The 121896-nt window shown below is 38.5% G+C and overlaps 1 protein-coding gene across 6 annotated transcripts; it reads left to right on the plus strand.

Moving 5' to 3' along the window:
- Positions 1-46776: 46776 nt before the first annotated feature.
- Positions 46777-120403, plus strand: TRPC3 (transient receptor potential cation channel subfamily C member 3). 6 transcript variants are annotated; one of them, XM_053901278.1, is made up of 13 exons: positions 46777-47401; positions 65379-66150; positions 72868-73056; positions 82003-82167; positions 84892-85108; positions 86554-86787; positions 89082-89346; positions 92075-92270; positions 93582-93791; positions 95112-95159; positions 96976-97059; positions 116809-116881; positions 119547-120403. In XM_053901278.1, the coding sequence occupies exons 1-13, from the start codon at positions 47175-47177 to the stop codon at positions 119687-119689; spliced, it is 2823 nt and encodes a 940-aa protein (XP_053757253.1). In that variant the 5' UTR covers positions 46777-47174; the 3' UTR covers positions 119690-120403. The 6 variants fall into 6 exon arrangements, with proteins under 6 accessions (XP_053757253.1, XP_019274491.2, XP_053757255.1 ...); XM_019418928.2 differs by having other exon boundaries at positions 46778-47401; positions 116806-116881; XM_053901279.1 differs by lacking the exon at positions 95112-95159 and having other exon boundaries at positions 46778-47401.
- Positions 120404-121896: the final 1493 nt, after the last annotated feature.

Here is a 121896-nt window from a genome sequence, read left to right on the forward strand (position 1 = left end):
TAAGACCCTTAGCTGAGTTTTTACACATTGGTGGGATTTTGATTAGAAAAAAAAGAGGGAAGACAGAATTCATTTTAGGCAGGAGAATTCCCATGCATGATACTGAGGGATACATTAGGGTAAATAACACTAGCTGCTATAGCAAACAACCTCCAAGTGTCAGTGACCTAACACCATAAACCTTAATTATTCACTTGCATCCCAATCTAATGTGGTGGGGCCAAGAGTGGGGAGAGAATAAGGTGTTCACCTGTCCCCAGTCACGCAGAGTCCTAGATTGATTCCATCTCTTGATGTCATCATCTTCCATGTGTGGTTTCCAAGGCTACCACAGAGGAGATAAGTAAATGGAGGACTGTACATGGGATATTTTCATGCGCCAAACCTCGCTGTAGTGTAAATCACTTCTGCTCACATTCCACTGTCCAGAACACAGTCAGATGGTTCCATCCTGACTGCAAGGAAACTGGGAAATGTAGTTTATCTGTGTACTCAAGAGCAAACTTATGTTATTGAACCAGGCATTGTTTTTGCTGCAGGAAGTCACATGAAGGACAGTAGGAAAAGCATATCACAGTGGCAACTTTAATGGCTATTACTGGTCACCTCCCTAATACCCATTTTCTCCTTCCCAATATTACCCCAAGTTTTATACCCTATGTACCTCCTTCACTTCAAGGGATATTGACACTAACTTTAAGCTGGAAGAAGAGAAGACAAGTTCAAATTAGATGTTAGAGGGTATAAATTGGATGCCATTCTTGGTCCCATTGTAGATAACTGACATGGTAAAAATGTATTCAACATTGGTATGAAGTAGACATGAAAAAGAGGGGAAAGGCCCAAAAAGAAATAACATATTTGTAATTTTTTTATTTTTTTTTGAGAGAGAGAGCAGGCACACACATGAGTGGGGCAGGAGCAGAGGGTTTGGGGTGGGGGAGAGAGAGAGAGAGAGAGAGAGAGAGAGAGAGAGAGAGAATTTCAAACAGACTCCACACCTAGTGCAGAGCCTGACTCAGGGCTTCATCTCATGACTATAAGATCATGACCTGCACTAAAATCAAGTTGGATGCTTAACCTACTGAGCCATCCAGGTGCCCCTATTTCTGTAATATTTTTAGAAATATTTTTCTTATTTGTAATTTTTTTCTGTAATCTCTTACTATTACTAGACCATGAGAGTCTGGATTATTGTCTTAGGAAGGAAGAAGGCAAATACCAGAAAAAGCAAAAGATGCCAGGATGATATTTCAGTATCTCAGAATTTAAATGGCATCTGGGAGGAAGTGCAGGAGAAGGGGAGGGAAAGAATCCAGAATTGACCAAAAGCTTAAATGCTAAAGGACAGACACTGCAATAATTTAAAAATACTTTTTTAACCAAAAGATGCTGAGTTACCTTGGACTAAATAAATGTCCCCCCCCCCCATTACAAAGTAGAAGTGGAGACATCATTATTGCAAATACTAAAAAGTATATTTCTACCCATTACAATTACTAATGAAAAAGTCTGTCTGTCACAGACCAGTTAGAAGAGTCTGTGTGTTCCCAGAAAGCAGGGCCCTGAGACAAGGTTTGCACCCAGGTAGTTCACTTTGAGAAGTGATCCCAATGAACAAGGGTGGGGGAACTGGATAGAGTGAAACAGAGAGGGAAGAGAGCCAATACAATGGTGTGTTGTCTGGCCACCACTGTAGGCTATAGGGGCTTGATGCCAATGGCACTTCCTGGGGAACCATGTAGGGTGAGCCTCAGATCTATCCACCCAAGGGATGAAGGAGCAAAGCTCCCATCTATACCCACTGTCAGACTGCAGGTAAGAGGCCCAGCAGGTCCCATGGGCATCACACACTGAGGCATCAGAGAAGGCCCAGAATATGACTCAAGAGATGCTCAGAGCACCTTCTGCAGCCAGGTGCTCCAAGGTGATCCTGTGTGAAGCTGGGTGGCCCAGCAAAGGCCAGAGCAAAAGGTAGACTGGGGTGATGGGAGATGTCTGAGGCAGTTGCCATGTTCCAGGCACAAGATGATGAGGGCACAAGCTAGAGTAGTGACAGAGTGGATGAAAAGGAAGAGATGTCCTGATGCCCTACCCTTTCACCTACAGGTTTCTTCCGTCCTTTCAAAAAGAGCAATAATCCCAGCCTACACATGAAAGCAACATTTACTTATGGACTTTAATGGATATGTGCCACTTAAGGAAGCCTCTTAAAAAATGGAGAAAGGGGAAAAGGCTACCAATTTCCCTTAAAAAATTTCCACCAAGTAAGTCAGACCAATTTGAATGTCATGCCCCCCTCAGTGTTACCACCAAGTCTAGCGTAAATTGTGGCTTTCCAGAGAGCGAGTCATTAATTAATGCATTTTGCTTGCTTTTTCTATAGAATTCTGTGATCGTTGCCATTACACAGAAAAAGCAGCTAAAATACTTCTGTCCCACTTATGTCCAGTACTCTGCCCAGTATAAATGAAATGCTTTTGGCTTATACCCGTGGTCAGACAAATCTTGCTGTTGGTTGTTTTTTGTTTTTTGTTTTTTGTTTTACCAGATAATGGTCTCTGGGCACTGGATTTAGTCCTTTAGAGAGTTTCTCATACCGAAATATTCCCTATTCCATGCTCCTTCGTCCCTGCTGGGTTTTCACAGTTCAGCATTCTTGACATTGTCGTTATGCTGATAGCATAATGATAGCAGTAGCCAGTAATGTCATAATTAATAGAGTCAAAACTTTACTGCAGGTTCCAAAAAAAAGGAGATTTGACATGAAAATGAGGATAAAGAAAAATGTCTTGGAATTTTTCTGTTAATCACTGCACTCATATTTTTCTAAGCACAAGAATCCATTTAGCTAGTGACACCTCTTTTAAATGATTACAACTTCAGTTATTCTGATTGAAAAAATTTCCATGCTGAGTACATAAGACAGAAAATTACAAGCAAGCTGTGATTCTAGAATATATTGCTAATGTAGTCATTTTTTAAAAAACTGAGCTAACATGGAGAATTTTTAAGTCAGTGTTAATACATCTATTTTTTTCCAATGTTTATTGAAAACCGTTTTTTTGAAACCTGTTTATTGAAAGCTGTTATGTGCTAGATGCTAGGAATTCAAATTTGAGGAATTCTCTACCCTCAGGGAGTTCACAGTCTAGTGGAAGAGACAGAAAAATAAATAATGATACTCCCTGTGGAAAATGCCATAAAAGCAGCATGCATAATGTGTTAATGGGTTGGAGAAAACCCCTAACTACTTCTGGGTGTGTGGAGTGCTGTGAAGGGGATGGGGATCGGAGCAGATACGGAAGAAAGCTTCGCGGAGAAGTGGCTCTTCTTGCATCCAGTGAACAAGCATCAGAAAACAAGGAGGGGGAGGGGCAAGTGCAAAGACGTGGCTCTGTGGCTTATTTGAGGCGCTGCAAGGCAAGGGGAGCGCTGACTGTGGGGATTGTGCTGAGCTTGAACTCGACACCTCATCCAGGTATTGGGAAGGCAGTCTGGGGATTTAAGCTGGAGAGCAACATGATCACATTTGCATTTTAGAAAGAAAACTGTGGCGGCGGTGTGGGAAGTGGATTGATGTGCTGGTACAGTGCCCAGTCAAAGGCAACAAGCACCTAAAGGAAGGCAGGTGATGGAGTGAATAAAGAATGTACTTGAGAAATATTCAGGGTACAAAACACACTGTGTCTATAACCAACAGTGTGAGAGCCAGGATAGGGTTTGGGTGGACTGTGTTTGCTCTTTTTCCTTTCCTTGCTGACATCAATACTCCTTGCTGCCACCGCTGCTTGCCTTCCTGCCAATAATTCTCCCCACATGAGTAGATGAGTGACAGGGTAAAAGTGGTGTCTTGTTTGAAGGTACCAGTTATAATCTCACCTTCTGGCATTTGACTTTTGATGTAGAAGATGGGCTGTTTTTAAATATCTGGAGGACAGTCACGTTTGCATTAGAATTCTAGAATAATAACTCGAATAGATGTAAGTCTTTGCAGTTCACAAAGCAATTTCCCATTTGTCCTTTCACTTAAGATGCAGGGCAATGCTCCAGTGGGTAAAGCCAACTCTCACAATTCCCATAGTGCCACGGGCAGTTGTGACTGAGGAAGGGTAAGTGACTCGCCCAAACCCACGCAGCTTCTGAGGAGCTGGCCCAGGGATCCCACATTATCTTTCTCATTCCACAAGTTTACAGTACCCCACATTAGCTGAGCCTTTTCGTTTTAGTTTGGAATGCCATACATTGCTTTTAATTTCTCTTTCAATGCTTACCACGTCTAACAAACTTGCTTATAATTCTCAAAAGGTTAGGAGTTAGGTGCTATACCAGTTTGTGTTACATCACAGATTTCTGGGGCAGACAACTTAAAATGTAATGCTAGACTTGCTTCTTTTGAAGATCCTTGGCTATTTCACCAACTCTAGTTTCCCACTGAATTGCCCAACTCTGGCTCTGCCTCCCTCTTCAGCTGCCATAAACAACGAAAACAATAACAATAACAGTGGTTCTTCCCATTGCTGATGGGCAGGAAGAGCACTTTGCAGCTGGCTAACCTCTATTCCCCAATTCAGTATCAAGCCCTTTTCAAATGGCCGAAGATTCTATGATGGTGGGTCCCTGCTCCAGGTTTTGCAACCCCCCTTGCCTCTTCTCTAGTCTCTGCAATGAGAGAGCAGACAGACAGAGACAGATTTCTCTGCTGAGATGAATTATGCGACCTCTTCCTTATTAGGGAGAAAGCCACAGCCAGTTTTCGTGTCAGATGCATTTTTTTTTTCTCTTAGTAACATATTATTATTGTACATTGTGGTGATGGATGCTGCCTGTTTAATAAGATATAAAAAGATGATATTGAATGAATTGGGCTTTTTTTAGATATCTCTTCGTTCAGTCAAGACCTTCACTGCCATCCTGGGACTTGCCATCTGTACTGACTGTAGCAGTGCACAGCCCCTCAGGTGATAACTTAAAAAGGAGTTGGGCTTGCACGAGATGCAAGAAAACTCCTTGCAAAGCAGTGCTATAATTTTGACTTAGATAAACCACCTCTTAAATAGCTAATTTTTCTCCCACCTTTGGAATAACACAGTGTCTTACAATTGCATGTCTATAAATTACTGCAAAGTTTTCAAGTTACCTCTGTTTGAGATAATGAATGTCTTGTTTTCCTGGAACAAGAAACTAATGTAGTTGTCTTTGTGCCAGTGAAAATGAGGCAGTCTCAAATTCATGCAGATGTGGACATCTGGTTCTTCACAAGGTGAATCCCTGAACTTACAGTAAATAAAAAGTTCTGGGATTAGAAATAGAAATTAGAAGTATGCCTTTTGCTTCATAGGAAGTCCTTCTTGAAATTTTTCCGGTAACAACACATTCAGTATCTTGTGACTAGAAGATTTTAATATAAACTTTTTAAGAAAAAAAAAAGAATAAAACACACTTTTGCTTTCTAATACATGAAGTCAACTTCATAACTAAATTGTCTTTTCTGACAAGCAGTCAGAAATGTTGTATGAGTCCAATTAAGTCATGTACTTTACATCCGGGCTTTTTAATTGCCACTTTGATGGAGCATAATAGATAGCTTCACTCAAGAATTTTGCTTTGTTTTCTTTAACCTGTCATCATTTTGATTTGGCAAAATATATGTCTCTGGTTTCAATTGCATTCCTTTTTCAATTTACATTTGATGATCAGACATATGTGAATTCACAAATCCCCTTCAATTAAGAAATGGAATTAGCTTTCAGAATGATTGAATAGAAGACTAAAATCTTAACCCAATTCTCAAAACTGAACTGGTATATTAAGAAAAAAAATCTTAAATTCAAGATACATTAGTGTTGGATTCAGAATTCTTTATTTTTTTAATATTTTTTTAAATGTTTACTTATTTTTGAGAGAGAGAGACATAGTGCAAGCAGGGGAGGGGCCGAGAGAGAGGGAGACACAGAATTCAAAGCAAGCTCCAGGCTCTGAGCTGTCAGCACAGAGCCCGACACAGGGCTCAAACTCACAAACCGTGAGATCATGACCTGAGCCGAAGTTAGCTGCTTAACCAACTGAGCAACCCAGGCACCCCTAGAATTCTTTATTTTGACTTCTGAATAACATTTGTCTTTCCCTGCAATATTTGCTATTAATAAACTAAAATTCCAACAGTAATTCATTGCAAAACAGTAATAAGAAGCTTGCTTTTGACTTGCCTAGAATCCTTTCCCCATCTTCTTAAACAAAACCTACGTTATCCTTCAGAAATCACCCCTCCTACACTCTCAGTCTGTAAGGCTGGGGTAGGCGAGCTCTGCCTCTCCGAGCCAGGGCAGGGTATGGGAGGAGACCTGCCAATCAGAGCACTGTATCTCTCAAGGATGGGCAGAGCCAAGAGATGGAGAAAGAAAGAGCCTTAATTGTTTGAGCCTGGATCCAGCTGGGCCACAATCCAGTCTGCCTTAGAGGCCCTGATTATGTAATATTAAATCAACTTGAGTTAGATTTCCTATTACTTACTATGGACAGAGTCCTGACTGTAACAAATAGCTTCAGGGCGTATTTACTTGGCAGTGTCTCAAAAAATCTTTCCCTTTAGTTTATCCCTGTTTTGCCAATAAGCAAGTTCTTGAAGCTAGATATAAGTCACTTACGGTGGTAATGTCAAAGGTGGCCTAATGAATGTGCTTACATTCAAGGACTTATTATTTCTGCTTCTGGATTGGTAGCTTTAACTAACATGTTATCCTCAGGAAATCTTATTTGTAAATTCAAAGTTTGTATTGTCAAAACTATTTCTGAAATCCAAGTTTGCATTTCATTTAATAGGTTTTGTTTCTTTGCTTCTTATTTTTAAACTTTCTAAATGTTTTAACATCTCACATGAGAGAGGGAAACTGGACAGTATGAGATGGCCTCTTCAGTGAGGAAAAAATTATCTTCAAGAAGCCTGTCCTCCTATGTTGCACCACAATGAACATTTCCATTTAGTTTTTTTCTGTTATTTTTTTATGTAAGAACTTACTTTTATGTAAGAATTTCTTTGATTACTAAGATATATAAATTGAGCTGCTTTTAGCTATAAGAGGAAAATCCCAACTCAATTGGCTTAATAAAAAAAATTATTATGTCATATACCAAGAAGCCTAAGGAGGAGTAGTTTCATGGCTAGTTAATTCAACAGCTAATTGATGGGTTCCTTCTCTGTTTCCACTTTGCCCTCTTCAAGGAAATTACCCTCAATAGCAAGATGGCTATACCAATGCCAGAAGTTATGCACATATGACAATGTCTAGGAAAGAAGAGCTATGTCTTCTCTGGTGTCTCTTTTCATCAAAGATGAAAACAGATCCCATGGGCCAGCACTGGGTCATGTGTTCATGCGTAAACCAGTAACTGACAAAAGGAATAGGGATATACTCTTGACTTAATCCATCTTCCTGGATTTGAAGATGGGACCAGCCTCCCCTAAAAGGACAGTCGTGTAAAAGAGAAGGGACATCTGAATATAGAAGTTGGGAAGGTAACCAAAGAGTTCTGCACAGGGTCAGCTTCATGAGTGTATATCCTTTATAGTTGCATAGAGCCCAGCTCCAGAAGGGCCCTGTCCTTAGTTTCATATTCTGCTAGCATGGAATTCTTAATTAATTTAGAAAATTATTTAGCCTTAGTTCTGGTATATCAAATAACTGTGCCAGTGGCTTGGTAGAGTGTCTTCTTCACCTTTTTCTTTTCCATCTCTCTTAGAAAGAATGCAAAATAAAATTGGATTCTGCAGAGGTGACACAAAATTTGGTAAAAAAAAAATGTTGAAGACAGTAGCTGCCAATGTAAAGAGGAAGCTGTCAGTACAGATTGAGCAGTCAGAAAGAAAATAGAAAGGATGGAAAGTAGAAAGCAGGAATGGACGAGAAAGAGGTATACCCTGGAGTAAGCCAAAACAGGTCAATGCAACTCATTTTCAGGGAGCTTAGTACTAAAGGAGATTCTATTCTATAGGAATTGGTCAAAGCAAATGTGGTGGTTAACTTTATAGCTGTTTACTTATCCTTATATTTGCTTATAGTTATTTTTATTTGTTTTTTAAATCTTTTAACGACTCTATTTCTCATGCTATTTTTTTTTTTTTCTGCTGTTTCTCCAGGTTTTTTGTTTTTGGTTTTGTTTTGTTTTTGTTTTCTGTTAGACAGCTGCTTTCCTCACATGAGTTATTGTCTCTTTCCCCTTTTCAAGAATAGTTTCTACTGTTAGGTAAAAGGGGGTCTGCCTTATCCACATGTGAAAAGGCCTGTTGAGAACATGGGGCATGAGCTGAGCCATAATGAAATCTTCCCACCTAACACAGGTTCGTAGCCCACTTATCGCTTGTTGCTGTTCATGTGGCTGACCCCACACCCAACCCCATCTCCAGGAATGGGCACATGGTGTAAGCCTGGCTTGCCAATAAGGTCCAGACCCCTGGACCCAGTGGTTATTTTACTTAGCCACTCCTTAAATAAAATTTATCTCCAGGACATCTGCCAGAACAGTTGGAAAAGAGGTGCTCATTATTTGCTGGAGCTCATAAACTGATAGGATACAAGCCTGGAGCTGCTGGCTGACACTTTTCTCATGACTTGGTCAGAGGCTGAGAATGAAGCTAGTGCAGGGGCAAGCAGGGCAAGCAGGCAAGGAGAGCGACAGATTTCCAACGACTGCTTTTGAGCACATGGGGTCCAGTGAGCTGGAACTCTAGCCCTGACTTTCAGTTATGAGGAATAACAAATTCTCTTTTTGGTTTAATTCAGTTTAGTTTAATCCAGTTTAATCCAATCACTTTTAATCTGAAGAGATCTGACTAATACATGTCATTATCACCACCAGACAATATAAATGTGTAAGTATTTACAGCCACTTTTTAAAAAGAGATGTGTTTTCAAGGAAATTTCACTTGCTATCTTTCCAATGGTTTAATATAATCTTCGAAAAGTAAGAGACAAAAAGTGCAACCTGCCCTTGTGAACATGCCCTCTGACTGGCCAGGACTAGTCAGACGCAATGGTCTCAGCCAATCAGAACTGAGCAGGACCTGGTCCTCAGCTGCCAGGAGGGAAGGACCATTTGCCTTCACAACTTATGGAGACAGGGCAGCGGAAATTGATGAAGCATTAGGTAAAATGACATAGATCAATCGAAAAGATGACTAAGCCCCAAATCTTTAGCTTATACACATGAAAGAAATGTCTTCAAGCAGTAAAGAAGATGAAAAGAACAGGGATTTTAAATCAGATTACAAAAACATATATGTATACATATCTAGATGAGGTGGTAACTTGAGAAAACTTCAACTTACTCCCTGTAGGACTTTCCACATAGCCCTAGATTTCACCTGCTTTGGAATTCTACTGGCCTTCTTGTTACTCTTATCTTCTTGTTCTTATTAGTAGCAATAAGAATAGACACCAAAAGGTGTTGTGGTTGCTAATCATCACAGACACTAAAGTCTGTTTTCTGGAAATTAGCCCCATTAGCTACAGAGACTATTTGAAGAACAAATATTTTTGTAAATTATACCTATTATGTTAACATTACCAAAACATCAAGATTTCAGTATTTCAAATGTGTAGTAAATCCTAAACTTAAGGAGCAAACCATCTTAGTACATACTTTACTAAAATCCAGTTTAAATCCTTTATTCTTTGGGTTTTTTGTGTTTTTTTTTTTGTTTGTTTGTTTTTTTTTTTGGTAGACAAATTCCTTAAAAGTACTTACTCCACTTAGAGTCACCATTTCTTCACTTTATTGTCCTGCTTCTGGCCAGCCAGATCCACCACCAGACCATGAAGGAGAATTAGGAAAGCCCCATTGAAGCTCTCCACAGTCCCCCAGCTTCTATCCTTGTGTTGTAACATGGTTTTCCTCTAACCCTCTCTTCGCAGCTTCACACCCCAGGTCTGCAAGCCCTTGGAACTCAACTTCTCTAGGGCCTGAAACCTGACTTTACTTAAATGACTATAATCGGATTCCCTTTCCCCTATTACCTTCCCTACACACACACACACACACACACACACACACACACACACACACAGTTCTTTTTGTGCTTTGAGGGGAAAATTCTGCCCCTAAATTTTGGTACTAAAGAACCGAGGGTACTAACGAAAAGTAGTGTGGGATGAATCAGGGAGTGTCTGGAGGCCCTTATATGTTCATATAGAACTTCATCTCTTCTTACTCCTCCCCTGTCCTCTATGCTTTCTAAAATAATTCACCTCAGATTTTTTTTAATACAAAGACCCCTTATTGTATGTGACTACTGTTTAATTTACAAAAATCTGACATGCACATGAATAGAGGGGAGAAATGTTTGTATAAAGCTGAGTATGCTCTACAAATATGTATTAACATCTAGATTTCTCTTTGCAAAGGCCTATATGTTCTGTAAACAGAAAGAATATAAAAGTTTTATGTTAAGTTTAACCCTCTATCTTATCCTAATTGAAAAAAAAATTAAAGGCAATAAAGTGTTTGCCTACTGGAAAGCTGCTAAAGAGAGCTGGAGGAAGATGTCTTTGAGGAAGGGGTTCCTGGTGTCTCTGCAGAAGTCAGTGCCTGTTCTCCCCACAGACAACAAAGCAGAGACAACTGTGACCAAGACAGATGGTGGGGAGCATTTCTTAAGACAAACCCAGTATCATGTCTAAAATGATCCACATCCTTCTGAGACTCTGAATCAAAAGAACACAGAGATGATAGTGAAGTTTTAAGCCATCAGATTATAAACCAAATGGCATTTCCATCCACAGAGAGGCACTCACATAATCAGACATGTTTACAGTTCATTCCTTTCCTTTCATTGGCATGGATTAGAGTGCATACTGCAGTGGTTTTATCAAAAGGTTGTAATGTAAGACATTACAAGCTGAATATCCCTGAACGGCAATAAATGGAGTATGGCTCCATGAAAGAAAAGAGTCCACAGAACTAGAATAAATAGTGAAAGACTGAGATATTCAACAAATTAGTACATATGTAAATTTTAAAGGATACTTGGACTAAGGTATTTTTTTTTTTAATCTGAAGAGAGGTATTGTTTTCCCAGGCAGAAGTAATATGCTCTATATCCAAGTGATTTTGGCAATTAAATTGTAAAATCTGGTCTAATTATTCTTTAATTTTCCTTGTATTAAGATGAGTTTTTAGTGTACTAGTTTAAAAAATGATTGGCTATAAAATAGATTTTGGATTATTTGTTCACAGAAAGTGACCTATGTTTCATTTGGGAGTTACTGGGATTGAGTAAAGGCTAATGTTTATATAGTGAAAAGCTTGAATAAATTCATTAATTCATTTAAAATGGTATTGTTCAATTTATAGTGGTAAACATGAAAATGTGGGGTTTATAGTCTAGTGGAGGAGAAACAACAATAATAAATAGATACGACAACTTTTGAGAATGGTAAGTACCCTAAAGGGAATAAATAAGATGGTATGAAAATAAATACTGTTAATAGTTACCATTTATTGAATACTTACCATACATTACATTCTTTACATGTAATCCTGTAATGTAGGTACTATTATTAACCCCGTTTTACAGATGAGGAAATCGAGGCATGTGGAGGTTAAATAACTTGTCCGAAGTCACATAATCAAAATACTTAAAAGAAATATATTCTTAAAATCATCAAAGAAACAAGACAGTTTTTTAAAAGGCCAAAAGTGAAGAGAAAATGAGAATTCTGGAAGGCAAATTGGCACAGAAGGGAAGTGGGCATAGAAATGCTTTTGCCTTGAAGGAATTTCCCAATCTGGGTAAATCAGAAGCTTTGTTTTAATGGCTTTGTTAGATAAGGGAGAATGACTCAAAGTGGAGAATTCAGTAGAAGACCCTCTTTTCAGTAAACTGGGAGCTCTCCCCCAAGAGGCTGCACATTCAGGATAAGCATGAACCAGTCCAGAAGAAAATGGAAGCCTGTGATTTAATTATTATCTCAAGACATAAACTTAGTTTTAGGTGAAAGTGCTCCAGAAGCTTAGCAGCAGCAAACAAAACTTCTCTCTAGAGGTTAGTACTTTCATTTGTGGACCTCAAATTGTTTCCATAAATGATTTTCACATACAATGTCCAACACACAAAGAAAACCAGAAATATAAGAAAACTAGACGAGTAAGGACCAGTAGAAACCATAAACAGACTCCAAAAGACTTCGGAGGCAACAGAAGAACTATGCTGACTTTGTTGAAATAAATAAATAAATAAATAAAAGATAAACTTGAATTCATCTGCAAAAAATAGAAAGTTATAAAAACTGGCAAAGTAGATTTGAAAAAGAAAAACCCATAGATCTTCTAGAAATAAAAAATATGATAACCAAAATTGAAAAAAATCAATGAAGGGATTTGACCTCAGATTCAGCTGAAAAGGTGAAGAAAGAATTAATGAACTGGGATACAGTTTGGAAGAAATTATCCAGAGTATTGTATGTTATACAGAGAGACAAAGGGAAGGAAAATACAGAGGAAAATGAAGAGAATTAAAGGGTAGAGATTTGTGGGCACCTGATTAAGAAAAGATGATAAGACAGGACACAAAACAGTATCATGTAAGAGATTTTGGAAGAATTGGGAATATTTAACATTTATGATTCCATTTTCTTCCACCAACATTTGTTGAACATATCCTTACAGTCACTGTTACAAAGTATACAGGGATGCTTACAGTCACTGTTACAAAATATAGAGGACTGGTTCCCAGTCTCAGAATGTTCATAGTCTCATTATAGTGTAAATAACAATAGAAGATAGGGATAAAAAGGATAATGGTCTTATTTTTGAGGTTTGTTCTAAGGAAGAAGAAATGGGTATAATATCTAGGTAAGAATCAGGACCTCTGAACAAAATACTTAACTTATTAAAATGAACTATTTCCCCAAGATGGAATGTACGACTTTATATATTAGTGAGTTTTCTGACATCTGAGCCATTTAAACATAAGGTGAATAGCACTTTGAGGAGATTCACAATAGAATGTAAGCTTGAACTGTGTTATTTAAAAAAAAATTTGTTTTATGTTTTTATTTTTAAGAGAGAGGGAGAGAGACAGAGCATGAGCAGGGGAGGGGCAGAGAGAGAGGGAGACACAGAATTTGAAGCAGGCTCCAGGCTCTAAGCTGTCAGCACAGAGCCCAATGCAGGGCTTGAACCCATGAACCATTAGATCATGACCTGAGCCGAAGTTGGACACTTAACCGACTAAGCCACTCAGGCACCCCAAACTGTGTGATTTTTGAAAGATCCTTCTCACCCTGAGAATCTATTACTCAATGTGTATTAGTTATCTCTTACTGGTTAACATATTACCATAAACTTACAGTCTTAAAACAATATACGTTTACTGTCTTACAGCTTCTGTGAGTCAGGGATCCAGGTATGATATAGCAGGGTTCTCTGCTTCTGGGTCTCTCACAAGACTGCTACTAAGATATGGCTAGGACTGAGGTCTTATCTGGAGACTTAACCGGGGAGGAGCTAGCTGTTGGCAGAATTTCAGTTCTTCAAGGGCCATTGGACTGAGGACTGTTGCCCATAGGCCATCCTCATTTCCTTGGTGGGCCTCTCCAGCACAGCAATTTGCTTCATCAAAATATGTAAGGGAGAGAGTCTGTTAACAAGACAGAGGTCATTAACTTAATAATAGATATGATATCCCATCATATTCTACTAGTTGGAAAAAAGCCACAGAAGCTGCTCACATTCAAGGTGAGGGGATTGTTTCCTGTCATGCAATGAAGGTTTAGTATTAGGAAATCAGTTAAGATAATCCACCATATTATCCGAATCCAAGGGAGAAAACCTCCAATCCATGATCATCTCTACACATGCAAAAAAAAAAAAAAAAAAGACATTTGATAAAATTCGACATTCACTCCTAAGTTAAAAGACCTAGTAAAATAGGAATAAAAAGATGTTTCTTTAATAAATAAAGTGCTAGAAGAACAGTAGCTAGTATGGCAGATTGATCACTTGATGCTCCAAATTAATAGCCTCCCTGTATCCATGCCTTTTTAATGTGAATTTGCATCTCCTCCTATCAAGAGGTAGTCTGCTTCTCACATCTTGAATCAAGCTGGCCTTGTGACTTGCTTAGGCTAAACGAATGCCACAGAAGTAAACATGTGCCAGGTTTAAGCCTAGGCCTCTAGAACCCTTGCATGCTTCCACTTTCTATCTTGGACCTTTGCGTCCAACCTGAACACACACTCTGGCTAGCCTGCTAGAGGATGAGAAATCACATGGAGGAGAGCCAAAAGGTGCCAGCCAAGTCCAGGAGGCAGAGCTACCCGTCATCACATAGGTACATGCAGACATGTGGGGGAGCCCAGATGATACCACCCTAAATTGCCTACTTGATGTGCAGTATCATGAACTAAATAAGTGGTTGTTTGAAACCATTTAATTTCAAGGTCATTTCTTATGCAACAATAGCTATTGATACAGTTAGCAAGTCCATAAAAATCCTCAACTAATGTCCTTTGTTTGGGAAATGATAACTTCATCCCTTCCCCTCAAAAGAATGGAAACAGGGGCACCTGGGTGGCTCAGTCAGTTAAGCATCCGACTTTAGCTCAGGTCACGACCTCACAGTTTGTGAGTTCGAGCCACGTGGGGCTCTGTGCTGTCAGTTCAGAGCCTGGAGCCTGCTTCAGATTCTGTCTCCCTCTCTCTCTGCCCCTCCCCCACTCACACTCTGTCTCTCTGTCTCTCAAAAATTGAATCAACGTTAAAAAAATTTTTTTAAAAAGAATGGAAACGAAGAAGGGAAGAAGGGAGAAGAAGGGAGTTCAGGTTATATCCAATTCACTGTAAATTTCTGAATGATGACAAAGGAAACAAGTCATGAAGTGATTATTCTATATAGATAAGAGCTTTAATTATTGATTTTTAGATGCGACTTAGGATGCTGATACTTTGCTACTCTTATCCTAATGAAGTTATTTCTAAGAAAGCCCTGATGCATTTAAAGAATAAGTGGCTTGAAAGAATTTTAGCTAGCATTCACCTTTTTTCCTTACTCATATCTTGAAATTTAGATTCATGATAATTACTCCAGCTTTATATTCATTTTTTGCTTTTGCCAAGATGCTTACTATAAGCTACAACACTTTAAGTCACAGTGGAGACATTGCATTTCCAGAGTCATAATATTACCTTCATCTTTTGTTTCAAAATTCATCTACCTCCCACATGTTCTTATGGCAGTTGAGCATTTTTCTCCCTTTTTTTGTGCAATTAAAATGGAATCCTTACATTTCTGTTTCCCTTTGGAAAATTTCCAGCAAATGATGGCATTGGAAGGATGATTTGGGGCACACTATCTCATTACTTCTTAATTCTTTTCATTTTTATTGCATAATACTAATTGCTCTGCATTAAATCCAACTTTTCCTTTCCTGGTGCTATGCAGAATTTGCTCTAAAGTACAATGTAACTCAGATACTCAAGATTTTCCTTTACAGATTAGCTAGTCATTCTAACTATTAATAAAAATAGGACCTCTAGTTTACATAACACAAACCAATGTAATTCTGGGAGAACAGTCTGTTAAACAACCAGAGTCATGATTAAATACCAATGTCAGCTCTAGTCTCTTCCTGAGGATGAAGTGATGGGCCTTGAGGATCCTTCCATAAGCCCCCATGATGTTCTTGAATCCAACATAACTGAAGGGCATAAGTAATTTCAAATTTGTTTAAAATCTCCAGAATGGAGATTTCCCTTTAAACTTAGTCCAAATTTAAAAAATACAAAATAATAAATGAATAATAAATACAGAAACATAGTCCCAACTCTTGAGTCTAATCTTAAATGAGGGAACCAAATAGTCTTCAAGGGTAAAACTTTTCCCTCTTTATTTTTATCTCTGAGGGTCTATTGATTTTCTAATTACCTGAGTGTAAGACAGCTCCCCTGACACAATAGTTTTAAAATTGTATCACTGCTTAGGATTTCTCCTATCTTAGTTTTTCTCTGTTTGCTACAATCTCTTCTTGATATTTATTTTATAGATACTTATGAAGCAACTAATATGATCATGACAATAGAGAGATAAAAAAGTTCATGGTTTTCCTTCAGGAAGAGAAGATATTGAAGTTGTTCTTTTAAGAACACTCCTTTGAAAGGTATTGTTACCTCTATTATCAAGAAAGCTTTTTGGCACCTGTGCCTTAAGGAGCACATCCACAGTTCCTCCTCTTTAGTAATAAAGAGAATTATGTTTTGTAGTCAATTTCCAAGCTAGGTTTTCCTGCTTAGAAATGAATGCATTCTGGCCAATAAATTAAATTCTGAAAAACTGTAAAAAATACATTTTCAAATGCTTGGCTCTGACTCAGTTCTGGTAGTTTCTGATAGTGAATTGGGAGGACAGAGGAGGTGCAAAGAGCTCCAAACACACTTCTCTTCCCATTACGATCATCAGAACGCACAATTTGGCTTGGTTAAAAGCGGTGCTACTGTTAACCCCATGAGATAAAGGAGTCTGTTTCAGGCAAATCCTTTTCACATGCACCACTTCATCACTTTGGTTTTTGTTTGTTTCATTTTGCTACAAATATACTCCTAAAATAGCCTGCAAATTGGGAATCATTTCACTAGCAAGATGGTTATGCAGAAAATGTAACATGGTGTGAAAAAATTATGAACCCCTGGGACCAGGTTTTGTGACAATGATCCTATTCCTCTTAATCATGCCGTACTCACACCCAATCAGATTCCTGTCAAACTCTCCTTCCTAAGTTCTTTTATTTCTCTACAGTCTGTCACCATGACCCTAATTTACTTCCTTTCCTCTGTTCTATGACTTTGGGTTTTAATTTGATCTTCCTATTTTCTGTCTTTCCTGATTTGAGTCCATTCTAATTTTAATCATCTTGAGGTCAACTTCAGTCTTATCACTGACATGTTTAAAATTCTTTCCTTGTTTTCCATGACCCACAGGATAGGATTCGAAGCTCTGTGGAGGTATTAACAACACTGTCTCACCCCAACTTCTGTCTCCAACTTTATCAGCCTTTTCCTTCTTTACACACCCTATGGCAGAGCCCAACTGATTTACTCACTTGTTCCTATGTCCACTTTTCTCATTACTGCCCTTATGCCTCAGTTCCCTTTAACTGAAATGTCCTCCCTGTCACTTCAAGTATATATATTATCTTTCCTTCACAGATCAAATCAGATGCTGCCTTTTTCACAAAATCTCCCTAATAATCCCCATATAAATGTAGCTGATCTATCCCCCTCCCCCAGCTCTGGGGGAAGAAACATTCATTTTCCCTTTATTTTTGGTTCAAATAGCTCTGAAGTGCTACCTCACAGAATATCCTCTCTGTTGGAGCGTCCTCCTTCCATAGTAACTCTAATATCCCCAGATGTGCTTTCTCAGTCTCAGTGGTCGATATTAATTTTCCTATCTCACAGGGTGGGAAGGGCGGGAACCAGAAAACCTATTCCATCAGCCCAGGGGCCTATCCTTACACCACATTTCATGTCCATTACTTGAGAATCTTTGTCATCTTGGACGGTACTACCACCAATTCTGGCAGCCTGACAGCTGGCACAATCCCTGTCTTCCGAAGAAATTCCTTGGTTCATCTAAGATTACACAACTGTTGTTGCTCTGACCGTCATCTCCACAGCAAGGGGAAAAGGAAAAGTCTCTCTACCTACAGGCACAAGCAGCTGCCTTCATCTCCCACCACTTAACATTACTGTTCTGAGGTTCCATCTTTCCTTAAGTCTACAACAATGGGCAGAATGTGGGTAGTGCCAGAATAGCTCTTTCTTGAGACATTTCTGTCTCATCCCATGCCACTCCATCCCTTGCTGCCTGACTTGCAACTTATTCTGAAGACTGAGGCTTCCCATGGCTGTCCATTCAGTTAAATAAGCCTTCCAGGTAATCATCCAAGTCCTTAGGAGATATGTTAGTTAAATTCCTTAAGTAATAAAACAAACAAACAAACAAATAAAAAACAGACAAACATGAACAGACAGGAAAAATCTCAAACTGGATTAAACAATAATGAGATTTGCTGAGTGACACAACTGGAAACTTAGAAGTAGGATAGGCTCAAAGTTGACTTAATCCAGTAGACAGCCCTTTTTCCTTGTGATTCTTGGCCCGATCTTCCTCCTAGTATTGACTTCATCCTCAAGGCTGGTGATGTGATAGCCTTAGAGGTCTGAGCCTTACATCCGCACATGACAAGATCCAGAAGAAAAGTTAGAGGCTCGCTTCTGCAAGTATTTCTGGAGTAATAGGTAAAAAACTTCCCAGGAGCCCCAGAAAATCTCTCTTCAGGTCTCACTGGTCAAAATAGAGACTCCCATTCCTCAGCCAACCACTGGCAAGGAGGAATAAGATTATCAATCAGGCTCACCCCATCACGAATTACATGGGTTGCATGGGTGGGAGGGGGCATCTAAAAAAAGTGGTTCATTGAGAATGACAGGAAAGAATGCTGAGTAGACATCCACTAGAGGGGAATTTCACCCATGCCTTATAATAGCTGCCTTCTTTCTGACTGGTGATATGGAAAACATCTCATATACATTGATTAAAATCTTAGATACTGCTGTATTACTCAGTATTTTTTTAAAAAAGCTTTTAGAATCTTGAAAATATAATATTGAGTGAAAGAAGACAGACACAAAAGAAAATATGTACTTTATGATTCCATTTATATAAAAGTTCAAACAGAGACAACACTATTGTGTTATAAATAAGAGGGGTAATGACTGGAAAGGGCATGAGGGGGCGTTCTATTTATTGATTTATGCTAGTTACAGCATGCGTTTAATTTGTGAAATTCATCCAACTGTACACATATGATTTATATAGTTTTTGTAATGTATGTTCTACTTTGATTAAGAAGTTAAAAGTAAAAAATAAAATTACAATGTAAAGTGTCATGCAAGGTATTACAGATACCAAGATAAATAAAGTCTATTCAAGATTCAGGGACTTTATAGCAGAGCAGAGGATTCACATAGGTCAGTAATCCATTAGTACATAGTGTTAGGATATTTTCTATAATATGGGGGACCGAACCCAAGGCTGGGGAAGTCTTCCCAAAAAAGTATGACATGTAAGTTGGAGCACACACAATGTATGGGTATGAATTTGCCCGGTAAGGGCTGAAGGGGTTGCTGTAAGTGCACAAAGATAACAGACTGCCTGAGAGTAGGTTCCTATGGTTGGATCTGAGTACTTAAGGAGAAAGCCACACATTGAGGCCAGAGAGGTTAACAGAGGCCTTTTAAGTTATGTGAAAGAGATGGACCTGAGGGCAAAGGAAAGTCACAGAAGACGACCATGATCCATCATCCGCCAAGAACACACCTAGCGTTTGTAGTGAAAGGACTTGTACTCCTATCTAAGAGATTGAAAATAACATCCTTGAAGAGTTGATAGGCATCAGGGCTTGGCTGAAAGGAATTACTGGGAAGCAAACTGGCCTACAAATCAGATAATCTAGATTCTTACTCCCAATTTTCCTACAACCTTGATCTGGTGTATCTTCAGACAAGGTGGAACAGTGTAGGGAAAGTACACTACTGAATAATTCCACTGCATGGGCACTAGGGTAAGCACATCTATTTTATCTTTTTTAATAATATCATTTAATATATCCCCATGCCATTCTGTTCTTAGCCCCATTTTATAGAAGATGAAATTGAGCCTCAGAGGGGCACAAGTGGCCAAGGTGAGATTCAAACCCAGGACTTCTGGGGCCCTGGCACAGCTGTTCTTTCAGTATGCCAAGAGACAGAAGTCCCATCTCTCTGGGGCCTTATTTCACACATCTGTAAGGTGAAGGATTTGCCTTTGTTTATTTCCAAGGTCCTTTCTAGTTCCTTCCAAGATGCTATGCTATAATTAGGATGCAAATCCTTCACCCAGAGATTAAATTGAAAAGCACGTTTTTAAAAATTTTTTAAATCTTTGTTAAAATTTTTTTCAATGTTTATTTATTTTTGAGAGAGACAGTATGAGCAGGGGAAGGGCAGAGACAGAGGGAGACACAGAAACCAAAGCAGGCTCCAGGCTCTGAGCTGTCAGCACAGACCCCGACAAGGGGCTTGAACCCATGAGCCATGAGATCAGCTGAAATCTGAGGCTTAACTGACCAAGCCACCCAGGTGCCCAGAAGTATTTTAATACATTTCATTTGCAAATTCTTGGTCATATTTTTATTATGCTTTTAATAAATAAAAGGAAGATAGGCTTTCAGATATTTCTTTATCTGAAATGCTAAATTTTACAAGAAAAATAAAATATTACTTTAATAGTAATTCGAAACCTGGGGTGCCTCGGTGGCTCAGTTGGTTAAGCCTCTGACTTCGGCTCAGGTCATGATCTCACAGTTTGTGAGTGGGAGGATCAGGCTCTGTGCTATCATATAGGGCTCTGTGCTGACAGCTCAGAGCCTGGAGCCTGCTTTGGATTCTGTGTCTCCTCTCTCTCTCTGCTCTTCTTCCCCTTACACTGTCTGTCTCTCTCTCAAAAGTAAATAAACATTAAAAAAATTAACAAAATAGTTATTAGAAATCTGGAGGTGGGGTGCCTGTGTGGCTCAGTCAGTTAAGTGTGCAACTTCGACTCAGGTCATGCTCTCACAGTTTGTGAGTTCCAGCCCTGCGTCGGGCTCTGTGCTGACAGCTCAGAGCCTGGAGCCTACTTCAGATTCTGTGTCTCCCTCTCTCTCTGCCCCTACCCCACTTGTGCTCTGTCTCTGTCTCTCAAAAATAAATAAATGTAAAAAAAAAAGAAAAAAAAAAGAAATCCGGAGGCTTTTTAAAGCCAGGCCTCCATATGTTAAAAAGTAATATTATAGGGGAGCCCGAGTGGCTCAGTCAGTTGAGCATCTGACTCTTGACTTTGGATCAGATCATGATCTCAGGGTTGTGAAATCAAACCCTATGTTGGGCTCCGCACTTAGCATGGAGCCTGCTTAAGATTCTCTCTCTCCCCACCCCGCCCCGTCTCCTGCTTTCTCTCTAAAAAAAAAAAAAAAAAAAAAAAAAAGAAGAAGAAAAGGAAAAAGCAATAGTATAATTTCTGTAAAATATCAGTAGAAAAAAATCACCTCCACTTGACAGAACAATGACTTTTTCTAAATACTTAAGCATGGTATACCACTAATTTTTTTTGTCATTAAGTCCCTATTAATTACTCATTCTTTTCTAATTCCTGTAAACTTCACAAATTCATTCCATCATGATCTCTCCTAATGCAAAATAAAAATGCCATTGCTAGTATTATCTAATATATTAGCATCCAATGTATTTGGTATCAGGCCACTTAACCCATTGAAATCATTTAGATGTTTTTTTCTTTTGCCATTGCTGACATCGACTGAATACTCTGTAAAGGAGGAACGAAGAGGCTCCACATAATCTGACCTTTTTCTCTTTAGTAAAGGAATTAATATTGTGACCTAATGGCTCTATCTATATCAACACCTATATATATACATTTGATACACAGTTAATTGTTAATAGTGATGCCCATAGGGAGAAAGTCATACTGTGGGAAAGGAGCATGGAAAGGAGGTATCAATTTTCCTCATTATACTTTGATATTGTTAGACTAACTTTTTTACAGTTAAGATCTTTTCATGTATTACATATATACTTTTAATTTTTTAATCTTAATTTATTTTTTATTATTTTATTTTTCATAAATGAAATATTTTAATAAACATATTCTTTATTCCCCTTCACTCATTTCACCAGCAAAAGTGGTTCTAAGAAGGAGGCTTATAGCAATACAGACATACATCAAGAAGAAAGAAAAATCTCAAGTACATGTACAATTTAAAAAAATAACAAATACCACTTACTTACCTTTCAAATTCTTAAGAATTAAGTCATCCTGAACAACTGTGCAACCCACTAATGACCATATCTAATGGAATCTTATAATTAAATAAAAATACACGTTTTACCACCATTCTTACAAATAGTGTTTTATGTTGAGAACCCTATTTTTTAAAAGCGTTTAATACTATTGACAGAAAGGGTGTGACAAAGAAACAATTCTATCAGAATATTCTCTGTAAGTGTGAAGGGTAATGATATTAACAAAGCTTCACGTCTAAAGCCAAGAAAATTTCTGGGTAATAATAGCAATGTTCAAGAGCAGTGAATCCCTAAGAGGGGTGAAATGGGACTTGGGCAACCAAGACTGAAATCCTGACTCCCACAGTTAGGTTTAATTCTCAAAAGATTTCTTGAGTGGCCACATCATTCATTAGAGGCACATAACTGAATAAGATACAGTCTTTTCATACCAAATTGGAAGGCTGTTGTCTGCCTAAGGAACCCCAGAGGTACAACGGCAGTAATGTTATTAGTGTACAAGGGAAGGAATAATTAATTCTACCCTGGGAGAGGAGAGGCCTGGTGATTAGGGAGGTTTTCAGAGCAGGTGACTATACTGGGCTTAAAGGACAGAGAGAATTTCTCCAGGAAGAAAAGATAGTAGGTGAGTTCATTTCTTGGAAATATAGGAGGATGAGCACGATGGCCACGGCACAAACAAAGGCATCTAGACACCTAGACTAGGTGTACTCCTGCAAAGTAACGAGTCTGGGAAGTGGGAGGGTGGTGAGCAAAGGCTGCTGAATGAGTAAGAAGCAGCAGGATAGGAACTGGACAGGTGACTTAGGCTGAGTTCAATCATGGCAGGATGGCAGACTGGCAGCTCCTAATGGCTCTCTATGATCATACTGCCAATTCCATGACAAGTTCTACTTCTTTAATTTTTTAAAATACATTTATTAAAGTTTATTTGTTGAGAGAGAGAGAGAATGTGAGTGAGTGTGGGGAAGGGGCAGAGAGAGAGGGAAAGAGAGAGAGAGAGAGAATCCCAAGCAGGCTCCACAATGTCAGCACGGAGCCCAATGCGAGGCTCAAACTCATGAACTGTGAGATAATGACCTAAGCTAAAGTCAGACACTTAACCAACTGAGCCACCCAGGTGCCCCCCAATTCCTCAACAAATTTTAAATAGCATACCTTTTTAAAGAATTGTTCAGCTCATGAGAAATCGAGAGAAGTAGGCTAAGGGCAACTTTTTTCAAGTGCCTGGGAGGATGATGAAGGAGAAAAAGAAGTGCAGGTGTGTAAGGAAACTGGCCGGCCGAGTAATCTCAGAGAAGCCATTCACATTCTCCTCACGTGTGAAATGAGGGTGTTAGGCAAGGAGATCTCTAAGATCCCAGCGCTATTCTAAACGTCTCACAGCAGAGTGCTTTTCCTCCCAAGCCCCTCAATACGCACTACTGCATTGACTTCTCAAATCTCTGTGAGCAGGCAGGACCCTTGGAAGGGTCATAACTTTCATTTTTCTATTCTTGTTGTCTCTGGAAATTTACAGCCTAAGAAATTATTCAGGACTTTTTAATTTTCAGGTAAAAATATGACATTAAGAATATTCAGATGGGGTGCCTGGGTGACTCAGTCAGTTAGGCATCCAACTCTTGGTTTCCACTCAGGAAACCACTCACGATCTCACCATTTGTGAGTTCCAGCCCCACATCGGGCTCTGTACTGACAAGCTGAAGCCTGTTTAAGACTCTCTGTCTCCCCTCTCTCTTTGCCTCTACTTCACTCATGCACTCTCTCTCTTTCTCCAAGTAAATAAATAAACTTAAAAAAAAAAAACCTTAAAAAAGAAAAAGAATATTCTACTGGCCAAAAGTGGCAAAGAAAAAGCCACTGCGATTTCATTTTTAAAAATCCCCAATTTACCTCACATGAAGTGAATACTGTAAACGGTAACTCCTGGGTGGAAAAAAAAAAAAAAAGTCACTCAGGAGGTTTATCCTTATTTCTTCCATAATTTTATTAGCAGATTTTTTAGCTTCAGGTATAGAAAATACTATTTTATGAAATAAATAGGCATTAATATAATATATTCAATAAATATCATTTTATGAAAATTATGATGTATTTATTCAAATGAGCAATTTATGTGTTTTAATAGGCTTATAATTATGTAAGAGTGAGTGCAATGTTAGGAAGTCATCCTTTAATAAAGACTTCTATTTCAGAGAAACAACTTCCTAGTATTATGGGAAAACACTGACACAAAATACATTACTTGAATAAAGCATTCATTTGGTTATGCATATTTTATTTCAAATAAATTATTTTTAGCTTTTAAAGGAGCAGTTGAAAAGTTCTGTTTCAATAAGGAGGCTACTATTGTTTTTCTTTGGGTTATCATATTTGCTTTGACCCCAGAGAACAGGATTTATAGACTTCCATATCTGTAAAATCAATGAAAAAAAGACATATTCTTTGGCAGTCGCTATAGAAATCTAATTTCAAATGTGTATGTAATTTATTGGAAGCAAATAGGAAGGAAGGGAGGGAAGGAGGAGAAATCAATAAAAAATTAAAATTTTCATTAGATAAATATAAGTCACAAGTGCAATGGGGAAATATTTATTCTCGCATCTTTCTCAGTTAGCAGACATGAAAAAATGTTATTAAAACACTGTTATCACTTTTATTGTACCACTTTTTAAATTTATCCTATGCTTAAGTTTCCTCTGGGGGAAAATAAACATCCTCATACAGGGTTTTGAAAATTATTCTGGAAGGAAATCTGTGAAAATCTATATAGTGTAAGAGAAGAATGTAATTCAATAATTATTTGTCTTAGCTACCCCATAGATAACATTCAGGGAAATCTGAACCATCATTTCCATTATTATAAGTAAGAATACTAATCTTGTTTTGGTGCTAAGTAATATATTTCTTTACAGCGGAATTATCTTCTCTAAATGACAATAATTCATTCCTAGTCTTTCCCATGGGAGGAATTAAACAAACATGGATAAACACTGAGGGAAAAAAACAACCAAGGTTATGGTCCTTATTTGAAATACATTTAGGTACTCAGTTCAACTCTCTTTATTTTGCCACTTCACTGACTGGAATGCAGCTTGTGCCTTGCTACTAGCACACTTCTAAATACCTCTCAAGAAAAAAACCATTGATTAAATGACTGATTATCCTACTGTACTCTCCTTTCTGTAGCTGAGAAAATATGTCAAAAGCTCCAAGAATAAAAATATATGACTGGTTTTTTCTTCCCCATATTTCAAGCCACTTCAAGAAACAGGAAAGAAAGAAAGTTTTACATGGTATATCTAAATTGAAATCTCAGGGGCACCTGGGTGGCTCAGTCGGTTAAGCGTCGACTTCTGCTCAGGTCATGATCTCATGGTTGGTAGGTTCAAGCCCAGCGTCGGGCTCTGTGCTGACAGCTCCGAGCCTGGAGCCTGCTTTGGATTCTGTGTCTCCCTCTTACTCTGACCTTCCCCTGTTCACACTCTGTCTCTCTCTCTCCTTCAAAATAAGTAAACATTAAAATAAATAAATAAATTGAAATCTCAGACAAGGGATAGGGACTGTACTGTTTACTGTAAAGTTCTTATGTGTTTTGTTTTTAATTTTTTTTAACGTTTATTTATTTTTGAGACAGAGAGAGACAGAGCATGAACAGGGGAGGGTCAGAGAGAGAGGGAGACACAGAATCCGAAGCAGGCTCCAGGCTCTGAGCCATCAGCCCAGAGCCCGACGCGGGGCTCGAACTCACAGACTGTGAGATCGTCACCTGAGTTGAAGTTGGTCGCTTAACTGACTGAGCCACCCAGGCGCCCCAAGTTCTTATGTGTTATGAAATGGCTTGCAGTCAAGGAGCTAGAAGGTTTCAGAACTGTGCTTTGCTGAATGCCACTAGAATTGAATGTAGGAATAGATTATACACAAATGATGAGGTCATCAGTGCAAACAGCTAGCTTTATGTACTAGGAAAGAAAAAAGTATACCTTGGTTAGATTCATAGTGTATCAGATTAAACACGGGAATGTTAAGCAGAGAAGTGATTCTCCCACGAACCATTAAATCATGACCTGAGCTGAAATCAAGTCAGACTCTTAACTGACTAAGCCACCCAGACACCCCAAAACCCTATTGAGTTTTTAAAATATTTATTTATTTGAGAGAAAGAGAGAGACACAGAGACAGAGAGAGACACAGAGACAGCGTGCAAGCAGGGGAGGGGCAGAGAGAGAGAGAGAGAGAGAGAGAGAGAGGATCCCAAGCAGGCTCTGCACTGTCAGCGCAGAGCCCAGTGTGGGGCTCCGTCCCACAAACTGGGAGATCATGACCTGAGCCAAAATCAAGAGTCAGACACTCAACCAATGGAGCCACCCAGGCACTCCTGATTTTTAAAACATTTTATACTTTTACATCCAATTCTTCTAAAACATGACTGGAAGCTCCTTGACTGAAGGAAAAATGGTCTTTTTAAAATATCTTCCTACAGTGTCTTGCACTAAGTTGGTATTCAATAAATATTGGTTGATTTGGATAATTAAGCAAAAATCAAATATAATTTTAGCAATTTTGTCTTAAGCTTTTTTTCTACTCACAAAGGTAATACATTGTCAGTGCTGAAAATATAAAAAACACAGAAAAGCTAAAGGAAAATTCAAAAGTCATCACAAATCCTAAACACTTTTCCCCACTTGCCTTTTGCCCCCAGAAATAGGTGAAAGTACTTATGGTCTTTTTGTTAAGTCGGTTTGTAGGGGGAAAAAAACGGTATAAAGCTATACAAAGAGTTCAATTTTTAATTCATATATATCATGAACTTTTTCCCATGTCAATAAATATTCTTCCACCACATGACCTTTGTGCCGGTATAGTATTCTATTGCATGGAAGCACCATAATTACTTTTCCAAAATCCTATTGTTTCTATTTTTTTCATTATAAATTGTGGAATATTGTGAATATTCATGTTCATATTATATCAAATACACATAGCAATTAATAACTAATCAAATAATTGAGCTTTGATAAGGGAGGATATTTGATGAAAAAGAGACAAAGAATGAAATTAAGTGAGTTTACACAATCATATACTGCGTATTTTAATTTTCACATAGAAAAACTAGTAATCTCTTGAGTTCTGAAAAAATAAGATACTAAGATTTTAAAGAAAAAATATGCCTTGATAAAGTGACTAATTTCTTCTTTTAGGGTATAAAATGATTATAGATAATGAAAGTCTTAAATCATTTAACAATGAAGCAAACAAAAGACTTAGCATTTATTTTCTACACCATTTACTTTACCTCAGTGAGTGACCAAAAAGGAATATGGGAAAAAATTCTTGCTAATTCACTAAAGTTCAAAGACAAGTGCATTCCAGATAAATTATATAAATGCTCAATACATTGATACATGATCATTGATCAATACAATCTTGACTTGTGTCACATGAAAAAATCTATATGATTTCTAAAAACCTCTAAACTTCTAGATTCTGAGTAAATACTTAATTGTAAAGTATGAGAATGAGAGCATCTGTCACAGGCCAACAGTTTTTTTTTTTTCCTTCTAAGTTCAAATGTTTTATTTATTTATTTATTTTTTAATATATGAAATTTACTGTCAAATTGGTTTCCATACAACACCCAGTGCTCATCCCAAAAGGTGCCCTCCTCAATACCCATCACCCACCCTACCCTCCCTCCCACCCCCCATCAACCCTCAGTTCTCAGTTTTTAACAGTCTCTTATGCTTTGGCTCTTTCCCACTCTAACCTCTTTTTTTTTTTTTTTTCCTTCCCCTCCCCCATGGGTTTCTGTTACGTTTCTCAGGATCCACATAAGAGTGAAACCATATGGTATCTGTCTTTCTCTGTATGGCTTATTTCACTTAGCATCACACTCTCCAGTTCCATCCACGTTGCTACAAAGGGCCATATTTCATTTTTTCTCATTGCCACGTAGTATTCCATTGTGTATATAAACCACAATTTCTTTATCCATTCATCAGTTGATGGACATTTAGGCTCTTTCCATAATTTGGCTATTGTTGAGAGTGCTGCTATAAACATTGGGGTACAAGTGCCCCTATGCATCAGTACTCCTGTATCCCTTGGATAAATTCCTAGCAGTGCTATTGCTGGGTCATAGGGTAGGTCTATTTTTAATTTTCTGAGGAACCTCCACACTGCTTTCCAGAGCGGCTGCACCAATTTGCGTTCCCACCAACAGTGCAAGAGGGTTCCCGTTTCTCCACATCCTCTCCAGCATCTATAGTCTCCTGATTTCTTCATTTTGGCCACTCTGACTGGCGTGAGGTGATATCTGAGTGTGGTTTTGATTTGTATTTCCCTGATAAGGAGCGACATTGAACATCTTTTCATGTGCCTGTTGGCCATCCGGATGTCTTCTTTAGAGAAGTGTCTATTCATGTTTTCTGCCCATTTCTTCACTGGGTTATTTGTTTTTCGAGTGTGGAGTTTGGTGAGCTCTTTACAGATTTTGGATACTAGCCCTTTGTCCGATATGTCATTTGCAAATATCTTTTCCCATTCCGTTGGTTGCCTTTTAGTTTTGTTGGTTGTTTCCTTTGCTGTGCAGAAGCTTTTTATCTTCATAAGGTCCCAGTAATTCACTTTTGCTTTTAATTCCCTTGCCTTTGGGGATGTGCCGAGTAAGAGATTGCTACGGCTGAGGTCAGAGAGGTCTTTTCCTGCTTTCTCCTCTAAGGTTTTGATGGTTTCCTGTCTCACATTCAGGTCCTTTATCCATTTTGAGTTTATTTTTGTGAATGGTGTGAGAAAGTGGTCTAGTTTCAACCTTCTGCATGTTGCTGTCCAGTTCTCCCAGCACCATTGGTTAAAGAGACTGTCTTTTTTCCATTGGATGTTCTTTCCTGCTTTGTCAAAGATGAGTTGGCCATACGTTTGTGGGTCTAGTTCTGGGGTTTCTATTCTATTCCATTGGTCTATGTGTCTGTTTTTATGCCAATACCATGCTGTCTTGATGATGACAGCTTTGTAGTAGAGGCTAAAGTCTGGGATTGTGATGCCTCCTGCTTTGGTCTTCTTCTTCAAAATTACTTTGGCTATTCGGGGCCTTTTGTGGTTCCATATAAATTTTAGGATTGCTTGTTCTAGTTTCGAGAAGAATGCTGGTGCAATTTTGATTGGGATTGCATTGAATGTGTAGATAGCTTTGGGTAGTATTGACATTTTGACAATATTTATTCTTCCAATCCATGAGCAGGGAATGTCTTTCCATTTCTTTATATCTTCTTCAATTACCTGCATAAGCTTTCTATAGTTTTCAGCATACAGATCTTTTACATCTTTGGTTAGATTTATTCCTAGGTATTTTATGCTTCTTGGTGCAATTGTGAATGGGATCAGTTTCTTTATTTGTCTTTCTGTTGCTTTATTGTTAGTGTATAAGAATGCAACTGATTTCTGTACATTGATTTTGTATCCTGCAACTTTGCTGAATTCATGTATCAGTTCTAGCAGACTTTTGGTGGAGTCTATCGGATTTTCCATGTATAATATCATGTCATCTGCAAAAAGCGAAAGCTTGACTTCATCTTTGCCAATTTTGATGCCTTTGATTTCCTTTTGTTGTCTGATTGCTGATGCTAGAAATTCCAGCACTATGTTAAACAACAGCGGTGAGAGTGGGCATCCCTGTCGTGTTCCTGATCTCAGGGAAAAAGCTCTCAGTTTTTCCCCGTTGAGGATGATGTTAGCTGTGGGCTTTTCATAAATAGCTTTTATGATCTTTAAGTATGTTCCTTCTATCCCGACTTTCTCAAGGGTTTTTATTAAGAAAGGGTGCTGGATTTTGTCACAGGCTTTTTCTGCATCGATTGACAGGATCATATGGTTCTTCTCTTTTTTTTTGTTAATGTGATGTATCACGTTGATTGATTTGCGAATGTTGAACCAGCCCTGCATCCCAGGAATGAATCCCACTTGATCATGGTGAATAATTCTTTTTATATGCTGTTGAATTCGATTTGCTAGTATCTTATTGAGAATTTTTACATCCATATTCATCAGGGATATTGGCCTGTAGTTCTCTTTTTTTACCTGGTCTCTGCCTGGTTTAGGAATCAAAGTAATACTGGCTTCATAGAATGAGTCTGGAAGTTTTCCTTCCCTTTCTATTTCTTGGAATAGCTTGAGAAGGATAGGTATTATCTCTGCTTTAAATGTCTGGTAGAACTCCCCTGGGAAGCCATCTGGTCCTGGACTCTTATTTGTCGGGAGATTTTTGATAACCGATTCAATTTCTTTGCTGGTTATGGGTCTGTTCAAGCTTTCTATTTCCTCCTGATTGAGTTTTGGAAGAGTGTGGGTGTTTAGAAATTTGTCCATTTCTTCCAGGTTGTCCAATTTGTTGGCATATAATTTTTCATAGTATTCCCTGATAATTGTTTGTATCTCTGAGGGATTGGTTGTAATAATTCCATTTTCATTCATGATTTTATCTATTTGGGTCATCTCCCTTTTCTTTTTGAGAAGCCTGGCTAGAGGTTTGTCAATTTTGTTTATTTTTTCAAAAAACCAACTCTTGGTTTCGTTGATCTGCTCTACCGTTTTTTTAGATTCTATATTGTTTATTTCTGCTCTGATCTTTATTATTTCTCTTCTTCTGCTGGGTTTAGGCTGCCTTTACTGTTCTGCTTCTATTTCCTTTAGGTGTGCTGTTAGATTTTGTATTTGGGATTTTTCTTGTTTCTTGAGATAGGCCTGGATTGCAATGTATTTTCCTCTCAGGACTGCCTTCGCTGCGTCCCAAAGCGTTTGGATTGTTGTATTTTCATTTTCGTTTGTTTCCATATATTTTTTAATTTCTTCTCTAATTGCCTGGTTGACCCACTCATTCGTTAGTAGGGTGTTCTTTAACCTCCATGCTTTTGGAGGTTTTCCAGACTTTTTCCTGTGGTTGATTTCAAGCTTCATAGCATTGTGGTCTGAAAGTATGCATGGTATAATTTCAATTCTTGTAAACTTATGAAGGGCTGTTTTGTGACCCAGTATATGGTCTATCTTGGAGAATGTTCCATGTGCACTCGAGAAGAAAGTATATTCTGTTGCTTTGGGATGCAGAGTTCTAAATATATCTGTCAAGTCCATCTGATCCAATGTATCATTCAGGGCCCTTGTTTCTTTACTGACTGTGTGTCTAGATGATCTATCCATTTCTGTAAGTGGGGTGTTAAAGTCCCCTGCAATGACCACATTCTTATCAATAAGGTTGCTTATGTTTGTGAGTAATTGTTTTATATATCTGGGGGCTCCGGTATTCGGTGCATAGACATTTATAATTGTTAGCTCTTCCTGATGGATAGACCCTGTAATTATTATATAATGCCCTTCTTCATCTCTTGTTACAGCCTTTAATTTGAAGTCTAGTTTGTCTGATAGAAGTATGGCTACTCCAGCTTTCTTTTGGCTTCCAGTAGCATTATAAATAGTTCTCCATCCCCTCACTCTCAATCTAAAGGTGTCCTCAGATCTAAAATGAGTCTCTTGTAGACAGCAAATAGATGGGTCTTGTTTTTTTATCCATTCTGATACCCTATGTCTTTTGGTTGGCGCATTTAATCCATTTACATTCACTGTTATTATAGAAAGATACGGGTTTAGAGTCATTGTGATGTCTGTATGTTTTATGCTCGTAGTAATGTCTCTGGTACTTTGTCTCTCAGGATCCCCCTTAGGATCTCTTGTAGGGCTGGTTTAGTGGTGACAAATTCCTTCAGTTTTTGTTTGTTTGGGAAGACCTTTATCTCTCCTTCTATTCTAAATGACAGACTTGCTGGATAAAGGATTCTCGGCTGCATATTTTTTCTGTTTAGCACACTGAAGATATCTTGCCAAGCCTTTCTGGCCTGCCAAGTTTCAAAGGAGAGATCAGTCATGAGTCTTATAGGTCTCCCTTTATATGTGAGGGCACGTTTATCCCTTGCTGCTTTCAGAATTTTCTCTTTATCCTTGTATTTTGCCAGTTTCACTATGATATGTCGTGCAGAAGATCGATTCAAGTTACGTCTGAAGGGAGTTCTCTGTGCCTCTTGGATTTCAATGCCTTTTTCCTTCCCCAGTTCAGGGAAGTTCTCAGCTATAATTTCTTCAAGTACCCCTTCAGCACCTTTCCCTCTCTCTTCCTTCTCTGGGATACCAATTATGCGTATATTATTTCTTTTTAGTGTATCACTTAGTTCTCTAATTTTCCCCTCATACTCCTGGATTTTTTTATCTCTCTTTCTCTCAGCTTCCTCTTTTTCCATAACTTTATCTTCTAGTTCACCTATTCTCTCCTCTGCCTCTTCAATCCGAGCTGTCGTGGTTTCCATTTTGTTTTGCATTTCGTTTAAAGCGCTTTTCAGCTCCTCGTGACTGTTCCTTAGTCCCTTGATCTCTGTGGCAAGAGATTCTCTGCTGTCCTCTATACTGTTTTCAAGCCCAGCGATTAATTTTATGACTATTATTCTAAATTCACTTTCTGTTATATTATTTAAATCCTTTTTGATCAGTTCATTAGCTGTTGTTATTTCCTGGAGATTCTTCTGAGGGGAATTCTTCCGTTTGGTCATTTTGGATGGTCCCTGGAGTGGTGAGGACCTGCAGGGCACTTCCCCTGTGCTGTGGTGTATAACTGGAGTTGGTGGGCGGGGCCGCAGTCCGCCCTGATGTCTGCCCCCAGCCCACCGCTGGGGCCACAGTCAGACTGGTGTGTGCCTTCTCTTCCCCTCTCCTAGGGGTGGGATTCACTGTGGGGTGGCGTGGCCCGTCTGGGCTACTTGCATACTGCCAGGCTTGTGGTGCTGGGGATATGGCGTATTAGCTGGGGTGGGTAGGCAAGGTGCACGGGGGCAGGAGGGGCAGGCTTAGCTTGCTTCTCCTTAGGTGATCCACTTCAAGAGGGGCCCTGTGGCAGCGGGAGGGAGTCAGATCCGCTGCCGGAGGTTTGGATCCGCAGAAGCACAGAGTTGGGTGTTTGCGCGGAGCGAGCAAGTTCCCTGGCAGGAACTGGTTCTCTTTGGGATTTTGGCTGGGGGATGGGTGGGGGAGATGGCGCTGGCGAGCGCCTTTGTTCCCCGCCAAGCTGAGCTCTGCCGTCCGGGGGCTCAGCAGCTCTCCCTCCCTTTGTCCTCCAGCCTTCCCACTTTCTGAGCAGAGCTGTTAACTTATGACCTCCCAGACACTAAGTCGCGCTTGCTGTCGGAACACAGTCCGTCTGGCCCCTCTGCTTTTGCCAGCCAGACTCGGGGGCTCTGCTTGGCCGGCAGGCTGCCCCTCCACCCCAGCTCCCTCCCACCAGTCTGTGGAGCGCGCACCGCCTCGCCGCCCTTCCTACCCTCTTCCGTGGGCCTCTCGTCTGCGCTTGGCTCCGGAGACCAAGACTGGCGGTTTTCTGGGTTATTTAGGCAGGTGTAGGTGGAATCTAAGTGATCAGCAGGACGCACGGTGAGCCCAGCGTCCTCCTACGCCGCCATCTTCCCTCCAACCAACAGTTTTTTTTTAAATAATTCCATCACCAACACAGTTGATGGAAAAAAATCAAGTATCTCAGATGTCATCTAGAGCAATAGTTCATGGACTATTTATTTCTACTTATTTTCTAACCATCCTGGTAGCTGGTGACCTTTATTTTTCCTAATCCAAAAACTTATTTAAGAGGTAAAACATCAGACTGTTAATAAAGAAAGGCTTTGGGGGAAAAGATTATTCCTAAGGTTATCAATCTTTTCTAAAATTTGACCCAAAGTAGCTTTATACCTTAAATATGGGCCGACAAATAAAAGAGTAATAAAATAATTTTTCAGAGAAAAAGAAACAAAATGGATTTAAGGCATGGGAAAGAGAGGTTCACAAAGAAGCCAGAACTTCTGCTCTAAAGAACTCACAGTATTTTCAGAATTTAAAATTTTAATCTATCCCTGTAAATGCATGTAGTTATTGCGTAAAAAGAACATAAAGACTATCAAAGTTTAGGGAGGATGATGTTTAGATACATTTAAGAAGTGCCTAGGTCCACATCATCACCATCACCCCTATCCCCACCATGGTATTCATTGGTTTACATCATGACCTATAACAAAAAATGTTCTGATCAAAATCAAATTCCCCAAGCATTTATTAAACACAAGGCTGCTAGAACTCAAGAATGAATAAACATGGTCCTCATCCTCGAGTAACATCCTGAAGGGAAAACTCTTTGTAAGAATAGTGGTTGCTCAGAAATAACACATTCTTACATGTATATTTTTGTCACTTTATAGAGTTAATCTATAGTGTTATCCTTTCTCTAAATAAAACATGACTCTTCACATATTTCTGCTTGCCTCCATCTCCCACCGCCATCTGTGTTGTGATGGTCAGAGAGTATTAAAAGCTCTCTTGATAGTCTCAGTCTTGATATAATGTGAGGTCAGGCAGGAGGACTGCATGTTTTCCTACGGATGCATCCAGTTGTACCAGCAGAGGCATGACGCAGCAGAGTTAGTTCTGCCAAGTGAACATGGGGAAGGGGGAGAGGGTGAGGGAGTTGAGGGCATTACATCATGGATGGTAATAATGATGGTCCTAAAATCTAAGTTGGGTAAGGGGGTGTGTAGAAGATAGAAAAGGATAGGATTGATGAATTGGAGATTCTGGAAAGATGGAAGCATTGCTGGAATTGTGCTCCTAGGGGAAGCGAACTGCCCCTATAGGGGGTGGTAAGTGCAGAGGGTGAGAGGTTCCGAAGCTGAGATGCCAGAGGGATTTTAGGGACTGGTTATGACAAATTCTAGGCTATGATCATAGAGTCACCACTGAGGTAGAGGCAGGACAAGACAGAGGAAAGGAGCTCAAGAAGCTGAGAGGCCAGGGTGTTGGAAATATCTACATATAATTGAATTTTCAAAAATTAATATGGGATAAGTACTGGAGAGAGTGACAGTGAGTTGGGAGCTAAAATCATAGAAACATTGTAAGTGGCACTGGTATAGGTACATGATCCCAATAATGAGGGTTAGTTGGTAATATCGTATCATTTAATGACATTAGATTCAAGCTGAGGGAAGAGGGAGGAAGTTTCAGGCAAAAAAAAAAAAAAAAAGTAAAGACAGTTACCTTGATTTCATGGATCCAGATCCCAGGTCTAAAATACAAAGAGTGTGGTAGAAGAAACAGCCCCAACTTGAGAAGAGTGCAAGGGAAGAAGCATCCTCAGAGGATAGTCAGGTTCTCTGTAGAGCGAGAAGGTGAAGGAAACATTCACAGAAGAGGTTGAAGATGTGGTAGATTTTAGCTGAGGATGGATCATGAGTTCCAGAAGGCACAGTGGAAGAAATTCAGGAGTTTGGTGAACGATGTGTGAACCATGGGTTAGAATTAGAAATGGGCAGGACTGATGGGAGAGGAGGGTGGCCTGCAGTCTAGAGTTCCTCATGGTGAGTCATGTAAACGTGTAGATAAAAGGCATGGTGGAGACAGTCCTGGCCGACTCAAGGCAGACAGTGTAGCCCTGGGGAGGCTGTAGCTGCTACAGGGCTCCTTCAGGCCCTCAGCAGTTACAGATAAGGAGGCGGAGAAGTGCTATCTCAGAGGTCTTGACACCTGTGAATGAGGGTGTGAACCGGAGAGATGCATCTTATTCAAAGTGTACTGGATTCACTCTTGACCCCTGCTGCTCAGGAGTAACAACGGGAATTTAAGCAACTGCATTCTCCTTACAGGGCAGTTTCTCAGTATTTAAATAAACATAAAATGTGTATATATATACTGACGGAAAAATTTTAGGAATTTTCCTCAAAATACTCTCATGTGGTGACAATTCAGAAGCAAATTAAATGATGAATGGGATGGGACCTGGGTGGCTCAGTCAGTTAAGCATCCAAATGCGGCTCGGGTTATCATCTGGAGGTTGAGTTCAGTCCCCGTGATGGGCTCTCTGCTGACCCCTCAGAGGCAGGAGCCTGCTTGGATTCTGTGTCTCCCTCTTTCTCTGCCCCTCACCCACTCTCACTCTGTTTCTCTCTCTCTCAAAAATAAACATTTAAAAAAATGATGAATGGTTAAACATAGTATATCAATATTGCAAAATAAGGTAGATGGTTAAGCAAAAACTAAAAGTTGCAGAACAGTAGCCATACTATAGTTTCACCTATATATTTTAGAAAACAACAAAAAACCTATGTGTAGCTTATACAGCAACTACTTCAAAAGAATTTACAATGTGCAGGGCACTGTTCTAGGTGCTTTACTCAATCAGTTACATACCATTACTACAATTGCTATTTTATGGATAAGGAAACTGAGACCCAGCAAAAATAAGAAATTTTCCCCAAACCCCTGAAAATAGTATTTTGCCCCAAACACCCTGGCTCCAGGGTCTGTGCTTTTAAATGCATTAAACTGCCTACCAAGGATATAAGTATATAGAAAAAATCCTGCAACAGTATGCCCCCAACTCTTAACTGCAGTTACTTTTGAGCAGAGTAGGTTTGAAGGAGGTAAAAGGTGAAAAGAATTTCAAGTTTTTAAACTTGAAGTTTTTAAAACTTCTAATAATTTTAAAACTTGAAGTTTTTAAAACTTCTAATAATTGGAATATGTTCACTTATATAGTTTGTTGGGTTCTTTCTTTTTTTTTTTTTAACTCACTTAAAAAATATTGCTGTACAGTTCCAGTCTGCACCAGGGTTGTGCACAAGGTACAGTGGTCTCATTATTTAAAAGGGTAAAGGGATAATGATTAACTTGCCTTGAGGAAGGAAACTTCAAAGAGGAGAAGATTTTTTTGAGCCTTAAAGGATGAACAGTTTGCCAAGAGGACAGTTAGGAAAGGGCATATAGTTGGTGCTCGATAACTGTTTTTGAATGAATGTATTCTAGGCAGAGGGGACATATACAAAGTCTCAAAAGAAAGGTAGCAGGAATAAAGATGGAAGGATAGGCAAGGGCCACTTCATCAAAGGTCTTATGTGCTAAGGATATTATCTGGCACAATGAGAAGACTTTGCAGGGTTTTAAGTGGTGGAGATCTCGCTGTTCTATGCATATGGGTTCAATAGGCTTCCAGCACATCATCTTACAGATGCTCACTCCACACTAAACAGAAAGCAATAATAGAAAAAAAAAAAATGCTGCTGCTACTGCTGCTAGTAATTTGAGATCCTGGGACTCTGATCATGACCATCTCTCTCATATGATACACCAGTCTGATATTTCCTGTATTTAAGATCATTTTATTCATGGCCACATTAATATCATGGGATTTTTAATTTCCTTAGGAACTGGTGATTTTTTTTTCCTGCTTTGTACTCAAATTCATATTTTGCATTTATATGAAAGTAGCTTCTGAAACAGATCTAACACATGAGTAAGATCTTCTTCTATGTTTTCACAGAAAGTCATTCTAATTAAACTATCTAGTTTTTCTCCCTTAACAGTTCTGATAGACATAAATCCTTAATGCCCTCTTGTGCTCATTTTATTATTCCTCCTGAAATTAATTCATTTGTGGATGTTGGGCTTTTGCCAAATTATCTATGAAGGTGTCTTTGTTGATGTTTTAATGTATTTGGCTACAGTACACATAATATTTCTGGCCATGGATAAGCTGAATATTTTTAAGTTAAGTATTATTGGTGGCAGAGGCCCCTCAATGCATTTTTGGTAAAAATCCACCTGCGATTCTCTAAGCTGATTTTACATGAAAATTGAAGCCATTTATGGCTTGGGAGTCTGCCATGCCTTTCTGATGTGTGAGAAGCCTCTTTCTCCCTTTGGGATTTCAGCATGTTAAGCTGCTAGCTAAACAGTTGAGTAGGGGAAAAAGATTCTCACAAAATAAAACATTCGAAAGAAATGACTCTTTGGTTGTTCAGTAGAAGACTAATGCAAAACTTTAATGAGAAGTACTTCTGCGTGCAGGAATTGTTTGTTTGATGAGGATGTCAACCTTTCCATTACTGTGCCTGGGTTGTGCAGCAAGTATCACCTCACAGCACGCCAACAATGTCCCTGGGACAAAGCTCCCTTTCTAGCGTAAATCACATTGAAGCCAAGATTTAAAGCTTCTTCCACTTGCAAATTATATTTTAGACGATTCTGTTTTGTAGTTAAGCCTAAATCTATTGTGTGCAAAAATCTATAACTTGTTTTGGTTTTGGTTTACAAGAACGCAAATCCTTATTAAATGCTCTCCATTCCTATGTCCGACTCTCAATTATAACAGAAGTTCTGACTGGGTGATATCCAAGGCTTGAATTTAAAAAGTGCAAACTTTCAATGAGGATTCAATTTTTATTGAATTTGATTTGTACATATACAGTTGGACTTTTCCAGTCCTTGTAAATATACGTGGCATTGGACATCAGTTCCTCCCAGGAACCCTCAGAGATATTACTTAATGTCCCCCTTTGAACACTTATTCCACTGCTAAGAGTTAAAACGATGTCCTTTATAAGGGCAGTTACTCACAGACTCAACTCATTGATTAAGGTGTAAGCCACATCATTATTTTTTTTTCTCCTGCATCTCAAATCTCTTCAAAGAAAGGATTTATTGCACTAAAAAACAAACAAACAAACAAACAAACAAAACCTGTAGAGGGAAGTGAATCACATTAAAAAAAAAACAACAACTAATACATGATAAAGATATCAATGTATGTGAATGATCATTTAGCCAGGACAGTGCAGAGGGATTCAAACATTATAAGGTGATCATACCAAATGTCCTTTAAGATATGTTTCAAATCCACATAGTTTATGATTTTCTAGACAATGTAATCGCCTTCCTTTCCTTTATCCCTAAAATCCTTAAAGACATTATAATTATATAATGTCATATCAAAAGTATTAGTAATGGAGTTTTGTTATTGTGTGAATACCTTATAATTCTAATTTTAAATAAAAACTTGCATTACAATGAGACCATTGAAAATCCGTATATATTTTCAAGATAATTTATTCCAGGGGCACTTGGGTGACTCAATCAGTTGAGCATCCAACTTTGGCTCAGGTTATATCACAGTTCGTGAGTTCGAGCCCCTTGTCAGGCTCTGTGCTAACAGCTCAGAGCCTGGAGCCTGCTTCTGACTCTGTGTCTCCCTCTCTCTCTCTGTCACTCCCCTGCTTGCACGTGCACTCCTCTCTCTCTCTCTCAAAAATAAATAAACATTACACATTTTTAATAAAAAAAAAAAGATAATTTATTCCAGGTGAATATATATGGAGAAGCAGAAAACTTCGTCTTCTCTCCTATTTCTCTTTCCTTTACTTTCTCTTAACACTTTGGCCTAAAGTTAAGAGTTACAGGATAGAGGAATTACGTTTCAAGATTAGGGATAGGAAGTTGGGGGCTGAGGAGGGCATGGCTTAAAGCAATGGGGAAACACTGTCTTTTATATATTCAGAGTGTCTAAGCGGGGCTCACTTCCCCCTCCCTGACTCCATACCTGCTCAGACTTGGAGTGTCAGTAAGTCAAGTCTCCTCTCATCCACTGGTGGTGAGTAGATCTTGTGCCTTTAAACGAAGGACAGTAAACTGGTATGCGGATACTAACAGCTTTACCCTAAGTCTATTACTGAACAATGCAGACTTCAGAATGGGATTGCATTTGCAACCTTTAAGAGATGTGTGTGTATCACAGAACAAATTTGACATAGGAGGGCTATAGGAGTGGCAAACGTAAAGAAAATTATACTTTAGTTTATATGACCATTTTCAATTTGTCCTAAGAATTCACCCTGCATAGGAATAATATAAATAAGAAATGAATTAGCTCACTTCACTGTAGATTGAAAATACTATGACTAGAAAGGTAGAACTTCTCTATTTTTCAAACTCCCTTTCTGACAGGTGACTTACGGGACACACTTCTGCCAGTTTCCCATTTGTAAGTAATCAGTACTTCTTTCCTCCCTCAATGAAGGGCAAATATAACTTTGAGGAACATGTCTTTAAATAGGTTTCGGAAGGAGGTGGGCAGGGATCATAGGGATTAGGATGCAGCAGAGGCGTTCTTATCCTTGCCAAAAATAGAGCCTGCACAGATTTGATTTCTGTATGTACACACAGACAGAGGTCGAGGAAATGAAAGCTAGACATGCACCCTCATTTTCCTCCAGTCTCCAAACACAACAGCACTCAGAGCCTCAAGGGGCAGTGCGGGCATCAAGCCACTCCTCAGATTGTCAATACAAAACTATAAGCACTCATCAACTCTGTGTCTTATTAAGTAGACAGGATTGATTTCCTCTGGTACTCATTTCACATAAACAATATTAGCAAATATGTACAAGAGTGGGCACATAAAAATTAATAATGCATTTGGTCCCATGGGAAAGTTATTACCAATCCCTTTAAGAACCTAATTTATTCTTGAATTGTGGTGAGCATAGCAAAACATGTAGACTTGTTGAATCCTATGTTGTGCACCTGAAACTTATGTAACACTGTGTGTGTCAACTGTATTTTGATAGGAAAAAAAAAAAAAAAAAGGAAGAACAGATTTCTGCCCTGGGGACAGCTGTGAATTTTTTCATCTGTAAATGTAACAATTGTCAAGAACTATAAAGCATCTGAATTTTTACACTGTTTGCAAGCTAACATGCATCATGTTAGTCACAGTTTCATGGATGCTGGCAGAAGGCACAAAACTCCGGGACCAGGGACAAAGGATGGTTTATTACTCACAGTAATAACAGTAGCCAAAGCATCAGCATTTGTGACAGTTCCCTGAGTCCTAGTTCCTACAGAGTGACATGAAGAGGGCTAAATGATACCTGCACATGTAGTGGGTTGCATTACAAAAGAGGAACCTGAGTTTAGGGAAATGAATCTTTTATAATGATCAGTAAGCCCATGTAAACTTTGCCCCAGAGGGAGCATTGTTTACTGCTCTTTGCAGTAAACAAACCTGCTCTTTGCCCCAGAGAGGGACTCTATCTCTGTCTTCCAAGGCTGTTTTCAACACAAACACCCTTGAAAAGATATTCCAGAACAAGAGCAGCCATTGCCTCTGCTTGCAAGATGTATGGAAATGTGAGGCACTCATGGAGAATTGTCTTCCAAAAATAAATAATAAATTTCTGTCCTTATTTTCTGAAGATTGATACTATACATAAAGTCTCTAGCTCTGCCCCTTAGCCCATTTTCAACTCTTTTTTCAAACTGGGAGTCTTTCTTGATAATACTATGAGCAGATGCTGATGGGGAGAGGGCTGGGGGCAAATTTAAATCATTTGGGTGCTGTAACTTTAGTAGTGGCAAGATGAAAGTCAGAAACTCTGTAGGAAAGATACCCCAAAGCAGGCTCGCTACTTGGCAACTCTCTAACCCTCCCCCACCCTCCTCCAAAGCATCTTTCATTTCACTTTAATACACAACTAATAATTCCACTGAATGGATAATCATTGCAGTTTTGAAAATGTAAATCTCTTGAAGTATTAAGGACACATACTAGTGTGAATTTGTGTAAGATACTCGTCCTTTAAAAGCTAGCTGAGATTGGCTGCTCTGAAGGAATAGTAATTTTAACTAGTAGGGGATAAAAAAGGGTAATTGTGGAGTTTGGAGCACTTTGGGGCATAGCAGGCCAGAGAGAGACCATTGCGGGAGAATTAAAACAATATGAAGTCACTGAATCCATAGTGAAGGAAGCTGGGCACTGTAAGGTAGGAAAGGATGTGAGAGAAAGAGTAGAGAGAGAAAGACTAGGGAGATGCCCGAGAGAAATCACACCCATTATGATTTTACTTGAGGTTGGCATTGTGCCCACAGCAGAGGAAGAGCATTCCCTTCCTCCTTCTCCTCACTTCTATGGATCTTCATCCCATAAATACTGAGTATCTGTTATTGCAACTGCCCCTGTACTATTACTGTTACCATTTATTGAACACTTGCTTGGCTTCCAGTTTTATGATTACACGGGTGTGACAAGGTCAGATAAGACATGACAGTCCTATGTGACAGACAGACAAGTAAGTCAACAGTTATACAGTTTAGTAAATGCATCTCAATCAGACAAGATAGGTCCTTTCTTTAGGACCCAGACTTCACACGTCTATAGTTGGTTCCATAGTTCACAACAGTGAACTAATAGTAGCTAATGCTTATACAGTAACCTCTTACATGCCAGGCAAAGTTTTCAGTGCAATTGACAATGAGAATTTTTGTAACGGCCCTATGAAACAGGCACTATGATTATATCTTATAGATTATGTATCTATATACCCCAATGTCATGGAATGGTAAGCAGCCAAGATGGGATTTGATTCCAGGCCTTTAGGGTATACTGACACTGAAACAAGTTTAAACTAACTAGGCATTTGTGAGCTGCCCGGGAAATATAGCCATCACTTACAACTTACTTCTACAATAAAATAAATTCTGACTTCCAAACTTGAGAGTCATGAAAAAATTTTTCAAACAAGTGTTTTAAGTTAGGAAAGTACTTGAGACCTCCTGGGGCTAGAAGAGGCCTGGGAACATTAGTGACCTACGGTTAATAGGACACTATAAATTCTGTGCAAAATACATTAGAATATTAATTGCCACACTTTAAGTTCAGGGATCCTCCTTTTAGGTTCAATTGTTCTCATAGGCAGTGGTTCCCACCTCACTAGCTTATGCTGCTAAGAAAATTAACGCCTTAAGTTTACTTTAAAACGCAAAGAATCAAAAAAATTAAAATAAAATAAAATAAATTTTAAAAAGTAAAGAATCAGAATGAGAAGACAAGCCACAGACTGTGAGAAAACATGTACAAAAGACACAACTAATTAGGAGTATTATTCAAAATGCACAAAATCTTAAAACCCAACAATAAGAAAACAAGCAACCAGATTAAAAATGGGCCAAAGATCTTAATAGACACCTCACCAAAGAAGATAATCCGGATGGCAAATAAGCATATGAAAAGGTGCTCAACACCGTAGTCATTAGGGAAATGCAAATCGAAACAATGAGCTACCACTACCTACCTTTTGGAATGGCCCGAATCCAGCACCCTGACAACACTAAGTGCTGGTGAGCATGTAGAGAAGCAGGAATTCTCATTCATGCTGGTGGGAATGCAAAGTAATACAGCCATTTTGGAAGGCAGTTTGGAGGTTTCTTATAAAACTAAACATACTTTCACCCTATGATCCAGCAACATGCTCCTTGGTATCTACGGAAGGAGTTGAAAATGTATGTCCACACAAAAATGGACATGGATATGGATGTTTTTAACAGCTTTATTCATAATTGCCAAAACTCGGAAGCAACCAAGAGGCCCTTCAGTAGGTATGTAGATAAAGAAACTGTTGCACATCCAGACAGTGGAATATTACTCAGTGCTAAAAGGAAGTGAACTCTCAAGCTATTAAAGGACATGGAGGAAACTGACATGCATGTTGCTAAGTGAAAGAAAGCAATGAAAAGGCTACATGCTCTATGATTCCAACTATATGATACTTTGGAAAAAGCAAAACTATAGAGATAAGAAAAAGATCAGTGGTTGGCAGGGGTTAGGAGGGAGGAGAGATGAATAGGCAGAGCACAGAAGATTTTTAGGGCAGTGAAACTACTCTGTATGATGGATACATGTCATTTTAAATTTGTCCAAACCCACAGAATGTACAACACGAAAAATGAACTGTAATAAAAACTGACTCTGGGTGATAATAATATTTTAATGTACCTTCATCAATTTTAACAAATGTGCCACTTTGGTGAGAAGAGCTGATTGATAATGGGGGAGACTATGCATATATGGAGCAGAGGGTATATGGGAAATCTCTGTACCTTCTAGTCAATTGTTCTGTGAAAGTAAAACTGCTCTAAAAAAATAAAATCTATTTTTTTAAAAAAAGCAAGGCAAAATCCCTTTATAAGAGAACTTCTATTCTTAAGGAGGAAAAATTGTGCACTGTTTGGAACATTATACCTGTTCCCATGCTCTGCTCCCTTGAGAAAATTGCTAACCTTTATCCCGGGGTGCAAGAATTACTGCTCAATAGTGTCTTCTTATTAGATGTGTTACACAAAAAGGGAGAGAGAGGGAGAGGGAAAGAAAGAGGCAGTGAAAGAGAACAGGAGCCTTCCACAGTGTGTGAAACAGATTTTAAAGAAGATACAGCAGTTTCTTAGATATTTAAGAGGAAATTTAGAGACCAACTTCTGCTATAAGGTTAACAGTCACTTTTAATTTATCTGGACTTATCATGAAAATTATGCTTTACTTATGCCTCAGTGGCCACCTCTTCTTGAAAATAATCTGCCTCAACAGTTGGATTTTCTGAACATTGAATAACGATTCCCCCGCCCCCACACCAAAGGAGTAATGGATTCTGAATGTATGTAAGGCAAACACTCATTTCATGAATACACAGATAGCTAATAACATATATGCAGTGATAGACCCTCTTTTACAAAAGAAGGAAATAAGACAGATAAAGCTGGTTTATGCCAGGGAGGTCCATATTTCCTCTCTTCAAGAAACTACTTTCTTCGGATTTCCTCTCCTCTGGGTTTTCATCAATTCCAAGGACATGCTCCTTAGAAATGAAAAGGTTAGCACTCTGGAAAGAGCAGTTTCCTCAGACCAGGAGAGTTAGTTTATGTTATGAGCTGAAATTTGCCGCCCTCCCTCCCCCCACACAAATTCATATGTTGAAGTCCTAGTCCCCAATACCTCTGGATGTCTATTTGAAGACAGAGCCTTTAAAAAGGTAATTAAGTTAAAAATGAGGTCATTAGGGTGGGCCCTAGCTCAAATGACTGGTATCCTCATAAGAGACTAGGACACAGGCACAGGAGGAAGAACACGGGTTAAGATGATCATCTGCGATCTGTCAGAGGAAAACAACCTTGGCGACATCTTGATCTCGGACTTCTGGCCCCCAGAATTGTCAGAAAATAACTTTCATCCAGTCTGTTGATACTTTGTTATGGCGGCCCTAGCAAACTGATATAGTATGTAAGAGTAAACCCTGGTGACTCCAGCATTCCTGAAATGCTTCTCTCCAGAGCCTTAGAAGAGCAGTTCGTGAACTTGTGTACATAATTATAAAGATCCTGTAGACTTCATGAGTTAATTCAACAAACGTTGGTGGAACTTGTCCAGCTAAATGGCAAAGACAAAAAGATAAGCTTCCAAGTGGCTCAAAGTAAATAAAACCCTAAAAATCCTCAAGGAATTCAATCTAAAGAGGAGACAAGCACAGAAAGAGTTAATTTCAATATGAAGTGACTAGTAATAAGATTGTGGTATGCAGAAGGGCTGTGAGAACTTCCCTGGGATGTAGAAAGGGCATCAGATTGGAGGCCACATCTAACTTAAGTCTTTAGGAAAAAGAAGTATGCCAGGTGAACAAGGCAACAGAGACATTTCAGTGACAGGAGTACCACAGACAAAGGCAGGGGAATGAGAAGTGTCTAGAATGTGGATGGTAAGTGAGATGTCCTGGGTAATTGGAGTTAGGATGTGTATGAGGGAGGGTTCCAGGAGAGAGTGAAGAAATAGGGTCAGACCACGGAGGGCTGGGCATGCCAAATTTGGATTTTAACCTGAAAGCAGTGGGAAGCCACCAGAGACTTTTACAGAGACAAGTCACGATCAGACTTGCTGTGAGCATGGTCTGTGTAATAGCTTGGAGAATGAAATGGTACGAAGAAAGGAAGGTTGCATACGGATAGCAGGGAGGTAGATGGGAGCCTGAACTGAGGCAGTGGTACTGGGGTGCAGAGAGCAGTCCTGCTTCTGGGATATTTCAGAGATGGGATTTACATTGTGAAGATTTGCATACTCCCACTTCTACATGTGCTCATGTGGGAAAGGTGCTTCCAATTATAAAGCATTAGACAATACATACTTGTATTTTCTGTCTCAGATGTACAAATAAATATAATTGTTTCCTTAAACATAGATTTATTATCAGCTTAATAAAACATACAATATTATATTTACTTTTAAGAATTAAATTCAAAAGAGCTACACTTCCTTATTTGTGTTTTTAGTTAATTTGGGGGAAGAATTGCTCCTGGAAAAAACACAATATAATTAAATATAGTTAAAAATGAATATCTTATTTTATCTCATCATAGCATGTCTGGTATTTTTGTGATTCTTCCAAGTTGGACCTGATTGAAATCTGCATATTTAAGGCAATAGAGAGCCTTGGAAATACACTCAGTCTAATCTGAGTTTTCTCACTAAACTACCTACCATGACTAGTTTACTCAGTCTTTCTAGGCCTCAGTTTTCTTATTTCTAAAAACAAGGGATAAATTCTTTGATCCTTAAGTCTCCTTTTGACTAAAATTCCATGAGTCTTTTTTCCCAGAGGAAAAAAAAATACCGCTTTTGACTTTTAAAATGAAATTTTTTTTTTGTTTTATTTAGTACTGTTTCTTAACTTTTCAAAAGAAGACTTTAAATTCTGCTGAATATTTCTTGGAAAGTAAATAAATCTTGTCAGATGGTTTTGAGATTCATTAAAAACACACAAACAAACCTGAAGCACCATGCACATTTAAACATTACCGTTCTTGGGGTACAAAGGCACTCAAGGAAATGTACTCAAACCTCTGCAGGTTCAACTAAGGCTTAGAGTAACGCAATGAACAAGGGATGTTTGCTGAAAAATATTTGGAGTTGAACTGGGTAAATACGACTGCAGAAAAATTAACAGCAAGCCAGATGAGTCCCTTTTCTCTCCCTTAGGAAACTTGCTTCTGTAAACGGAATCCCCTGGCAGAGAAATGGGAGAATAGGGAGGGAAGTTTCTCTGATTTCCTCGCTCCCTACCTGCTGATCTGGTTTCCTCTCCAGCTCTCTCTGTCCGATTAGGAACTGATTCTCCTCCTGCTCTCCCTCCCTCTCCCCCTCCCTCCCTCTCTGTCCTTCACCCAGAGTAACGTTAGTGTCCTAGCAAGTGATGCTGTCGGAGACGGGAGCCGGGCTCGGAGGAGGCACCGCCGCCGCGGCCGCCGGGCGGGAGAGCCTTCTCCAGAACCAGCGCCCCACTCGGCCCCGGGCTTCCTCCGCGCAGCCACAGCCGCGGCGGCCGCTCCCACGGTTTCATGGTGGGCGGCAGCGGCGGCGACTGGGTTTCGGCTGCCGCCTCTGACTGCTCGGCGTCCCCCCGCGCCGTTCTCTCCTGCAGACTTCCCGCCCGGGGCTGCCGGGGGCTGCCGGAGGGGCCGGCGGCGGGGAAGGGGTGTCGCGGCCAGACCGCGCGGCGGCGGCGGCGGCGGCGGCGGGCAGCCGGCATCCCCGCGCTCCGACCGCGGCGGGCGCGATGTCCACCAAGGTCAGGAAGTGCAAGGAGCAAGCGAGGGTGACCTTCCCCGCGCCGGAGGAGGAGGAAGAGGAGGAGGAGGAGGAGGGTGAGGAGGAAGGCTCGGAGCCGCAGAGCCGCCGGCGGGGCTGGAGGGGCGTCAACGGGGGGCTGGAGCCGCGCTCGGCGCCCTCACAGCGGGAAGCGCACAGCTACTGCCCGCAGCGCTTCTCCCCCGGGCTGGACATGTGAGTACCCGGCCGGCCCGCGGCCCGCGCCTGGGGAGGGCAGTGCCCGGCGGGGCGGCGGGGGGGGGGGGGGGGCGGGAAGGCGCGCTCGCGGCCAACCCGCGAAGTGCCTGGGACCCCAAAACGCCTCCCGGCGCGGCACGGCACGGCAGTTCTGTTCGGGGCGATGTAGGGGTGCGGACCTCGGTCCGGGGCTCGTCCCCTTGGTTCTGCTTTGTGGAGGGACTTGGGGGCCGCTGAAGGCGTGGCTGGAGCTCTGTCCCGGCTCAAGCGCACGGAACGGCCCCGTGGACGGGCAGCACGGACGCCAGACTCAATTTCCAGCAAACAGACACGTCCTCTCCTACACAAGCACTACTGCCCCATAGGCTACGACCCCTCAGCAGATGCACCCCGAGCTTACCCTATCGAAGTCGGAGAATGGGAAGGTCTGCACAAAGCCAGGCGCGCCCTCGAACTCCGACCCCCTCCCCCCCAGCTTCTCAGCGTGGAACCACCCTGGGAACCAGTGTCCCCCGCGAAGCTCTCCGCCGTCTGAGGCCCGGGCTGGGCAACGGGGAGAAGGGAAGGGAAGGGAAGGAAGGTGTGCTCTACGCAGTGTGAGTGTAGGTTTGCCGGGTCGCCCCGTTTCTCGACGGTCCATTCACAGTTGGGGGCATACTGAAGCCAAATCCCCACGGGAGAGTGGGCGCAGGGCAGCCGCAGGAACTGTTTAATGACAACTTTGGCTGTAGTTCCCAGGCGGCCCGGGGTCAGTAGTTGTTTTCTTTTTAAAGGAAGATAAATGCCGGCACTGTAGTGTGTGAGAAAGAGCAACTTTTCTTAATTTCCAGATCTTGGAGACATCCTTAGCAGCTACGAGACTCAGAGAGGATGCAAAAACAGAGTGCTTAGTTTTATAGGGTCCATGGCATTTCTCGTGTCACATACGTTGGGCGTGCCACAGGGTTTACTGTCTTTTTTAGGAAAAACGCACAGACCTAGGTAGAGAACTTGAGGTCAGACGTGGCGGGCAGCCCTAACCGTCTGGGTGGGGTAAGACGGGTAACTGGCTACGTGAGGGGACCGAGGTTATGCAGTGCCCCCTGCCGCCCTCGAGCTGCCACATCCCTGGTCCCAGGCCTCCGCGGCGACCTCCAGACCGACCTAATCTCGCATTGCTCTGCTCGCTCAGAGCCTGCTCCTGGCCCTGCCGGATTTGCCTATAAAACCCAGAGTCAGTGGCTAGGAGTAGATCGCCTAGGAAAGGGTTCTGATTTAAAATGAGCGACGCATCCTGATGTGGTTCAATTACTGCTGAAGATTAGCCTGGAGAGGAAATGGTCCAGGAAATGGAAGGAAGGTATATCCTGAGGGATTAAAACCCTGCCAGCTCGCTTCCCAGCCTCCCTAAGATTTTAAGACATTGTCTGTTTTTCCTTTTACCAATTTCTTGATTATTTATTTATTTTTCTTTTACCTTAAATCCACACTAAATGGGACACCACAGCACTCTAATCTGAGAAAGTAGGGTGGAACAGAGATTACTCACTTTGCCTTTTGAAATTTGAGGCCAATTACACAAAGCAAGTTCCACTGTAGACTTTTTTTTTCTATTAGAACATTTTCCCCCCATTTTCTGACCTTACATAATTCAACAAGTAAACGTCCTAGTGTATTTACTTTGTAAAACAGTTGAGAAGACCCAATCATTTTAAGGACACAATAAATGTTTCTTTGAGAGGTAGGCCAGCAAGCTCTCCATGTCTGAGTCCTGTCATTTTGTAACATCAGGCACTAGTTTGATATCTGTAGCAGAAATGAGCTCTTTATTCCACCTTCAAGTAGAATATGGCCAGAATGTAACAGCTCAGAAAGCAAACACCGCAACCCTATGTTGGCACTGGAGCAGGACAACCAGTCTCTCAAAGCCCCAGGGTCATTTTCAGTAGGCAGAATAGAACAGCTGAATTTAAAATTCAGCCAGGATGCTCAGGATAGAGTCTCACTTTGACCAAAAAGATTCCTCAGGGTAATCCTGTTGCTCATTTCACTGCTCCATGCTCCAGTGTTCCATCTGGGAGTTTTAAACAGACTAACTTAGGAGAAAGAATGTCATCTGTTACATTACTAACAAGAAATTTTAAAAGTCCTTTGATAGAACTCTTGATTCAACTATTGATTCAAACCAAGACTTTCTTTATCCCAGTTGTTTGCAAACCTAGGAGCAAGTAGTATGTCATTGGCAAGATTACCTCATTTTCAGTCTTAGCTATTAAATATCTGATGAAACTCCAAAAAGGTATATGAAGGTACTTCTCATGAGTTTCGATTCAAAAGCATTTCTTTTTTTTAAAGCTTATTTAAAAATAAATAAGGGAGAGAGAGAGAGAACGCATGAGCAGGGAGGGGCAGAGAGAGAAGGAGAGGGAGAGAATCCCATGTGGTTTGATGCATGAGTTTGATGTGGGGCTCAAACTCACAAACTGTGAGATCAAGATCTGAGCCAAAACCAAGAGTCGGACACTTAGCAGACTGAACCATCCAGGCGCCCCAGATTCAAAAACATTTCTTAAGCATTTGTATGTGCAAACTGCAGGTTAGGTATGGCAAGCCCCAAAGATGAGTATGACAATTTTTCTGCATTCAAAGAGTTTAAAATTTCATGAAGGAGAGATGGAAATGAAACTGGGCATGAGCTATTATGAATTAGAGTAAAATAAGCACCATAAAAACATACACACAAGGGTGGAACTATGAAGGATCAAGTGTAAAGGAGAGACCCACAATGTAAAGTCAGAAATCAAAGAAACCTTTATGGGCCTTAAAAGATAGAATAGGAGGGGCACCTGGGTGGCTCAGTCGATTAAGCATCCGACTTCGGCTCAGGTCATGATCTCGTGTTCCGTGAGTTCGAGCCCCGCGTCAGGCTCTGTGCTGACTGCTCAGAGCCTGGAGCCTGTTTCAGATTCTGTGTCTCCCTCTCTCTCTGACCCTCCCCCATTCATGCTCTGTCTCTCTCTGTCTCAAAAATAAATAAACGTTTAAAAAAAAAAAAAGATAGGATAGGAGACAGAGACAAAATGATAAATTAATTGAAGCTCTCCCCTCAAAATGCTAGGCATGTCTGAGGAATATTAATTGAGTTTGGTTAGAACATAGAATATGTCGGGGCTCCTGGGTGGCTCAGTTGGTTAAGCATCTGACTTTGGCTCAGGTCAGGATCTCATGATTCGTGAGTTCAAGCCCCACGTCTGGCTCTGTGTTGATGGCTCAGAGCCTGGAGTCTGCTTCAGATTCTGTGTCTCCCGCTGCCTTTCTCTGTCCCTCCCCTGCTCACATTCTGTCTTTCAAAAATGAATAAACACTTAAAAAATTTTTTTTTAAAGAACATATAGGATGTGCACATGAGCAGTGAGATTTAGCTGGATGCATTGGTTTGGGCATTAATATAAGGATCTTGCCAGGAGGAGGCAAAAGGGAGCCACTAATGATTACAAAGCAGCAGCAATTTGATTAAAGCCAGTCTGAGAGCAGAATGGATTGTAGTGGCAGTTGACAGAATGTGAATAAGTAAATTAGGGGGCTACCATAACCGCTCAGGCTGAGATTAGGATCTGTAATAGTGTAGTACTGGGGCGATGGAAAGGGGGAGAGGCTGGAAGAGAGAATACACAGATAGAATCCATGGAAATAAGCAACTAACTGCCCACAAGGGTTTAAAGAGAAGGCAGGGTCAGAGATGACTTGGTGATTTTGACCTAGATAACTAAGATCATTGATGTCATTGTTGAAAAGAAAAGAACAAAGAGGAGGGCCTGATTTTTCAGATAATTCTGATAGAGGTGTCCAGAAGGAAGATGGAAATACAAGTTTATTTTTTTTTCAACGTTTTTAATTTATTTTTGGGACAGAGAGAGACAGAGTATGAATGGGGGAGGGGCAGAGAGAGAGGGAGACACAGAATCGGAAACAGGCTCCAGGCTCCGAGCCATCAGCCCAGAGCCCGACGCGGGGCTCGAACCCATGGACCATGAGATCATGACCTGAGCCGAAGTCGGACGCTCAACCGACTGCGCCACCCAGGCGCCCCTGGAAATACAAGTTTAAAGCTTGAGAGAATTTGAGAATCTACTGGCTGATGGGAGTATATATTACCCAAAGAAAGTGTGGAGAGAGAAACAAAGAGAGCACTTGACTCCCTATTCTGAGGGAATTTTTGTTATTTAGAGAGTGGAGAGAAAGAGTAGCAAATAGAGGACACAGAAGAAGATGAAGAATAAGGTGGGGACTAAGGCAAGGCTGCTTAGAAAGAACAGTTTCAAGAAAAGGGAAGAATTGATTCACAGTTGGAAAGTACTTGATAAATCAAGAGAGAAATTTATGAGTCTCCTTTTATTTTTTTTAAGTTTATTTATTTTGAGAGAAAGAGCATGAGCGGGGGAGGGGCAGAGAGCGAGAGAGAGAGAGGGAGAGATTGGGAGAGAGAGACAGAGAATCCCAAGCAGGCTCCTTGCTGTCAGTGCAGTGTCTGATACAGGGCTGGATCCCACAAACCGTAAAATCATGACCTGAGCTGAAATCAACAGACACTTAACCGACTGAGCCACCTAGGCACCTGATGAGTCTACTTTAAGAAAGAAGAATCGGGGCACCGCGGTGGCTTAGTTGGCTAAGTGTCCAACTTTGTCTCAGGTCATGATCATGGTTCATGGGTTCAAGACCTGTGTCGGGCTCTGTGTGGACAGCTCAGAGCCTGGAGCCTGCTACGGATTCTGTGTCTCCTTCTCTCTCTGCCCCTCCCCCCCAAATAAATAAACATTAAAAATAAATTTTAAAAATATGGTTATCATTAATTAAATAGAAAGTTCAACATCAAATTACTTAATTATTCTTAAAAATACAATGAAGTTTAAAAAGGATTTTCCCAGGGCGCCTGGTGGCTTAGTCGGTTGAGCGTCCAACCAGCTCAGGTCATGATCTCGCGGTCCGTGAGTTCGAGCCCCACGTGGGGCTCTGTGCTGACAGCTCAGAGCCTGAAGCCTGCTTCAGATTCTGTGTCTCCCCCTTTCTTTGCCCCTCCCTTGCTCATCCTCTGTCTCTCTGTCTCTGTCTCTGTCTCTCTCTCTCAAAAATAAATACAAATTTCAAAAATTGTTAATAAAAGAAAGACAAATCAATTCTTGTTGAAATTAACATATGTGCACAAAATCATTAGATTTCTCAGTGGTGTTATCTTTAAAAAAGAAAGACTTCTAGAAAAGAAGATTCCATTTAGTTTTTCTTCAGAGAAAGTGCTGCCAAAAGTGTGTCCCAACAAAAGCAGCAATTTGTGTTTATATAATACTTCATGCTGGAACTCGGAAGGGATCCCCTGTTCTTAGTGCCTGCCCTCCCTTGGGCCTGGTATCCCCACATTTAGAGCTCTCTATTTCTATTTCTGGAGATTTCACATCCTATCTTTATTACAGGGGTGAGGGTTGTCACTTGATCATATCTGTAAGGGGGTAGAAATCTGGGGAAAGTTTCTACCTACTCTGTCTATAGACTTTCAGCCAAATCCCCCCATTTTGGGCTCCTGCCTCATCTCTACTTGCTGGGATTTCTTTTGCCTTCCATTTCTGGGCTTTTCTGGCATCAAGCAGAGTGGATTAGCTTGCTTCTTGTTATAGGCACTCTGGTTGGACCTTCCTTATCTCCACTAAATCATTTCCTTTTCTTCCAACTCATCTTCTTTCCAACTTCATGCATTGTGTAGTTGGAGATGCTACAAATGACTTCCAGTTTCATGGAAGATGAAATTTGTGTTACTTTTCTTTGTTTTCCTTGATATTTAAGGGGGTAATTTTGGAGAGGAGAAAGGGGAAGAGAGGCCTTTGTTCCATCATCTTGAAACCAAATACCCCTATAATTGTGTTTCATGTGTTTGTTTAAGCCCCAATGAAAACTGTGTTATTAATAGGCCAAGAGTGCAGAATGAAGAATATTCTTAATCATGTCTGATCTTATTGGGCAGATGGCATAGTTGGTAACCTATACAGTGTGATGTGAAGGTCATCTGAACTCCCCCACCTAAAGTCATCTTACCACACTTCCTGAATTTAACTAATATAGAATATTTTGAAAAAAAAAATAGAACTTTTGAGTTGCAAAGGATTTTATCTAACCCAGTCTTTTCTTTTACAAATTGAGAAACTGAAGCTGAAGTGTGACCTCTAATTCATAGCAGCCCCAGGTCATTTGAAATCTCTAGGCTCTTAGCACTGTGCTGTTCACACCTTGGCCTCCTTTGGGTTCAGCTTTTCTCTCTTCCCCAGAGAAATTTAAAAATGCATTTACTCCTGGGAGGAATGACACAGGACACTACTAATTAGTATTAATTCATTTATGAGATCCAATTAGTTCATCATTTCAATTTGACTGCTGATGGCCGATCAACTTGAGAAAGTTCGTAAGCTAAGTAGGAGGACTAAGAATGGAAACAAAAAGGAGGAAAGAATATCTCAAGATGTAATTGACCTCCTGCCAAATATCATTTATGGTTTTCTCTTTCTTATTATCAAAGTGGTGAGAGGATCCTAGACTAGGACTGGAGCATCATTTTATGGTGGAGTTAAAATTTTAGGGATTTTTTATTACTGCCCTAGGATAACAAATGTCTGTCTGTTCTCTCCCCCCCCCCCCAGTATTCTTAACCTTTGAGCTTTGCCTTTGCCTACAATCCCATAAATCCTTACCACATTTGACAGTAGGAAATAAAACACCACAAGAAATATAACGGGAGGAAGAAACCTGTTTTTATTGGGCTACTAGGCTCTTGGTAGGAAGGAATACTTTGAATTTCTTGCCTCAGGATTGAGATTGCCTCCTGGGGGGTGGGGGGTGGCATGCTCGGGTAATGGTGAATGGCTGCTTAGCAGTCTTCTGAGGCAGAAGGCTCTTTTCTTGACCAACAGTCTTCCTTATCAACACTACGCAGTAGAAGTCTGGCAGGGGAAACGGATTAGTGGTCTGTGCAGGGTGAGCATGTAGGAGTCTGGCCCCAGATAGAAGATCTGGAGTTGTGAACCATGGGTGGACAACCTCACACTTGTGCATATGGGGCTCAGCAGTGACTTTATGAGAATATTTAGGATTATGATAGTGTTTTGTCTTTAATTTAGCATCGAGGTCAGGGATGTTTGTCTAATGTTACCTAGTCATAAAAAAAATCCCCTATTAAAAAATAAAACTTTCCCTCTTTGCACTATTCAAATAATAGGTGACAGTATGAATTTGGTCTTAGACCTTTTTAAAAAATGAGGTTTAAGTGTCCACAAGTATATGACCCATTAAGGAAAGGGCATGGCAATGCTAATATTCTATACCAGTTTTGCATTTCTGATTGTGTTTTGTCAAATAGTACTGATGCATATGGGTTCTCTGCTGAAAAGTAGGTTGAGGGTGATGAGGCAGGAGCAAGCATCCAAAAAACTCAGATTTTTGACTTAGGATATAGATGACAGTGATAGAAAACCAGATCCCTTGCTTCTAGTAATATTAAAGGTCTATATATATATAATATATATTATTTATGTTTATGTTATATATATATAAAGCTATATATAGAATAACAATAAATATAATATAATATAATATAATATAATATAATATAATACATCTAATAGCATCTAATATATTTAAATAGCCAAATATGAACTTCTCTTGGGTCAGTAGAAGTTTTTGATTTTATTATTGAGTTTGTTTTATCTCAATTCCTGTTCAATTATACATTGAATTCATTTGAATTCTAATTTCATTGTCATTTAATGTTCCTGAAATAATAAACATCAGTTTTAACGTTTATTTATTTTTGAGACAGAGAGAGACAGAGCATGAACAGGGGAGGGGCAGAGAGAGAGGGAGACACAGAATCTGAAACAGGCTCCAGGCTCGGAGCTGTCAGCACAGAGCCCGACGCGGGGCTCGAACTCACGGACCGCGAGATCGTGACCTGAGCCGAAGTCGGCCGCTTAACCGACTGAGCCACCCAGGCGCCCCTAAACATCAGTTTTAGAGAGTATTGTGAAAGAGTTTATTTTTATAGATAAGCTTCTTTATTAGAGGTTATCAATTCTAAGTTTTATCCTTGGTGTGCCCCCATATTATCCTTACAAACATAATTTTAGTATCAAAATCAAGAGATGTGGAGTTCATCAGATACTTTTTGTGGTATCACTAAGAATTAAATGTGATAAAGCAGAAATCTGCTTTGAAAGAATAATTGTTTACTTTAACTTCTGATTATTATTTTGTATTATTCATGACTTTTTTTATAAGAAAATTATTCTAATTCTCCACCACTATTTCTGCACATTATCGTATGTGACCAAAGGTTTTCTTTAGCCTGGAGGAGAAGATTGTTTGTCCCCTGGGTATTCAGTCTTGGGGTTTAAGCACTCATGCATCTGTGCAGTCATGGCTCCGACAGATGGATACTCACCAGCCATGTACTAAAAGCCAGGCATTTATCTCTTTATAGATAAAGAAAGGCAGTCTCTCCCTTACAGATGTCACTGAAGAGCCAGGCACTGAAGAGCCAGGCATGAAAGCAGACAATCACAAAGCAAAGTGATAGTCAGTTTAACAGCTAACAGAGTTATACACAAAATATAGTTCCTGGAAGCAGAAGCATCTAAGTTCCAGAAGGCACATGCGTTTAGAAGTATTATCAAATCATGCAGGCAATGATTAGGGGTCTTCACCTCTGCCTGCACTGAACTTCTAGAGGAAGGAACACACTGTTAAATGGCCTTTTTGTTTTTCTGGTTTTAGCTGTTGAGGGGTCTGGCAAAGAGCTTTCATGAGAAGGATGACTGGGAAGGTGACAAAGAGAGGAGATTGGAGCTTCCCTCCTTAAATATACAACAGCTTCTTGTCTCTGACTTAGCGATTAGGGCATATACCCAAATTAGCATTGTCTAATAGATTTATTGAACTCATACCTAGAGTGTTCTGAATATAGCACAGGCCAACAGAAACTGTCAGGAAATTAATTACTGTGGAGACCCAGATATCTCTCCAGATTTGTAAGTGCTGGAATTGCTACCTATTAATTTTTGCCTGCAATGAGAATCCTTAGAAGTGAAAGCTGTGCTTTCCTCTTTCTTAAATGGAGCTCCTCATCTTGTTGGTTTGGTTGCTACTGTGATAATATGTTATTGAGCTGTTTGTGATGTCAGTAGATGTGGGCTCAGCAGTAGGCGGTGTGGGGCCTGGGACTGCCCGTAGCCCTGGACCCTGTCTACCAAACAGTTGAACAGATGGGGCTGCCTTCCTCTAGCCTTGAGTACTGGTGCCCTTGCGGGCTACTGAAGTTCAGAGTATCTCCCACTCCACTTCTTGCCCTCTACAAAGACGTATATTAAGAGATTTTCAAAACGTGTTTTTGGTGACACTATTGAGGCTGTTTGTGAGACGCCCTTTCCTCCTTGCTAGCACACTCTCTCATAAGCCATGCTATGTAGATGTTGAGTGTCTCAGGAGGCAGGACATTGACTGACAGCTGCCTGCTTGCCAGGGGAACTATGGGGTTTGTCTACTTTTTGACTTTTCATCTCTGGCTTTCTTGTCCTTTGTCAGTGCCTGCTGCTTCCCGCCCTCATCATCACTTCCAATTATCACCACCCCCAACACTGTAACATGGTGGTTGCTCTCTAACACTTTTCCTCCCTCTCTGAGCTTTTCTCACTACTTATCTTCTGTGGCTCCTTCTGCTCTTCTTGGCCTTCACAGAATTACAGACTGGATCCTGGCTGGTTGGCACATTCACTTTCTTCAGTGTGGTGAACTGCTTAGTCAAAACAACTTGGGTGTTATTCTCATTGCTTTGGCTCACATTGATGGTGTTATTACTCTGCTTGCTTCCTTGCTAGATGGATTGAGTAGTTGACTGTTTCTTTATTTCAGTAAAGGATTTGACTTCTTTAATAATGTTCATTTGTTGATGAGTGCTAAAGAGATTGTGATTCAATCCGAAGAGCAATTTTTGAAGCTGTTCTTTATAGAACCCAAATGTTCCCAAACATAAGCTAAGCATACATTTTAATAACGTTATTTTGATTTGCAACCTTTATTCATCTTTTTCTTATTCCCTGGAGACAGCATGGTAGAGAATAAAAAGCCTGGGAGAGGACCTCTGAGCTCTCTTCTAATTCTTTATCCTTTAGTGACCTTGAGGAAGTTACTCACCATTCTGTCTGAATCTCTTTGTCTATAGACTTTGTATCAATTGGGCAGAAATGTGAGTAGGCCTAAGGATAGAAACAAAAAGAACAGCCTTTTGTTTGTTTTAGAAGTGTAGGTGTAGCAGGGTCAAGAAACCAGAACAACTTGGATGAGCAGCTCCTATAATCTACCTGTAACAGGTCTTTCCCTTGAGTCTCCTACCTGCTGACCAGGAGAGGAAAAAAAAAATGAACCAATTGTCCAATGTGTGGTTTAAATTAGTTTTTTTAAATTTTGTTTTTGTTTTTGTTTTGCTTGCTAAACAGATACTTATTCTCATTCCACAAGTGAATTAAGCAATCAATAAATTAATTAAGTTAATTAAGCAATTAAGCAGTTATGTGAGTTAACAAGAGGGAAGACTTGCCCTAAATTATCACAGGGATTAAGTCAACTAACAGTGTCTCCTTGTGCCCTGAGCTTATTTCTAAGGGACATTTTCTTACTAATTCTTCCCCCCAATCTCTACAAGGGGGCATAGTCTCTTTATGGTTTATGTATACACTCCTAGTTGAGGGCATTCTGTAGAGATGCTGTGAAGCCAATGTCATTGATCCTAGTTTGATATTATAAAGTGATTTTTCTTTTTAATAAATAGCCTCTCACTTGGATAAAATAACTCAGAATCTCAAACAGCCACCCTCCTGCTTCCTCTGTAGCACCTGGGCACTGGGGAAGGGAGCTTATGTGTTCCCTTGAGGAAAGAAAGAGTTGTCTAATGCTTCTGGTCTCTGGGCGATGTTCATTGTCTGCTCGGGTGCTGCTTGTCAGTGAAAATAACTTGATCTTGGTAACTTGCCATTGTTATAACCCAGATATGCTCCTTGGTGTATATGGTTTCAGTTCAGCTCCCATGAGCTACAGAGCTCTAAAAGAGCTTACAGCACTAGGGGTGTCCTAGTCTGGGAGCAGGCTCTCTGGTTCTCAGTGCCAGGTTGCACCACAGGGGAACTGAGGGTAGCTTGAGAAAGCCCACACCATTCCCTACTTAATCAGGCTGGGCTGTCCCAGATCTCCTGCCCTCAGTGGTTCTTCACTTTCTTGGATCCACATCTTAACTTTTCCTTCCCCTCTATTATTTCTTTCTTCTGTCAGGACAGGAAGTATCATAGCTTTGCTGTCAAAAGTGGGAGAGCTATCTTGTCTGCCTGATGAGAGCATTCTCTGATCAGGTTCCTTCAGAACTAATTAGAGAAATAAAGGAACGGAGAAAATCCTTCCTCAAGACAATTTCTCTTTTTCCTAAATTCTGCATGAAACTCCTCTCTTTTTCCTGCAAAAAGCTGAAAATTACCTTGATATTTCTCTTTGCACTCCTCTAAAATTTGTGCTCTTTACTTCTTCCCTAAACGTAGGCACCTAACTCTAACCACTCACACCCCTCCCCCTCCCCTGCTATCCCCGCAGTAAGGTCAACCAGGGCGAAGACACTGTCTTTGGAAAGACGAAAGAGAAAAGCACCTTGCTAATATTTCCAAAAATACCCTTGATGGTATAGAAATACCCTTGATAATATAGAAATAAGCACGATAATATGTTTATAGGACAGTGAAGAATGAATCTGAGGAGCAAGGAAAACAAGGTTGACTAGTCAGCATCCTTGAAAGTCAACTGGAGAATTCTATTTTGTTTGCTGTTCTTGTCTAAGAGAAGTGTGAGAGTAAAAGCAGAGTTTAAAAAGAGCAAGATGCTGGGATGGCTGTGGCGTACAAGGAAGAAAATCAAGAGCAGCATGTGGTACTGGAAAGAATCTGGAGTCAGACAGACCTCAAGTTGAAGCCCAGATCTGCATTTTTCTATGTATATTACCATGGGCAATTTTTCTAAATCTCAGTTTTCTTATCTATGAAAGGGAAATAATACTTGCTTCATAACATTGTTATGAGAATTAAATATGATGGCATACAAAAAACATATATATATATATACACACGTATGGTATACATATATACACATACATATACCATACGTGTGTATATATATATACATATATATATATATGTATATATATATCAAGTACCCAGTAAAGTTTAGTAGTAGCCTTCCCTCATGCCATCTCTGTTGGAAAGCTGTTGTAATAATCCAAATATGATTGGTTAAAGATCTGGAAGATGGTGCTGGCAATGAGAATTGGAAGGGAGGGTCCAGTACATTATCTAGTGACCCACAGGGGGTAAGTACTCAATAAATATCAAAGGAAAAGCTTCAGAACTCTGAGAACATCAAGATGGTGAGTCACAGATGACCTTAAAATTGCTAAACCTGAATAACCAGCCTGAGATGCAAATGTTAGGAGGGCGTGCTGGTTAAGGGAGAGGGTGAGGTGGGACATTTTAGAGTGACCAGGGGATACATAATTATACATATGGGATATGAGGTCAAAGGAGAGGACAGAGCCTGGAAGGAGATTTGGAAACTCAGTGGAACAGATATTTATTGAGTACTTACTCCCTATGGGTCACTAGATAATGAGAAATAAAGCATGACCTGACCATCCAAGAATATGTGCACATATGAGGGAGTATTAATACTTTATTTTTTAAAAAAGAATTAATATAACCATACAATAGCTTTAAAACACATGGCACATAGGATAATTCATTTTATATCCATGTGAGAAATCATTTAGGAGGAAGGGAAAGACTGTACCAAAAATCTGGGGTAGAATAGTGATGGTCACTGAGAACTTTTAAATCTAAACTAAATTACTAGATTTCCTGGGCAAAAGAAAGAAAGAAAGAAAGAAAGAAAGAAAGAAAGAAGAAAAAAAGGCAAGGGTTATATACAGTTTATATATTACTAGAGTAGAGGAAGCAAACTCATCTGGAGAGAGAGGCCTATTAATACACAATTCTAGGATGACTATAGTAAATGGATACAATAATGGACAACCTCTTTAACCTGTTAAATGTAGTTTTGAAGAAGGCCTAGTAGTAACCTTTTAAAAATATAAATCCTTGAAACAAGCAAGGGCATGACATTAAATGGTCACTGGTGAGGCATTTTACAGGCTTCTTATTTACTGTGATTCATGTGACTTGCTTCCTGGACATGAAATGTTACATGTTAGTAAAACATAGGGAACCTAAATGCATGTAAGGCCATTTGTCCCTCAGGCTCCACTGCTCACATGTGTTGTTTCAGCTTTGCTTTTGGCAGGGCCAGTGTGACAGATGTTTAAAAGGCCTCATAGTCTGGGGTCGTTGATCCAGGATAATGTCATTGTTTTTATGTTTTTAGGTTCCCAACCTTTACTGTGCATAAGAATTGCAAAGAATGCTCATTTAAAATATATATTCCAGAGCCACGCCCCTGAAAGATTCTGATTTAGTTCATCTAAAATGAGGCCTAACAATCTGCATTTTAATAGGAGCTCCAAGTGATCCCGGGGTGGGTGGCCCTCACTTAGAGAAACACTGTTTGAAGTCAGATGAGTTGATGTCAAAGTTATGAAACCTGAGGAGTATTACTTGTATTTTTGCCTCTGAATGGAATGGAGCAAAGGGTTGCCTTTGGGTACACCAAAATATTTTTTAGAAAGAACTTTTTATTTGCTTAAGTGTTTGGAGAAGTAACAAGAACCCAAATTTCTTTCATAAAGGATGAAAAAAATTTTTTTTCCTTAAGATGTATTGTCACCGTCTTACTCAGCGTGGGCTATCAACAAAGTACTATAGACTGGGTGGCTTAAACAACAGAAGTGGTTTTTTTTTTTTTTGTTTTTTTTGTTTGTTTGTTTGTTTTTTTCTCATGGTTCTGGAAGTTGGCAGTCCAAGATCATGGTGCCAGTATGGTCAGGTTCTAGTGAGAGTTCTCTCTTCCTGGCTTGAGGTGGGGAGAGAGTGAGGGAAGGAAAGAATGTGAGAGCTCTCTGTTTCTTCTTCTTCTTCTTCTTCTTCTTCTTCTTCTTCTTCTTCTTCTGCTTCTGCTTCTGCTTCTTCTTTAATGTTTATGAGAGAGAGAGAGAGAGAGGCAGAGAGAGAGAGAGGTACACAGAATCCAAAGCAGGCTCCAGGCTCCGAGCTGTCAGCACAGAGCCTGACATGGGGTCCAAACCCACAAACTGTGAGATCATGACCTGAACCAAAGTCAAAGCCTTAACCAAGTGAGTCATCCAGGCAACCCTCTCTGTTATTTCTTCCTACAAGGGCACTGATCCCATCATGAGGACTCTGCCCTCATAATCTCATCTAATCATAATTACCTTCCAAACCTCCCAAAGGCCTCATCCCCAAATGACATCACACTGGGGTTCGAGCTTAAACATATGGATTTATGTGAGGACACAATTCAGTCCATAGCAGTCAGATATTACCAGCCATCCCTATCAGCCTGAGCTTGCACAGGGACTTGTAAAGCATCTGGTTTAGGTCAGTGGCACTCCAATGCTTTTACAAGAAAGAAGGCCCTGCATAATGTACCCTTGCAGTGCTGAATGAGTCAGGCCATTGGGTGGGGATCCAAAGGTAAGAAATGTCTGGAAAAATGATTTTAGTGTTAGTATTACTAAAGTGAAGCATTCTCTTCCATTCACCCACATTTCTTCCTTATTTCTCATGCTAGAGGAGATGCCCTGTCAAAACTAGCTGCGATTGGAGCCATATTTATGAATTGTGGATGAGTTGCATTCAATGTGGCTCATACCATTCTATCATTCCAGATTAATGAAGCTTCTCTTAATACTGTAAGAAAAGTTAAAAAAAGAAAGAAAGAAAGATACTTGCTATGTGGATTTACCATGAAGTAGCATTAGATCAGCTCTTTTATTTTGAAATAGCCGTATAATTTGTTCTAATTCAGAAATATGACTTCACACTTAACTTAGTGTTAGAATGTTTTAAAGACAACATCAAAATGACTCATGTGACTTGTGTTGTATAGTACTAAAATTCCACGTTTCAGCTCAAATATACAATATGGAGATACTGGTTCCTAAAGAGGCAGAAATTCTAAGAAAAAAACTTTCAAGTACTAAGCAATGCAAAGAAAAATTCATTGAAGAATCATATTCTGGTATTTTCACATCAACTCTTTGGGGAGAAAAGGTGGGGTTTTTATAAGTGATTTTCTTTTTAGATAGCAATCACTAAATAAAGAGACCTTTCCATTAAGAGGTAGCACTTTAATAATGAGTTTATTTCCCCAACGATAACCTGAGTAGAGATTGGAATTCTTCAGACATATATACTCTGCATATATATTCTGTATTATAGAAAATGTCAATATATTGTCATTGGTAAGCACAGAATTCATCTTTTATACCGTATGGAGATTCTAGACATTTGAAGAGTTCCAGTTTGTAGCTTCATAGTATAAATATTAACCCAATGAAGTCACTACCATTAATAGTAATCAAACATACTCAACTACTACAATGACAGTTTTTACAAGATTTGTTTAAAACCCTTGTCATAGTTTGATCTTGAAACAAAGTTTTCTTCCATGCAGTTCAGTGAATGCTATTTCCCAGTTCTTGTCCACCTAAAAATCATCATCATACCAACACACACAGACACACACATATATACGCACAACACCCCCACACCCAGCTTTGCACTTCCTTGTCTCCTACACACACACCACACACTCACAACCTCACTCTGCATGCTACCCTACACAACATACATCCATATCCCACTAATATGGCATTTATTTAGCTTCAGAAAGATTATAATGCAATGGTTGCCAATATGTACATTTACTTAAAAATTTTTGTCAACTAAGGGGTTAAAATAAACATCTAAAAATGAATTTTATTTTTTAGTAAAAATATTCAAACTGTGGTTAAAACTATTCAAAAAGTGCAGAAGGGAATAAGTGAAAAGCAAAAATCTCCCTTCCCCTATGGCTCCTCAGTTCCACTGCTCAGAGCCCAGTATAACTATAGTTAAAAGCCTCTTGTATTGCTTTCTAGAAATTGCTACAAATACATATATATGTATGTACATACATATGTATACGTAAATGTGTAAATTTATAAAGGTGTATATATAAAAATGCTATATTTATTTAATTTTTAAAAGTTGATCACCTGACACTAGTTGTGCAGTTAGAATGGGGTGCCAGTCATAGCCCTCTTGCCCTTGGAGTTAACAAGCCTCTCCGGACCTCTTTGGATATGTCACCTGTGTAGTCCCAGGTTTGCCTGGCACATTCCTTTGGCCTCCATATGGGAAACATCTGCTGGTGCCTTCTGTGTTTCTCTCTTGGTTTGAGGCCGGCAGAAGTGAGAATTGAGTAGGGGCTGATAGATGCCTCTGAGTGCTCCTGTTCCCTAAAGTCCACCCCCAGACTCCCAGGGAGAATAGAGTCTTCGCTAGTTTTCAACCCCTGACTCTGTGAATACTGTTTTATCAATGGTGGAAAGTATTTCTGGAATATATATTATAGAAAGAAATCCTTTTTTCCCAAGCCATTCACTTTTAACTTGTCATTCTTATTTGCCTTAAAAGTGGATAATGTGGAAAGAGTTTTAACTGGTACTTTTGGTGCAACTCATACAGAAAACAAAAATTACAGATATTTTAAAGGAAGTCGATCATAAGAATTTCAGTCAGCAAGAATGTTAGAGCTGGGTAAAGATGTAAATTTGTACTTAGAATAATAGCCACTGAAACATTAAAAGTAATCACAATGTTAAAAATTATATTGTTTATTTAGCATAATTTTTCAGAGACTTGGAACTTCTAAAAAAGATTTTTGTTTATGTGCTCATGAGAAAACTCTGAAGCACTGTGTAAATTTCCATTTTACACCTGGGGTAAGGAAGTCTGAAGAAATGAATTTACCCAGCATCACAGAAATCACAATGTGAACTTCAGTCACTGTACACATCAATTAATGAGATCATTTTCATAGTGCAACTAAGTCTCAACAAATGTGGTTGGTATTTGGATTTTGTACACATTGTTCTGGATATACTATCAGTGCCCAGTTGCTTTATTCATAAAATAACAGTAGTGATTTTGAAACCATGAATCATACCATATCCTTTTAGTTCAAACAGGCAATTATATAGTATTGGTAATTAACGGCTCTTATTACAAAGTCACAGCCGTTTTCAACAAAATAAGTTTTAGATTGATGCTTTAATTTTATAATTGCTAAATCTTGCCTGTGTCATTGAAAAAAATGAATCTTGTTTTTTTTTTTCGGGGGGGGGGGGTGGGGACAGGATACCCTTAAGAGAAAAAGATAACAAAGATCCTGAAAGATCCTTGGCCTAAATACTAGGCTTTTATTCCCCTGTCAATTATTTTATTTAGTTAAAAATATGCAATGACTTGAGAGGATTCTTCTGGCCTAATTCTTGAAAAATTTACTTTCTTTAGCCTTAAAGTCTAGTGCTTTGGTGCCAAGAACCTGCTAGGCCTTCATTTTCAAGACTTTTAGGACCAGTACGGTTATTTATACAAGGTCCAATGAGTTCCACCTGTACCAGGGTCTCAAGGGAGGCACAGATGTCTGGAAATTGTTTATATTATTATTTCTTCTGAATGCCATGTTCTACTGAACAGGAACCCTCGTTGTGATAGGCTGCCAACTCCTCTCTGGGTTCAAGCAGCCCATATTAGGTACAGGTGTAAATTTCAGGTGCGTTGCTTAGCAACTGACGGAGCTGCCCGCAGGTCACAGGTCTGCTGTAGGTGCTGTGTACTTGAGAAGGGCGAGGTATGAGGAGGAAGCACTATGCCCTAATAGTCTACAGTTGTTTTTCATTGCTGCTGATTAGGTCCATGGAGGGAAGCCCATCTCTGAGGCGCAAGACAGTGATGCGGGAGAAGGGCCGGCGCCAGGCCGTCCGGGGCCCCGCTTTCATGTTCAATGACCGGGGTACCAGCCTCACAGCCGAGGAAGAGCGCTTCCTCGACGCTGCCGAGTACGGCAACATCCCCGTGGTGCGCAAGATGCTGGAGGAGTCCAAGACGTTGAACGTCAACTGCGTGGACTACATGGGCCAGAACGCGCTGCAGCTGGCCGTGGGTAACGAGCACCTGGAGGTGACAGAGCTGCTGCTCAAGAAGGAAAACCTGGCGCGAATCGGCGACGCCCTGCTGCTTGCCATCAGCAAGGGCTACGTGCGCATAGTGGAAGCTATCCTCAACCACCCCGGCTTCGCAGCCAGCAAGCGCCTGACCCTGAGCCCCTGTGAGCAGGAGCTGCAGGACGACGACTTCTATGCTTACGACGAGGACGGCACACGCTTCTCTCCCGACATCACGCCCATCATCCTGGCGGCGCACTGCCAGAAGTACGAGGTGGTGCATATGCTACTGATGAAGGGTGCCAGGATCGAGCGACCACACGACTATTTTTGCAAGTGCGGAGATTGCATGGAGAAGCAGAGGCACGACTCTTTCAGCCACTCACGCTCGAGGATCAATGCCTACAAGGGGCTGGCCAGCCCAGCGTACCTGTCCTTGTCTAGCGAGGACCCAGTGCTCACCGCCTTGGAGCTCAGCAATGAGTTGGCCAAGCTGGCCAACATAGAGAAGGAGTTCAAGGTAAGCTCTGTGCTCCACCCTGGCGACCCTGCATGCTCATCCACTTCCTGGCTGCTGCCAGATGGCTTCCATAGTCTGCTCTGGAATCAGTTTTGCCCAGTGGATTTAAAATCACAAGGGACTGGGATGTCATTCGGAAATGACCGATGATTTCCACCTCTAAACATGGTGCCGTGATAAATTTGCTTTGGGGATGGGTATATACTGGATCTAAGAGCTATACTTATGGTGCTGCTCTGTGTGGGTGAGCATTAAGTGGAACGCAAGACTTCTCCCCTTTGATTAGAGGAGGAATTTGGTGTGACTTTTTTCCTCCCCCATCCTTCCTCTTTTATAGTTAGTGGTATGGTGCCACACGACACTGAAGTGATATTGGTTTTGCATGTACTGTTTATTGGCCCAAACATCTGTATATGCCTTTAGGTAGAAAGTCAGAAGACTAATGTGGAATATGATTAAAATAATTTTATTAATATGACAAAAATGTCTCTCCTGAAATCCACAAATGTATATTCAGAGTGGTGAGCCATAGACCTCAGGTCAACCCAGAAATACAAGGATAGCAAAGTGTTTTGCATTAACAGATTTTTTTTTTAATGAATGAGCCTTTTTTCTGAACATTGTTTCTAGTTAAGTGGTATTATTTTTTATAAAAAACTAATGATAGGATATTTTAATCTTTTATTCAATTACTATATCCTCCTATGGGTTTTGGACGGTTCTATCTATTAAATCTGGGGCACAAGGAGATTTCATGGTTCTGGTGAAAGTCAGCGTGTTTTTCAGCAGGTTCTTGTCTCCCGTTGTCCACCTAAGAAGATTATTGCAGACATCAATTCCTTAAATTATTTTCTGGATGCTGAGTTAATCTTCTTTGTAGCGTGGTGTCAGATCACAGAAAGTGATTATTCTGTCTTTCAGATCTTATTACAGTTTTTCATACTTACGTGAGGTTTACACAAATGCAACTAGCAATATAATTCAAGTTAAGGGGTTGCAAGAAAATGGTTTAGGACAAAGAAATGAGCTATTAAGCCATGAAAGGACATGGAGGAAACTTAAATGCATATCATTAAGTGAAAGAAGCCAATCTGAAAAGGCTACATACTATATGATTCCAACTATATGACATTCTGGTAAAGGCAAAACTGTGGAGACAGTAACAAGATCAGTGTTGCTAGGGGTTAGTGGAGAGGAGGAATAAATAAGTGGAGTACAGAGGATTTTTAGGGCAGTGAAAATAATCTGTATGATACTGTGGTGATGGATACATGTCATTATACATTTATCCAAACTGATAGCATGTACAATTCCAAGACAGAACGCTAATATGAACTATGGACTTTGTATGATTATAATGTGTCCATGAAGATCTATCAATTATAAGACATGTACCACTTTGGTGAGAGATTGGATAATGTGGGAGGCTGTGCATGTTTGGGGCAGAGCACATATGGGAACTCTCTGTACCTTCCTCCTAATTTTATTGTGAACCTAAACCTGCTCTAAAACAAAAATGTTTTTTTAAAAAAAGATCTTAAAAAATGGTAGGAAAGTTTTGCATGTTTTTTTTGTTTGTATGTTTCCTTTTCCATACACACTGAATTACCTAATCATAAACCCTCATCTTGTCCTGGTGGATCTCTGACCTTAAGTATAATTTTGTTATTCCATTAAAAATTTTTCTGATATAAAAGCTACACGTTTATTACACAAATTTTGGAAAATGTGGAAAAATAAAAAAATGTCACCTTATATTTACTCTTTGAAGAGATTCATTATGTGATATTTGAAAAGATGAATTTCCTTGGAGTCAAAATGAGTTATTCTTTTAGACAGAACTCAGAGAAAATGGTAAATTTCAAATTCTGTTTAGAGAAAATAGAAAAGCATCAAGGTTAAATAGTTGTAAATATCACTATTTTGACAAAGTAATAAAAAATGAAATTCTAAATTTATTAGCCACTATTTCAAATCTCATCAAAACCTTGTGGGGTTTTTTTGTTTTTGTTTTTTTGTTTTGTTTTTGTTTTTGTTTTTTGCATTTTGCTTGATGTATATTGAAGATCTGTAAAAGATTCTACAAAAGGGAATTTTTTCTAATATTTTGCTTTAATAATTTCTAAAAGAGGCTAGTGTTTGCAATTCTGTGTAGAGAAGTCATCTTCGTGAAGTGATAGTTAAAAAATTTGTTGTTCATATTTTTTCCTGAAGCTGGCTAGGTCTGTATTGATGATACTTTGAATCTCCTTTACCCTGACTTAAAGAGTCACCTCTGATAACCTTTCAAATGTGGGAAAATGTTACAAGAGGCAAAAAGAGGAGAAAATACTACTGAGTTAAAGAGGGCATCCATGAAGCTACCAAGTGTCTAAGGATCTGCAAAGATCATCTCAATCTCACAGTTCCTTTTTCTGATCTATACGGAAAGTACTCGTGTAGCATAACCCTCTCTGACCCTGAATATAGATGGTTCCTCAGAAGTTACAGTTTCTAAGGACGACAAGTCTTCCTCCAGACTAAAGGTTGCTTTTCTTTCCTGTTCCTGCCTGTCCTTGTTATTCCTTTAGTACCTGCTTTCCTTTCATCTCTGTGCCCTCTCATCCCACGCTCCTGTCCATCAGTCAGGGCTTTAGACAGACAGAGAAAATAGTGCTTTCACGGTGCTGACCCAGAGACTCAGCTTGGAAAGGGCAGTGGAAGTGAAGCTCATTTCTGAGGCAAACAGATAACCTGATTTGCCCTATGTTCACTGTATTCTTTCCATAGAGAAAGAGTTCAAAATATGAGATCAAATACTAGCCTTGAAATGAAAAAATAATATGTTCCCTAGTGAAAAAGAGGTGATTTTTTTTTTCCTTTTTAGACACCTGTATCTATTTTCTTATCAATGGCCTGTAAGATCTAGCATCTCACCCCTCAAATCGCCATCACTTAGGTGCATCCGAGAAGGTTCTTAGCCAGTGTGCAGTTTCCAAAGTTCTTTGAAGAAGGCAGGAGGCATGGTGCCGAAAACATATGAAGGTCATTACCCCCAAGAGGTTGAAAATTCTAGGATATAGATTTAGATAAATTAATGGAGGACGGCTTGGTGACAGGTTATTAAGGAAATAGTTTGGATGTGTAAATGATGTCTGAAGCTATTCTGAGAAACAGAATATTGGACAGAATGGACTCTAGGTCTAATCCTCCAAATGTCAGTGGCAAGGAAGCTAGTCATTTATTAAGCTGTGAGAATACAAAGTGAAATTTCTTAATTCTGAGTCAATAATGCACTTTATTTTTTTTAAAAAGAGGGCATTTGCCTTCCTTGTGCCTCAGTTTTCTTCTCTTTAAATTAGAAAAGCAATTTTAATTTACATCATAGTAGGGCTGTGAGGAAGAGGTAAATAAATATAACCAAAATCACTACAGCAAAAAGCAGGATGATACTCTAGGAGTCAGCTGGTTGTATAGACCTCTTATTTTACAAATGAAAAAACAAAAGCTATAGCCAAGGACCCATCTGCTAAGCCTAGATTTAGGTGCCTTGGGTCCCAGACCTAGATATTCTATCTAATGTGCTGTACCTGATAACATGGATGTATTTTTATAGTACCTCATGTGTACCATGCTCTAAGCAATTAATCCTCCTAGCAGCAATATTAGGTTGGCTTATTCTCATCAGAGAAGCTAAGTAAATCCCACAGGATCCTACAGCTAGTAAGTGGTGGAAGAAGTATTTGAACCCAGTAAATCTGGCTTCAGATTTCTGCTTTTAAGCACTACACTAGCCTGCTCCTTTTGTTATTAGGGAAAGGATCTGATAGAACCAAGCCTGCTTAGAGTTGAATTTCAATTTTTGTTTTATTTCAAAAAAAATTTTAAAGTTTATCCATTTTTTTTCAGAGACAGAGACAGAAAGTGAGGTGGGGAGGGGCAGAGAGAGAGGGAGACCCAGAATCTGAAGCAGGCTGCAGGCTCTGAGCTGTCAGCACAGAGCCTGACATGAGGCTCCAACTCATGAACTGCAAGATCATGACCTGAGCTGAAGTCAGACACTTAACTGACTGATCTACCCAGGCGCCCCTCAATTGTTCTTTTAAGGATAAAAAGGGATTGAGATGATAACTACAAACATTAAAATAAGTTGCTGAAATCTGTGGACAGGCTGCCACAGGGACCAAGCATCATTGTTTTTCCCCTGGCTTGAGCAGGTCCTCAGGGTTTTGAGTTCCCGCTCTGTAAAGAAAGTAGCAGGGCCATCTGGTAACTTTGTGGAGAGCTATGGTATTGGAAGAGTGGCATAATGAACATGATTAAGCAAAACTAAGAGAAAATTACTAGAAAATGCAGATCAGACAAATGGTCTGAGTTGTGAAGGAACATGAGACAGGCCCTCGTGGTAGAACTAAAATAGTCACCTTGTGGTGCAGTGCAGACTGTTGCTAGTTTCCTTTGCAACTGAGAAAAGCTGTCTTTAGCTGGAGCTCTCCATCTTTCCCTGGGAGCCCCACATATATTGATAAAGTGGTATCCCATGACCACAATAAAAGAAATTCTCATTATCTCCAGCTGTGATTATTTTCCGCACTTGGGCAATACACTTCTTCGAGCAGGAAATGTTTACATTGTTAGGAAGACAAAGTGTTGTTTTTGCAACTTGTATGATTACCAGTTTTTGTTTCTTCACTGATGTTTCAGTGGATGTGAACAAACCACACGACTTTAAGATGAGACAATTTATAGATTATGATTTAAAAAAAAATTAATGTTTATTTTTGACAGAGAGAGGGAGACAGAGGATCCCAAGTGGGCTCTGTGCTGACAGAGAGACACGCAGGCCTCCGACCCAGAAAGTATGAATTAGAACTGAGATCGTGACCTGAGTCAAAGTCAGGTACTTAACTGACTGAGCCACCCAGGCACCCCAGATTATGATTTTTAAAAACAATGAGTTATGGTTTATGTATTACTACAGAAGCAGTTATTAAGTTTCTTCAAGCATTGAAATAGTCTCTCTTTTTTCTGATCAGTGAAGAAATGGTCATCCAATGTTGCTCCAAATCTTATAGAACAGTCTGAACTGAAGAGTAACATGAGGAAATTTCATCTAAAAAAAAAAAAAATGTGTTAAAAGGGAAGCTTTATATGGAAACAGACATGGATTTAATACTTCTGGGTGCTACAATAAAATATTTCATTAGTCTTTCAGGAATGAAAGTCAGATGGATATTTAACTGACATTCTGCATAGAAACCAGAGACTGAATGTTTTATTAATTTTATCAGTTGCATGGTACCAACTTGAATGGAAACCAAAGATTGAAGTTTTATTCATTTTATTCTCTTATTAGGGGAAAAGGATTAACTCTAACTGTTCCTTATCTGAATTTCTGATATCTGAAATGGAAACTATTATAGTCTATGTAGCCTTTAAACAGTCTTTCTTCTTTTAGTTGGTGATGTGATTTTTGCCCATGAAATCAATTGTGTATTTGAGGGAAAAAATTCAAATTCTTCATGTCTTTTTTTTTTTTCAGTAGGATTTTGGGAAGCCCAGAAATACTGCTATGCTAAGATTACTTAGTTATTAGACATTTACAGTATCTCAGAACATATTGAAGAATTCTATTTTCCTCAAGTGTGCCAAATTAAATTATCATCTGGTTAACTTTCTTAATGGGCTAAAACTTAGTGAAAGCCATAGAGGTGGAACTGGGGTTTCTGAAAGTAAGATGCTTTCCCAAGAGATGGTCATTGATACCTTGACTGGAACCAAGGGGCCAGAAATAGAACTCCATTCAGAAGGTAACAGGAAATGCTGCCAAGTGACTTCCTTATACCAGTCCATGGCGCTATATAAATATGCTAATGAAATTAAAGATTCACAGATTATTTTTAGCAAGGTGTTAGTTCCAGTGGCCTGGAAATTTTCTCTCAGGTATTGGTATTCTGCAACCCTTGAGAATTCAATTACATATAATCAGACATTTCTCTCCTTCCAGTTCTGCAGGACATGATAATGTGCCCTTCAGACAAACAAGGAAAAATACCTCCTCTCCAGGTTGGCTCCTGTCCATCTCTTTACATTCACTATAAATCAGTCGTCCTCAGATGTAAATGTGTATCAGAAACACATGGAGAGCGTGTTTACACAGATTGCTGAGCTCTTTCTTCAGTTTCTAAATAGGAACATCTGAGATGGGGTCAGAGAATTGACATTGCTCACACATGTCCAGGTGCTCTTGCCGCCGCTGGTTTGAGGATTACGCTTTGAGAAGCTGTGTCCCCAGCAAGGCAAGGGATGGTATAAACTGAACAAATGATTTTCACATATAGTCCATCTTCTATATCAGATTGCCGCCTTAGAAAATTTACCATTTAAACCAATTTTCATAACAGGAATTGTTTTGTTTCAGCTTTAAGGAAACTATTGTTTATCTGCATAAGAGAGCTCGAAGTCTTTTTGATCCTTTGCTCTGTCAGCATTAGCATTTAGCCAACATCTCTTAATACAAGCCAGGGACCAACGTGCATACCATTCACAGAGCTGTCTGATATGGTTGGGCGGGTTGCGGAAGGTATTGGCTAAGAGGGTGTATGGGGGCAAATCCGGCCTGTATCTAACCGACAATTCTACCCAGAAGAAGGGACCTTTTTTTGTAATTCGCAAAAACTCTAAATACTTTTCATTGAATTAAAACAAACTCCTTGAATTTAAACCTCTCATTCTTAGAATGACTACCGGAAGCTCTCCATGCAATGTAAAGACTTTGTAGTGGGTGTGCTGGATCTTTGCCGAGACTCAGAAGAGGTAGAAGCCATTCTGAATGGAGATCTGGAATCAGCAGAGCCCCTAGAGGTACACAGGCATAAAGCTTCACTGAGTCGTGTCAAACTTGCTATTAAGTATGAAGTCAAAAAGGTAAGTGGCCTACTTTTATCCAGCACCATATCAACTATGCCATAATCCCAGGAAATTTTTTTAAATAATAAAAATAAATGTTACTGATAATAGATTTTTTTTTTCTTCATGAAAGAGATTGAGTGAAATGTGGTAAAGTTGTGAGTCAAATATCTAGCTTCTGTGATCCTTTCCACTTTTTGTCTGCTGCAAGACCTTGAATAAGTCATAAACCTTCTCTAAACTTCAATTTTCTCCTATAAAAGGAGGATCATACCTCTTACCCGTCTCAGGGTTTTGATGCAATTTCAGTGGATTAAGACATGCAAAAGAATTTTGTGAACCACTCGTAATGCAATTAAAAATAATAAAATGTTATTTGTATACATTTTTGTAAGGCACTGTTACACTGTCATGCTAATCCTTGTGACAAGCCTATGTTATCCAATTCCCCTATAATAGGTAAAATAGATGATGAGATTTCTTTTCTACAAGGAAACTGAGGTTTGCCAAACTTAAATGTTATGTCTAAGGTCACACAGCTGTGAATACCAGAAATAAGATTTATGATTACTTTTTTACTCTGGTATTTCAAATAAACTTAAGTGTATGTATTTGCTGCTTGTATGGGGCTTTTAAATAATCCATGAAAATTGTAGCTATGATGTTTTACTGTAATAAAAATCTCAGTTATCTAGAATCTAACAGCTTTTATATATTAGATAAATAATTATACAGACACACACACACATATATATGTTGTATTTTAAGAGAACTGATAAATCACCAAAAGTAAGCTGTTAACAGGAATAGATCTGATTTTATGAACTGGTTAATCATGTATCACTGAATGTTCTGTCCTCTGTGCATGGTGCTTAAGAGGGCAGGCCCTGGAGCCAGTTTGCAGGGGTTCAAGTCCTGAGTTAACCACGTGTTCCCTATGTGACCATGGGATAGTCACCCAACCAGGCCAAGCCTCAGTCTTCTTGTTAGTGAAGTAGGGACCACAATAGCAACTACGTTTTCGGTTGTTTGATGATTATAAGAGCTAATGCACATAATTAGCACAGGTATAGTACATGGTGATTATTCAACATGTATGAGCTAGTAACATTTCTACATTATGAAAATTCATTCTCAGGATGATGACTCTTAAGCAAGTTTAGCTTTAGTCATCAAACACAAATTTCATGTTCACTGTGTTTGTTCCAGTCCATTGTAGCAGACTATAGCTAATTTAGGCCGAAAGTAAGGGATATGAGGAGACTCACAGATTCACGGGGGGAGGTGGAAGAACAAGCTTATCTAAGCTGTGCTTCCGGAAACCTTACTCAGAACCAGGCCCAGAACTCAGGTCTGCACATGTGCCTCTGACCTGTGGAACCTAGGCATGTACTGGCACCCTAGCAGTAAGTGAGCATGAGGAGATCTTTCTCTCTTTCCTTTTCTCCGTGTGTGTGTGCACACTCCACAAAGTGGAGAACTTCCACATCTAGTGTTCACAAGGTTTTAGCCAGCTATTAACCACAGATCTCTCCTCAACTTAAAAAGACAGGGAAATGTGAAGATTCTTAGTTAATACTGATGTAAAATAACTTTTCAAGGAATTATCAGTTAAAAGTAAATTGGCTCGACTGCCTTCCTCCTAGAGCATTTCTTTCTTTTTTTTTTTTTTAGTTTTTATTTTTAATTCCAGTTAACACACAGTGTTATATTAGCTCCAGTGTATAATTTAGGGATTCAACACTTACGTACAACACCCACTTATGCTTATGAGGAGTGCCCTCTTTAATCCCCATCACCTATTTTAACCATCCCCCCCACCCTCCCCTCTGGTGAACATCAGTTCTCTATAGTTAAGAGTTTGTTTTTTGGTTTTCCTCTCTCTCTTTTTTCCCTTTGCTTGTTTGTTTTGTCTCTTAAACTCCACATATGAATGAAATCATTTGGTATTTGTCTTTCTCTAGAGAATTCTTGCTAGTTGAGGTTTTGCTATATTGAAGGAAAAAAGATAATACTGAATAAGATTAATATTAAACCATTTTTAGAAAACTGTCTGGACATTTATTCACAAATCTTAAAGTACACATCTCTTTTCTTTAGCACCTGAGAGGAGAGAATTGATTTCAGTTGTCACTGGTTCTTTATCATTGCTTTGAAAGTGTCATATTAGCAGAGACAGCTCATCTGTAGATGGGCTTCTTTGAACCAAACTGTCTTGAGACAGTGAATGTCTTCCTGGCATGTTAATTTTAAATAAATTGATGTATAGCTTATTATGTATGAGGTGTCATTAATAATAAATTTGCTATCAGTCAGCTACTGCCAGGAAACAACAAAAAGTGCATTTGAAACTGAAAGGATATTTAGGGCTTTGCAGGTATTTCTGGGTTCATTTGTTTTGTGATATAAAGGGAGTATTGATTCAACTTTTTGACTTAGAAGCTTCACTCAATTAATGTATACAAAAATTTATTCTAGAATGTCCCCCAAAGCCCCACTTCTCCCTTTCTTTTTCTCTCTCCAAGATGTCCTTCATTCTTCACTCAACATTTACATGTCTCCATTTAGCAAAGAGAAAAGATGCCCATCCCTGCTGGTGCTTCCTTTTTCCTTTATCTCATTTCTGGTTCCTAAGTAAAACCACTTCTTGGGTTACAATGATGTGTGAACCCTACCGACACTGAGGTAGTCTACAGCTACATGCAAGGCATTGGGATTTCAAAATATATGTTATGTTTTTCCCTCTTGATAACATAATAAATTTATATTCAAATGAACTCATAATTCCACCAAGGAAACTAGTTTTTTGTAACAGCTGTTTCCCATAAGAGACTCAAAGTCTCTTTTGCTATGTGCTCAAGATCTCCTCCCAGCTCTGGGTCTGGGATTACTGGCTTCTTTCTGGCCTCATAGTTCCCAGAGCTCAGTCTTCCCTGGGAATCACACCACGAGGTTACCCAGGCCTTAGAGAGCTCAATGGCAGTTAGTCAAGAAAATGAAAATATGGAAGACCTGAATGGGAGAGATCTGAACATGAATTTAATATTTATGGGAGAAAGAACTTTCTAATATGAAAGCAGTTGAAGAAATAACAAAGCAAAAGTGTAAACAATTTAACCACATACAACTTAAAACCTCTGTACACAGAAAGATCATAAAAAAGAGCAAAGTGAGAAAGGTATAATTTCTCAATTCTGACTTGTCAAGGATTGATAATCTACAAAGAGCTCATACAAATTTTTAAGAAAAATTTCTAGAGCCCTATAGAAAAATAAGCAAAGGGCATGAATAGGCAATTCACAGAAAATTTAAATGGATAGCAAGCCTATTTAAAAATTTTAAACTCTCGGGGCGCCTGGGTGGCTCAGTCGGTTGGGCGGCCGACTTCGGCTCAGGTCATGATCTCGCGGTCCGTGAGTTCGAGCCCCGCGTCGGGCTCTGTGCTGACAGCTCAGAGCCTGGAGCCTGTTTCAGATTCTGTGTCTCCCTCTCTCTGACCCTCCCCCGTTCATGCTTTGTCTCTCTCTGTCTCAAAAATAAAATAAATAAATGTTAAAAAAAAAATTAAAAATTTTAAACCCTCTAGTAATAAATGCATCCTAATATACAAATACCATTTCCCCTCTCTCAAATTATTAAAGAATAGAAAATTCATACTCTCAATTCTGTTGGTGAAATGGGCAATCTTATGCGACTAGTGGGGAACAAATAATAATGTGTTCTCTATCAGGGAATGGATTTATAGATCATTCATCTCAGAATCATTTCTGAGGAGTTTCTAAGGTAAATAATAAAACTGGAAAGATAGTAAATTTTATTACTGTTTGTAGAGCTACCCATGTTATTCTACAAAAGAGAATGGAATAGATCAAAAGATGAAATTTTTTGAAATGAGTACAAGAAAATTAACTTTTAGACAAAAATGTCATTTTCCTGTTTGAATAATGGATTATTTACCTTTCCCAAAAAGCTCTGAGTTTTTTTTTTTTTTATGTTCTAATTTATTTTTGAGATAGAGAAACAGAGCATGAGCATGAGCGGGGGAGAGGCAAAGAGGCAGGGATGTACAGAATCCGAAGCAGGCTCCAGGCTCTGAGTTGTCAGCACAGACCCTGATGTGGGGCTCGAACCCACGGGTCATGAGTTCATGACCTGAGCCACCCAGGCACCCCTAAAAGCTCTGTGTTTTAATTCTGTCTTTACCTCTGTCTTCTCTGCAACTTGAGGATGAACATCAATCCCTTCCCTCAATAGAAATAATGAGAGCTTTACTAAGCTATTCTAAGAAAGTCCTTGACAAAGATAAAGGATACTAGAAGTTGATAGACTATCGATCTGGAAAACCATGCTGTTGAGAAAGAGAATTTCCTGACTTCTTCTTTGCTCTTATTTTCTCCATGGTGGGATTAGATTTAACTATAGAAACATCACCTAGAAAAGAGACACATGGTGGTGCCTCGGTGGCTCAGTCAGTGAGTGTCTGACTTCGGCTCAGGTCATGATCTTCCAGTTCATGAATTTGAGCCCCACATTGGACCGTGCTGTCAGCATGGAGCCCTCTTTAGATCCCCTATCCCCGTCTCTCTACTCCTCCCCTACTTGCACATGCGTGTGTGCACTCTCTCTCTCTCAAAACATTAAAAAAGAGAGACTTGCAGCAACATATACACATAAAATTATCCACTATGAATGAAGAAAGTGTGGTTTCCTTAATTCCAAACATTGAGCATTGCAATGAGAATGCTAAATATCCTGCAGAGACCTTGGGTGCGGTGCAGGTGCTGGCCAGCCTGTCCTGAATCCCACACTGTATAGCCTCTTGGCCAGGTTTGTGCCCAGCACTGAGAAAGAACAGAATATTGTGCACTCAGTGGGTTCAAAATCCAGAAAACTTACACACTGTAAGTTTTCAGTTTATATTTCACAACTCAAAAAACTTTAAAAAGAAATTGAATGATGTAGCTTTTATTCACAGCAGCATTTTAAATTGTATGAACTGTGCCTTCAACAATGTCATTAAAAACAAAAACAGAGTGTTCCTAACATGTTTTTGTACAACAGTATTTCCATGAAGATAGTTCTTGTAAAGGCTGATTTGATAATAAGACAATGTAACATGAAATTTTTTTTAAGTTGAAAATTATCTCATGGTTTTCCATTAACCTGCCCTGATTACTGGTTCAGTTTACAATCTGTTAGTCATTTGGCACGGGAAAAAAATGTTTGTTCTCAATGCTACAATAGTTTTGTTCCATTGAAAGATTGAGATTTTCTTATGTGTCAAGCATTCTCCCTTTAAATCAGAACACCTCAAATAAAGGCATTATTTTTGTAATGATTTCAATTTGCTGGTCCACTGAAGTTGGGAAATAGCATACAAATTTTATCCAACTGGCTATGACTGGACTGACAGCACAAGAGGTTTTTTTAGAAGGTAAACAATTTTAAGATATAAAGGTCACTGCCCTATTTTGAAGTCATTGAAAAGAGAAAAACTCATCTCCTAGAGGGATTAACTCTTTTGCCCTCACTTGTTACTGTTGTATTGATTTTATTATTTTTTAAAAATGTTCCTTGTGTACTTGCATTAGGATTTTAAATTATTAGAGGAAAATATCCATTTGTATTTTCTTGTGAATTGAAAGGAATGAACAGATACCATAGGCTGGTGTATTACTATCTCAAGAAGAGAGTAGAATTAATAATATAGGAAATATACCTTTAAGCTGAATTTTATTTATTTATTTATTTATTTATTTTTATTTATTTTTGGGACAGAGAGAGACAGAGCATGAACGGGGGAGGGGCAGAGAGAGAGGGAGACACAGAATCGGAAACAGGCTCCAGGCTCCGAGCCATCAGCCCAGAGCCTGACGCGGGGCTCGAACTCACGGACCGCGAGATCGTGACCTGGCTGAAGTCGGACGCTTAACCGACTGCGCCACCCAGGCGCCCCTTTAAGCTGAATTTTAAAGTGTAACAACTAAACTGCAGACACCACAGTTTTGGCTAATATTTAACATATATTAGGGTTTTGTACTATATTGTACAAGTCACAATGGGTCAAATATTGATCATTATATAATACCATATGGGAATGATTGATTTCCACCAAGTCTTTAAGGGCTGTATAACCCTTATACAATGTAATTCATGCCATAAAGCACATCTTCAAAGTTGAAGATTAACTGGAGGAGGAGGAGCAAGGAGAGGAAGCCATATTGCAACATTAATATTTTTGTCCTTAAGAGGTTAAAACCTAAGAAAGAAAGGCCGGACACTCAAAAGGGAAATTTGTCCATCAATTTTACATGGGTACACGTCCACCTGTCTCTTAACTTCATAGGGATTTTCTGTCCTGCAGAAAGCCTTGGCCTATAAAAAAGTGCATGTTGACTTCCTAAGCGACAATCTAATTTGATGATATCATCTCCACTGTAGATTTCTCTGAATGCACTGTTCCCCATCCTAAGCTGAGCCTAGCTGGAGTCATAGGACTGCTTTTTATTTGCATCTGTCCAAATGTAAACCCTCCAACTTTCAAATTAGTATTATTTTAGTTTTTTTAGTTTTTTAATGTTTATTTATTTTTGAGAGACAGAAAGCACAAGTGGGGTAGGGGCAGAGAAGGAGACACAGAATTGGAAGCAGGCTCCAGGCTCCGAGCTGTCAGCACAGAGCCTGATGCAGGGCTTGAACCCACAAACCGTGAGATCATGACTTGAGATGAAGTTGGAGGCTTAACCGACTGAGCCACCCAGGTGCCCCTCAAATTAGTACTATTTTAAATGTTGATTATTTATCTTGGCAAGCATAAGAAGTCTGTCTCCATTTTTTCCCCACATTTATGGAGAGCTTACTGTGTGCTGTAGAACAGGAATCCCTAATCACTTAATGTGCACTGATGCTTCCATTTTCACCTTCTTCTACCAAATGCCTAACAGAGTGCCTGATTCATAGGAAGAGCTTACAACATTTTGAAGAGTGAATGAATGAATGGTACATTTAGGAACTCAGAGGGGATAAGGATTTAACACAGAAGGAGGGGTAAAGCAGAAGGAAATGATTCAGTAGAGTACAGGGGCAGAAGTGGAAGTTTGGCAAAGTTCTCAACAAGAATCCTAGAAACTTGTCACAAAGATTCCAGGGCTTTCAACCTTGATCATATTTTATCATGAGTTCAAATAATGACTGTATTGATCAAAAATCAGAACTTTGAAAGAGTAACAGAATCTTGAGTCTGGAAAGGAGTTCTAATACAGACTTAGCAGCTAGCAATGACCAGTGAGCTTTAGGACCTGGGACTTTTATAATTGAATTGAAAGAAACTTCTAAGGTAAAATCTGCTTTTTCACATTGAACTCATTAAGCTAGAAAAGATAGCATCCTCTTTATAGTACTTTAAATCTCCCAAATCCTACCAGTTTGTATTGTTGAAATAAGTTCAGTGAAGTACTTCAAATCTAATATTTGTAAATTCATCTTACCACTTCTGCCAGCAGGTGTCAAGAGCCCCTTGTGCCCTGTGGCACAGCAGTCACCAGAGTGATCATCAGTGGACTTCCCGGAGGGCAATGCACATAGGGGCAAAAGTGGGGGGTTAGGGGAAATTGCATCTCTGCTGTCTACGCTGGGGGATGAGGTTTTATTTTTTTAATTTTATTAATTTTTTTTTAATTAGAAGAGCTAATGGGAAACAATACACCAGTAAGTGGAAACCCATTAATTTCCTTATAGGTGTGGTATTTATTGGTAATTAGCCGAATAACTTGAGGAATTGCCTGGAGTTGCTAAGAATCATTAAGATCATTAACTAGAACTTGATCAAAGATGAACCCTTCACATAGTAGGAACTGAGCTGCCTTCCTTGCCTCTAAGAGTTTGTAAAAACATTTCATGAGTACTTCTTAACAGGTTCATTGTTATTGTTCTGTTTTTCAGAAGATAATGATACCTTGATTTTTGCGTTGCTAAACACTCTTTAAAAATATATGTAAGCTGGCACTCATAGTTGATTTGTGAATGACCCTGAATAATCTCCAAGCCTGGGCAAAGTGCACCTGGCCATTCAAAGACAGGCATATCCAGCCACAAATGGGCACCTGTTAGGGTAGGGACCTTTTTACATGAGCCTGACTACAAATACATTTTGCTACCTGAACAAGGACAGGACTTTAGCAAAATCCCAGTCCATCAGAATAGATGCTGGCAGATGATTTAGCAAAGTCAGATGGCAACAAAATAGAATAAAATGGCAGGGCTGAAGTAAGTATAATGTGCTCAGTTTTCCTGGTTACAATTGTAGTTACAAAAGAACTGTTGGAGATAATTTTTTTTTTAACCTGTGATAGAGGCAGCAATAAAAAGAGGACAGATTACTGAAATAGAAAGGAAGGGACATTTGCTGCCAGTGCCTGGAGGCAGTGTAAGTGCGAACCAAGCAGAATTCTTGCAGATTCATTGGCTTTTTGCAGATCTTTGCAGTTTGCAGTGATAGTACATACGTATATGTATGTATATTTTTCATACATGTAGCACTTTAGGAATTACTTATGAAACTTAACACATTTCTTTTTTTAGCTATAGTCTAATATAAGCCAATTCTTTTCCATTTTGAACTGAACATAAGTAAGCTGGCAGACAAGATGGGACACATTTTCACAAAGGAAAGCATATGTCACCCAGATTATGGACAGGAATCTGTGTATTATGGAGAATTTCAATCAGAAAGAAATGTGATTAAGGATGATATCAATTTTGTGCTCTTGTTTCCACTTAAGTACTATTAGTTCTGAAGCAATTTTGGAAAATGGAGGGAAGGTAAAGGAAAATATTACCAGAACCCTCTAGTGCCTATATTCTGGAAAAGTGTACATTAATATCTTTAGGATTATGCATTCAGTAGTTGAGGTATCCCTAATGATAGTAACCTACCTCTTTCTCCCCCTCTCTTTCTGCCAACAGTTTGTGGCTCACCCCAACTGCCAGCAGCAGCTCTTGACAATCTGGTATGAGAACCTCTCAGGCCTGCGGGAACAGACCATAGCTATCAAGTGTCTGGTTGTGCTGGTGGTGGCCTTGGGCCTTCCATTTCTTGCCATCGGCTACTGGATTGCACCTTGCAGCAGGGTACATGTTTTTCTACATCCATTTCCTCCGTGGTTGGTGTGCTGTGTGTTTTGGGGATGAAGAAGGAAAAAGCTTCCTACTTAAGGCTCTTATCAGTTTTACCCTGAATGTTAATGCACTCAGGGACACAAGGTCTGCTTTTTAATGACTGGATCAATTCAAATAAGAGATGAAAAAGGATTTGGTACTTGTGGAATAGATCACATTTGAAGGCATATAATACTTAGGCTCTTAAGGTAAAATCCGCATGGTGGTCAAGAGGGAAAGCGGCTTGAGTGAAGTAGCACTTTTGCTGATTCTGTGGACAGCTTAATAAATCAAGAGCGTCAACTGAGTTGGCCTGCGTTTAGAACAGTCCTGTTGCAGTGGTGCCAAGGAAGTTAACCTGAGAACTGGAAAGGCAACTCATTGGAACCTGTCAAGAGATATGAGGCTCAGTGTATCAAGCACAGTCACGAACAGTGGTGTTAATTTAAAGAATTCAAGAAAGTGCATGCCAGGTTCCCCCCAGTCCCCTGCCTTTTGTTCCTTCAGAAGATTCTTAAAAAAAAAAAAAAAAAAAAAAAAAAGTAGAATTTGGGTTTGGGGTCTTTGGATTTTTTAGATTGTTTATGTTTAGTTTGCTTGAATCACTTTGTTCACTATCTTCATCCCTCTCTCAACTTGCTAGTATAGACTCAGTTTAATTGTGCCTAAGAGATCCTCTGAACAGGATATGGGAAGGCATACTAGTCATGCTAACAGGATCTGTATTAGGTTAATAAAGGGCACCGCCAGGGAGAATAAGCCGTTTTGAGGTCCTTTTAATCCTGCTTTTATATTCTGAGATCTGGTTTTGTTTAAATCAGAGGCAGTTTCAGGAAAAATGAGTCAAGGCCACTTACAATGATCCTGGAAATCCGTCACCTCTCTGGCTGCATAGTCTTCCTGGCAGAGTGAGTCCTGCTCTGCAGGCACCATACACGTGTGAACGTATTCATCCATCTCATTTCATTGTTGAGCTGCCCATGCAATTTAAGGCAGAAAGTTTGTCATTTTGATAAGGTTTGATGAGTTGACTAAGTTCCTTTGTTCTGTATCATGGAAAAGTACCTTACGATTCCTCAAATACATAAGCACTAAGGACTAAAATCTGTAAGTGATAAGAGAGCATGCATCAAAGCAAAAATCATTTCCCACACAAATAATTTCCCTTTCTGAGGGAAACGAATAGGAAAGTTGATGTTTCTAAGTGTTTGCCTCTTAGGACCGCTTAATCAGTGAAAACATGGAAGTCCATTCCTTTTTTCTCTTCACTTACAAAAGTGCAGCTAATAGTATAGTGAACTCTGTGTCCCCCAGAGAGGGGAAAGGACAGAATTGTTTCTGGAGCCCACATTTATACCTGCCACATACCACCGAAGACAACATAGCAAGAATCCCCCACGTATATCCTAGTTTCACGATAGGCATGCTGCTTTATTTTCATGTTCTTTAAAGTTTTAAAAGATCAGCCTTTATGAGAAACAGATTTGGAAACTCTCAAGAAATCACTGTGTGCTACGGATGAGCTACCCCAAATGTGCCTCTTTGCAGCTGCAGAACAGCACAGCAATATGTAAATGTGGTGTTTATTTTTCTATGTCTAATATGGAAAATATGACATTTGTCTGTCTGCATTCATGTTCAACTCCAGAAATGCTTAACATTCTTCGGTTATTTGTTGACATCAAATTAAGGTTCTGGACATGCAAAAACATTTGTTTGAAGTTGCCGTCTCTTAAATGTGAGCCTTGGTACTTTTTAAGGTCACAGACTGAGTTTGAAAGTTGGTTCTGAGTATGTAGACTAGAGAACTTATTTGATAAATCAACCAAATGTACCTTTTTCTTGGGCTACAGAAGCCCTTGGGACAGGCAGAATTGTTTTTCATTTCTACTAGAACATGGGGCTTGTAAGGACATTATATCACATGGGACTTTAAAGGAGTTACCTTAAAATAATTATGCTCTGAACTTCAGACATGCTTTTGTACTATTTATATGATTTTCCAAACTCAGGGCTGACTTAATTAAGTTAACCTACTTAGAGATTTTAATTATTGTATAACTCCTTCTTATTGAGGTAATAGTACATAAAATATTTATTTGATTCTAATATTATCTGCCTTTTTCATATCATACAAAGTACAAGTCGATTTCAAAAGACTTACAAGTGAGAACTAAAATTTACTTCTGTAGTAGTAAGGTTTTTAATATTCAAAGGCCTTGTTATGTGCTACAAACACATAATGTTTCAACTATAATGAATGAGTCTCTAAATTCATAACATTTCAATTGTAAAGCAATAAAGCATATGCACTACAATTTGGAGTTTCTTTTCCTAGGCTCTCAAAACCTAGACATGGATTGTGTGGTCTTTCGTGGAAAAATAAGAATAACCAACATATGCCTTGTGATTTTCAGAAATGCATCTGTGAATGCAGTGTTACCCCCCAAGATAAATTGGATATTTAGAAACAATGAAGCCTAAAGACTTCTTAAATAATTCTTGGAGGCAGCATTCCCTAAAAGGAGTGATTTTCATAATGTATAGCTCTTCACAAACAGAGGCAGAATTTTGAAGTTATTCTCATTTCATCTGTTTTTCTTTTACCCTGTATAATAATTTTCGTAAGTAGAAGCTGACATTTCCAAAATAAAAGTCTCGTCTTCGTCTTCTTTCTGTTTGTTTGTTGTACTACAGCTGGGGAAAATTCTGCGAAGCCCTTTCATGAAGTTTGTGGCACATGCTGCTTCTTTCATCATCTTCTTGGGCCTGCTTGTGTTCAATGCCTCAGACAGGTTCGAAGGCATCACCACGCTGCCAAACATCACTGTTATTGACTATCCCAAGCAGATCTTCAGGGTGAAAACCACTCAGTTCACTTGGACTGAGATGCTAATTATGGTCTGGGTTCTAGGTAAGCTTTCTATGTTAAGTATTTTAATTTCTACCAAACATTGTGTCTATATAACAATTGCCTTTTTTTTGTTTAATGTTTGTTTATTTTTGAGAGAGAGAGAGAGAGAGAGAGAGAGAGAGAGAGAGAGAGAGTGAGTGTGTGTGTGTGTGTGTACAAGCAGGGGAGGGGCAGGGGGAGAGAGACACAGAATCTGAAGCAGGCTCCAGGCTCTGAGCTGTCAGCACAGAGCCCGACACGGGGCTCAAACTCACAAACTACGAGATCATGACCTGAGCTGAAGTCAGGAGCTTAACCAACTGAGCCACCCAAGTGCCCCGATTGCCTTTTTTATTTAAAATGTTATTGTGCATTATGTGGTGACAACATTCTCATTGTAAGATAAGCAGTAGAACAAAATAATTGAATAATTTGAATACTAAAAGTTATCTCTTACCACTAAATAAAAATTTTGACGACTAACATGAACCCAATTATAAATATATCACATGTTTAACTTCAGTTATTGAATAAATGTAAATTTTAAAAATCTGACCTGTGATGATCAAATATTTAATTGAAATACTTGTGAGATAATCTAGTAGACATTAGCTGATGAATAAAAATTTTTTTGCAAAAAAAATTTTTTTTGGCTTTCATTTCAGAGGTCTTTTTTAGGAGAGTTTCCATTTTCAGAATGCTGGTTACCTCACCTCACAAAAGTTCTTTTTAAAAAATTTTTATTAGTAAAGTGTAGTTGGCATACACTGTTGTATTAGTTTCATGTGTACAACATAGTGAATTAACAAGTCTACATATTACTCTGTGCTCAGCACAATAAATGTAGTCACCATACAATGTTATTACAGTACATCCCCTGTGCTGTATTTTTCATCTCCATGGCTTATTTATTTTATAACTAAAATTTTGTACCTCCTACTGCTCTTTATTTCTTCTATCCCTTCACTTACTTCCCCTCTGGCAGCCACCACTTTGTTCTCTGTATTCAAGAGCCTTTTTTTTTTTTTTTTTTTCCAAGAGCCTTTTCATTGTTGCTGTTCATTTGATTTTTAGATTCCACATGTAAGTGAAATCATATGGTATTTCTCTTTCTCTCACTTATTTCACTTAGTGTACACTTTCTAAGTCTATGTTGTTACAAATCCAACATCTCATTCGTTTTTATGGCCGAGTAATATTCCTGTGTGTGTGTGTGTGTGTGTGCGCGTGCGCGCATGTGCGCACCATTTCTGATGCTACGTGTAGAATTATGTTTCTCCGAATTCTAATTCTTATTTACTTGAACATTTTTCCTCCATTTAACTTTGTCCAGGGCCTCAGGGTGCCTGATATGGTACCTTATATATGGAGCTTTTTATAGGTGGGGACTGATAGTGGACAAAATAACAGCTTCTCTAAGCTAGTCTAAGCTATAAAATGTAACCTGTACCTTCCATGTGTGACAGGAATGATGTGGTCTGAGTGTAAGGAGCTCTGGCTGGAAGGACCTAGAGAATATATTTTGCAGTTGTGGAATGTGCTGGACTTTGGGATGCTTTCCATCTTCATTGCTGCTTTCACAGCCAGATTTCTAGCTTTCCTTCAGGCAACAAAAGCACAACAGTATGTGGACAGTTATGTCCAAGAGAGTGACCTCAGTGAAGTTACACTTCCACCAGAGATACAGTATTTCACTTATGGTAAGTTATTAACTGAAGGGTCCTCTTATGCATCAGGAAGGGTACTGGAACCACATTTTGGAAGGAAATGTCAATAAGAGTATGTTTAATGTGAGATGTGTGTTAAATGTGTATGAACAGAGGAGAAAGCATGAGCTTTAGAACTATACAAAATTGGATTCATATCAAGTCTACGGAGCTCCCTTGCTGTGTATAACTTTGTTCGAGGTAACTTACTTCTCTGTGCCTCAGTTCTCAAACCTATAAAATGAAGGTGTTGCAAAGTGAGAGAAAATTATCTTCAAGCCTAACAACATAAGTACTCTTACATATTCTTAGGATATGAAACTGTCTTCATTAGGGGAAAAAATAGCTTGATAAACTGCTTGGGGTGGAAGATGAGTACCTGAGTGCATGGTTTGGAGGAGATAAAATAACAAAAGGCACTAAACTGCTGTACAGGTGGAGTGAAGAAAATTTGGCAGAGGCAGGAAGTAGGAGCTAAAGTGGCATGGGAATGTAAGCTCTGGGGAACAGGCAGAAATACTGGGGAGGACACCCTGCTCCTCAACACAATATGGAAGGGAATTCATGCCTAACTTCTGTGTATCATGAAGAGCAGGGAGGTCCCAGCTGATATTCAGGGTGCAAGGATACTGATGCCTTCCTTGCCCAGCACAAACCAATGGTAAGCAATGTTAGCCTTCCCTCCATTGAGGCCAGGCTGGAAAGGTGTGATTAGCAAATTTCCATGTAGTTGCACAATCTTAAATCTGAAAAGAACCTTAGAAATATATTGCCTGGGGACACCTGGGTCGCTCAGTCAGTTGAGCATCTGACTTCAGCTCAGGTCATGATCTCACAGTTTGTGAGTTCAAGCTCCACATTAGGCTTGCCACTATCAGCCTATCAGCACAGAGCCTGCTTCAGATCCTCTGTTGCCCTCTATCTGCCCCTCTCCTGCTTGTGCTCTCCCCCAAAATAAATAAATATTTAAAAAAATGTATTGCCTAACGCTTATTTTAATGATAAGGAAACTCAGGCACAGAGTTTAAGTGAGTTCTGATTGTAAGAATCACTTTTTGTAAGTGTAATTAAGGCTTATATTGTGATAAGTGCTAGTGGCGTGTTAACATAACTGAAGAAGGCTGGGCGCCTGCTCCAAAATGTAAGATGGATGTTTCACACATTGTGAAATTTAAACACATTGTCTTGTTGTCAACAAGCAAAGATTTTTTAATTCCAAGGAGACCAGATCAAATGAGCAAATGATTACCATTTATAATCAAAGAATTAGCTTAAATTGTATCTTGTGTAATATATATCTTGACTATTTCAGTAACCTCTTTATTTAGGTTGATTCATGTGTATCTAATGACTATAATCTGGAGGGAAATTAGTGAATTCAGGATTCGCTCCTTACTATGTGTATGATTTTGATCAAGGATTTAGCCTTAAGTCTTGGTTTCTGCATCTCTAAAAAAACGATAATGATAACATCAAATCCGTAGAGTCACTGGAAAGCGCAGTGTCTAGTACACATTAAACATTCAATAAACATTAATTTTTGTTGTTGGAAATATCTACAATGTATCCATTCTTCTGGGAGTAACTCTGCACAAAATTAGCGGCATATTATTTCATTGAACTTCCAGGGAAATGAGTATCCAACAGTCTGCTGTGAACCTACTAAACGACCTTGAAAGTGGTGGGGTCTTCATTTAGAATCTATATCCAAAATTTTTGCACCTCAATAGCATCTTACATCTTACAGGAACAAGTAATATTGCTCAGATATCACACTGACAGCACCACTGTGATTCAGTGATATTCTCACTTGTTGTAATACAACATTTTATTTGCATAAACTGTTAGATGAACTAATTTCTCCATGAAATATGGAAAATAAGTTTTGTGCCAACTGAGCCTACAGGGTAACAAAATAGCTGGTCCATATATGAGAAGACAGATTAGTCAAGTCCGTTGTTTTGTCATTCTGGACACAGTCTGTGTCTAATGAAGGGTTTTAACTTCTTTATTTATCTTTTGCACTTGACTCTGTTTCTACTCAATGTGGAGCAGGTTTAGTATCTTCATAATCATGTTTATTAGATTAAAAGACTCCATGTGGGTGTAGAATTCATATGCTTCTGGTTTAAACATAAAAATAATGCCCAGACAGTTAATTAAATCTAGAGTAGTTTCAACTGAGATAAAAACCACCTTCCTACAAAATAGATCCTATTTAAGGTATTTATTTTGTAGATTGCAATGAAAAAAAGTCCCATTTCTGATATCTCTCTCTCTTTTTCTAGCCAGAGATAAATGGCTCCCTTCTGACCCTCAGATCATATCTGAAGGCCTCTACGCCATTGCTGTTGTGCTCAGTTTCTCTCGGATCGCATATATCCTCCCTGCAAATGAGAGCTTTGGCCCCTTACAGATCTCTCTTGGAAGGACTGTGAAGGATATATTCAAGTTCATGGTCCTCTTTATTATGGTGTTTCTTGCCTTTATGATTGGCATGTTCATACTTTATTCTTACTACCTTGGGGCTAAAGTAAATGCTGCTTTTACCACGTAAGTAAAACATCTTCGAAAAAAGGTTTGATGAGGAAAATGTCTAACAAATCTAGATGAATCATACCACAAATTCAATAATCATAACAAAGATGTTTTTAAGAGCAAAACTATCCATTGAAAAACAGTGCTTATGCATGATTACATTGCCCTAAAGGCTCATTTCTTTGAGTTTAGTAAGGGACCACAGAACAGAATCAAAATTTGGAAAAATCCTAGATGAAGCTGACTATTTTAAGAGAATTGGTCAGCAGATTTTTAATACTGGACATCTATTACATTATGTATGACATTAAATTTAGTTTCAGTAATTTGTAGTCATTACTATTCAAAAAAGAAAGCACTGGCCTTTATTTTAATGTATCATTAATCAGTACAAAGGAGTTGAGTAAGAAGAAATTACAGCTAAATGTTGTACAACTCACTAGTATCACTTCCTTCCTGTGGTCACACTTGTTTCTACATCGGAGACTCACCTTGCCTGTGAAGTCTTCCTTGATTAAACTTCCTTAGTCATTGTCCCTTTAAGTTCCCTCAGCAGAGAGACATCCAGTTGTGAGATCCCCTGACCCTGCATGTGGGTCCTCCCTTTGTACTGTAGTCCTTCAAGGTAGGGAGATCATTAGCCCTCCCTGTCTCCCTTTGTATCCTGTAATGCCACAGCTAGAAAGAATCTAGACCTTCAATAAGTTCCCTGTAGACTAAAATAGAACATCAAGCCCTTCCAGACATCTAAATTGTTTGGAAATGATTTTTTCACATAGTTAATACAGAGCAAGTCTTGGGGGTAGAAGAGAACGGAAACTCACTTTATTGTAATGAAAAAATAAATTCTGTTTGAACCCAGTAGGGGAGGGATGGAGATATCCTACACATAGTGCCACCCCTGTGAGCCTTTAAGAACTCATTTCTACAACACATTGTCTTCACTGTTTTGTGTGAACACATGGCAACTTGATATAGTGGAAGGATTCTAGGCTAGCAATCAGGCAGACCTGGATATGGATGCATTATCTCTGCTATTTTCTAGCTGCGGCCTTTGGTTAAGTTACTCAGCACTCCTCTGCGTTAGTTCCCTTATTTTTAAAATAAACACAATAAGGTTTGAAGCGGGTTATTGTGAGGATTATGTAAGGTCATTTATTTGAAGACTCTTGCCCAAGGTAAGAGCTCAGGCACTGCCAGTGTCCTGTCCTGTTTTACTGTCTGCCTCCTCCCACACATACGTATTCACAGGAATCGATATTCTTGAAGTTAGAGGAGAGAAGGTTTGCAACAAGAGCAAGAGGAAGGAGTCAGAATTTGGGGACACTGTTAAAGTAATGGTGGGAACAAAGAGGTTATAGTTTTTCTCAGTCTCCTGCTACCATCTATGCTATAAAATCACACAATGAACTGTTTTGTAATAGACACCAACTATATAGAAATAGGAATCTTTCTATTTAGCCTCATAAGGGTGTGGCACAATTTCTAGAACATGATAGGTGTTCCATCAATATTTGTTGAATGATGGCATGAGTAAATAAACTAGTGCTAAAACCTATAAATCTATGGAATTGTTGTTTAGAATCTGTTACAACAAATCAAAACCAGCACTGTTTCCATAAATCTTTTTTTGGAAAAAGGACTTACTTTTGAACCTTCCTTTGTAATGGAATTCTACATGTGTAATCGTTTAAGGATTATTTTTGTGGTTCACGTATCAGTGAATACAACTTGGTTATATGCCAAAAGCAGCCAAATTCGGTTGGCAAAATTCATTTAAAGGATAAAAGTAGGTGATTAGTCAGGTGAGGGCCTAAGTGTTACTTGCTGTTATGGAAGAATCAGGGAGTAGATTATATAAATGAAAAGAACAGGAATCTTGCAATCTGTTCCCTCCTATTCATTTGCAGTTAAATGTAACTTTTAGGTAATATATTCTTGTGGCAAAAAAATTCATAGAGTGGTATCTACAGTGAAAATCATGCCCCCTTCTTTACCCTTGGGCCCCAATCTCTCATATCTCCTTAGTTCACAGAGGCAATGGTTTCTTTTGGATACTTTCAGAGATATTTTATATATAAACAAGAATATAAGTATTTGTAAACTCCTCCTTTTTAGTCAAATTGTAGACTATTTCATACTTGCTGTATCTTATTTTTCAGTACTTGTTAGATACCATTTTATATAAACACATGAAGATAGATGTGTCTCATTTTCCCAGTGGCTACATAGGAATCCATTATATAGATGGAATTATTTACCAACTCCCCTACTGATAGATATTTAGGTTGTTTTCATTCTTCCCTACTACTACAGTGCAGGGAATATGTTTGTACATATTTTTTTTGAAGTGAGTATATCATCTTAATCCTGACCTTGTTCTACTCCAGAAAACCTGATTTAAAGGTCTAAATGACCTATAAAATCAAACCCCAAATTTCCATCCTTTAGGAGAAAGGAATGGGTATTGTGGCATGACTTTACCTTTCCCCTGCTGAGTTCAGGGAGTTTTCACTTGAAGATAATTTACAGAAAAGGTAGGCATTGGCAACATCTAATCATAAACCCCTGAAGGAACAATTTCTGTTAAATACTATAATAAAATAATTATACTCAGAGTTTGTTGTGATGATATTTAATGATGGCATTTTACATCTTTACAGTATTCAAACCCTAACTTGTTTTTCTTTTGATTTTAATACTGAAGACTGTTTATTTACTGTGTACCTTATTCTTTCAACAGTGTAGAAGAAAGTTTCAAGACACTGTTTTGGTCAATATTTGGGTTGTCTGAAGTCACTTCTGTTGTGCTCAAATACGATCACAAATTCATAGAGAATATTGGCTACGTTCTGTATGGAATATACAATGTAACTATGGTGGTCGTTTTACTCAACATGTTAATTGCTATGATTAATAGCTCATATCAAGAAATTGAGGTAAACCTGCTTTCTATCCATGGTATCTGTTCTTGCCATCTCACTCTAATAATATCCTCCATCTGTTTTTGTGCCCTTTGGTGGATGTCCAGTTCATGTCAATAAAGAGGCTTATACCTAAGCAGAAGGAGCCTGGACATTTCTCTGTGTTTCTCTCCTGGATAGATAGTCTCACAGGCTCTAGTGTCTTCTAGGAGCACAGCAGGGGTCCCCATGAATTTGCCATCATGCTGCCTCCTCTTAGAGTATATTTCAGAAGTTTTGAAATTAATGGCTAGAAGAAGTACTGACTATAGGGAAATTATTCTTTCCTAGGTTAGCTGGCCAACCATCTGAAAGATCCTAGTAGAGGAATTACTAGATGTCTGGCAAACATCAGTGATGTCCTGTATCCAGCCAGAATTTTTAGTATTCTAGAAGTCATTTTACTTCATGTTTTGGATTGCTCTTGCTTTGGTGCCTTCCTTCATCATTGTATGTATGTTTTCCTACATCCTTCCGGTTCATATTCAGTATCTCTTTAGTATTTTGCTATTTGTTAAACCTCCGAGTCTCTGTGTGTGTTTTAGAAAACACATAGATTCTCAAAGCAGAAGTTAGGTCCCCCAGAAATGGAAACTGTGGCATTCTGAATAACTGCTTGAGTGTGGTAATGGCAGGGTGAAATGAACAAGCCAACTTCTTCCACCTTTGAACTTCCTCCTCTTCATTTTTCTCTCCATCACTCTGGGCTGTTACTGAGGATAAAAAGAGATACAAGACAAGAATAGTCCACCGAGGGCCTTATGTGACATTTGAGGACAGATGGCAGACACGACATCCAAAGTGCAATTCGTCTGAGTGCTATTCTTTTCCCTTTGCTCTAAAGTATAATATGGTGTATCTATAGCCTGCCTTGGATGGGTCTAGATGAGGAGGGAGGGAGGGTGGGTAAAGACTGATGAAGTACCATTGATTATGAGGAATTGGCAGAGGTGGGGAAGAAGGGAGGAGTTAATGTTTTCATCCTTCCGTGACCCTGAATTTTTCTTGCGTTTTTGCTTTGTTTTTGGCTGGGGGGTGGGACACTCTGGTTAAATTTCAGGTGTTACAGGCATATGGAAGAGAAAAATTAAAAAGATGAGTATCATGACAACAATACTAAGAATATTATATAGGCCAATAGAAGTTATATGCAGATAAATGTATATAAGTGACTTATCTATTTCAAAAGCATAATTTAGGTTCATTGTATGATCCTACTGGAATCAATTACTAGAATATTTAGTTTTTAAAATGACACATTGTTTCTTTTCTATTTTTGTGATATAGGATGACAGTGACGTAGAATGGAAGTTTGCCCGTTCAAAACTTTGGCTATCTTATTTTGATGATGGAAAAACATTACCTCCACCCTTCAGTCTAGTTCCTAGTCCAAAGTCATTTGTTTATTTCGTCATGAGGATCATTAACTTCTCTAAATGCAGAAGGAGCCGGCTACAGAAGGATATAGAAATGGGAATGGGTAACTCCAAGTCCAGGGTACGTATCAAAAACTTACCAAGACATTGCAATGAATGTTTTGTCTTTCTCCTTGTCTTTTGATGTTTGTTCGGTAATTTTTATGTATGAACTTAGAAGATGTTGAAAGTTACTATCCATTCCATAGTCTTTCATAGACTAACACTTAATATCTTCACAATGTTTCAAGAAGTCACTTAGTCTATGCGTTACTTCTGGTCAGAATTTCATGCAAAGTGCCAGATTAAAAACAAACAAAAACACTTTTTTAACTTGTTAAAAGTAAACAGGAAAGTTATTGTTAGAAAACACTTTGTATTTTTGTGTTCCATCCTTCTCAATTGTTATTTTGAAGTTAAAGAATTTTAACTTCACATTTTCCTCTTGGCTGCATATATAGTTTACCACCACCATATTCTTCTTATTTGTAGAAACTCTTTATCGAGCTAGGTAACCTTTTTCTTTAATATCATAAAATCAACACAGGCCTAAGAGCATCCTCAAATATTCCATTTGATATTTCATAAATACCATTTTTATAAATAAGAATGGTTTGTCCCAAAGTTTTCCTGGGTAAGTCATACTTTGATTTTAGTTTGAGTCATACTTTGATTTTAACAAAGATGAGTTTTATGACAATACGTTATTATCATGAATTTAATTTGCAGAGATAGAATTGGTATAGGACACAGGAGGAGATGAGCAGACCTCAGATAATAAGGGAGCAAGACATAACAGGAATAAATGTGTGGAGTTACTTATACTAGTAACTAATTTTTGCCTAAAGTTGTGAAAATGATCTGTTCTTGTCATACCTTGGGAGCCCACAAGATAGCAATGTTACTCTGTAAAGTACAGACCTTTCTGAGCAGAGGTGGATAAGATTTGTCAGTTGAAGTTGAGAAAAAAGACTAGATTATTGCAATTTAATTTCTTTCTTTAAAAAAATGTGTATTTCCAAGATTTGTAGTACCCTGGCATCTTATTCCTTAGGAAGGTGGCCTTTTAAACCTTTTTAAATTTGACTTGGACATGGGCTCTTAAGGCTATTATGTTCCAAGGCATTGATCTGGCTGTGTCATCCTATGATTTCAAATAGTACCTCATATGTACACAGCGAGAAGGAGTACAATGTAAAGAATAGAGCCTCCATGTCAGACCAGGATTTGTATTCTGGTGCTTATGGCTTATTTTCAAGTAACATGGATAAGTCATTTCATCACTCTGAGCCTTAGTTGTCTCATCTGAAAGAGAGAAAGCTTGGTAGGATTAATGTAAGGATGATATGAGATGTACAAAGTTCCAGCCTCAACAAATATCAGTGCCCTTCCTCATTCACAGTTTACAAAGTGCTTTGCTGTACATTTGAACCTCATGCAACACTGTGAGGTAGGTATTATTATTATTCCCATTTTATAGATAAGACAACTGAAACCATTAAAGTAGCGTACTTACACAAGGTCAGGGGAGCTAGCTGGCCTGTGTGGAGTAGGTGTGAAATCCAAGTTTTCCAGCATCAGATGCCTCGCTCTTTCTACTGCACATGGCTGCCTTATACCCAGCACCTACTGCTATGGCTTGGTTACTGGCCCATTTCCTCCCCATGGGCTGCTCCTTCAGAGACAGGGTGGCTAGTCTCTTAAATGGGCCAGGCTCTAATTGCCATCCTGGGCAACTCCCTCCACTACTGAAATTGACTTTGTTTTGAAGGTGCTTTGTTTCTCTGGGGATTTATTAACTGAAGCTTTATTATTCAAAACCGGAAGCCTCTGGAGAGTGTGGGAACTCACAGCTCTTGCACTCACACCTTAAAGTTTTCTTTCTGTAGGCAACTGATTTCACGGACTCCATTCTTAAGAGTATCATACTGAAGGGGAGAAATACTGTCAGGGGAAGAAGAGCACATTCAGATGTCTGTCTTGTGGCTGCCTATACCTCTGTAAAGGAAATGCAGCTTGCTCAAATGCATGTGAGGGGAGCAGAAGTGCTCTATTTATGGTGTCCTCTTCTGCCTGTATTACACCATTGGTAGGAAGAACGGCTTTTTTCAGAGAGGTGGCTGGAAATAGAAAAAAAGTTGAGCACTGATCTCTCAGAAGCCATGAGCCATGGCTTCCCAATCTCCCCATATCTAGTTAAAAACTGCCATTTTAATTTTATTTTTTAAATTGTGCGTGGAGATGTTTAAATCTCTTTAATATTATTTGTATTATAAATATTAATAAATACTCTCTGCATACTGAATTTGGTAAAAATTTGGAGAAATTATATGTCTCTGTTTTTCTCTTTTTAGAAGAGAGGAAGGAGCCTCAAGAAATCTTACGCGCTAACCTGTAAAACTAACCTCAGTCAACAATCAGATACTGACCTCTAGTGGCAAATAGAAGAATTAATTTTATTAGCTAAGGTTTTCTGTTGGCAAGATTGTGCCACCTCCTCTTAGCATCCCACACATAGGATCCTGAGTAATGATCATGGAAGTCAGGTGGTGGGGTGAATACATATTTTCGCATAGGTTTTCCTGCCTTTGAATCATACTGTATTGGTAGCAGCTTGCCCAAAAGAAAGAGGTAGGCCCTGCTCACATACATAAAAAGTAGCTAGTAACAGTGTGCTTCTCTTACTGTCTCTTTCTACCCACTCTAAAGTTAAACTCTAAAGAGAGAGCAAGAAAAAAAATTTCTTTAAGCCCAATTATCTTGAAAGTTATGAATCTCACTCAGTATAAGGCGAAGATACCTAGAAATACATGTTATTTTGGCTCATATTTCAGTGTTACAAAATACCAAATGATACCATTTGAACTTGTAGTGTGTTCCTGTTCGAGTGTAGGAGAGGAATACAGGCTCAGGAGCAGACAGTTCCTTCTATGCATCCTTACCTTCTAGATGCTGTGAATACATTTTGATTAAGCACACAAGTCCTCAGGGACAATTACATTTAGTATGAGCCAACTTTTAAAAATGTTTTCAGTTAAGCAGTTCTGTTGCAGTGCACATTATAAACATTTTGATAAATGTGAGTTATGTTGCTGCATTCATTTTTACCTTTGAAAATCTATTAAATCACTGATAAAACTCCACTTCCACAAAGTTTTCCTTGGAAATGTTGACTCCAGAAATGTTATCAATGAGAATATAGATTATATTTTTGACTTACAAATGAATGTATTCTAATTTACTAGGTTAATTGTATTTTTTCCTAGTTAAACCTCTTCACTCAGTCTAACTCAAGAGTTTTTGAATCACACAGTTTTAACAGCATTCTCAACCAGCCAACACGTTATCAGGTAAGCATTCAGTAGACATATCTTTTTATCCGTATGTAATTCCTTGTGTGTGTGTGTGTGTGTGTGTGTGTGTGTGTGTGTGTGTAGTGAGTAGAATTATATTCTTTGGATATACTATGAGGATAGAACAGAACAGGGAAAAAATAGTATGTTAGTAGGAGGGGACTTTAGAAATCAGAGTCCCACATCCTTCATTTTTTTGGTTGAGGAAGAAGAGTTCCTTTGTGATATTAAAAGCAAAGTGTTGCCACACCTTCCAAAGAACATCCTCAAATACCTTGAGCTGGGGAAGCAGTGGGAGATATGGTATATTAGGAAGATAATGCTTTCACAGTATGGAAACCTGATAACATTTCTCTAGGTAATCCATTTTTCCAATGGATTCTTAGGCTATACTGTTCCATTAGTGCTACTTTAAAATATCTTTTGCATTTTGACATTAGATGTGACATTTGAACACTATTTTCCAACTTAGATGAGGTTGTAGCTTTTCTTTTCCATCTGGTTGATCATTTTGACTAACAAATCTGTAGATTTATGATGAAATCTAGAGATCACAAGATCACAAGAATGAAGATCCAGGAATTTGTAATGTATGGTTATGTCACTTAATGGGTACAGTGCTCTTTGTACACTCGTCTTGGAAGCAGCAAATCCTGCAAATTGCTTGGCACACTGATTGTCAAAGTCTTACTTTTTAATGGCTACATTATATTCCATTTATATGGTTATATTTACATTTAATATATCAGTCTTCTATCGATAGAAATAGAGGATATTGCCAATATTTAGCTATTATAAGCAACACTGCAGTAAGTAACCTCGTATATATGACATTTGAAACATGCACAACCATATAGAATTGTCTGGTTAAAGTGTATATAGGCATTTTAATATTTTAGCTATTATCAAACTGATTTTGGTGGAACTTGTACCAATTTATAGTCTTAACGATAAATGTGTGAAAGAGCCCATTTCCTCCTTCATGCACTAACAGCGTGTTACCAAAGGTTTTTTATCTTTGTCAAATAGATGGGTGAATATGGTATCACAGTGTAGTCTTCCTTGGCATTCTTTGTAATGAATGAACTTGACCATCTTTTAATATTTAGTATTCCACATGTTTACTTTTCTTGATGGGTTTTTTGTTATAAAGAGGAATTCATTTATGAAATATTTGAAGAATTAAGAATTCTTTTAAAATTAGTCCTTTGCCTGTGATACAAGTTGAGAATTTTTTTCTGTTTGCTGTATATATTTTTAATATTTTCACCCAACTTTATGATTTTTGTATCGTCAACTCTACAAACTTTCTATCGCTTTAGATTTTGTGACCTGTTTAGGAAGATCTTCCCCCACGTAAGAATACTTGAGAAATTTTTTACACATATTTTCTTTAGTACTTTTATGGTTTTACTTTTCAGATGAAAATATATGATCCATATAGAATATATTTTGATGCAATGTGTGGGGTGGAGATCCAAATTTATTCATTTTCCAGATGATTATATAGTTGGATGTGTTGAATAAATATCTTTTTATTGACTTGAAATGTCACCTTTATCACTTATTAAATTTCTTTATCTACTTAGATTTATTTCTAGGATTTCCATATGTTGTAGAACCACACTGTTTTAATTATTATAGTTTATAACAAAAGTTAAATAAAATATACAGACACAGACACACACATACATATGTCCTTACTTCAGGACTCTTATTTTACATAATATCCTGGCTATTCTTTCTTGTTTCTATTTCTGTTTGAACTTTAGAGTCAGCTTGTGTAGGTAGTAAAATATTCTGTTCTTTTTGTGATTGTTTTAAGTAAAATTGAGTTCTGTATAGTGTCTGGCTTCCTTTTCAACAACATGATATACCTTTCCAACTGTTCAGATCTTCATTTGTGTATTCAGTATCGTTATAAAGTCGTCCTCCTGTTGTTTGTATTGATTAGGATATTAAGTTTGGTGCAAACCTCACAAAACCACCAAATACCAACCACTATGTAAAGTATATATATAGAAATTTATTCCTCTCACCTATTCAAGAAGTCAAGAGGTGGTCATCCCAGGACTGGTATGCTACCTACCAATGTTCAGGGACCAAGGCTTTTATAGCATATAATTGTGTCATGACTGGCTTTCAGTCTAACATGCTTCATGGTCCAAGAAAGTTATTGGAAATCTGGCTATTATTTATGCATTCCAAAATACATTTAGAAGGTGATAGGAAAGAAAGATATGCCTCTTTCCTATAAGGAACTTATTTAAAGTTGCACAGTTTATCTGCAGGGGAGGTTGGGAAATATCTTAATTCCTAGGGGCCATTTGCCAAGCTAAAAAAAAAAAAAAAAAACAGGGAAGAGAATTGTCAGTCTCTGCTGAGATGATTATGTTATTTGTCTTGGTGCTTATCTTTATGTCTTTACATATATTTCTGTCTCTGTTACTTGATTTACAAGTTTCAAGTTTTATCTTTTGATCCTCCAGCTCTAAAATATGAGAGAATCAATGTGTTTATTTTATCTTTTATCACTTCCCCCTTTCTCCTAACATTTATTAGTTAAATCATTACAACTGTGATGGAGGAAAAAAACTTTACCCATTAGGTTTTGTCAGTTAAACTGACAAAAGACAGATTAATATGAGGGAAAAAAAAAACACATGTGTATTTATAAAAAGCAAAATGCATACACACAGGAGAACTCCCTGATGAGTAACGCAAGGGGGTAGTTAGAATTGGGAGCTTACATACCATCTTAACAAAGGGTAAATTTGGGTAGAAGCGACAAGACAAAGGAAACAGGTTTGGGCTCTAAAGGGTACTAAATTGTGGGAAGGTAAGTATACAAGAAAACCAATGGAAGATTAGGGTTGCTTTATTAAGGTTTTCCTGTGCAGACCCTGTGCCAACTTTCTGTCTCCAGTGATGATGGTTGTTTTAATTCCTTCTGGTTTGGAACAAGGAGAGGGAAGACCTTCACAAAGGGAAATTTATGTCTTGCTTTTAGGCAGATAGGAGAGGGGGAGTGAGCTCTTTCTGTGTTTTCTGCTTCTTAATCGACTTCAGAGTAATCCTTATGCCAAAGTGCTGGTCAGGATTTTAACCCACATTTATTTTCATTTTAGTCCCACAGAGTTGGCACATGCCACGGATCTTTTTGCCATCATTTTCCTTTGTGGACTAAAGTTTGTCTTTAGTTTCTTCAGAAAGAGTTCATGGGAACTATGTTTTAGTTATTTTATATTCTAAACTGTTTTCTATTTTCTATATATTTATATTGACTTGCTATAAAATTCTTAGATATGACTTTATTTTCTTAATGTATTTGTAAACATTGCTCCACTGCTCCTAGAATAAAATGCTGATGTGGAAAAGTTTGAGGCCGGATTGTTTTTCTTATACTATTGACCTGAGATTTTGATTTGGATGCCCACATTTTCTTCATTCATTTTCTAAGTCCAATAACTTGCTGTTGGTTTTTCTGAAGGTGAATCTGTATGTATTTTTTCCTGCACAAAGTATGGCTCTTCAATCTATACATTCCAGTCTTCTTTTATTTCTGAATAATATCCTTATATCATATCTTGAAATATTTTTTTCTGTTCTTTTATTTGGGTCTCTTCTTTAAAGAATCCAATTAGATGCCTGCTGAGTCTTCTTTGCCTGTCCTCTGTAGCAACCACTTTTACTCTATTCCAGTTGAATTTTTTATCCATTTCTCCTTTGGCTCCTTTTCTCTCATACTGTATTGTTCTTTGTCTTCATATGTGCTATTTCAAATTTACCTTTCATTTCTGTGACAATTCTCTTCTTCCTCTTTTTAAGACTTTCAAGCTTATACATCATTTCCTTTTTTGACTCACAATATTTTCCTCAGCCTTTGGTGCTCTTATTTTAAAGACATGATTGGCTCATTGGGTATTCATTCCTGCTTTGTTAAAGATTAGTTGACCATATAGTTGATGAATCCATTTCTGGGTTTTCTATTCTATTCCGTTGGTCTGTGTGTCTGTTTTTGTGCCAGTTCCATACTGTCTAGATGACTACAAGTTTATAATAGAGCTCAAAGTCTGGAATTGTGATGCCACCAGCTTTGCTTTTCTTTCCCAGGATTACTTTAGCTTTTGGGGTTTTTCGTGGTTCCATACAAATTTTAGGATTGTTTGTTCTAGCACTGTGAAGAATGCTGGTGGTATTTTGATAGGAATTGTATAAAGTGTGTAGATTGCTGTGTGTAGTATAGACATTTGAACATTGTTCTTTCAATCCGTGAGCTTAGAATGTTTTTCTGTCTTTTTATCATCTTCAATTTCTTTCCTAAGTATTCTATACTTTTCTGAGTACAGATCTTTTACCTCTTTGGTTAGATTTATTTGTAGGTATCTTATGGGTTTTGGTGCAATTGTGAATGGGACAGATTCATTGATTTCTCTTTCTCCTGCTTCATTTTTGGTGTATAGAAATGCAACAGATTTCTGTACATTGATTTTATATTCTGTGATGTTACTGATTTCATGTATCAGTTCTAGCAATTTTTTGGTGGAGTCCTACATAGAATATCATGACATCTGTGAAGAGTGAAAGTTTGCCTTTCTTCCTTGCCAATTTGGATTGTTTTTATTGCTTTTTTTTTTCTGGTTGCTGAAGCTAGGACTTCCAGTACTATGTTAAATAATAATGGTGAGAGTGGACATCCCTCTCTTGTTCCTGACCTTAGAGGAAAAGCTCTCAGTTTTTCCCCATTGAGGATGATATTGGCTATGGGTCTTTGGTAGGTGGCCTTTATGATGTTGAGGTGTGTTCCCTCTATCCCTACTTTATTGGGGTTTTTATTAATGCTTTTTCTGCATCTATTAAGATCATATGGTTCTTATCCTTTCTTTTATTAATGTGGTGTATCATGTTGATTGATTTGCGATTATTGAACCACCCTTGCAGCCCAGGAATAAATCCCACTTGATCATGGTAAATAATTCTTTTAATGTACTCTTGGATTTAATTTGCTAGGATCTTGTTGAGAATTTTTGCATTCATATTCATCAGGGATATTGGCCTGTAGTTCCCCTTTTAGTGGGGTCTTTGGCTTTAAAATCAAGATAATGCTGACCTCGTAGAATGAGTTTGGAAGTTTTCCTTCCATTTCTACTTTTTGGAACAGTTTGAGAAGAAAATATATTAATTCCTCTTTAAATGTTTGGTAGAATTCCCCTGGGAAACCATCTGGTCCTGGTATTTTGTTTTTTGGAAGATTTTTGATTACTGATTCAATTTCTTTACTGGTTATGGATTTGTTCAAATTTTCTATTTCTTCCTGTTTCAGTTTTGGTAGTTTATATGTTTATAGGAATTTATCCATTTCTTCCAGATTGCCCAATTTATTGGCATATAATTGTTCATAATATTCTTTTATAATTGTATTTTTGTGGTATTGGTTGTGATCACGCCTCTTTCATTCGTGATTTTATTTATTTGGGTCCTTTCTCTTCATTTTGATAGGTCTGGCTAAGGGTTTATTGATTCTGTTAATGCTTTCAAAGAACCACCTCCTGTTTTACTGGGTGTTGTTGTTGTTGTTTTTATATCATTTTTTTCTGCTCTCATTTTTATAATTTCCTTTCTTCTGACTTTAGGCTTTATTTGCTGTTTCTTTTCTTGTTCCTTTAGATGTAAGGTTTCATTGTGTATTTGAGACTTTTCTTGCTTCTTGATGTAGCCCTGTACTGCTATGCACTTCCCTCTTATGACTGCCTTTGCTACATCCCAAAGGTTTGAACTATCGTGTTTTCATTTTCATTTGCTTCCATGTATTTCTTTATTTCTTCTTTAATTTCCTGATTAACCCATTCATTCTTTAGTAGGATGTTCTTTAACCTCCAGGTATTTGTGGTCTTCCCCAATTTTTTCTTGTGGTTGACTTCAAGTTTCATAGTGTTGTGTCTGAAAATCATGCATGGTAGGATCTCGGTCTTTTTGCACTTGTTGAGGGCTGATTTGTGACCCAGTACGTGATCTTTTCTGGAGAATGTCCCATGTACACTTGAATGTGTGTTCTGTGCTTTAGGATGAAATGTCTGAATATATCTGCTAAGTCCATCCAGTCCAGTGTGTCATTCAAAGCCATTGTTTCCTTGTTGATTTTCTACTTAAGATGATCTGTCCATTGTTGTAAGTGGGGTGTTAAGTCCCCTGCTGTTATTGTATTGTTATTAATGAGTTTCTTTATGTTTATGATTATTTATATATTTGGGTGCTTTCAAGTTGAGGGCGTAAATATTTATAATTGTTAGATCTTCTTGTTGGATGGACCCCTTTATTTAGACCTAGGGCCCTTCTTCATCTCGTGTTACAGTCTTTGGTCTAAAATCTAGCCTGTCTGAAATAAGTATGGCTATTCCAGCTTTTGTTTGACATCCATTAGCATGATAAATGTTTCTCTATCCCCTCACTTTCAATCTGCAGGTATCTTTAGGTCTGAAATAAGTCTCTTGTAGGTGGCATATAGATGGGTCTTGGATTTTTTTCTTTTAATCATTCTAATAACTTGTGTCTCTTGATTGGAGCATTTAGTCCATTTACATTCAGAATGATTATTGATAGATATGAATTTAGTGCCACTGTATTACCTGTAAAGTTGGTGTTTCTGGAGATTTTCTTGTTCCTTTCTAGTCTTTGTTGTTTTGGCCTTTCTTTCCCACTCAAAGAGTCCCCCTTTAATATTTCTTGCAGGGTTGGTTTAGTGGTCACTAACTTCTTTTGTTATTGTTTTTCTGGGAAACTCTTGATCTCCCTATTCTGAATGACAACCTTGCTGGATAAAGTATTCTTGGCTGTATATTTCCCCATTCAGCACATTGAATATATCATGCCACTCCTTTCTGGCCTACCAAGTTTTTGTGAAGAGATCTTATGCTAACCTTATTTGTCATCCCTTCTAGGCTAGGGATTTCTTTTCCCTCTCTGCTTTCAAGATTCTTTCCTTATCTATTTGGCACATTTTACTATGATATGTCTTGGTATTGGCCTGCTTTTGTTGATTTTGATGGGAGTTCTCTGTGCCTCCTGGATTTGGATGTCCGTTTGCTTCCCCAGATTAGGGAAGTTTTCAGGTTTAATTTGCACAAATAAACCTTCTCCTTTTTCCCTCTCTTTTTCTGGGACTCCTATGATATGGATGTTACTAAACTTTACGGAATTGATGAATTCCCTAAGTCTACATTTGTAATCTAATATTTTTTCCTTCTTATCAGCGTCATTATTTTCCATAATTTTATCTTCTTTATAACCTATTTGTTCCTCTGATTCTTCCATCCTTGTGGTCATCATATCTCATCAGTTTTGCATCTCGGTTAGCATTTTTAATTTCAGCCTGATAAGTTTTAAGTCTTTGATTTCTGTGGTAAGGGACTCCTTGGTGTCTTCTATGCTTTTTTCAAGCCAACCTAGTATCTTTATGATTGTTGTTTTAAATTCGGGTACAGGAATAGATCCTTGGCTGTGATCTCTTCTTGTTCTTTCTTTTGGGATGAACTCCTCTGTCTTGGCATTTTTTCTAGGTCTCTGTCTTCTGTGTGTTAGGAAAGCCTGTTATTTTTCCTACTCCTGAAAGTAATGGCTGTATTAAGAAGAGGTCATATACTGTCTAGGGCCTGGTGCTTCAGGAAGTATTTCTGTTATATTCTGTGTGCATGCTGCTATTGTGTTTTGGCTGCTGTTTCCCTCAGGTCAGTCCTCTGTAGAGTTTGTCCTTGCCTTTAGTGGGGACTTGTTTGGACCTTGTCTACTGTGTCGTGCATTTTAACTAAGTGTGTTTTACTCTTCTTGTTAAAAGAGGCTAGATCCTCTTTGCCCTAGGGCTGAAATTGCAGCACTGTATGGTCAGTAGACTTGGTGCACGCGGGAGATTTGTGCTCATCTTCTGGGGGAGGGGCTCCCTACTGCTCTGAATCTCAGGGACACTTGCTCTAGTAAAAAAAAAAGAACCTACAGAGTGCAGGAGGGAGGGCATTGGTGTAAGCAGCTGAAACCTCCACTGTGGGTGCTGTGCTGATCACTGTAGCCTGTCTGGGCTGATGCAGGGGAGAAAAATGGCACCAACCTGTTCTCTTGACACCAGAGAGGGGAGTTTGTGCCTGCCACTTCTCAGGAAACCCTCACAGAAGAGTGAACAATTTCCTTTTGTGTGTACCAGGCATCCCTCAGATCCCTTGCCTTCACCCTGTCTGTGTCTGAGCCATCTTCCCACTCCTGTATTTTATCTCAACTGGCTGGGCTTCAAAACTGCAAATTTTGGGGACCAAATGCCGCTGATCCTCTCGAGGAGGGTCTTGCCACACTGGGGCTGGCGACAGTTTGTCCCCAAAGTGCTGTTACACAAAGGCACAGGGGCTTGGAGTTTATGGTAAAGTGCAGCAAAAAGCTGGTGTCCATGTTAGCTGTCCTCAGCAGGAGTCTTTGCTTGTATGCTAGTGAACGGGGCAGCTCACTGGTGCCTGACCGCTCTTTTGTCCTCTGAGAGGCAGTGCCACCTCTCCCAAACGCATTCCAAGAAGGGGAACTGTCTCTTCCAGTGTGATGCAGGGGATCCTCAGACCATGCTGTCCACTCTCGGTCCTCTTCTCTCCTGCACAGGAGCCCCTCTATGCCCACCAGGCTCCACCCAGCTATGGTGCAGATTTCTGAAACTTCAGACTTTGAGCTCCACTCTTTGTAAAAACTTGCGATAATCAGCTCTTCTCATTTTCCCTGTTCCCATTTCCCCAATGGTTTTGGGGAAGTATTTTTTCTTGTGCAGTGCCCTGTGTCCTGTTCTTTTTCTCTCTTTCTCTCCTGTCTCCCTGATCCAGGTTCCCTCCCCTCCACAGCACCAGCAATTCTTTTCTACCCCAATCATGTCTCTGCACCTCCCACCTTCCACGATGTGGCCTCTTTTCTCCTTCTAGTTGTGAGTTTGTCCTCTCAGTCCTCAGATTGATTTCCTAGGTGTTCGAATAATTGGATATATATTATCTAGCTGTGTTCAAGGGATGAGGCTAGCATAGAGTCCTCCTAATATCTGTCATCTTAACTCCCAATCCATTACTCAGCTTTAAACGAAGTAAGTTCTTGGATCAGCAGCTTTCAGGAGGTTGGAGTGGTGTTAGAGAATTCCAGATCCTCCTTCGCAGCTAATAGAATTTTCCTATGGGCACAGGATTGTATTTGTGAGTTCATTTTTTCTTTATGTTTCCCTAACAGAAAATAGCAATATAAGACTAGTCAGTTGCAAGGCAGACTCTCCCTCTCCACCTCACGAAATACATCTAGCAAATATGGATTTCCTTTATAATTTCTCCTTCACTCTTCTATTCCAAACTTCTCTAGGTTTTGTGTCAAAAGGTCAAGGGAAGTTCTCAGCCATGAATGTCTGTCTTTGGCATTTCCTCACACCCTCATTTGATTTTTCATATGACATTTCTAAAGAAGAGTATGGATGCATCACAGGAGTTTGTGTTTCTGTTTCTTATTCTCCTTGTTGCTTTTGAATGATTTAGAAGAAGTGGGGGAAATTCCCAAATTTATTGTCAAATTCAATCTTCTTGTGTCTGAAAACTGTTCTGCTTCTATACGAGGTGATCTTTGCTACGCTGCCTAGAGGCTCCAGAATGCCGTACATTTCGTATTTTATAAGGAGAAGAATTCCCTGTCTGTAGCATGATACTCTGTGGTGCTCCAAAATTGATAGTATAAAAATAAACTCTGAGAAAAAAGGTTTAAATCAGCTATCAAACTTCACAGATGAATCAAATTTCATATAAATGCCTTGATTATATTTAGATAAAATCTCTTTACTATGGATTCCATGAGTGATAACAATTGGTTTTAGTTTAATGAATTCTTGTTTCATGCAGTGTAATTATAATATATGACTTACTTAAAGAAATCCCAGATCTTAATCTGCTAAATGGGGATTATTTTCTTCAAAGTGGTGACCTTTTGGGATACTCTAATTCTAATGGTGCTACCACAATTCAGAACATTTTTGGAATATCACTAAAGAATTACTTTTATAATAAGTTTATAAGACACAAAAATTGCTTCATTTTCATTATTAAACTCAGATAATTATTAATAAGACTCAGTGCCATATGACTACTTTTTTTTCAAAAATAGTCATATTCATCTTCAAAAAAACATGGCTGTCTCCAGCTGCACCTTACGTGTTTTACATCCAAATGAGTGTTTCCTCTCCAAAACAATTACTTCAAAAGTAGAGAGACTCAAGTTTGCCTCAAAGTATAACAGAGGAAGAGTTTCAAAAATACTTTGATCAATTACAGTGTTATTTATATTAACATTAATTATTAATAGTGTGCTGAGGTCATTTTTGTTAAGTGTGTAAATATTTTTTTGTTATGTTACAAAACTAGAGATGATTTTTTCTGGAGAACATAAGGACTTGGAGGGATAGCTATGATTGAATTCTGCTCATGAAAAGTTCAAGTTAAAGGTACATGGATATGCTAAAGTGACTTTAAGAAATGGGAATTTTTTCTAAGACTCCACAGACACAAGATTGTAGGTTCTTGGGTCCTATTCTCTCTGGTGTCTCTTGTAGCAGCTCTGCTTTAACTGCCTTCTTCAGCTTGGGAACTCCTTTCGCCAACGTAGTGTTATACTGTCTTTGGCCCACATGATGGTCCCTAGTCCGAACCACTAAGGCTACCATAGGTGGCTTGGTTTTACTGGAGGCACATGGCATTTTTCTCTAAAGGAGGCAATATGAGACATTCACATTAAGCTTCATTCATAATGAGGTTGATGGCACATTACGGACTCCCACTATTATGCATGGTCCCTGGTAACAAGGATACAAAGATACAGTCCATGCCTTCAAGGATCTTTCCCCTGGAGTGAAATTTCAAGATTGAGGTGGGAAGGAAAGAAAAATAGATGAACATTCACACAACCCTGTGAAATGTGGCATAGGTGAAATGTAAATAAAATGGTATGAGAACCTTGGGAAACCCATAGAAGGGGAATATTTAAAAACCCATCAAGTAGAAGCAATTCTAGTCTCTATTTCTCTAAAGAACAGAACTTTGACCAGTGGTTAGAAGGTATAATGAAGCAGATTTGATGCAATACAACAGAATTGTTTTTTAACTGCTACAGTTGTCTAAAAATAGATTAAACCAGCTGTCTGGAAAGAGTAACAGGCTCTGAATCACAGATGTTTATTCAGAGGCTGTGCAATGGTGATGGATCAGGATGTCTCACAATGAGTGGTATGAAAATATGAAAAACACATGACTTCCAAGGTCCCTTTCCTCTCTCAAATTCTACTCTCTACTTCTGAGTTCTTTATATTTGTTCAAACTAGTCTTACCTTACAGTCATACTTTATAGATTTCTAATATTCATATTATGGAATACTCATGGACAGTCAAATTTGGCTTCTCTGTAGGATTAAATGAGAAAATGAATGTAAAAGTATCTGAAGGAGTTCTTCACAAGTGTTAGTTGAATTTGAATTAGTGAAAAATAAGCAACTGAAAAGAAAAGGTTTGATGCCTTTTGGGAATGAGGGACATACCCATATATCCAACTACCCACATTTCAGTCCTTCTCCCAGTCTTAATGAAGGTTTAAAAAATGAACTCAGATTTGTTTGCAAGAGGTAATTTTTAAGGTAACTACCATCTAGGCTTTCAACACTCTGGATAGAGAAAATCTGTGATCTACTCTACAAAAGTCACAATGTCTACCTTAAGGAGTAATTCATAGGATCATACCAAGAAATTTGGATAATTCCTGGAGGTTTGTGGACTGTGGACTTCTATTCCATTAGTTAGTAACTTGACCAAGAGGGAAAAATAATGAGTTTGTTAATGGTCAATTTTGTTTTGGGTACTGGCTTTGATTAAGGAATCAGTTGAAAATTTAAAGGTAATATTTACAATGGTAATTTTACTTGCCACATATGAGTTTTATGATCCTTGCCTGTAGTATTATTAAGCATTATTAATATTGGTTAATCAAGATTTGCTTTATAGAAATATACATGATAATGAGAGCATAATAGTTATACTAATTGAGCACCTACTATGTAATTTACCTGTATTATCTCTTTTACCATGTAGATTCTAACATTTCCATTATGCAGACTAAGTCACCAAGGTTCCACAGCTTGTAAATAATGTAGTTAGCAACTCAAATCCAGGCAATTTGCCCTTGCAACCCACTTTTTTAACTGCTACACAGTACTGCCTTGGGTTCACTGGACAAGCTACCTAATAGAATAGAAATAGCTAACCTTTGTCCCTTGTCTGAACTCCACATCATTTTGGAATTCATGAATTATCTTTCCAATATGAACTAAAGGATGAACTATTACCAGGTAGTGTCATGTGTGGAGAAACTAATTTCAATCCAACATCAGGTGTCTTCTTGCCTTATAGAGAAGCTCAAACTTAGTACAGTGGTAGATATAAATATATTTAAGCTATTAATATTAAGATGCAAATTTTAAAAAAATGAATATTTTTTGTGGGATAAATGGAAAGCTTTAAACACACCAGATTTTGGAGGGGAAAAATTTAAGCCTATAACCACAATTTTCCCTAGTAATAGTTATAGATATAGATATAGATATAGAATAGATACAGTAATATATCTACCTATTTTCCCTTCAATGGGGAGTGTAATCTGAGTAACTTTCTACATGGTGTTTCTAGGGAAGCTGAACTCATTTTAATTTTTAAAATATTGTACTTTCCTCTTCCTTTCTGGAAGTAAATATAAATTTTCATAGATTTTTTTCTTTTCTTTAAATGTTTTTGAGAGAGAGAGAGAGAGAGAGAGAGAGCGAGAGAGAGAGAGAGAGAGCGCACACACAAGTGGGGGAGGCAGACAAAGAATCTGAAGCAGGCTCTAGGCTCCAAGCTGTCAGCACAGAGCCCAGTGCAGGACCTGAACTCAGGAACCATGAGATCATGGCCTGAGCTGAAGTCATAGACTTTTTCTAAGCATAGTTTTGGATAACGTTAAATATTTTATAGGTTATTATACTAGAGAATGTGGGTAGCAATATTTTAGTCTTCAAATTTTATCTTTATAAATAATACTAGCAAGAACTAACATTTTCTAAGCAGAAATTCTACTTTTAGATGCATTTTATTGTTTAATCTGTACAACCTATAAGTTTTTATTACCCCCCTCCCATATTTTATATGAGTAACTGGAAGCTTAGAGAGGTTGTTAAAGTACCTTAAGTTCACTCAGCTATTAAAGACATGTGTTCACATTAAGAGATTTTTTAAAATTCTGAACCCATTCTGTCTCCCTTTAAGCAATCTTATTTTTTGTGGAGGTAAGATTTCTAAATAACACATTCCTGAATGGTTCTAAACAAGACCCTTATAAGCTCTGAATTATTCTCTATTTATATTAACTAAAGTTTTTACAGCTTTGTAGAAGTGAAAAATATTTGTTTATTTATTATAATTAAGGGCTGTTGCTGCTGAAGATGGAATGAATGCCCAGGCTGGTGAGGCACATCAATTTGATAGGCACCTCTACTTAGGGGATGCCTGGGTGGCTCAGGCGGTTAAACATCTGACTTCGGCTCAGGTCATGATCTCATAGCTCATGAGTCTGAGTCCCCCACCGGTTTAGCTTGAGCCCCACTTCAGGTGAGCACGAGTCCTATCTCTCTCTCTCTCTCTCTCTCTCTCTCTTCTCTCTCTCTCTCTCTCTTTCTCTCTCTCTCTCTCTCTCTCTCTCTCTCTCTCTTTCTCTCTCTCTCTCTCTCTCTCTCTTTCTCTCTCTCTGTCTTCCCTTGTGGGATTCTCTCTCTCTCCCACTCTCTCTCCACCCTCACTCACTTGTGCCCTCTCTCTCTCTAAAAGAAAAAAAACACAAACAAAAAACCTACCCAGAAGAATATTTTAGTAGTTGTATGTTGTTGGGTTTTTTTTTTTTTTGGTTGTTTTTGGTTTTTTGTTTCTCGTTTTTTGTTTTTGTTTTGTTTGTTTGTTTGTTTGTTTGTTTGTTTTTTTGATAGAACAGGGAGGGACAGAGAAAGAGGGAGAGAGAGAATCCCAAGCAGACTCCATGCCAGCATGGAGCCTGCCGCAGTGCTCAATCCACAAGCATGAGATCATGGCCTGAGATGAAATCAAATAGTAGGATGCTCAACCAGCTGAGCCAACCAGAATCCCCTTTAGTAGTTTTGATTTTATTAGATTTTGAATTTTAATTATGAACTATTTCTAACACAGAATGGTACCACAAATATCCTGTTAGACATCTGTGCCACTACCATCTTGATTTAATAAATGTTAACATTTTACAATATTCTTTTTGGACCTTTTTTGTAAGGATTTTTTGAGACGACAAAATTCCCCTGCCTACTCTATTACAATAGCCTTTATCCCTCCCCAGCGATCTTCACTATATTGAAGTTCATGCGAGTTCTTGCCATGTTTTCTTCTATATATTTATTACTTAAATGAGTACACTCATACCTTTATGGACTGGTTTTATGTGTTTTTGAAATATACATAAATTAATAATATACTACATATTCTGCTTTTTTTCCACTTTATGCTTTGAGAATGATCTATGTTAATATGTGTATATCTTGTTTTCTATTCTCACTGCTACAGTATAATCCATTTTATGAATATTTAGCTTATTTTCCATTTTTGAGTATTATAAATAATGCTGTAGTGATCATCTTAGTAAATGTCTCCTTTTATGCATTTGTGTTTTTTATGGATTACATACCTGAGAATAGTTCTATCAGTTTATATTTCCAGCAACAGGGTATGAGAGTTTCTCATTGTTCTCAGAAGGACTTGATATTAACAGATTTTCAAAATTTTGCCTACTAAAAATAGCTGCCCTGTACATCTTCAAAAATGTTAGCATCATGAAAAACAAAGGCCAAGGAGCTATTCCAGATTAAAGAAGACTAAAGATACATAACATCTAAAAACAGTGTTGTTCCTCAGTTGGGAAAATGAAACAAAGTCTGGATTATGTATTAAATGGTTTTTGCTCCCTTGTTAATTTTTTTGAAGTTTGATCATTGTAGCATGGTTATATAAGAGAATATTCTTGTTCTTTGGGAATACTCATCGAAGTATTTAGGGATAAAGGGACATGATGTCTCAGAATTATTTTTAAATGCTTTAGCAATATAATAATACAGAGAGTGAGATTAAGCAATGTAGCAAATTTCTAACATCGGTGAATCTAGGTGAAGGTTATATGTGAATTCATTTTACTTTCAACTTTTCTTTAGATTTGAATTTTTTTCAAGAGAAAAAGTGTTTGCTAAACTCATAGGTGTGAATTTATTCATTAATTTACTCTTCTCTGAGTACTAGTGAGATTGAACATCTTTTCCTATGTTTGTTGGTCATTCAGATTTCCTTTTTTGTGAATTTGAATTCCTTTGCCTAATTCTATTTTGCCATTTGTCTTATTGACTTGTCAAAATTCTGTAATATTCTCCTTACTGATTCTTTGTTGATGTGTTTTGCCAACAACTTATCTCACTTTTTGGTTTGTCTTTTAACTTTGTGTAATGGGTTCATTAAGTAGTCTTAACCCATATAAAATAACTTTGTTTTCAATAATTTTCCACTAACTGTCCTATTTTGAACTCTTCTTTTCCATTGAATGGAGGATCTCTTTACAACTTCTGGTCAAGATTCCAGAACATTCCAGTGACTTGGTTATTAGAAAGTCCCATTTTTGTAATTAAAGAGGCAGTTAAGTTTATTTTGATGTATAAATCTTCAAATCAAATCTAAAGCTCTTCTTCTCCTTATTTTTTTTAGCATAAGCTAAACGTTTCCATGTCTCTAGTGGAGAAAGGCTGTCGTCTACTTTGTACATATCTCCCCCTGCTAGCTCATCAAGGTGCTAATCCTCTGCTATGTGGAATGGGAAGAAGAAGCCAGAGGGCAGGCATCTTTTCATTTGAGCTTACTGTGGTGCGGTTTCTTCCTTGTCGGTCACTACTGCTCTAATGTTGACCAAGTTTTAACATCCTGACTGTGGCAGACACCCATGTGCTGCCTCTCTCTAACTGGGTTGGGGGCATGTTTAGAGGGTTTGAAAAGGCCATGTAAACTACTTTCCTTTTGCACAGCTCCTGAAGCAGAGATCTGACTCTGATTTAAGGTTCACATCTAATTTTCACCTTTTCCAAAAGGATAGTGCATCTTCCCAGCCCCATTTATTGAATCCTTTCCCACTGAGATGTCTTTTTGCCTTCCACCCAATATAGTGGAAATTAATCCTTTTGCCAAATAATGAGAATACAGGTTGACCCAAAGGCTGTTCCTCTCTCATCTCAGTTCTTTTTTCCCCCTGACTTAATTGCCAGGAGCAGGTCAGCAAGTTTGCCAGAATAGACATTTAATTGGAAACAAGATACCAGGCCTTTTGTTTAGGCAACTCTAATCTTTATGAGTGATTGCCTTGGCTTTCCACCCTCCTCCTTAGCTTCTGGGAAGTGGAGGTGTACCACCTCCCTTCCACCCAGGAAAAAGAATAACCTCTCCAGAAGTCCATGATCCCTCCCATGTCTCTGTCCTCTTACTTATGTGGGGTGAGAAGGAAGTTGGTGGTAAGTACTGGTCTAGCAATTCTCAGTAAGTCTTAATGGGAGGTGGCTGGTCCCAATTGCTAGTGACAGCTTGGTCTTAGACCATGGAGTACTTAGTATCCCTTCTCATCAGTTTGGGATTTATCAACAATTCCAGGACAACCGGAAAAATACCATTTGACATAAGGTTGCATTTCACTGGTATTTTCTTGCATAAAAGTTTTTAAGTGTCTTAATATAGTCAGATTTATTAACCTTTTCCTTATAGCTCATCCTTTCTTTTAGCTTTTTCCTTTTTATTTTAAGTTTATTTACTTATTTCAAGAGAGAGAGCATAAGAGGGGAAGGGCAGAGAGAGAGGGATAGAGAGAATCCCAAGCAGGCACCGCACTGTCAGTGCAGAGCCCTACATGGGGCTTGAACCCATGAACCATGAGATCATGTCCTGAGCTGAAATCAAGAGTCAGATACTCAACCAACTGAGACACCCAGATGCCCTTCCTTTAGCTTTTTCAATAACTATTTCCCTATTCTTTTCAAAATTTTGCTTTTTACATTTAGATCTTTTGTCTATTTGACTCTTTAAAAACTTTTTTGTTTATGGTGTATGAGGTGTAGAGATCTAATTTTAATTTTCCCATAAGGATAGTTCTTGTCTCAATACTGTTTGTTGAATAGTCTCTTCTTTCCTGCTGATTTGTATTACCACCTTTTAAGCTGCTTTTAACTGATACACATTTCTTTGTATTTTCTTTTTATAGGAATCAACTCTGTTGTCCCCTAAACTAAATTAGATCCCTGATATGTTCACCCATCATAGTGAATTGTTCCATTGAAACTTTATTAGTAGAAGTTGTGTTCACTATTGCATCCCTAGCATTTAGTACAGTACCTGGCACAGAGTTGGCTCTCAATAAATGTTTGGTGAAGGAATGAGCAAATCCAGGCCAAGATCCACGTGGCTGTGAGTCTGCCCTAAAGTCTACATTCACAGATTTCAATAGGTTTTATATTTTACTGTGATTGGTAAAATGGATTTTTCCTTTTCAATAACATAGGCTCTCTCTTGATCTGTTGTCCTTTGAGACAGACATTGTGAATATTCCTAGATTTATCCTTTTCTTGAGCTTGGCATCTAATGGGTCACTTAGGTTCATAATTTCCACTTCCTAAAAATTAAGACAGATTTTCTATTCCTACTATATTTTCATTTCAGTTCAGGCCTTCCCCCTCTTTTATTTTTTAATGTGATATTTGATATATGCACAAAAATGTGTATAACACATAATAAGTTAAAATTACATGTACACCTATGGAAACTACCACCTGCCTAAGAATGATAACATTATCTGTCCATGGCCTCTACTTCATTGCTTCTCTCTGGCCCGCCCCTTGCCTCCACCTAAGAGGTAATCACTAACTTGAAGTTTGGGTTTCTCCGCCTCTTGCTTTTGTTTTCTTTTCAAATATAGACTTGGTACATAATGCAAATATTCCTACCAAGCATTATATAGATATACTTGTTCTTGAGCTTTTTAAGAATAGTTTCATACTTTGTGAAGTCTGCAAATTGAATTTTTCATTCAACATTTATGCTTCTAAGATTCATCCATACTGCTGTGTGTGGCTATGGCTAATTTCATTATTTAATTTCGTTAGTGGACACAATGACGTTACATTGTGTAACATACCACCATTTGTCTATTCTCCTGTTGATGTTTGTTTAGACTGTTTCCAGACTTTTATTTGCTATTTTGGACAAGATTGCTGTAAACATTTTTGTTTATGTCTCTTTGTCCACATGTGTAAAGTTTTTCCAGGCTCTGTATCAAAGAGTGGACTTTCTGGGTGAAAGGGTATGTGAGTATTCAGCTTTAAAAGATAATGCCAAATTGCTTTTCCAAGTGGTCTATCTATACTCATGCCAGTAAAGTGTAAAAGTCCCCATTGATGCATATTCTTTCCAACATTTGGCATTATGAGATGTATTAATCTTTTCCCTGTGCAGATGTGTAATTGTGTCTCCTTTTAATTGTAATTTGTATTTCCCCAAGAAAAGAATTTGAAATTGTTTTATAGGCCTACTGACCATTCTTGTTTCCATTTCTGTGCAATGACTGTTTGTCTTTGCTCTTTTTTCTATTGGGTTATTACTCAAAGTCACATATTTTAGATCCAAATTTAATTCTTTATCAGTTATAGGTATTGCCAATATTTTCTTTCAACTTGTGACTTTCTTTTTTACTTTTTTAATAGTATCTTTATAAACAGAACTTTTAATGAAGTTTTAATTTTAATAAAGTTGAATTTATCAGTCTCTTCTATTATACTTGGAATTTTTAAATCTTGTTTTAAAAACACCCAGCTCTACACTGAATTTATAAATATATTTTCTTATGCTTTATCTTAAAGGATTTAAAAGCTTTGTCTTTCACATTTAAGATGCATCTGGAATTAATTTTTGTGTACATGGTATGAAGTAGGGCTCCAATTTTATTTTCTTATTATGGGTAAACAATTATCCTGTAAGAGAATTTATTTAGATTGAAATATACTCAAAATACATATTGCTATGAAAGGAAAGCACACAATATAACAGAATATATGGTATTTAGAAAGTATAAAATATATATGTGGTAATTAGTATGTATACAGAATTTAAAGAGACATACACCAAAATAACAACAATGATTATCTTTGGATAGTAGAACAATTGATGATTTTTGTTTATTTCTTTTGTTCTTTTCTGTATTTTCCAATTTTTCTCTGTCGGACATATATTTGACAGTGAGAAAATAAGGTAGTATAGGTGATAATATAGTATCAGCACATCTTAAAGAGAAATCATCAGTTGAAAGAGAAACCATGAATTGAAATCTTCCAACTTAACTTTTTTTTATATAGCATCTTCCATTCCTAGGGATATGGGAGAATGTTTGTGGATTATGCAGTAGGTCTCAGTAGAAGGTGAAAAGCCATTAAGTTGTGGAATCTGGGTTAATCTTCTGTAAATAGTTATATAAAATCTCTCTCTCCTAAGTTGTGTTTGCTTTACAGGTAATGTGCGACTCTTTGGAGAATAGGATCTGGGTTACTTATATGTATCATTGGTGACATAATCATTTCTTTTTGATCAACAGCAGATAATGAAAAGACTTATAAAGCGATATGTTCTGAAAGCACAAGTGGACAAGGAAAACGATGAAGTTAATGAAGGTAAGCATCTCCAACTTGAGAAACATCCTTTTGCAACTAACTTAATGAACTTGGGAAACTTGTTATTGAAGGATACTTTAAAAATCCAATCTCAGGTAATAGTTCCAAGATTGACAGGAGAATCTTATGTTAATTTCTAAAATTATCTTTTTAAAGGAATGGTTATTTAAAATGTCATTCAGAGACCATTTATCTCTTCTCGGAATGCCCTGATTCTTAGAATGTAAAACCTGCTATCTTTCTGGAAGCTTTTAAATCCCTATTATATAAGGTAGTCAGTAGTTTCAGTTCTGTTTTCAGTGAGTGCACATGAGTGTTAACCTTTTTCCAATATTAACATTTTCCAATAAAATAATTGACTGCTTGGCTCAAATAGAATCCACATTTCTTCAGGAAAATCTTTGCTTTGTTATACACAAATCTTGCTCTCATCTAGTGTTTCTCTTTTGCCTTTCACTTTTCTTCTTGGCTCCTTCCTTAATGGTGCCTATTTTTCCACATATATCCTAGGCAGGGCATCTGTCTGGATTATAAAAATGTTTCACCAAAGGCTAGGTGGGTCAAAGCACAGGCCCAGAGTTGGAAGAAAAAGAAAATCAAACTTGGAGAAATAAGTTGCCTTAAAAATGGAAACTGTAGCTTACACCAGTGAGATGCCACCAGATGATCTCTATCTGTGCTGATAAGAGAGAAAGGGCTAAACTAAATAAAACTGGTGATGGGTTTTGAAGCCATTACTTGATGAGCACAAGGAATCCCTTGAAAATCTGAGTCAGTCCAATGATACATGTATGTAGAAAAGAAGTCTATGAATGTGTGATTGAGGATCAGCAAAAATCCAATCATGATGCCCTAGAAATTGTCTCAGGGAGATAGGATTGGAAAGGGGTTGTAGTCTAGAAAGTGGAAATCTGATCATTTGTGCAATAACCTCCCTGGTGGGAAGGGGTACAAAAACAAAGTGATCTGGGGAATTGGATGGCTGAAAGCATTAAAACCAAGGAGCATCTTCCAAGTCCTTGCACCAAAGAGGAAAATGAGTTAGTGAGAATTTGGAGTTTTGAACAAAGTTCTAATTAAACTATCATACAGTTTAACAGCTTCATTGATAAATGAAGGGACTGAAGTCTGAAGAGGCTGAGTAATTTGTGTTTGCTGTATTGGCAGACTACATGTAACACTTAATGTATAGTCTTCTGGGGCACCTGAGTGGCTCAGCTGGTTAAGCATCCAACTCTTGATGTTGGCTCCGATCATGGTCCCATGGTTGTGAGATTGAGCCCTGCTTTGGGCTCTGTGCTGGGAATGAGATCTGCTTAACGTTCTCTCTCATCCTCTTCTTCTGTCTCTCCCCTGCTCTCTCTCGTTCTTTCTCTCTCTCTCGCTCTCAAAAAAATAAAATAAAATAAAAGTATAGTTTCCCCATAAGTCAAAAACAAGGAAGGAGGATATGGCAGTAGGCATGCAAAAGGGGATCCACTGGGTTTATAGTCCAAATGTAATACTTAATGGAGTGAAAATCTATTTATTTCACCAAAGACTGGCCTTGTGATTTCAAATTAGATCATATTGCCAAATGGGAAAGGAAGAAGCACTTTTTTTTTTTTTTTGGTCTAAACAAAATGAATCTGAAAATGTTTTATGTGTAGTCCTAAAAAATAGAATTCTTTAAGATAAAGAGGTTCTGACTTTCATATATGTAAGAACATAGAAATTATACTTTAAACCATGATAAAGGTAGCAGGGAATATCATTAAAGGTATGTTTTACATGTGATTCTATTATAAAAAGCTGTTGAAATACTAATGATTTGAAGAATCACTTCTTATAAATTCAAGATAAATTTCTGCCCCAAAGTTCACCTTTCGATGTCAATGGCTTATCTACATGATAATCATTTGCAAGAGAATCCAGTTTTTAATTGCAGTCTACATATGATCAAAATACTGCCAAGCTTAATTATGGGTATAGTTGTGTTTTAGTAGCCAAAAGTCTCCTATGGAGTTTCTTAGGTATGTACACATTGCTAGTGGTTTCACATCTAAACTTAATTTCACCGTTGCTTGTTACTTCCTTATACATTGGTTCTCTGTGTCTTACAAACCCTTCCTTGGCTCCAAGTTCATTACCACTGCCTTCCTTAATAATCACTTTATGTTCTTCCCAACTCCTCAAACTTGACATAAAATTTAGTTGTTTCATATGAGTATTTGCCTGTTAAATAGATTGACTAAGCTTTAATTAAGTTGCATTTTGCTAGGGTTCTCTTCCATCCCAGCAAAGGGGGATAATCCACGTAGGTTTCAACCCTTATAGGTCTGAGGGAACCAAAGGGACCCTCTATAGACAGGATGGAGATACCCTGAATGCAGATCAGTTAACAGAAAAATCACCCCGTGTTAAGAGGTGATTGAGCCCCAGAACAACACTTTAACTGAGTTCTACTACTGAAAACATAGCTGGACTATTTTTATAGCTTTTGTCAAACATAAGTATATTTTTAAAGATTAATATTTCTTAAATATCTTGAAGGAAAAAAATTGAAAAAAGTACCTTGGACTTTATGAAGCAAATGTGTTCATATTGTATGAACTCATTCTTTGTTCTTTTCTAAATCCAAAGAGCAAATTACCCATATGTTTTTTTTTTAATACAAATACTATAGGTGAATTAAAAGAAATCAAACAAGATATCTCCAGCCTTCGTTATGAACTTTTAGAGGACAAGAGCCAAGCAACTGAGGAATTAGCCGTTCTGATTCATAAACTCAGTGAGAAACTGAATCCTAGCGTGCTGAGATGTGAATGATTCAGTAACCTGGAATAATGGCTTTGACTATAGCACAAATGTGGGCAATAATATTTCTAAGTATGAAATACTTGAAAAACTGTGGTGTAAATTTTTAGTTTTAACTGCCTTTATCATGTGAATCTTTAAAAGTTAGGTCTTAATGATTTTACTGTTTTATCACATGAAAATGGTCTTCATTTTGATTGTCTGCCTTGACATTATAAACAATGACATGCCATTGTATTTAAAGGCCCAGTATTATTACATTACTGACATTTTCGTCCACTTTAGAATAAACTCTATGTCTTTGCACTACCTGTTTGCCTCCAAGAGACCGTAAGCTCCTTGGGGACAGGGACCATGTCTTATTCATCTTTGTGTCTCCAGCATCTAGTACAGTGCCTGGTACATAGTAGGTGCTCAATAAATGTTGAACCCAACTGAACTGCCAACAAAATACAAATAAAAATAAAAAGGTCATCACTATGTAGCATTCCTTCCATTGTCCAAATGCTGAAGACATTTTTAAAAAAAAATAGAAACATGAAATTTTATAACTGGCTATGACTTGGTAAGATTTTCTTAGAATTTTTGGCATCACTCATAATCCTAGAACCTTTGAGCCCCGAATGAAGAATTTAACAATGAAATGGGTTAATAGAAAATATAATTACATATTTAAGTTTCATAGAATTGTTCCAAACAACACATTAAAGATTTTTCTAAAGTATATACTCTTTGCTTTCTGTCTTAAATTTTCATTTGTTGTTTTTCAATAACGTGAATTTATTTAGTGGGATGGTGAGTTTTTTAAAGTTAGGGGATATGCAGGGTTGCTCTTTTGTTATAACCTTCTAATTTCTGCCTCTGATGCTTTAATGCTAAATAAGATATCAATGACTGACTTCTATCTTGCCCATTAGCTTCATTCTGAGTTTTAGAGGGTATGTCTATGGGAAGAACCAGGAAAAAGCAATGACTGTCTACCTGGAAACACATATCCAAGCCTCACCAGGTATGTTTCGTTTCCCTTCGAGGCATCTCTTGCCATCATTGCTTACAATGATTGACATCCTTTTTCTTATCAAAGCATTTCAATTACACTTTCTATACAAAATAGGTGGTGATGAATCTGTATTTGATTTTTATTTTATAAGTGAGTTAAATACTGGTAATATCCACAACACCTCATGCATCCCCTTTAAGAATGGGGGTACAGGCCAGTAATTTCCCTCATCTCTTCACAGACCATAAAACAAAGTATTTTTTTTTATCAGCTAGGTTTTGTCTCATGGAGTTATGCCTATCTGGATTCTCTTCACTCTGTTTTTGTCAAGTCAAACAGGAATACGAATTATCATAGCTTAAGGGTAGTTTCATAGGTTCTAAAAAACAATTAAATACATTATATGCTAAAACTCATTAATATCACACATTTTTTGTTTTCTAGACATGAAAACAAAATGACCACTAAATGGTAGCTCTTTAAAGATTATTTCTTAATTTCTACTTTTGGGGATTTAAAACAGTTAATGTAAGAAAAGAACTTTATAGGGGCGCCTGGGTGGCTTAGTCGGTTAAGCGTCCGACTTCGGCTCAGGTCATGATCTCACAGTTCGTGAGTTCGAGCCCCGCGTCGGGCTCTATGCTGACAGCTCAGAGCCTGGAGCCTGTTTCAGATTCTGTGTCTCCCTCTCTCTCTGCCCCTTCCCTGCTCATGCTGTGTTTCTCTCTGTCGCAAAAATAAGTAAACATTAAAAAAAATTAAAAAAAAAAAGAAAAGAACTTTATACATTTTTGCTACCATTTTAGAATATTTCATTAACTTTTGTGCTTTGCAAATGGTATTTTGTGTTAAACATTTTTCAAACTTTATATATTTTATGTTATACCTCAGAGCTAAATAAAATATTGATTTTTTCTTTGTTACTATAGTATGTTGTTACTATAGTTTATATTAAAACAGTAAAGATATGAAATTTCCATAATAGAAAATACTTACAGTCTTCTAGTATTGTCTAGGATTCCAAGAGTAAAAGGTTTTTCCTGTACCTATGGGACAGCATATTTAGTAATCTTCCTAATTGGGATTGAAAAAATGTTGAATGGAAAAGTGTCAGATTTAGCTGAGGACATTCTTCCTAGGATCCTTGGAGTGTTGAATGAAAATAAAGCTCATGGCAACTATATCCTGTAAGAAAATACATTTTTTTTTTTTTTGTCGT

This window comes from Panthera pardus, unplaced genomic scaffold (genome assembly GCF_024362965.1).
Source record: "Panthera pardus isolate Hobbes unplaced genomic scaffold, ASM2436296v1 HiC_scaffold_13, whole genome shotgun sequence".
Classification (NCBI taxonomy): Eukaryota; Metazoa; Chordata; class Mammalia; order Carnivora; family Felidae; genus Panthera; species Panthera pardus.

Bases quoted from the DNA above. Each gene is read 5' to 3' on its own strand.
- TRPC3 (XM_019418928.2), top strand. From the start codon at position 47,175: ATGTCCACCAAGGTCAGGAAGTGCAAGGAGCAAGCGAGGGTGACCTTC. The intron at 73,057-82,002 runs GTAAGTGGCCTA...TTCTGCCAACAG, and splicing joins TTAAGTATGAAGTCAAAAAG to TTTGTGGCTCACCCCAACTG. The intron at 82,168-84,891 runs GTACATGTTTTT...GTTGTACTACAG, and splicing joins GGATTGCACCTTGCAGCAGG to CTGGGGAAAATTCTGCGAAG.